We start from the raw sequence: 108,985 nt of genomic DNA on the forward strand, positions 1-108,985 counted from the left end.
CAACTAATAGACCTACTTATTTTATTTTAAATTAATTTATCAATAATAATTATTTCCAATACTATTGAAAAAAATGCTAAATAAAAACTTAAACCATTACTAAGTATAGCGTTTAATGTGCCAAATAATTTTAAATATTAAAAAGTAAAATATTTGTCATCTTTTTTTAAAAAAAAAATGAGAAAAAGTTGTCATCAAAAAAATTAGTATAATAATCAAAATAATAAATTTAAAGTCACAAAAAAATTGTTTCTAAATAATTTCAATTATTATGGATATAAATTTTATTTAAATATATTGCACAAAACTACACTTCAAATTTGAAATATTTAGTTTTGTGTAAACATAATACAAAAATAGCATTTTTAACCCAACAATCAAATAAAAATTATTATCATTTTGAAAGTTTTTGCATGAATACACAAAAATTTTTATGTTACAGCATTTTAATTACAACATTATACAAATAAACAACACATGGCATTATTATTATTATCATATATGCAATGTTCAATATATATAAATACAATATAAAGTGAAAAATAAATAATATATTAATTTTTAAAATAGAATTTAAATTAAATACATTTAAAATTACAATAAAAATCATAAATATATAATAATTTTATAACAGATAATATAATTAAAATTATATTACAATAGATTACAAATTATAATATAATTAAAAACAATAACTTTGTTGAATCTGATGGGAAAAGTGTACAGAATTTCGGTTAACATTATTTTGCTGTAAATTTTGACAATTATTATTATTATTATTACGACAGTAAATATGCAAACGATTTTTGATGAAAATGATATAAATTAGTGAAACAGCTAAGTGTAGTAAAATAATTGCAAATATATTTGCGGGTAAAGTGAATATCAATATAACTGATACGACAGCCGTGATAACTGTTGTTACAATCATTGTAATCACTCGATAGCGTAGGACAGCATAGATGGCCAGCAAATGATTACCACAATAGACGAGTAGTGATATGCAGAATGAAATGGCAAACATGGAGTTGTTATCATTGTTGATGGATTGCCAGCCAAATACCGGTGCCCGGAGCAGACCGACCAACAGTGCAATGATCAGACATATAATTATTATAAACAAATTTAGGCAAATATTGAACACTTTGAGACACTCGATGGTAGCGATGATAATGATTGGCTTATTTGTGTCACAGTTAGTTGTGTCGGCCATTAGTTATTTAAATGCATATTACATATACCAAGACATCTAAGAAATGACATAACAGTTATAATAGTTAGTGAAACGATTTGTTATTTGAATTTTACTGTATTATATATACAGTATATACACAGTATATATGTGTTTATTTAAGTTTTGCGATATACACGAGTGTCTGCTATTTTTCGCGCTGACAGCAAATGATTGCAATTTATAAATAGATATTATATTATTAATACATTGTATATGCATTTAGGCTTATTTATATGAAATTAGTTTCCAGCAGTATTGTCAAAAAAAATAATTACTTTATGATTAAAGTTAGATGACAAATTATATATAAATTTTTTTAACCCCCCTCCCCCCATGTCCAAACTTTTAAAAATAATTACTACTCGTAAATTATTATTTATTTAAATAAGTAAAGTGATAGAGTTAAATAATAATATTATTGATTATCATTAATGATTTATTATATACTGTACTAAAAAGATGAAATAATTATGAACTTTAATATAATTTTTAAAAAATATTATTTAATAATATTGTGTTAAATTGACAAACAATTGAAGTTTGGAGAAACAAAAATAGATTCAATTGATAATCATATGACACAAACAATTGTTTAATTCAAATCAATGGTTAAATCAAATGTCAAAATTCTGGTCATTTCTTTACTGACCAAATCCCGGATCATAACCAAAGTTTTGGTTACTAAACCCGATCCTAAAGTCGACTTCTTTGTCATCACAATTGTCTGTGAATTTATCAGTTGATTGTCTTCAACAAGTATTCAAATAATTTTCAATACACAAATAAAATTTCAATATTATAACTTTATATTTACTMTATATATTGATATTTTATTTATTTAATTAGAGTTGTTATAATAATAATGTTGATTATATGATTGCCACACAATTAGCTGATCGGCACCTGTATCTCGAAATCGTCTCTTGTAGTAAACAATGTATTACTTTGTAATGTTGTCGTTGCACTCAACAAATTACTACCAGTAGAGCAGCCATTACTGGCTATTTGGACGATATATATAATAGATATAATGATAATAAATAGCAGATTAAAATAAGTTAGTAGACATGGAAGTACTTCGTGTATCATCGATGGTATAGTTATCAGCATTATTGATGTCAAACTAGTAGTTAATATCAATAAAATTGTATTTTCAATGAATACAGCAATTATGTTGACTATATATACAATAATTGAAAAATAGTAGACAATAATCATCGGAATATTCATGAGATATATCAATGAATGGTCGGGTTGTGGACAGTAGTACAGAATATCCATCAATGATATACATATAACAAGTAAATACAGAATTAATAAAATAAGTTTTGTTACCAAATAATTGGTAACAACTGTACACTTCATTATCAAAAAAAAGTTTATTAATTAAAGAAACAAAATTAATACTATCTTTTAAAAATCAATATAAATTTCAATAATAGTTTCACTAATTTTAATTTTGTTGTTTTAAAAATATACTGTTATTTAAACTATTAGAAAAAGTTTATTTCAATAAATTTTATATTCAGTAATCTTTTTTTTTGTTTCTAATAATAATTAAATAACTCTATTATTATAAGTTTAATGTTACAAAATGCAAATACATTTTATTAATAAATATAAAATCAATCGATTTATATAACAAAATACAAAACAAAACATGAGTTTAATGTGTTATAAATTTGATGTCATTGCACACACTCTCATATAATTAAAGTACGAATACTACTATTACTACTAATAAAAAAATATTATTATTATTATTATTATAAAATTTATTAATAGTTGTGTTGTTTGTACTGAATTTTATTAAACAAAACTCTTAAAACTCCAAACCATTGATAAAACAAAACATTGGTTTTAAAGTGTTTTTCACTCAATTGACTCATAAATTTTCACTTCAACAACAAATTCAATGCAAATATTTGTTTTGCTATATTGTGTAATATATACTATAATTTGGGATCAATTTTGTTTTTATGCAACAGTTTATATAATAAACAATTTTCATTATATATTTTTAGAAACTATTAGAAACTAGTTTATACTTAAATATAATATTTGATAGATTTGACAGTAATTATCATTATATTTATTACAAATAACTTATAAAAACATTAGACTGTAATTATTTATTATATTAAATTCAGTAATTTTTAAAAATGTTAAAAAAAATTATTTATATAATTTATATATATTTACAAAAATTAAAAGTTTGACAAATAAAATGGGTAAAAATGCATAATAAATAATATAACATGAATTTACAATTAATGATATTTTTTAACACAAAATGAATTAAAATATTGAGAAAATTATACTAAAAAAAATACTAATATATTATAATAAAAACTAAGACAATGTCTAAGACATGTCACTGTTGTTTACGAGCAATAATTTTGAGACACTTTCTTGTTGTCCGTCGGATTAGATAAATAATGACCAAAAAAATTACAATTGAAATCATTAAATGAAGAGGTCATTAGTAAAGCTTGTATTTGAAATTCCCGGTTAAGTCTGGATTATGACGTCATTAGTAAAGCTTGTATTTGAAATTCCCGGTTAAGTCTGGATTATGACGTCATTAGTAAAGCTTGTATTTGAAATTCCCGGTTAAGTCTGGATTATGACGTCATTAGTAAAGCTTGTATTTGAAATTCCCGGTTAAGTCTGGATTATGACGTCATTAGTAAAGCTTGTATTTGAAATTCCCGGTTAAGTCTGGATTATGACGTCATTAGTAAAGCTTGTATTTGAAATTCCCGGTTAAGTCTGGATTATGACGTCATTAGTAAAGCTTGTATTTGAAATTCCCGGTTAAGTCTGGATTATGACGTCATTAGTAAAGCTTGTATTTGAAATTCCCGGTTAAGTCTGGATTATGACGTCATTAGTAAAGCTTGTATTTGAAATTCCCGGTTAAGTCTGGATTATGACGTCATTAGTAAAGCTTGTATTTGAAATTCCCGGTTAAGTCTGGATTATGACGTCATTAGTAAAGCTTGTATTTGAAATTCCCGGTTAAGTCTGGATTATGACGTCATTAGTAAAGCTTGTATTTGAAATTCCCGGTTAAGTCTGGATTATGACGTCATTAGTAAAAAGCTTGTATTTGAAATTCCCGGTTAAGTCTGGATTATGACGTCATTAGTAAAGCTTGTATTTGAAATTCCCGGTTAAGTCTGGATTATGACGTCATTAGTAAAGCTTGTATTTGAAATTCCCGGTTAAGTCTGGATTATGACGTCATTAGTAAAGCTTGTATTTGAAATTCCCGGTTAAGTCTGGATTATGACGTCATTAGTAAAGCTTGTATTTGAAATTCCCGGTTAAGTCTGGATTATGACGTCATTAGTAAAGCTTGTATTTGAAATTCCCGGTTAAGTCTGGATTATGACGTCATTAGTAAAGCTTGTATTTGAAATTCCCGGTTAAGTCTGGATTATGACGTCATTAGTAAAGCTTGTATTTGAAATTCCCGGTTAAGTCTGGATTATGACGTCATTAGTAAAGCTTGTATTTGAAATTCCCGGTTAAGTCTGGATTATGACGTCATTAGTAAAGCTTGTATTTGAAATTCCCGGTTAAGTCTGGATTATGACGTCATTAGTAAAGCTTGTATTTGAAATTCCCGGTTAAGTCTGGATTATGACGTCATTAGTAAAGCTTGTATTTGAAATTCCCGGTTAAGTCTGGATTATGACGTCATTAGTAAAGCTTGTATTTGAAATTCCCGGTTAAGTCTGGATTATGACGTCATTAGTAAAGCTTGTATTTGAAATTCCCGGTTAAGTCTGGATTATGACGTCATTAGTAAAGCTTGTATTTGAAATTCCCGGTTAAGTCTGGATTATGACGTCATTAGTAAAGCTTGTATTTGAAATTCCCGGTTAAGTCTGGATTATGACGTCATTAGTAAAGCTTGTATTTGAAATTCCCGGTTAAGTCTGGATTATGACGTCATTAGTAAAGCTTGTATTTGAAATTCCCGGTTAAGTCTGGATTATGACGTCATTAGTAAAGCTTGTATTTGAAATTCCCGGTTAAGTCTGGATTATGACGTCATTAGTAAAGCTTGTATTTGAAATTCCCGGTTAAGTCTGGATTATGACGTCATTAGTAAAGCTTGTATTTGAAATTCCCGGTTAAGTCTGGATTATGACGTCATTAGTAAAGCTTGTATTTGAAATTCCCGGTTAAGTCTGGATTATGACGTCATTAGTAAAGCTTGTATTTGAAATTCCCGGTTAAGTCTGGATTATGACGTCATTAGTAAAGCTTGTATTTGAATTTTAATATCATATATAATTATTTTTAAAAAAAATCTTATTGAATAATATTGTGTTTAATTGATAAACAAAATTAGATTCAATTGATAATCATATGACAAAAACAATTGTTTACTTCAAACCAAATATTAAATCAAATGTCAAAATTATAACTTTATATATATATTGGTTTTATATATTTAATTAGAGTTGTTATAATAATAATGTTAATTATATGATTGCCACACAATTAGCTGATCGGCACCTGTATCTCGAATTCGTCTCTTGTAGTAAACAATGTATTACTTTGTAATGTTGTCGTTGTATTCAACAAATTAAAGAAGTTTATACTTAAATATAATATTTGAAAGATTTGACAGTAATTGTAATTTATTACAAATTATTTATTAAACATTATTACTGTATTTATTATATTAAATTCAATAATTTTTAAAAATGTTACAAAACTATATTTATATAATTTATAGATATTTATTTACAAAAATTTAAAGTTTGACAAAAAAAATGGGTAATATTGCATAATAAATAATATAACATGAATTTACAATTAATGATATTTTTTACACAAAATGAATTAAAATATTGAGAAAATTATACTAAAAAAAAATACTAATATATTATAATAAAAACTAAGACAATGTCTAAGACATGTCACTGTTGTTTACGAGCAATAATTTTGAGACACTTTTTCTTGTTGTCCGTCGGATTAGATAAATAATGACCAAAAAAATTACAATTGAAATCATTAGATAAAGCGATTCAATGATTATGAAAATGATTGCATATCTCTCTATAAAAGTGGCCAAAATATATGGCGTGAATGAGACGACTATTTCCGATGAAAACATAAGTACTGTTCCGATAGAGTTTGAGATTTCTATGTATTGCTTAATGTAGGCAAACATTGACGGAAAAAGTGCCGAAAACCCGAAGCCGAGCACTATATTCGCCATTTGGACCATCAATAGGGAGTGATTGGAGAAAAATAGTATACAAAAACCGGTGATTATTATCAGAAAGTGATATTCAATCATATGTTTTGCTCGTATTTTAATTGATATCAAAACATTGATTCCGCGACCAATAGTGTATGCGGTGGCCATAACCGACATAATGCCGGCCGCTTTGCTTGATGTCAGTCGGAGTTCCATATTCTGGTAATACGAGGGACCAAATTGAAAGGCCAGTCCTTCGCACGCGTTGTAAAACATGAAGAATACGGCAAACAATAAGATCAGAGTTTTTCGCGGACTTTCGTCACTGCTTTTGAAGAGATTCTTCTTGTGTTCCGATTTCTTGCACTCGTAATCAATGGTCGTCTCGACAATCATTTGGTCCGACAATCGGTACTTCTTTATCATAAACATCACAACCAATAGCATTGGAACTATAATTATTTAAAAACAAATAACAAAAATAGTTTGAATTCAATAATTAAGTAAATAAAATAAATGAAAGTTAAGTAAATAAAAGTTTTTATAATTTAAAAAAAAACAAATAATTATCAATAATCTTAATCTATTGATTGAATAAATGTATTATATTTCATATAAAATGTAAAAGTGTTAAGTACTCAAACATTATATAACCTAAATATAGTTTATCTAACATTCAAACACTTTTATAAATAATTATTGAATTAAAATAAAAATGTTATTAAAATTGATAACAATTTTTTTTAAAAACTTACAAATAAATTGAATGACGCCATTGATAAGGAACGGCATTTTAAGGCTGTCTCGTCTCTCATCAATCAAATCAATTGTTTGTGTAGTTTTGTTGACAAACATGTCATCGTTGGCGACAATTTGTACCGTATTTGATACCAAAGAGTCGTCTTTGAGAAACATCTGATTAACAATCGGCGACAGTATAGTCCCGATGCCAAACATGAACTGTAATAACTGTAGTAACGGTGCCGACCGTTTCTGCCAGATCTCTATAAGCCATACGTTAACTATACTGTTCCAACAGCCGGAGCCTAGACCGACAATCAGACCGCATGTGTAGATGTGGGCCAATGATTGACAATATGGGATCAGTATTGATGACAATGATATTAATATCAAAAATATTGATACAGTTATTTGTCGATTAATGTATTTGAATAGAAATCCAACTGTAATATCATAAGGTTTTTTTTTGTAAATATTATTATAATTATTATTATTATAGTATTTTATTAAAAAACTTTTACTTACAAAGAGATCCGCATAAATAGCCGATAGAAACAAATGTATTAAATAATGAGATGCTGTTTATCGATGTGTTTAATATGTATTTCAAGTCAATCATTACAGCGAAAAACATATGTCTCGTCATTCCCTTTTAAAATATAAATAATTTTAAATATTATAATTTTAATTATTCATATAATATAATTTGAATATAAAACAACAAAAACTAAAATAAAATATATATTATTAAATAAAATACTTACAAATGCCGTGTGATTTAATAATAAAATAATTGTATAAACATATTTATCCCATTCATATTTTTTACTAGTAGTAGTAAATGTCATTTTTGTTTGTTAACAAAAATAAAAAATTATTTTTAAAAAATTTAACAAAAGTATTATTAATTTATTAGGTTTTAAAATAAAAACTTTTTTTTGATATATAATTTTTAAATAATATTTAACAGAATAACTAATTAATTATTTTAATTATTAGTTAATTTTTGTTTCTTTAAGAAATTTAATACATTAAGACATGTGTGTGTTTTTTTAATGAACACAAAATTCATAATTTGATTAATTGAATTAAATAATTATTAGCCGACACTTATTTATATACAATATATATACATATATTGTGAACCCGTTTTGCATGTGTGGCGCCAAACACTTTATGGCCATCACTTTGTCGGATCATTGGTTGTGGAGTTAATAATAATAATAATAATAATATGACAGACAATTTACAGGTCGTCCCATAGATATGAAGCTAACAAACTGTTCGCCCAGTTTTGCTGATAACATATCATATCAACAAAAAAATTAGAAATTAAAGTCATTACAAGAATAAATAAATAAATATAAATCACATTTTTTGTGTGCTATTGATTAAAAAAAATCAATAGTAAGGTATATTTTTTACATAAATCTATTTTTATATACAAATATTTTATACAAAAAAAAACTAAATTATGCTTATAATGCAAATTGTGTGCTAATAATATGCTAACTAATTAATGATAATATTGTTAATTTTATTTTTCCAATCATTAATTTTAATTAAAAATTATCGCTGCAAAAAAAATTATATAAAAAGTGAATAATTGATTAAAAAGTTTAAGAAAGTTTAAACAAACATAAGTTGCAAAGTCCTAAATGGCCTAAAAAATTACATTTAATATCTGCTCTAATTATTTGAAGAAAACATTAATGAAAAAAATGTTTTGATGATATTGACGCCAGTTTTTTGGATAAATGATAATATTTGATTAGATTTTTTAGTATTAAAAAAATATCTATTTATAAAACTAGTATAAACACACTTTTTTAATAATAATAATAATAATAATAATAATAACAGTTGTTATTAAACTTTTTATAAAAACATATACAAATACTGAATATAAACAGTATATACCGGTATAACATGAATGTCAATATTCTATGTGTGAAATTTATTTATATAAAAAAAAACAATTTTCTTATTACAATATACTTGAATTTATTTTCTAAATTTTCTAATTTCTATATTATATATAAAATACCTAATAGTATATATTATTCTTATTTATTTTTTTTTGCATTTTAATTTTAATCAGACATACAATTATTAGATCTAATTAATGATAATTTGTTGTCTTAATTAATGATTATGCTGGGAACTTATGCTGGGAAAATATTTTTGGAAAATAATTTGTCAAAAATGGAAAATTTCCATTCAGTTTAAAAATAATGTTATTAGAGTTAACTAATTTTCATTTATTTAATTTTCATTTATTAATAAACAGGAATTTATAGTCAAAAATCGAGAAATACAACATTCCTATAATATATGAGTAAAATTGTTTTACTTTAAAAAAAACAAGTCTAACATCAAATATATGAGACAGAGATAATCAAAACTATAACTTTAGCAAAAAAAATGACTAATAAAAAGTGTTTGACAAAAAATTTAATTATAATAATATCATTATTATTAGTAATTTTAAGTAATTTAAATGTTATTATTAGTGATAATATAATATTTTCTGATATTAATAATAAAATTGCATTCAATGTATTAAAATCTTTACCACAAAATCAAAACAACTTTTTTTCGCCTTTAAGTATAACCACTTCGTTGTTAATACTGTTAAAGGGATCTAATGGTGACACTGAAGATGAACTCCAGAAAGTTCTGGATATTAAAGCAAAAAGTAATTTATAAAAATAATTATTTTTTGTACATTTATTCTTTAATATAGAATATGTATATAAAATTTTCTAATTTTTTCATTAAAAGCCAATTTGACAGCACTTGAGGAGAGTTTGAAAACTCAATTGAAATCAATTGAATCACAAATTGATAAAGAAGTAAACATACGGTTAGCAAATCGCATACTTATATCAAACAAAAGTCCACTGTTGAAGACATTTGAGACATTTGTTGACAATATATTCAATACTCACATAAAAAGTGCTAATTTTATGAAAAACTATCATTTTCTGAGAGCCGAAAGTAATGAATGGATTAAAAGCGAAACAAATAATATATTTAAAAAACTTTTCGACAACGAGTTGTCCAGTAATACGTCGATAGCATTGGCCAACAGTGTCTTTCTGGAGGCCTTTTGGAAGAATGCTTTTACACAGAAATACACGACAAAAGACAACTTCTTTGATGAGACACAACCCGATGGCATATCAGTGGACACAATGAAGATATGGAAACAATACAAATACATTGTTAACAATTCATTAGATGTTATGGCAATTGAATTGCCATTTCGTTACGAAAGTGATATCTCATTAGTAATTGTATGAAAATTATGTTTTATATTAATATAAATTTATATATAAAAAATAAATTTTTATTTCATTTATTTTTCTAATTACTTGTATTGTACTAATAAATCAGTTAATGCCCAACAATGGACACGGATTAGATGAGTTAACCTTTAAGTTAGACATTCACTCATTGAAAGTTATACTCAATGAATTGGATGTATCGGAGGAAAAGAAATTGGTGTTATCTTTGCCTAAATTCACCATAAGATCAGGTATTCATAACAATCAGTGTAATTGATATTAATATTTATTGATTTTTTTTGTTTAATCAGAATATAATTTGGAGGACGTGTTCAACGGTTTGGGTCTAAAAACATTGTTTGACTCCACGGCTAACTTAACTGATATGACTGGCGACACAACTCTGCACTTATCTCATGGCATACATAAGGCATACATTGAGATCAAAGAGGAAGGTCTTCAGTCATCACAATTGTCTCAACTGTTATATTCGCCTTCAGTTCAGTTCAATAATCATCCGTTTGTGCGACACTTTCCCATCAAAGTTAATAAACCTTTTATTTTCATTATAAGAGATTATAATACAGATATAATGTTAGCAATGGGACAGTTGAGGACTCTATAAAATTTTATTTATATAATAAATTATGCTTTTATTTATTTATTTTTATATTTAAAAAATAATCATATTAGAAAAATTAATTTATTATATATATTTAATTTTACTAAAATGTTGTATTTAAAAATATAGAGTTATAAAAATTATTTTAAAACCCAAACTTGTTTAAATATATTATATAAGTAGATTAAACTAAATTTATTGATAAAATACAGTAAATAATTTTATTACCTAGTTCATAACAAGTTTAAACTTGAAAATAAATTATTGAAATTTTTTTTTTTAAAATGTTTACAATATTTGTTCACTTTTGAGATGACTTACCGGTTATACAACAAATTTACACTTTTTTTTTGTTGAAAACAAAGAAATAAAAAGTATCTAAAAAACTAACCATTAGTTTCTTAACACTTAACACTTAGCTTTTAGTCAGTCAGTCAGTCATCACTTTCAATGTCTAGTGAAACGATGAACAGAGAAAATATGTCGAAAATAACTATAATTTTCTCAATTATTTTATCGATAGCGCCGACAGTTATTCAGTCGGCAACAGAACTATCAAAACTTAGTGAACAAAACAATAGATTGTCATTAAATTTGTTAAATGTTTTGCCACAAAATCAAAATAACTTTTACTCGCCATTAAGTATCCAATACTCTCTGTATATGCTGTTGAACGGTGCAAATGGACGGACAGATACAGAGATCAAGACTTTATTTGGTATCAAACAAAATGGTAATCAAAAAAATTTTATGTCTAAAAACTTTTACATTTAATAACTTAAATTAATTATTTTAACATATTTTTAATTACAGAAACAATTAATACATTAAATAATGACATTAAAAGTACATTGAATTCAATGGGAGATAAAAACAATTTAATAGATTTTGTAATCCGTTTTGCAAACCGTATACTTATATCCAAAAACTTTAATTTGTCGACAAATTATGAGTCAATAATTCGGGAAAAATTTCTGTCGGCTATCGATTCGGTCGACTTTCGGTCCAATTCAGCCAATATTACTGATGATATCAATGAATGGATTAGACAGCAAACTAATGGCAAAATTGATAAACTTTTTAATAATCTAAATAATGATACACTGTTTGTAATATCCAATGCACTGTATTTGAGTGCCGTTTGGGAATATCCTTTTGATAACTATAGCACAATAGACACTGATTTCTATGGCTATCTTAGGACAACTAAAGTGCCGACAATGAGACAAATGAGAAAATATCGATACACTGATAGTCGGACATTGAATGCATCGGTTCTTGAATTGCCATTTATTGAAGAAAGCAATATATCGATGATTATTGTAAACAAAAATTTTATATAATTTATGATAAAAATATATTGAATGTGTTTTTTTGTTGGTATAACAATTCTATTATTATTATTATTTTTAAAAGATACTGCCAAATGATGGTTTAAACAAAACAATTGAATCATTGACATTGGATTCACTTAATAATGAGATCAACAGATTATATAACAAATCCAAATCACAAGTAAACCTAACGTTTCCAAAGTTTGAATTAGAAACTGGTATTTCATATTTATATAACTCTAAAAGTTTCAAACAGTTTAACATTTTTTTATTAGATAATAATTTTGTATATTTCAGAATACAATCTCCAGAATCCATTGAAACAGTTAGGGCTGAGCACAGTGTTTGAGTCTAATGCCGACCTGTCCGGCATAACTGGCAGCCGCAATGTACACGTATCGCAGGCCATACACAAAGCCGTGTTCAAAGTGACAGAAACGGGTGCCGAAGCGTCGGCCGCCGTTGGACTGGTCGGTGTGCCTCACATTTGGATACCGCCGGTTGAGGTCAAAGTGGACAAACCGTTTATATTTATTATAAGAGATATCAATACGGGTTTGATATTATTCTTGGGTCAGGTGCTCGACATATGAAATGTTTTAATTAAGTAATGTTTTTCTTTAGGATTACAATGATTTCAAAGTAATAAATGAAACAATTGTTTATTTATAAGTAAATTATTAATAAATATTATTTTCATATTTTTATTTATGTTTAAATTTTAATGATTACTAATTTATTTAAAATTTTTCAAAAATAAAATATTCAAAATAAAAATTATTAACAAAATTCCTTATAATATAATAGTAATTATTTTATTTAAAGTGATTGTGTTTATACACTAAAAATTAATTAGTAATTTCATGGCAACTGATAATATAGTTATTAATTATGTTATTTTGTTGATTACAGTATAATAACAAATGTTTCTTTGTTTTACATAAAAAAATATTAATAAAATATTTTTAAAAATTTTATATTTAAATGTGAAAAAATGCTGATAACATTGATAATTATATGCTTGATTTACTGCTGTAAATGAATCAATAAATTATATATGAAAACAAAATTGTCAAACAAGACAACAATAGAGACCTTCATTAATATTAACGACAAGTGTCTCATTACTGGCAATGTTTTATTTATTATATAATGAAAAAATAGTTTTATAATAAACAATAGTAAAAGTGACGGGAAATTAGCAAATAGTTGTTTTTAAAAGGATTAGTAAAAGTTTTTTTTATTAGGAAAGCGATGTCTTTAACTAATAATTATGATAATAATAATATTGTACTTATCCTTACATTACTAGACTAATGTCACTATTAGTTAATATAAAATTTATAATGTTTTTTGTTTAAAAATAATTACTGTTTGAATGTGTTTAATAAAGGGTTTTCAAAAATAAATTGTAAAAATTATTGCAATAAAAGTTGTGAAAAACCATAAAATTGTTAAAATAATATTTTGAATTTTATTATAATAATTATACTAAAATTAATAATAAACATTCAGTATTATGTGATTAATATTTAAATTGAAAAGTTTTCAAATCAGAGTAATGTGAAAGTGTTTTTGAATTGTTAATTGAAATTTTGTTTTACATTTTTTATTATTTTAATATCATAAATATTTAATTATTAAATACATTTTTGTCTATATATTGAGTGTTTTTTTGTTACATTTATAAACTAAAATATAATACCAAAACTTTAATTAAAAATTTTTGAATTATTATCAAATTGAACTTTTTAAATAAACAAAAATGTTGTTATTATCGATTATATTATTAATATTATTGTCAATTTTGACCATCAATTGTCAAGTGAGACATCAAAACGACGACAACTTGATTTCAATTAATAATAAGTTGGCTTTAAATCTGTTGAATACAATGCCAAAGGATGGCAACAATTTTTTCTCGCCATTAAGTATTACAACGGCTCTGATGATGGTATTGAATGGTGCCAATGGTATCACCGAACAGGAACTCAAACATATCTGCAATATTGGTGACAATGGTATATAAATAAATTAAAGTCACATTTTTCTAGATATATAAAAAATTAATTATTAAAATATACAATAATAGCAAATATCGCTACAATCAATGATGAAATAAAAATTATTTTGAAGTCTATAGTGGAAACCGATAACAAAGATTTAGTATTGAAATTAGCAAATCTATTGTTGGTTACCAATCAGTTATCATTGAATAAAGACTATAAACAATTGATGACCAATACGTTTGACTCGACTGTCGAGTCGGTCGACTTTGCAAATGACGGCCAAAAAGTTATCGATAATATTAATAAATGGGTGGAAATACATACCAATAATAAAATAACTGATTTAATTAAAATACCTTTGGATCCATTAACGGCAATGATACTGATAAATGCAGTCTACTTTAAGGGCACCTGGAGATACTTGTTTGATAAGAGTAGTACCAAAAAAGGCCAGTTTCATGACTGGGGTAACGATGAAACTGTTTCAGTCGATATGATGTCAATGAAGAGACGATTTAAAGTCAAAAATAGTAAACAATTGGACGCAAATGTCTTTGAAATGCCATTTATCGGAGACATGTCAATGATTATTGTAAGGATACTATCATTTTTCTTTGTGATTAACATTTTTATTAACTATATTTAACTATTATTTACTAAACAATGAGAACTGTTAATACTTTTCATAAACTATTTAATGAAAATTTATGTTTTTTTCTTTCTCACAGCTTTTGCCAAATGATAGGAAAGGTTTGGATTCAATGACAAAAAAGTTGAATTTAAAGACATTCAACGATACGATCTATACTGTTATCAATCGGAAAGGACAGTCCAATAGTTTATATTTTCCAAAGTTTAAGCTAAAAACAGGTATATCTTTAAAAAACATGACAAACCAGAGTCATAGAAACATAAACTATAGAATTATTATATGTTTTTTCAAATATAATTATAATAAATTTATAAAATATTTATGAAATCAATTTTGAAGTATTTTTTCTTTTAAATATTCACAGAATATAATTTGAAAGACTTGTTAAGACAATTGGGAGGCAATACAATGTTCACCGATTTGGCCGATTTTTCCCGAATCAATGGCCAGCAAAAGCTGAAAATTTCCGAAGCCGTACACAATGCCTATATAGAGGTCAACGAAGAGGGCGCAGAGGCGGCGGCAGTTTCGCGATTTCATTTTTTGACCCGAACTTTCCGGTCAGATCAGGTACGGGTTGATCGGCCCTTTATGTTTGCCATTGTCGACATCAAATCGGGACTTATTTGGTTTTTGGGCCAAATTCGTACTCTTTTGGAAAATTGATTTTATTATCTTAAAAAAATTATTTAAAAAATAATTTAATTGATAACATTTTGAAAAATACTTACTGTTTTTTTCATTTATTAAAAAAAATTAACATTTTATATGTAATAATATCACAATTAATTAATTATTAAATATTTAATACACACACACAAAAAAACCACTGAAAACTAATTAAAAGAATCTTAATTTTTTTAATGTTCAAAATATTTATTTAAAAAAAATAATTAAATAAATAAATAAGCAAAATGCAATTTTTATTTATTAGTTTACAATTATTATTATTCTTTATTAGCGGTACTATAATTTTTTGTGATAATAATAATACAATTAGTAATATAAATAGTAATTTTAAGAAAATTTCCGAAAACATGACCACAAAAACATCATTAACAACAACAACAACAACAACTGAAAAATCATTTTCTTTTGGTAATCTATTGAAACAAGTCTTCTCTAAGGGCTGGACTAATTTGATATCAAATAATAATAATAATTCAAAAGATACTAATGTTGATGATGTTGATGATGAGGATGACAATAGTTATGGTAATATGAATTATACTACTGATTATGGGGATGACTATGGTATCAAAGATAATGACGATAACAAAGATTATATTACAACTGACAAAACAATTGTCACAACAATTGAAAAACAATATTATTATAAATTAGTGTCAGTTAATGAATCCGATAAACTATTTAATGTAACTCTAAATAATGCTAATAATACTAATTATAATAAATTTAATATATTAAACTCTACTTATTTATATTTCATATTTAATTATATTATCTATAAATATGTTTATTAAAAAAATATTATTGTATTCGTATTTATTATAAATTTATATATAATAAAATTGTAATATATTTTTTATGCAAAACAGTAAAAATCATGTAATTAATTACTTACAGTAATTAATTAATTGAAAAGTTCAATAAAATGGCATAAAATCTATGCAAACATTAAGTAAATGGATGTATAAGTTGTGTAACTTTTAAAAAAAAAAATAAATTTCAAAATAAAATGCTGCGAATAAATCTAATAATTTTAGTTTTATTTCTGACATTTATAATTGTTGTCAATTGTGAGGTAAATGAAAATGTTATGGAAATTTCAGAAAATGATACCACAGTTGAAAAGGCAAACTTTTTTAGCAAATTATCAAAACTTATTTTAGCTAAAGGTTTGAATTTTACATTTAATTTGATTACACATAATAATGACAATTCAAACAATGATACAATTGATGGTTACAATAATGATGATGATAATGATAATACTAATAATGTGATTAATGACAATACCGATGCAGACAATGACAATATTATTACTGATGAGCCAATTCTATATATTAATCAAGAATCAGATATTACATCTGATAGCGGATCCAATCAACCAATAATTAGTAGTAAATCCTATAAAGATATTGATTTTAACAATGAAACTGAATTATTCAAAGACGATAACCAAACTGAAAGTAAATCTAAAGTATTAACTGACACTAATAGTCCAGTTAGTAGTAGTAGTGATGGTGATGGTGATGGTGATGGTGGTAGTGGTAGTGGTAGTAGTAGTAGTAGTCATGAATTATCAACTACTAGTGTATCGATTTTTGAAAAATACTTTGGAAACAAAGCCAATGATGAAGAAATGGATAATGAATTTGAAGATAAAGAAAAAAATATTGTAAAATTGGTAAACAAAATAACAACTCAATTGAAACATCAAAACAATGACAATCAAACTGAAGACATCCATCAGAAGAGTTACCACCGAAAACACAATCAATCATATGATGATAATCACCAGGAAATACAAGATGACAGCAATTCAGTAACACTAAAGTCTAATGAATCTAACAGTTTGTTAGTGAATCAATCAACGGGACAGTCTATCGAAGATAATATAGCAAATATTACATCAAAAAGTAAGACAATAAATATAAAACATTTATATTGAATCATTAATGATAACAAATATATATATATATAATTAATTATTATTTATTTATATGATATGATATTATAAAAATCAGTTGATGATGATATGCCAAAATCAACTAATGGATCAATATTTGCAAACCTAATCGATGACAATAATATAAATGTATTTTATAGCTATGCCTTAATTGGTCTATTTTTCAGTGTATTGGTTTTGCTGTTAATATTTGCATATATAAAATGCGACAATAAAAATGATTTTATTGATAATAATAATAAAGTTTATGCCAATTATAGTAACTGTCCTAAAGATGAAGAACTGTTAGATGATATGGATGTCGACACCACCGAGTCTTATACTTTGAGTAAATCGCGAAACAGAAAATATAATAGTTATTTATCAAAGTTTAAGACCTACTTTACTTCACATATTGACTGAAAATGTTTTGTTTTTTATAAAAAAATAAAATCATATTTAATGTCTAATATTGTATTTTTAAATACATGATTTGTATTTTCTATATTTAGTCTAAACATAATATTATCAATATTTAGTTTATTATGTTTATTATTGTTATTATGGTTACTAAACAATATCAACTATACAAATACATATACCGGTATATACTATATATATATATACCTTATCTGTTATCAATTGTTTTTCAATTATAACTATAAATCTTATTTTAGAAAAATATGGTTTTGATATTTATTAACATTTGTGATATAGTTGTAGACAAATAATTATATTAAAAAAATTACACTATTTTTAAGTATTTTAATTATTTTTAAAGCATATCATTTCATTAGAAAAAAATCTATTAGTTTTTACAAAATATTTTCAATCAGAATTTGGTATATTATTTCCACATATGATTTCAATACTATATATGAAAATTATAACTAAAAATTGTTTATTAAAAAATATTTTTTCAATATAAAAATTAATTTTGTTATTTTAATATATCGAAAATATGAAGTACCGGTAATTTGAAACTTAATATAAATAAATATATATATAAAAAACCATAAGTGTCTCTATTCAGCCATTTAGTTAATAATAACAAAAAATTATCATTAGTTTTAATCATAAATAAAATTACTGACTATTAAAACGAAAATTGTGTTTAAATATTAACAAAGAAGAGTTGAATTAACAATAAAATGAAAATTATTTTATTGTTAAGTTTTCTATTGATTATAAACTTTGCGTTCACTCGTCAAACAAGTGACAACCAGACGGCGGCCAAAGTGGTCGACAACAATGGATCGGCAACAACACCGACACCACCAACTGTCTCAGTGGTCGGAAAAGCAGAAAAATTGCCGTCAAAATCGCTGATCGATCAGTTCATAGATGATTCGCTTCAGATGCCGTTTTTTACCGATAAGGATAAAGAAGAGACAAACAAAATGTTGGCCAAACATCGGGAATCAATCGAGTCTTTCGAAAAGACAATGAATGAACATCAAAAAGAAATGGACAAAAACATGAATAACTTTCAAAAGAATTTTCAACCATTTTTCAGTCCGTCAATCGCTATCAGTCTCGACAGTATTGGCCCGAATGATATCAAATCAGATGACAATAATGTCAAACAATCACAATCCCAATTAACATCAAGAGACACCAAATCAGATGATAATGTTTTATGGGAATCGATCCACGATTTCGGCAATCATGAGAAACCGTTAGCTCAGATAATGTTTGATGTGGACATCAATTTCGACAACAGTAGTATCAATGGCACAGAAGCAGAGCAGATGAAGTCACCGATAAGTAAGATTGTCGACACATTGTTTGGATCGTTTGTCCAAAACTTAGATGACGTCTTTGCCAACATTGGTCTCAAAGAGAAGAACAGTGTTCACACAAATAACACTGAGACCGGAGATGACGGTTTGATGGTTAATGGAATGATAATGATTGATTGCAAGTGTCCCGATGGACAACACGGCGTACATGAAGAGGACTGTCCAATGAGCAAAAACCATACGGTGTCTGAAAATGAAAAGAAAACATTATTGTCCGACAATTACGACGACGAGATACCGTCTCCGGGCGATTTGGTCAGAGATGCGGACGGCACTGGTATGTATGGCGTCGGGTACAAGTACTATACATATTGTACTAATATGATATGTTGATATCCAATCAAATTTTAGTGCATCTTTTGGCTGTCTTGAATAAGAAAACGGGACAACTCATGTCCATCAATGATCTTAACAAACAAATCAATAACAAATCTCCAGTTGTGAAGAACGGTAATCCAAACATTGCTGTTGGCTATGGTTTTAAAGAGGAGATCAAACTGGTTTCGTCCAATAGTGACGACTATAAATGGTACGATTGGTTACTAATGTCTATGATTGTCGTCACATCCGTACTGTTGATGGCTACGGCACTATCATTGTGTTGCAAACGGTTCCGCCGATCCAAGAGTGCCAAACTCGCCGATATTCTCAGCAAAGTCGAGAGAGAGACGGTTAAGACCGAGAATATCTATTCAACCACTGATTCCGTCAAAAATGAAAACTTTAATCAAATAGGTATTGAAAAGATTAAAACAGTTTTAAGTAATATGAAATAATATTATAAATCAAATGTTTTATATTAATCAGTTAGAAATTAGTCGAATAATCTTTAAATAAATAATAATCATCTAAAAAAATTTCAAATAATTTTTATTATAATATATAATTGTTTAAAATATTAAATTTTTTTTATGTATATCAATATTATGTAATTCGACTTAGAATTTCAAGCAATTATTTACTGTAATGTATAAATGTTTGATTGATATATGAAATTAATAAAAATTTTCATACTATAATATATAATTTATTAAATAGACTATAGTTAAATTTTAATTTTTAATAAAATTTTAAAGCCTATATTATCCTGTTTATTACAAATATTATTGTAATAATAATAATAGTTATTATAAAAAAAATTATACACACAAAAATATACTATGTATTCACGTATTAAATAATCGTCCTTGTAACTATTTTAATCATTGTAAAACAGCAAAACAGTTTTAAAACAATAATTTTTTAACTCAATCATTATATACTGTATATAATGATTAAGTTATCGAAAATATATATATAAATAATTTATATTACGATAAATTAAGAGTAATACAGTATTATATATCATATGATAATACGCCAGTAGTTAATAGACATTCCTTGTTTGATGTGCTGTACGAGAGCTACCCTTTTGGCCTCACATTCCTTGTATTTAGACTGAACTTTGCGCTTCACTTGCATACAGACATCCTTTTTGATACCATAGGGCGCCTCCTTAAGTAGTACATTGGACAGACTGGTAGTCATAACATCTAAATCTTTTAAACGCTTGGAGTACTCAATCAAATCGCCTCTGGCATAGTATTGAAAGACATAGCAATACATTAGGGTTTGCCGGCAGTGACACAACACAGTAAACGCCGACTTCAGAAACTTGAGACTCGTACGGAACTCCTTGTCTTTGACTGTCCGCTCCATTTTTAGGGCAACTGATTCTTGCAATTGTCGTTCAATCGATAACTGTTTGGTCTGTCGCTGGTAGGCCTCCTTGAATAAGGGAAACGAATTCATATTATCTTTGTACAGATGATCGGCATTTTGGGCTTCAATGGCGTCGTTTTCATTCCGTCCGAGACATCTTCCGTGCGAACATTTGCCCAAACAATTGTAACAAAACTGATGCCGACATTTGCTGCACATTACGTAATTACATCCGCCATTCTTTTCTATTGGAAACTTACACTTTGGACAACATTTCGTGTGTTTGGTCAGCCATTTAGCTGACTTGGGATCAATTGCCTGACTCGCATACTTTTGAACCCAATTTTTGAAGAGATCGCACGTAAGTGGTTCGTGCCATTGATCGCCACACGAAAAACAGAATACAGTTTTGCAAACACATTCAATGTCTTGAGGACCGGCGTACTTGACTTTAACCGCATGAAGACACGATCCATTGGGACACCAACGCAATCCTTTGCCTTCCGAAGCTATAAACTTGTTGGATATGAGTCGCCGATATTTATCGGCAATAGCAGTGTCCTGAATAATACTAAGAATATGGTCGTCGTCCATAATATTATTACAGTTATCTCCAGGACAGGTGATTTGATCGGCATTGGAACTGTCGTTAACATGTGTTACAATATATTGGTTCCAACAGTCGATGCATAGAAAGTGATCACAATTGGCGCCAAACATTTCCAATTTATTGAGCTCATCGTAACAAACTAGACATGTCTTAAGCTCATCAGTTTCAAAATTATTATTATTATTATTATTACTACTATCGATAGATACCACACTTTGGGCTTCAGTTAATGTTTGACTATTCTCACTGTCGTCTCTTTGGCTAATTGTTTGGTGAAACGTCTTAAGTCGTTTGGCAGTATTAAATCTAAGCTCATAGTTGATGACTATCTTAAAGTGGTCGAGAATCAGTTTAATGTCACGCTTATGATCGAAGTAATCCGAAACCAATTGGTTTGGATTCCAGTTATAGTGATTCAACAGAACACGAATTGCAGTAAATGATAATCCGGTCGTCAAATGTGTTGGTCTCAGTCTATATCTCATTAAGTCTATCACCTCAGTTGGTGTCAATATCTCGGATAACACTTCAATATCTGTGTCCACATCGACATCGTTATCGAAAATTTTCACTTTAATTATCTCGACGTCATTGTTATCAACAGTAGTCTCATTATCACAGGTAATCACTTCGTCGTTATCGTCATCGCTGGACAAGTCATACAAAGTGATAGTTTTAGAGTAGTTTGTGACCACTGTTTGCGGTAATGCGACGTTTGATTTATTATCCAATAATATAATTAAATAATAGCATTAATAATAGTTTTATTATCAATTTATATAATAAAAATGATAAGACCTGTCACTTCATGTCTATAAATAAACAATGAAATACCTGTTTGTTTGAGTAAATTATCTCTATTGTCGTTATCATTTGGATTAATGCCATCAACGACACTACTCAGACCACTGGCACCACTGTTCACGCTTTCAATGTAAATGATATCTAAAGAAATTTATAAAATAAAATAAAAATCCATAAAAAAATATATTTAAAAATATATAAAAGTTGTTATAAAACATATGTCAACAAATACCTGAGTCCACACTTTGTTGATGATTATCGTTGTCATTACCGAAACATTTGTGACCGATATTTGTGTCCATATTGTTGAACAATGAGTTTCGGCTCAAATCAATGGCCATATTGTTAGTTATGGTTAAATAGTCATCTGATTCGTACATCCATTTGCCAATCGATACTCTTGGCTGCGGATACTGACTATCAGGAACYGGATTTAAGATAGTCTTATTGTTATTGTTTTTRTTATTATGGTTRACATTCAACGTCTTGCGACTACAATGTGGTAAAACTGTAGGTTTCATCCAAAAAAAAAAAAAAAATCCATAGATCCAGATGTTATGCCATATCATCCAAATGTCCAATTAATTAGTCATTYAAATGTCATAATATTAGACAAACAAAAACAAAGAAAAAAAAGTAATACATTAGTAATCATAAAACTATTTGACTTTTTATTATAACATATCATATTTAATACATAGACACCAATAGTTTAATCATACCATCACTTATGGCACCAGTAGATGATGATGATGTGGTAGTGGTTATTACAACACCACTGTTGTTGTTGATGTTGTCATTGTTGTCAATGAGTGCTGGATCATCATCGGTGGTCACCAATTGTTGTTGACTACTAGTACTACCACTACTACTACTACTATTTGTCTTCATATTTTTTGTTGTATTAATTTAATAATAATAACTATTATTATTATTATTATGTGTTTCAAAGTTAAACAATGTCTAGTCGTTAGTCACCAACAAAACAAAAAAATAGACACAAATTTATAGTAATAGTAATAATAATCATATAATAAGACACACAATAATAATAATAACTGTTTTTTTGTTTAATTAGTTTATGACAACAACCAAAAATCCCATTGATTTTGAATGCGAAACACAATTAATTGGTTTAAATACTCAATAATATAGACAAACAAACAAAATATGTTACAATATATTAATATAAATTGATATACATATCAAACATTTAAACAAAAAATTATTATTTAATTATTTAAAAAAAAACTGTTTAAATAATATGATTATAATTTATTTTATTTTTGTATTTAAATTAACTATTCATATAATATACTCTATATTTGTTTCTTATTAAATAATAATTTCATATCAATAATAGTAATGATATGATCAGTCAGTTAGTTAGTCATTGACAACAATAACACTTTATTATTAGTATTATTATTACACAATACATAGTATATACTCAACAGTATATACAATATATTACTAACACTATTACATACTTTACTCTACACTATTGATAATAATATAAGTGTGTAATAATAATAATAATATATTGTAAACACATGTATGTGTTGTTGTAGTCATTGACAAAAAAAACTAATTTTCATTATAAGACATATATTTTGTTGTCTGCTATTTATTTATTACATTCTAGTATTATATTGTTTGCATTATTTTTGTCGACACACTGTATTCGCTTTATAGGTTCGAATGAATCAATAGTTTAGAATTTCATAGTACAGTATAGTAACCGAAATTAAACACACATTTAGATGTATATACAGTGTGTGTGCATTGTTTGCATCAAATTTTTTAATATCGCAATCATTTACACATAAATAACGCAAAATGTGAAAATATTTTGTAAATATTTTTTTGTTATTTATAACCTATTTATTATTATTATTATTAATGGTATAATTTAATTAAATTTCATTTAAAAAAACTTATGTTTGATGTCATCATTAAGTATTTTTTTTCTAAATTTTAAATTGTTTTTTTTTGTTTATTGACTATAAGTTTAAGATCTGATTTAAGTTTTACAAACTAATGCAAACTGTATAACTAATTTGACAATAATTATTATACATATTATTTTGTTCAAATTATTAATAAATAAATATATATATTTCATCATGGTTTAATTTTATTTCATTAATGTTTAAAACTTTAATCTATTGAATTGAATATAAATAAATAATTAACAAAAATATGCAATTTTTATTTTATAGTACCGTATTAGTTGATTTGTATTATTCATATTGGAAATTAAAATACTAAAATAACTGAAACCTAAAATTATTTGTTTATCTATCTATACATTTAAATTTTTCATACAATATTTATTATTAATTTATATAAAGTATGTTAGTAGTAATACTATAGTTTTGTATTAATAGTATAAATTGTTGAAATTATGAAAATTGCAAACATAGTATGATTGAAGTCATGAAATTTTTAATTGAAATTATATTTAATATTTAGTAATGTTTGCCAAATTGGCAATTGTATGCTTATGTATAATCTCTGTGCTTTATATATATATTTATATAAACTTATGATAAGCACCGACAGCATCATCAGCAACAGCACATTCACAATAGACAGATACTGTTATATTTAGCTACTCTTACCATCAAATAGTTGATGCAAATTATAAATAGTCTTTAGTATAATATATGGTATATTTTGAAAAATATATATCAAATCTCCATATAATTCCATACAATTATACGATACAACTAATGTAACACAAGTGTATAACTTGTTTGTTTAAATATTACAAATATATATTCTTATATTTAATAAATTATTTATATTAGAAAAATAATAACTAAAAACTTATGTTTTAGTAAATTTTAAACAAAAATTATAGTTAATACAATTTTGTTTTTGTATTAAAAAAAAGTACAAATTTGTTGAATTTAATTGAAAATAAAATGCAACCACAAAACAATCCGACGACAACAACAACAGTATTTCATTATGATATCAGTCCCGATGATATAATACCGCAAACAAAATGTTTTAAATTTGTTAAATACTCGTTGATTACGGCAATAGTTATATTGATATCGATGGCACTTATCGTACTAATAATAGCTGAAACCAAGTCTAAAGAAAAAATGTTTCTCAGTTTGGGTATCGTTTCGCTGGTAATTAAAATGAATTTTTTTTATGATTAAAATGGTTTATTTATTTGAACTTAATTTTTTTTAAATTTAAATTTTAGGTGGGAGTCATTGTTTTCACAATAGGTTTGTTGGCCATAATCAAGGAGAACATACCGTCGGTGATGATCTTTGCTGTGGTCAACATATTTTATTTGCTACTATTTATGTACTCACGAGTGCTAACGAGTCCCGGTTTGATAGTATTTCGTACACTAGTATTGCTATTGTTGTCCATCGAGTCGCTATGTTTTGCAATTATGATCAGAGATTGGCGTCAATTACAGCAATCAAAAATCAATGCCAAAGTGTTGGCCGCAGCCAACCATCAAATCTATAGCAACCCCTATGGCGGCGGACAAGCCGTCTATGGTTATCAGTATTATACGAGTGCCACCAATCAAAATGTTAATAATGTATGAATAAATATTATATTAGATTAACTTTAAATTAAAAAACCGTAAATTAACTTTAATGATAACTTTAATAATAATAATAATGACAAAAAATAATTATAAAAATTATAACAAAAATAACTTGTTATATGAAAAAAATGATAATTAAATAAATTAATGTGATAAAATAATTATACAATAATAATAAATTAACATATAGAAAGAGAGCATTGTTGAACATTTAGGTAACTAGAATTAAATTAAACAAAATAAAATTATCTAGATAATTTTAAATTATAATTGTTCTAATTTATTATATTTAATTGTTAAATTTAAAAAACATATATATTCTATTATTATTATATATATATTATACCAAACCGTGTATTTAACAAAACAAACAATTACATTTTATTATAATAAAAGTGATACTGTTCAATTTAAATAGTATGTACCACTTCGACCAGTTGTCTTAAAAGTACCGGGAATGCCATTTTCCATGTCTGTGCCAATCACTGCTGAACCGGTAGATCCTCTAAAACCTGGCCAATGTACTGACTCTGTACGTACAGTTCCACCATTTTTAGCCGGACTACCATTGGCAGCCGTACCGTTAGCATCGGTAGTATTGTCAGTGGACGGTTGCAATTGTTCTTGTTGTAGTTGTTTGTCTAAATAGATAAGATACAGTTCCCGGGACAGGGATGCCTGAGTATAGAGTATAGCTGTCCATGCGATCATCAATATGTTGATCGCTATTAACTCCAACACATTAAGTCTAAATTTGCCGACAATAATGTCAATTAATGTGAGCAATATATTCACAAAAAACATGGAGAAAGTGATGGCACACAAACATCCCGACCCAATGCCCACAATTAACAGCAGTATAACTGGTCTGACAACGGGATGATGAATGTGGACGGCTATTATGGCCAGCGGACAGATGACCAACAATGACAAACATATTACTTGAATCAATCGTCTTTCGATGAGCTGATCGTTGATAGCGTGTGTATTGAATGGTAACAAACATAACAATAGTATGGATAGTATTATCAGCGACAGTGAAATGCATGTGATATTGAATTTGCGTTTTATATCTTCATTATCAAAGTTTGTCGTGACTTTTATTACAAAAGGCATTATTTATTTATTAATATTTATATACCGGTATATAAAGTATATAACAAAACAAAATTTTTGTCACTAAAAAATATATATATATATAAATTAATATTAATTTAATTGACAAAATTGTTAACTAATTTATATCATATATAGACAATATTGTTTTGCATCCGCATACTATATACTGATTATATGTAAATTACTTTTTATAATTATTATTATATTACAAGTTGAAAATTATTATCACAAAACATTTCGCATACCGTATAAAAATACTGTATATTTATTTATATTAAAAATGTTTCAAAACTGCATCAAATAATTTTTTTTAATAGTCTTATAATTAAAGTTAATCACTGTATATAACTGTTAATATTATTAACAATTGTCAATTGTAAAAATAAGATTACAACTAACTTGTTTTGCATGTCATAGCAATTTAGTAATTATTATTATTTGACAAAAAGCTATTGACAATAACTATCAGTATAATCAAAACAATTTGCACAAACATTAGGATTGGTATGCCGTAAAAGAGAGAGGGATTGCCATTTAAAAACAATCATTTTCTCTTAACTGGTAATACCATACAAACAGTGCGTTTCTTAAGCTACAGATGTGAGTCCACACCAGAGAGAAAGCACATCCTCTTTCAGAGAGAAAGAGAGAGAGAGAGAGAGAGAGAGAGAGAGAGAGAGAGAGAGAGAGAGAGAGAGTTAGAGAGAGAGAAATGTTGCTTTCCTTGAAAGACGACTTTAAATATAAAGCCACAAATATATACACATATCTTGTTATACACTGTTTTATACTGATGTGAATACACTATAAATATCTCTTATATCAAACAAACACCAGTTATATATTGGTATTTAATACTTAGTATAGTATATCATAATTGACTATCAGTTGGGAAAATCTAATTGACAATTGAAAAAATTAATAATAAACTGTTTGCAATTGAATTTAGATTATTTTACTTTAATTTTCATCAAAATTTCTAACTTTACACATAACTATTACAGTAAATAAAATTTATAATAGATATGTTTAACTAATTTTTATTCAAAACTATGTATTTATCATTATTTTTATAAGTTTTAAACTAAGTTATAACAAAAATAAATTGAAAGTAATAAATATAATGAAAATTACTTACAGTATTTCATCCATTAGTAAAAATTAGTTTAGTTTAACTTAAATAAAAAAAACTTATAAAACTTTAAATTTTAAATAACTACAATATTTTGTTTCAACATTTTTTTTAATGATTTAGTTTTGAAATTATTTGTCATACACATTATTAAATTAGAAAATATATATCACAGAATATTAATTAATTTTATTGTCAACAATTAGTATATAAATGTATAGTATTGCGACAAAAATTTAGTTTTACAAAAAAAACTGTTAATTAAGGACCAGTGGTGGTGATGATGATGAACGACAGTCGTCAGCGGACGGCTCATAGTCGCCGCCATCCGAGACATTCATTTTGCTGATAACATCTTTGAGTGCCAACGAAATCATAGTCAACAAGTATAAGCCAATTGTGATTACGATGGGCGCGATAAACGGCAACAATTGCATTTGGACGGTTAGATATAGATAGATAAGAGCACCGACTATTATGATCATTGATATGACAAACAGTATACCCATTATGACACCAAATGTGGTCAATAGGATAACAGAGTTGCCAATTGATGAAAATATGCCCAACAATAGTATGAATATAAGCGAAACACACATAAAGGCAATGGATGTCGAAAATTCTGTATAGAATATTCCGGATTCTGATTGTGAACTATATATTAGATATACTGTTATCATTAACATCGCTAATGATATAGAAATTAATGAATATTTTAAATAATAGTATTGTCTCGGAATCGACATCTTTGACACCAATAATTAAATAATATTTATAAGTCTTTAGCAAACAATATGTTATTATAATTGGTGTGATTTAATATCTTATTGTTTGAACTAATATATATAAAAAACACTGATTTTGTTGTCACTCATATAAATGGCTCATTGACTCATGAAATATGGTAAACAAACCTTAATATAATATTTTAGTTGCAATAATAATAATACTGTAGTTAAGGTATGTATATCTAACTGCGCCGACACACACACACACACACACACACACTGTTTCTAACAACAAACATGTTTTTCTGTGATGACAATCCCTACCAGAGACTAACTGCACTGAATTAATACAGTAATGTATTGATGTTTTATTGTTGTCTGAACTAAAATTATTGCTATTAGTAATCATACAAAAAATTGTTTACAACAAATAAAAACAATTAATATATTTTTTGTAGTATAATATGTTTACAAAATTATTTTTAATGTTACAATTGGTCTAACAAACAAATTTAATTTTTATTTTCTAAAATTATTATTAGTTACATATTATTTTATGAATATATTTATTTTAATATATAAAGTTTTAGATATGACAATAATTATATTAAAAATTAAAAAAATAAATAATTTATATTAAATATATATAATATAACAAAATGCACAATAAAAACATATAAAATAACAATTTCATTTAAAAAATTAAATAAAAAAAATATTTTGAAATATAATGTATTTATAAATTTAAGTATAAATTATTTTTTAATATCGATTATTAATGTTTCGCTTTTAATCATAAGACAAAACATATAGATTAGTATAAAAATGATTTGATGTATAATACTGGAGAACATCGACGGTCGACATAAAAGAAATACCATAACAACAAACAATACAATCAGTGCAATGGTATGACCGGAACCGGTCCGGTGTTTGTGACCAATGATGACACCGACCAGTAAAGTGATGTCAGCGGTCAGTACGAGAATGGCGTGAAATACACGAAGTGTTGTATAGTTTTCGGCGATTGAGTTCTCGACAGCAATCATAGTGTTTGTCTGATTACTGTTATTGTTGTCATTGTAATGGATATACTGAGGATTATCACCACTAATGGCTATCAAAAGAGTGGCCAAACACGAGATAATAAGTGAAATGTTGAGTAAATGAGATATTATATTAGGTTTTAATCGCTGCGGTATTATAGTTGCCATTATATAAAGAATATTCTGTAAAAAATAATGAAATAAATTGTGATAAGTCTGAATAACGATGTTTTGAAAGACAATTATAGAAATAATCTAAGAGTAGATAGTCATACATATTGAGAAAACAATGAAAACCAGTTGAGAATGCTAGAAAAAACTGACGTCATAAAATTTGATACACCACATGACTATAGTTGAGTTTATTTAAACATACTGAGTCATTTAATATCTTAGATGACTAAACTTGAGTATTATTTGTCATACTGTATCATTATTAACTCCCCTTTATCAAAATATTTTTTAATGATTCAGTATAACTAAACTCCAGTGATATAGGATATCAAATAACTAAGTGTGGCAAAATAAACTAAATTATTTGTCATGTGGGGTATCTAATAACTCAATAATAAAACAAAAATAATTTACACAAATAACAGTTTAATCCAAACTATTCAAATACAAAAACAAAATTAATTTACACTAATAACAGTTTAATCCAAACTATTCAAATACAAACACAAAAATAATTTACACAAATAGCAGTTTAATCCAAACTATTCAAATACAAACACAAAAATAATTTACACTAAAAACAGTTTAATCCAAACTATTGAAATACAAACATAAAAATAATTTACACTAATAACAGTTTAATCCAAACTATTCAAATACAAACACAATAATAATTTACACTAAAAACAGTTTAATCCAAACTATTCAAATACAAACACAAAAATAATTTACACTAAAAACAGTTTAATACAAACTATTCAAATACAAACACAAAAATAATTTACACTAAAAACAGTTTAATCCAAACTATTCAAATACAAACACAAAAWTAATTTACAATAATAACAGTCTAATCCAAACTATTCAAATACAAACACAAAAATAATTTACAATAATAACAGTCTAATCCAAACTATTCAAATACAAACACAAAAATAATTTACAATAATAACAGTCTAATCCAGACTATTGAAATACAAACACAAAATTAATTTACACTAAAAACAGTTTAATCCAAACTATTGAAATACAAACACAAAAATAATTTACAATAATAACAGTCTAATCCAAACTATTCAAATACAAACACAAAAATAATTTACACTAATAACAGTTTAATCCAAACTATTGAAATACAAACACAAAAATAATTTACACTAATAACAGTTTAATCCAAACTATTCAAATACAAACAAAAATAATTTACACAAATAACAGTTTAATCCAAACTATTCAAATACAAACACAAAATTAATTTACACTAAAAACAGTTTAATCCAAACTATTGAAATACAAACATAAAAATAATTTACATTTTAAAAACAGTTTAATCCAAACTATTCAAATACAAACACAATAATAATTTACATTAAAAAAGTTTAAAATAATATTCAAATACAAACAATATTTGAATATTAAAAATAATTTTTACACTAAAAACAGCATTTAATAAAATATTCAAATATTCAAACACAAAAATAATTTATTTAAAAACAGTTTTAAAATATTCAAATACAACCACACAATATTTAATTTACAATAATTATAATTAAAATAATATTCAAATACAAACACAAAAATAATTTACATATTATTTTAATTATAATTTTAATCCAGACTATTTGAAATTATTTAAATAACAAAATAATTTACATTAAAAACAGTTTAATCCAAATTATAATTTTTAATAAATACAAACCACAAATAATAATTTTACAATTTAATATTATTTTAATTTTAAACAAATTGTAAATACAAATATTATTTAAAAAATTAATTTACACTAAATACATTTAAAATTAATCCATAATATTCAAATACAAACACAAAAATAATTTGACATATTAAATTTTAATTAAATATTGAAATGCACAAATATTTACATTGTATTTGAATATTATTTAAAAATTTTAAAATAATATTCAAATACAAACAAAAATAATTTACACATTTAACATTTAATTTTAAAATAATATTCAAATACAAACCACACAATATTTGCATTTAAAATTATATTATTAATAAAAAATTTTATAATCCAAACAAATATTCAAATACAAACACAAAATTATTTAAAAATAATTTAGTTTTTAAAATAATATTCAAATACAAACCACACAATATTTAATTTAAAATTATAATTAAAAAATATTATAAAAACTATTTAAATATTTGTAAATAATAAAAAAAATAAACACTAAAAACAGTATTTACAAAATTAAATACAAACACAAAAATAATTTGAACATTATTTTAAAATTTAATTAAAATAATATTCAAATACAAACACAACAATATTTACATTTAAAATTATAATTAAAATAAATTCAAATATTCAAATATTAAATTATAATTAAAATAAATTCAAATATTTGTGGTTTGTATTTGAATATTAACAATTTAATTAAAATAATATTCAAATACAAAACACAATATTTGAATTTAAAATAATTATAACTAAAAACAGTTTAATAATATTCAAATACAAACATAACAATATTTACATTAAAAATTATAATTAAAATAATATTCAAATACAAAACACAATAAATATTATTTAATTATAATTTTAAACAAATAGTTTAATCCAAATTATTCAAATACAAACACAAAATTAATTTACATTAAAAAATTTAATTAAAATAATATTCAAATACAAACCACACAATATTTAATTTATTTTGAAACTAATAAAATAATTTAAACCAAACTATTGCAAATATAATATTCAAATACAAACCACACAATATTTGAATATTATTTTAAAATTTTTAWATAATATTCAAATACAAACCACACAATATTTGCATTTAAAATTATAATTAAAATAATATTCAAATACAAACCACACAATATTTGAATATTATTTTAATTATAATTTTAAATGCAAATATTCAAATACAAACACACAATTTGAATATTATTTTAAAATTTTAATTAAAATAATATTCAAATACAAACCACACAATATTTAATTTATTATAAAAATAATTAATGCACAAATTTATTCAAATACAAACACACCACAATATTTGCATTTAAAATTATAATTAAAATAATATTCAAATAACACAATATTTGTATTTAAATATTATTTTAATTATATTTTAAAATAATATTCAAATACAAACCACACAATATTTGCATTTAAAATTTTAATTAAATTTTAATATTCAAATACACAATATTTGCATTTAAAATTATAATTTAAAATTGTTATATTTATATTATTTTAATTATTTAAATGCAAATATTTCAAATACAAACACAAATATTATTTAAAATTTTTAAAATAATATTCAAATACAAACCACACAATATTTGCATTTATTTTAATTAAAATAATATTCAAATATTGTGTATTTGTATTTGAAATTACACAATATATTTGAATATTATTTTAATTATAATTTTAAATGCAAATATTGTTGGTTTGTATTTGAATATTATTACAAAATTTTAAAATAATATTCAAATACACAATATTTGCAATATTATAATTAAAATTATAATTAAAATAATATTCAAATACAAACCGCACAATATTTGCATTTAAAATTATAATTAAAATAATATTCAAATACAAACCACACAATATTTGMATATTATTTTAATTATAATTTTAAATGCAAATATTGTGTGGTTTGTATTTGAATATTATTTAAAAATTTTAAAATAATATTCAAATACAAACCGCACAATATTTGCATTTAAAATTATAATTAAAATAATATTCAWATACAAACCACACAATATTTGCATTTAAAATTATAATTAAAATAATATTCAAATATTGTGTGGTTTGTATTTGAATATTATTTTAAAATTTTTAAATAATATTCAAATACAAACCACACAATATTTGCATTTAAAATTATAATTAAAATAATATTCAWATACAAACCACACAATATTTGCATTTAAAATTATAATTAAAATAATATTCAAATACAAACCACACAATATTTGAATATTATTTTAATTATAATTTTAAATAATATTCAAAATACACAATATTTGTATTTGAATATTATTTTAAAAATTTTAATTAAAATAATATTCAAATACAAACCACACAATATTTGAATTTAAAATTATAATTAAAATAATATTCAAATACAAACCACACAATATTTGAATATTATTTTAATTATAAATAATATTCAAATATTGTGTGGTTTGTATTTGAATATTATTTTAAATAATTTTAAAATAATTTACAAACCACACAATAAATTTAAAATTATAATTAAAATAATATTCAAATACAAACCACACAATATTTGCATTTAAAATTATAATTAAAATAATAAATTCAAATACAAACCACATTTGAATATTATTTAAAATTATAATTTTAAATGCAAATATTGTGTGGTTTGTATTTGAATATTATTTTAAAAATTTTTAAATAATATTTGCATTTAAAATTAGTAACCGCACAATATTTGAAATTATTTAAATAATATTCATAATTTGAATATTAACCACACAAATAAAATTTAATTAAAATAACAAAATATTGTGYGGTTTGTATTTGAGTATTATTTTAAAATTTTWAAATAATATTCAAATACAAACCRCACAATATTTGCATTTAAAATTATAATTAAAATAATATTCAAATACAAACCACACAATATTTGAATATTTTAAATAATTTTAAATGCAAATATTGTGTGGTTTGTATTTAAATATTATTTAAAAATTTTAAAATAATACTCAAATACAAACCGCACAATATTTGCATTTAAAATTATAATTAAAATAATATTCAAATATTGTGTGGTTTGTATTTGAATATTATTTTAATTATAATTTTAAATGCAAATATTTCAAATACAATTTGAATATTATTTAAAATTATAATTAAAATAATATTCAAATACAAACCACACAATATTTGCATTTAAAATTATAATTAAAATATTCAAATATATTTGAATATTATTTTAAAATTTTAAAAAATATTCAAATACAAAATTACAATATTTACATTTAAAATATTCAAATACAAACCACACAAATTTTATTATAATTATAATTTAATGCAAATATTTGAATATTTTATAATTTTAAAATAATATTAATACAAAACACATTATTTAATTTAAAATATTTAAAATAATACTCAAATACAAACCGCACAATATTTGCATTTAAAATTATAATTAAAATAATATTCATATACAAACCACACAATATTTGCATTTAAAATTATAATTAAAATAATATTCAAATATTGTGTGGTTTGTATTTRAATATTATTTAAAAATTTTAAAATAATACTCAAATACAAACCGCACAATATTTGCATTTAAAATTATAATTAAAATAATATTCAAATACAAACCACACAATATTTGCATTTAAAATTATAATTAAAATAATATTCAAATACAAACCACACAATATTTGCATTTAAAATTATAATTAAAATAATATTCAAATATTGTGTGGTTTGTATTTGAATATTATTTTAATTATAATTTTAAATGCAAATATTGTGCGGTTTGTATTTAGAATATTATTTAAAAATTTTAAAATAATAYTCAAATACAAACCGCACAATATTTGCATTTAAAATTATAATTAAAATAATATTCAAATACAAACCACACAATATTTGAATATTATTTTAATTATAATTTTAAATGCAAATATTGTATGGATTGTATTTGAATATTATTTAAAAATTTTAAAATAATATTCAAATACAAACCGCACAATATTTGCATTTAAAATTATAATTAAAATAATATTCATATACAAACCACACAATATTTGMATTTATTTTAATTAAATAATTTAAATGCAAATATTGTGGTTTGTATTTGAATATTATTTTAAAATTATAATTAAAATAATATTTACAAACCACAAATTATTTAAAATTATAATTAAAATAATATTTAAAAATATTTTGAATATTATTTTAATTTTTAAAATAATATTCAAATGCACAATATTTGCATTTAAAATTATAATTAAAATAATATTCATATACAAACCACACAATATTTGCATTTAAAATTATAATTAAAATAATATTCAAATATTGTGTGGTTTGTATTTRAATATTATTTAAAAATTTTAAAATAATAYTCAAATACAAACACAATATTTAATTTAAAATTATAATTAAAATAATATTCAAATACCACACAAATTTATTTAAAATTATTATTAAAATAATATTTACAAATACACAATATTTGAATATTATTTTAATTATAATTTTAAACCAAATATTCAAATACAAACCAAAAATAAATATTTGCATTTAAAATTATAATTAAAATAATATTCAAGTTTAAATAATATTCAAATACAAACACAATAAATTTTTAAAATTATTTTAATATTTATTTAAAATTATAATTAAAATAATATTCAAATACAAACCACACAATATTTGAATATTATTTTAAAATTTTWAAATAATATTCAWATACAAACCACACAATATTTGCATTTAAAATTATAATTAAAATAATATTCAAATATTGTGTGGTTTGTATTTGAATATTATTTTAATTATAATTTTAAAATAATACTCAAATACAAACCGCACAATATTTGCATTTAAAATTATAATTAAAATAATATTCATATACAAACCACACAATATTTGCATTTAAAATTATAATTAAAATAATATTCAAATACAAACACAAAATTAATTTATTTAAAATTATTTTAATTACAAATATTCAAATACAAACACAAAAATAATTTACATATTAAAATAAGTTTAAAATAATATTCAAATACAAACACAACAATATTTACACTTAAAATTTTAATTCCAAATATTCAAATACAAACACAAAAATAATTTACATAAAAACAGTTTAATCCAAACTATTCAAATACAAACACAAATTTAATTTACAAATTATAAGTTTAAAATACTATTCAAATACAAACACAAAAATATTTACATAAAAAAGTTTAATTAAAACTAATTCAAATACAAATTGTGTGGTTTAATTTACACAAATAAAGTTTAATCCAAACTATTCAAATACAAACACAAAATAATTTACATAAAAACAGTTTAATTAAAATACTATTCAAATACAAACACAAAATTAATTTAAATTAATAAAGTTTAAACCAAACTATTGAAATACAAACACAAAAATAATTTACACTAAAAACAGTTTAATCCAAACTATTTAAATACAAACACAAAAATAATTTACACTAAAAACAGTTTAATCCAAACTATTCAAATACAAACACAAAAATAATTTACACTAAAAACAGTTTAATACAAACTATTCAAATACAAACACAAAAATAATTTACACTAAATTATGCATTTGTTTAATACAAAACTATTCAAATACAAACACAAAATTAATTTACACAAATAACAGTTTAATCCAAACTATTTCAAATACAAACACAAAAATAATTTAATTAAAAAATTTAATCCAAACTATTCAAATACAAACACAAAATTAATTTAAACTAATAACAGTTTAAACCAAACTATTCAAATACAAACACAAAAATAATTTACACTAAAAACAGTTTAATCCAAACTATTTAAATACAAACACAAAAATAATTTACACTAAAAACAGTTTAATCCAAACTATTCAAATACAAACACAATAATAATTTACACTAAAAACAGTTTAATCCAAACTATTCAAATACAAACACAAAAATAATTTACACAAATAACAGTTTAATCCAAACTATTCAAATACAAACACAAAAATAATTTACACTAAAAACAGTTTAATCCAAACTATTCAAATACAAACACAAAAATAATTTACACTAAAAACAGTTTAATCCAAACTATTCAAATACAAACACAAAATTAATTTACACAAATAACAGTTTAATCCAAACTATTCAAATACAAACACAAAATTAATTTACACTAAAAACAGTTTAATCCAAACTATTCAAATACAAACACAAAATTAATTTAAACTAATAACAGTTTAAACCAAACTATTGAAATACAAACACAAAAATAATTTACACTAAAAACAGTTTAATCCAAACTATTTAAATACAAACACAAAAATAATTTACACTAAAAACAGTTTAATCCAAACTATTCAAATACAAACACAAAATTAATTTACACAAATAACAGTTTAATCCAAACTATTCAAATACAAACACAAAAATAATTTACACAAATAACAGTTTAATCCAAACTATTCAAATACAAACACAAAAATAATTTACACAAATAACAGTTTAATCCAAACTATTCAAATACAAACACAAAAATAATTTACACAAATAACAGTTTAATCCAAACTATTCAAATACAAACACAAAAATAATTTACACTAAAAACAGTTTAATCGGTTAATCGGAAGTTTAAAGCCCAGTGATAAAACAGTGTTTTTTCAACGGAAAATGCTTGTTTTGGTCCTAAATAACATATTCCGATAAAAATAAAAGTGCGGAAACACCTAAAACCTACTCAAAACTGACCTAACATACCTGACCTGACATACATAGCATAACATTACAGTAATCTAACTAATTGTTATTGTAAGCGCGAGAATATTACTATTAATAAAACTTAATAATAATACATTATTTTTAGAACTAAGCGCGAGATTAATATTTTTAATATTAATTATTCGATAGAATAATTTTTTTTAAACCCCCAGTATTATATAGATTAGGTTAAGTTACCATTGAAAATAAGGTTAGGTTACGGATCGAACACCAGGTTAGGTAACGGAGCGAACACTAATACATTAGGTTAGATTATGTTAACATTTGTGTAATACCATTATAATTAGGTTATGGTTGCGGATCAAACACCAGGTTAGGTAACGGAGCGAACACTAATACATTAGGTTAGGTTATGTTAACATTTGTGTAATACCATTATAATTAGGTTAAGGTTGCGGATCAAACACCAGGTTAGGTAACGCGACAAACACAGATTCGGTAACCCCAGTACTGTATAGATTAGGTTAACATTGAAATTTAGATTAGGTTGAGAACGTACAACATGTTATTATATAATTATATTATGAAAATGTTTTTATAATTATTTTTTAATTGTTAATAATTATAATTTTTATTCTCGTGCTTTAATGCATGATTAATAATTTCTATATATTAAAGTTTGTTTTTTTACACTATGTTTATGTATGTCAGTTATGTTATGTTAGATTTGAGTAGGTTTTAGGCTTTTCCGCACTTTTATTTTTATCACTTAATGTTTTTTAGGACCCAAAAAAGTATTTTCCGTTGAAAAAACATTGTTTTATCACTGGGCTTTATACTTCCGATCGTAACATACTCAAATCTAACATAACATAACTGACCCCACATACATAAACATAGTGTAAAAAAACAAACTTTAATATATAGAAATTATTAATCATGCATTAAAGCACGAGAATAAAAATTATAATCCAAACTATTCAAATACAAACACAAAAATAATTTACACTAATAACAGTTTAATCCAAACTATTCAAATACAAACACAAAAATAATTTACACAAATAACAGTTTAATCCAAACTATTCAAATACAAACACAAAAATAATTTACACAAATAACAGTTTAATCCAAACTATTCAAATACAAACACAAAAATAATTTACACAAATAACAGTTTAATCCAAACTATTCAAATACAAACACAAAAATAATTTACACTAATAACAGTTTAATCCAAACTATTCAAATACAAACACAAAAATAATTTACACAAATAACAGTTTAATCCAAACTATTCAAATACAAACACAAAAATAAAAAATAAGTTTAATCCAAACTATTCAAATAACAGTTTAATCCAAACTATTCAAATACAAACACAAAAATAATTTACACTAATAACAGTTTAATCCAAACTATTCAAATACAAACACAAAAATAATTTACACAAATAACAGTTTAATCCAAACTATTCAAATACAAACACAAAAATAATTTACACAAATAACAGTTTAATCCAAACTATTCAAATACAAACACAAAAATAATTTACACAAATAACAGTTTAATCCAAACTATTCAAATACAAACACAAAAATAATTTACACTAATAACAGTTTAATCCAAACTATTCAAATACAAACACAAAAATAATTTACACAAATAACAGTTTAATCCAAACTATTCAAATACAAACACAAAAATAATTTACACAAATAACAGTTTAATCCAAACTATTCAAATACAAACACAAAAATAATTTACACAAATAACAGTTTAATCCAAACTATTCAAATACAAACACAAAAATAATTTACACAAATAACAGTTTAATCCAAACTATTCAAATACAAACACAAAAATAATTTACACTAATAACAGTTTAATCCAAACTATTCAAATACAAACACAAAAATAATTTACACTAATTTTATTTTTATTTTATTATTTCATACCGTCATATATAAGGATAAAGACGATGTGTATATAGCGGGACACATAATCGATGGCTGAAACCTGTTTCCTGGAACCGGTTATTTATTGTTAATATGGAAACACTTAGCCGCCTATCATAATACCGAATATTTTGAAGTTCCCGTTGAGTTTCGTGATGTAATCTTTCACAGGGCGACCATTATGCCGCCGAATCGCGAGATCAAATTAGCGACAACTATTGATACGACAAACGGCGACTTTGTTCTCACAGAAAACGGTACGGTTGTTGTCACCGGTAATATTCAGTTTCTGAAAACGGGTCTCGAGTTTCAGTACTATTTGGATGAGAATTCGTATCGCATTCGCAAAGACGAAAATCTAGTATTCAAGAAACGAGACATCTATACTGGTCTTCGACTCAGAGGCTATGATTACGGACCAAGTTTTCAGTGCGTTTCTGAGGCTTTCGTTGAGGACAGAAAAGTCAAGGCATTGATTGAGTGGACAGATAATTGGGAGGTTTTTGCCGACAATATAATTCAAATTAGTATACTCGGCGTCGATACTAAAGGGCTGTTTATTCCTGTAAAGTTGGATCTGTTACGAGTCGATCCGAAACTGTTACTCCAAGAAGTGGCCACATTGGGTGGTGAAACGCCACATCTAGAAGCCTTCTTCGACTACGACACCCGTATATGTGTGACCAAAGGTCTCGAATTTAGAGGAATGAAGGCAAACATAATTCAACGAAATCTTGGCTTAACTTCAGTAGTTGTTGGAGACTATAGTTTTCAACGATTTGATGGACTCATTGAAAACTATGACACTTACGATGACGCGGAACAGATCAAAGATTATGTCGAATGTTGTGAGAAAATGGCTGAAAATTTGAGGAAAAAGTTTGATTTGTTGCGGCCAACAAATGAGTCAACAGTTCTGACAACAATGAAAGATATGGATTGTATTATCTATAAGAATGACAACAACGATGGCATCAATTTAGTCGAATTGTGTCAATCGATTTGGGATTCATTGAAATCAAACGGTTTCTTTCAGATTGTTTTCAGATCTTGTTTTACTTCCAGCGAAAAGCTGATCCGTTCATTGCTTAACCAGAAGTCACACACAATGAACGCTAAAACGATTAGATCAAAGGCAGAAAAGTGTGCAACGCCACAATAAACCGGAGGGCGAAAACTTGTGGCTAATTGCTGACGACACTTCCAAAAATGGTATCCTCGGATTGGTCTGTAGTTTGAGGCGCGAAGTTAACGGTCAAAGAGTTCGATGTATTTTTAATTTTAATGGGACTTTTAAAGGCGATCTGATCCACGATAAACAAACATTAGTTGATATAATGAGCAAAGATTTGGTTTACAATGTCTATCGCGACAATCATTGGGGATATTATAAACCAAATGTTATGCAATCCATCTATAAGAGTATACTAACAGATCACTGTTATCTGAATACAAGTACTAAAGGAGATCTATCGAGTCTTAAGTGGTATGAATGTCAACATAAGAATTGGCCGATCGGTCGCAAAGATAACCAGATTATGTGTCGCATCTATTATTCGGCACTCAATTTTAGAGACATTATGTTGGCCACGGGTAACGATCATTAGATACTAATATAACTAATAATAATATAACTAATAAACTATAAATAGAATATTTAATTTATAATAATTTCTCTAATTATAGGTCGACTACCGCCCGACGCTTTGCCCGGAGATATGGCACTACAGGACTGTATACTTGGATTAGAATTTTCAGGAAGAGATGAAAACGGCAATCGAGTGATGGGAATGATTCCGTCTAAAGCATTGGCCACTACCTGTATTGTTGACGATCCCGACTTTTTATGGCCCATACCTGACAACTGGTCAATGGAAGAGGCGTCGACTGTTCCTTGTGTTTACTCTACCGCCTACTACTCGCTAATAATCAGAGGACATCTGAAAAATGGGGAGAAAGTTTTGATCCATTCGGGTAGTGGTGGTGTCGGTCAGGCGGCCATTAATATATGTTTGAATATGGGTTGTCAAGTGTTTGTTACGGTCGGATCAATGGCCAAACGAGAATATCTGAAGAAATTGTTTCCCAAATTAAATGATAGCAACTTTTCTTCATCTCGCGATTTGAGTTTCAAAACACATGTAATGAATGCAACCAAAGGTAAAGGTGTAGATTTGGTACTCAACTCACTGTCTGAAGACAAACTCAAAGTCAGTATCGAGTGTTTGGCAGATAACGGCCGGTTCCTTGAGATTGGCAAATATGATATGTCTGTAAATACAAGATTAGGTATAAAATGAAAATAAAAGCACAAAAACAATATTAAATTATTTTTTTTATAGATATGAATGAAATGCTGTAAAACAAGTCGTTTCACGGAATTCTTTTGGACGCCTTGTTTACTGTCGATGAAAATACACCGAAAAGTTTGTTAAATGATAGGAAACTCATTTGGGAACTGATAGAAGAAGGCATCAAAAACGGAACCGTACGGCCACTGGACAGAAGTATATTCACTGTTGACGAATCAGAAGAGGCGTTCCGTTTTATGTCATCGGGAAAACATATGGGAAAAGTTGTCATTAAAATCCGAGACGAAGAGTCCGAGGGTCAGTCCATGTCGTTGAAGCCGTTAGACATTAAAGCCAACGCCCGGACAGTATTCAATCCCAACAAAGTTTATTTTTTGTATAATAATAAAACATAAATATATATAATCTATTCGACATTTGATTTTTAATATATAAATTATATATTAATTATATATTTAAAAAAAATATTAATGTACATAAATTTATATTTAATTATCTTATTTTATTTATTGATATAAATATAATTAACAACCAAACAATTTACGAATATCTTTCCAATGTTTACACTAACAAAAATAAATAAAAAAATAATATAAAAAATATAATTAAATAATTGTATAAAAACAAACTAACTATTATTTAAAAAAAACTAACACATTTAGTATGTTTATCATCACATTTCCATTTGCGTACACAATAGGTATCGCCAATAAACAGATAAATGTCATCATTTAATACGATACCTGCCGTCACACCCAATGGCCAGTTGGCAGTGCTTTCATCGTAAGTAACATTTTTTACAATTTTCAGCTCAGAATTATTTATCGACAAATATTTAATCTGTATTTTTAAAATATATATATATTTTATATTTATCACAACTATTGTAATCACACATTAATAGTAGCAGCAATAGTATTACCGACCAAATTAAGACCTAATCCAATCATCATCGACGATATCATCTCATTATTTTGTAGGACAGCTCTCAATGATGTCAACGATTTCGATACTATCTTCACGTTTCCTTTATTATCCATTCGCTCGGCTTTATTACCTTTGAAGACAATCAAATGTCCCCTCATTTTGCGTCCCTCAGCGGCCACAACTATAGCATCGACTTCTGTCGACTTAAACCCCGGCCACCGATCACTGATTTGTCCGCTGCCAACAAAAATCGTTTCATAGGGAAAGTGATTCAACAGAAAGTATTGATTGCCGCGAAACAAAATAATATTTCCGTCGATATCATTGGATATACCATTCAGTTTAAGGTCATTGCAAAAGTCTCGTCGAAAATCATTGTTTTGTTGCGACGATTGATAATTGGTGAGACTGTACGGAGGTTTGTATTGACCCCAACAGCCCAAAAATCGCCGGATGTCGTACCAGACATTGCACTGGTTATACCATTTAAATATAAAAAAACAAAATTTAATTTGTTTTTCTCTCAGAAGTCATAATTTTAAAAAGACTTATATGTCTTACATACTGATCCTTATCTGTCGACTCGTAAATCATTTCTCTCACACAGTATTTGTTGCCTTTGAATACATAGATGAAGCCGTTGTTCAGCGAAAAGCCTGCCGTTATGTCCGACGGAAATCTTTCTCGGCTTTCAGTGTGATCGACCCGTTTGACTTCACTGATATTTTTGTCGGACACTTCATAATAGTAGACCTATTTTTTTTATAACAATTTTTTTTGTTTGATAAAGAAAAACAAAATTTTAATTCTAGTTTTACTTGTTTTCCTTGAAAACCTATAAGCATTGGATTATTTGGATTGCGGTTATCTATAACAGCGGACAGTCCACCAACAGGTAGTCCATGGACTGGATATCTGTTAAACATAAGGCTGTGTCTGATCTTATATAAGCCATTAGGACTCCAGGCGGATACTGTCCGGTCCTTATAAAAAGCGTAGACATGTCCTCTCATATCTCCTTCTTTGACAATCAGCGCAGTCCTAAAATCTTTAATCTGAAAGTCTGGCAATAATTGTTTGGTTAATCCACTAACAATCATATTACCCGAACCGTAACGTAGATCTATTATAGTTGTTTTTGTTGTAAATTTATAATCAATAGTAATTATATTAATATATAAAATATAATATTTTGTTTATTAGTTATAGTATTATTATTATTTTTTTTTAAAAACTGATATATCAAATAACATACTCTCCATTATAAAAAACTTGTCGCCAGTGAACACAATAATTTCGGTGCCGTCAAGATTAGAGTCAACCGAATCGATGACCGGATTCTCACAAAAGGCCCGAAAATCGTTATTTTTATAAACAATTGTCCGATTAGTCAATTGTTTAATTTCTGGATGTTTTTGTCTTGTTTTTGGCTTAAGTTTGTCAACTAAATCGTCAATATTGGGCTCATTTGGATGTTTGTTAGGATTATTATTATTACCATCAGTCAGACTAATGACTTTGTCGAGCAAAGTCTTCTCATGATTGACCCAATTGTGTAGTAATTGATTTATTTCAGTCAAAGATCTCTCTCTTTCAATTCGTTTGCTATTTAAAAAGTCGTTTATATTAAACTATTAAAAAAAATTATACAAAAATTAATATTTTTAAATCTAAATTAAATAGTAGTATCTATTGATCTGAAACATACAGCTGGTATTCTGGGATTAATTCTATCATTTTTTCCATCAATTGATAATACTGTTGATGATTGTGGTGTGCTTTGATCATCATTGGGATCCGTTTGGCAATAATTTTGTATTAAAAAGCATATTAATAGTATTAATAATATAAAATTATTATTTAAAAAATAATATACAGGCATTTTACTTTTATTATTATAAATATTTTTTTTATTTATTAAATTAATTTGTTAAATTAAATAAATATATATTTTTTTGTAAAACTAAATAAATAACGTTAAAAAGCAATTTTAATTAATTAGTTAATTATAGTAAATGTATATTGTTTTTAACATCTGAATAGTTTTTTAGCGTTCAACCAATTTTGACACTTTGGGGATAAAAAAAATAGAGAAATAAGTAATTTATTTCTTAATTAATTAAAATATCATAAAATTACTATATATATAGTATATACCGGTATATAAAATCAAATCAAATACTCACACAATTGGTTGCCGTGTCATTACAATGCCAACCTCTCAAACAATACCGATCCTCTCTAAACAAATATATATTAAATTCATTGATATAGTAGGCGGCGGTCAGCCCTGTGGGCCACAATTGTTTAGATTTATTATATTTATAACTTTTCATTATATTTAATTTGGTGCCATTTGTTGATACATAGTTTATCTTATTAGAAATTACAAATTAAATGTAATAATTTTAATTAAACAAAATAAAAACAAATTATACCTCATTGTCATTAAATGCCACTGCAATAGGTTCATGAATATCCAAGTTTTGTAAAATGGCATTAGTTTTGGCAAACTTTTGATGTCCATCCACTAGTCGACTGCCATTGTTTAGCCACTGTTGATAGCTGTTACCATTGAATTCAATTAGCTGTCCTCTCAGATGACGACCTTCGCTGACAAATATCACCGAATCAGGAGTTTTCTCAAATCCTTGCCATTTGTCGGCTATCAGACCGTGACGAACGGCCACAGAATTTTGCGGAAAGTTTTCAATCACCCAATAGTGGTCACCTCTGAACACTAGTTGTGTCAGATCAGTAACATTACGCGTTAGTCCAGTGATCTTCAAGTCTTTGCACAGACTTTCTTGATATTCGGTTTGTTCTCGAGTTTCAAAGTTTTGCAGTTCTTGTTTCCGATCGCTTTCCAGACTGTATGGCGGAGGGTATTGACCAAAACAGCCGAGAAATAGACGCGAATCCAGCCATACTTTGCACTGAGAGGTTATTTATTTAATAGTTGTTTTTTCTGGCATTCAATTAGTTTCAATTTATGACATACCGGCTGTCTATCGTCCTCCTCCTCCTCCTCCTCCTCGGGGTATAACTCGCGGACACAGTACTGTTTGCCGCGAAACAGATATGTGTATCCGTTGGGCATTGAAAAAGAAGTTGTAATATCCGGCGGAAGTCTTTCTACAGACTTGTCATTAGTTGTTTGTTTTATCATTACAAATGTCTTGTTTACCACCTTATAGTAATAGACCTGATTTTGTTGTTGTTGGGTGTAAATAGTGATATAATTTAATTAATTGATTTATTCAATATTTATTTATTTTTTTAAATAAAATAAAAACCTAATTGTATTCATACTTTTTTACCATCGAGTCCTACAAGAAGTGGATTATTAATATTTCTGTTATGAAATACAGTCTGAAAGCCATTTATTGGCAATGATTTAATCGGTGTTTTCTTTTGATAATTCTCAGTCTTTGCTGTAAACCAACCGCTGGTCCGCCAGCCGGACGTCATTTGGTTGTTATAAAAGGCAAACATATTGCCTCTGAGTTCGCCCTCTTTGATGCTCAACATTGATGTAAAATTTTTGTCATCAAAGTTTGGAAATAATTTATTGGTCAGTCCGCTGGCCAACAAAGTTCCCGATCCGTACCGTAAATCTAAATGACAGTTATTCAGAGATAAAATTATTATTACATTACATTAAGAAATAATTTTTTTAAAAAAAAATACAGATTGTTATCATCAAACTGTATATTGTTGACTAACTTTCCATTACGTAAAACTTGTCGTCTTTGAAAATCAATATCTCGGACCCATCGAGACTAGAGTCCATATCAGTGAAAGTCGGGTCCAAACAGAGTGACTTAAATTCGGGATTTGTATAAACAATTTTTCTGTCTTTTATCCGATTATCTGATGTTTTGTTTTGTTCCCAAAACAGCCATTTCCTCATTTTGGAGGCAATAACTATAATGAATTCCCGGTTTCGTCGCCGGTCTGTAAGCCATTGTATTACATCAACAAATTTCTTTGTTTAAAAAAATAATAATATTAATAGTTATTTAAAAAAATAGTTGATATTATAATTTAATACAGTATTATATCAATAAAAAAATAATAATTAAGATATTATATATTTAAATAAATAAATATAATTAATTAATACCTTTTTAACATTATCAAAAACCTGAAAAACAAGGTATCAAATATAAAAAAATTAAATCATAAATTAATTAATTTAAAAATAATTGTTATTAGTAAATAATTAGCATGGTTACTTTTCCAAATGTAGAAAATATATGTCCAATTGGATTTTCATTGTTTTGTTTAGGAAGTATTTTATTTGCATTGACTTGAGATTGTTGACAAAAATTAATTATAATAAATATTGATATAAAACTAGTAATCAATTTATCTATTATCCAAATACTCATTTTTTTGTTTAAAATAAACAATAATAATAATTATATAAATATTTTTAATTTTTTGTTTACTAGTATATACTGTATATTAATTATTGTAATTATTTTGTTTTTGAATTAAAAATATTTATTAATTAATTACATTAGCAATCTGTAAAACTTATTAAAATATTGTATTTAATTAAAAATCAATATTGTATTATATATAATACCAGTAAACTAAAGTTAATGAAAAAAATTGTCAAAAAAAATGAATTTATATAATGTTTTTAATATTTTATATCAATTTTATATAATGTACACACAAATTTTACCAAATATTAATAAAAAAAATAATAATTTCTAAACTTTATAAAATTTTTTACTTTAATATAAATTATGATTACTTATTATTAGTTTACTTAACTAATATAATAATGGAAATATTTGTTTTAAATTTTTTATTGGTTAAGTTAAAAAATTGTTGTTTTAATAAGTTGAATCAATTGTTTATCAGTCTAAATATATTACTATGTATTCAATACATATACTAAATTAGTATTAATAATATAGCAAAAAATATTTTGTGATTAAATAAATTACACATTAATTAATAAAAAAAAATAAAATAAATTTTATTAAATACTATCCATAAAAAACTAATAATAAATTATACACACATTATGAAAATTTGTGTATATATTTAAGTAACAATACAAATAGTATTAAAAAAAGTGACATTAAATTTTAACAACAGTTTATTTTAATTAAAATGTTAATAACAATTGTTTTGATTGTTTTCATGTACGGTATAATCGATACTTTTTTTGCTGGTCTTGTTTGGCGGTCGACTGATCTGCGAGTAAATGGCTGTTATGGATGACATGGAGTCGAATCGGGATATGTTGGACGTCTGTCGGGGACTGTAGTCGAGGCCAATGACCGGCATCTGTTTCGGTACTGTCGACTCAATGATGTGACTGTCGCTTAATTTAGACTTTTTGCGGCCTATCAGGTGATCAATAAAGAGGTTTGCGACACGAAAAAGGGGGTCAAATGAAACACACAGTTTGAAAATCAATGCATTCAATCAAAAAAATAAATATATTTTTATTTATATATATTTATTTATATTTGTCGTGTGAATAAAATGTCAATTAAATTAATTTATTTTTAACAAAAAACCTACAACTAAAATTTTTGATATTACTATAATTATTATAAATCAAAAATATTTACTGATTTACTGTTCAAAATATGTGCATTTAAGTAGTAGTGGTAGTAGTAGTAGTAGTTTGTTGTGATTTGAGGTTTTTTAAAATAAAAATTTTTTAAAAGTCAATATTTGAAACGATTGTATGCATTGAGTGTCAAACGTGACAATCGTTTGCGCCGTTTATGGACACAAAAATAATAATATGTAATACCGGTGATGGTCAGGAAGGCCAAGACGATTGTGGTCAGACACGCCGTAATGACTATACCAATGAATATCGATATGAGTATCGAGTCTTCATCGGTGGTCACCGATTTGGACGACGACGAGCCGTTCAATATACTGCCCGTACGGACCTCGCGATTGGTACGTATGGTGTTGACTATTGATTGGCGTTTTTGTGGTTTTTCGGGACAACCGAAAAAGTCGTCCACTGTTTGGTGCTATTTGTGTGGAATAAAAAGTTGTTTTAATTATTATTATTATTATTTAATTTACTAACAAAAAACGATTTTAATATTAAACTAAATTATTACTTTTTTCAATTTTATTTTATTTTGTTTTTGTTTAGTTATTTTTTTTAATAAACTTTAATACCAATGATTATATACTATTTTAATCAAAGTTTAATATAAAAATAATTTCTATTTTGTATCTATTATTATATAACTTTTTAAAAAAAAAAAATTACAATAAATAAATAATATATTTTTTTCCATAAACTGATTGATCGCGTGATAGGAAGGCATTTGTCTTGAGCTCAATTGGTTTGGCATTTATTTCTCTAATAAAAAAAATTAAGACTCATTTGATAACTATTTTTTTTTAATTAAAAATAACTAAATTACTATACAATAGCTTAGAGTATATGAATCATACAGTGTATATATACATCAAGTTTGGCTTAGACTTTGCGGGATAATAATAATACTATCGATATAATTAAATATTTGATGAAATTATAGTGTAGTTTTTAAAATACAGTACATGTGCTATATTTAGATAGAGTATAATATAAATATAAATTTATTAACAATTATTGTGATACGATATATTAAACTATATTTTGTTGTTATTGGTTAAGACCTACATTATAAATACATAGTGTATTTTAATACTAAACACTTTCTAAACAATTATTTTTATTAAATTATCAATCAATTGATTGAAATTGAAAACTTTTATAGAAAGTAATGTTGCAATTATTTGACAATTTCTATGTTTATTTATAGCTAATAAAGTTAATAGCTTTTAAATGTAGTTTTTGTTTTGTTTTTACTCAAAAAAAAAATCAATCATTTTAAGCGTATGTTTGACAATTTTATGGATAATAAAAAATTAAGAAAAACTGTAATATAGTAGATAGTGATAGATTTTTGAAATATTTTTAATTGATTTTATAGGAAATATTATTTTTAAATGATTTTTTAAATACTATATAATAAATTACATCATATATACAGTATATATATATATATATATAAGAATTCAGGAAATTATCTATATATCAAAAATTACTTATAAAAATAATTAACGACTATTTTATGTTAAAAAAACAATATATTAAGTATAATACAATTTATATACAAACTATATTAGTCAAACCTAAAATATTAACTATTAATTATTAGAGGCATAGTTTTATTGCCAAATGACCATTCAACATTAATTAAATTGATAGTTAAGAAATTTTTAAAAATTTAATATTCAATATTTAGTGGACTATATCTATATATAATAATATTTTTTTTATGATAAAAACTTAAAAACCCCTAAATATTGGTTATTATTAATACATACAGTTTCGGTTAGTTTACGATCATTATGTCCGGCCATATGATATCTGTATACTTTGCCAACTCTTTCGATACTGTTTTTAGTTTCTCCGATTGCATAGACAATGCCATTCATTTCAAACATACCGGTGTAGACCACTTGATCGCCAATGTCTTTATATCTCCACGAACTGTTCCAGTTTTTCGTGTCCAACGAGTTCCAGGCCAACACCGTATTGGAAAAGTTTCGGCCATTCATTATGAATATCATCTCATAGCGAGCCGGCAGATAGGCTACCGGCCGGTGCTCTTGATAGGCCTCCCATCCATTTGGCCATAAATTTCCGCCCAATAATCCCACCTAATGTTGGATTTTAAATAACATCAAAAAAGAAAGAGAGAGAAAGAAACAAACAAACAAAAAATGTATAATTAATTACTTGTAAGACTTATCGCTTATGCAATACTCAATACATAATTCATTTTTGCAATTAATGCAATTAAAATTAAAATTCATGTTTTTAATTAAAGTCAGATATTATTATTATTATTATTATTATTTGTTTTAATATAAACAACTTAATTATTTTTATTATGTTTATATACTTATTTTAATGTAAGATTAATTGACCCAAAAGTTTTCATTAATTACATATCCATTACATTTTTGGTAATCATAACAATTATTGTGCAAAATAACACCTATCATTTATAAATTTTATAGTTAAATAAAATAAAATTATTAAAGATATTATTGTTTGAATGGCATATTAGTTGTGGTACAACACCTAAGTTGGTAAAGACAGTCAACAAATGTTTAAATTTGTTGATTAAATCATTTATTTAGAAATATTTTTTAAAAAAATTAATAATATATAAATATGAAATCATTTAAATTATAATTTCGTGCATTTATTTTCAACTAATTAGCTATTATTATTTTTAATATTTGTAACGATATTTATTTTCTAACAAAAAAAACTAAATCAAATTGCAGATGAAATATTAAAATAAATTAAATATTTTAAATAATTACTGTATATTATATAGACATTTAACTAAATTATTTTGAAAAATTATCAACATGATTTAGAATAAATAAAAAATAAATAATATATTAATATTTTGCAATATCTTATTAATCATAAAAAAATCGCTATTAATTTAATGAAAAAAAAACAAAACAAAAATTTAAAATTAAAAGTATATAAAACAAATAAACAAAATATTTGTTTAAATCAAAATTTACAATCACTGTATCATAATTACTATATATTTGCTCATTAAAAAACAAAAACTAACTAAATACATAAATAAAATAATTTTAAAAAATATTATTAAATATTAAACATATTTGAGCAGCAACTTATTAAGATTAGTAATAATAATAATAATAATAATTACAACTTTATTACAACATATAAAATAATGTTAGGTCAGGTTAGATATAAATATAAAAACATAAACGATAAACAATTATTAGTATTTAATCACTTGATAATCATAAATTAATTAACACTTATTTATTTTGTTTTACTTTGACATATTATTTTGTAGCAAATAATCAAATAAAAATAAAATTACTTATAAACCTATTGTGAAATTTATTTGTTTAACAAAATTTTTATTTATATTTGATTGAAAAATAATACAAATAAAAAAATTATTAAAATAAATAATTGATTAATTTACCATACATAATAGTATGATTCATATTATTATTGCTAATGCATTTTTATAAAATAATTAAATGATTAAATGTTAATTTTTAAAGTTAATTAAAAATTTATAAAGTGAATTGCTTAACTTATGAATTTATTTATTTATTATTAATTTTATTGCTAAACTTTGCTATACATTTAGAAAACATATGAATTAATACATTTTTTTGATAATTTTATTTTAAAAAATAAATTTATTGAAACATTTTATAGAATGTATAATAAAAATAAGTTATTATTTATTTTATTTTTAAAAAGTTAAACGCTTTAATAATCTTTAAGTATTATAATTTACTAGAAAAATAGAGAAGTTTTACAATAATATTAATAATAATAATCACAGATAAGCCTATATATTATTATTATAATAATAATATAATATAATAAAATAAACGGAACCACAATTATATTTAGTTGACAGCAAAATAATCAGTCAATACTTTTCAAAAAAAGGGGCAAATATTTTATAAGAATTTTCTTAGTATTTAATTTCTCATTTTTGATTGATATTTGATTGCATTTTAAACGCAACCGTTTACTGACATCAAATGGTACTAAACAACAATAACTACAATAATAACAACAACAACAACATAAACAATAACTGATGAACGATGGTATGAAACCATCAACAAAAAAAGTAATGCCATTAAAAACCATCGCCAGAAAAATCATGTGCTTATCATTAGAGTTAGACATTACTATTGATAAGAAATAGTTAATTACTTTATGTGTGTGTAATAACTGTGTATAACAATAGAAGATTTAACAGTAAAAATTGTTTGCTATTATTATAGCATTTTCTAACTTTTTTTTTAATATACTGTATATGAAGCAAATTAAGGCTTAATTTTCAATTTAAAATTTTTAGTTATTATTTTTGCTTTTCAATTCATTCAGTTTGTTGTTGAACTACCAATAGTTGTCACTCAATGTAATATAACAGACAGTTATCAGTTTATTGCATTATTAGGAGATTAAATATTTTTAACAGATTTAAAACACTTACTGAACTCACTTGTTTAACATTGAGCTCATGTATATGTTTTGAACAAATGGTACAGTTATGGCACAGAACCGTTATTTTAGTATTACATATATTTATTGATTATTAGGTGATAGGTATGACTGACACATAACTATGATTTTTTTTTTTTTGTAAACCAGTGAATTAATTAATAAGAGAGAGAGAGAGAGAGAGAGAGAGAGAGAGAGAGAGAGAGAGAGAGAGAGAGAGAGAGATTTATCTGTTTATAAATCTTACCTTAAAAAACTCAAATAAAATAAATATTATTTTTTTCAAAAAAATAAGTTACATTTGATTATCAATCAATATATATATATATATCAATATCAATATAATAGTGTTACACAATACTATAGATTATGTTTTTTATTGACTAATAAATTAAGTGTACAATATTTTTTTATGATATTTATAAATTTGTACGCCAAAATTTATAGTTATCTGAAATTTATTACATATTATAAATGTATTTCATAACATAAATTTTTATTTACCCTATAAAATGTTAATATTATTTATTAAAAAATAATAAGGTATATTATTGTAGTAGTAGTAATGACTTAATTAAAATATAAAATATTATAGAGGAGTACACACTTTTTTGTATAAAATAATAATTAACAATTTATAAATTAAAATGTTTTATTATTTTTATGTTTAAATATAGTACCCTAAGACTATATATTTATATATAAAAAAAATATTTTTATGACTTTAAACACTATTACAACTACAGTACAGCAATTAAACAAAAATTATAACATAGTTGAGTCAAATATAGATAAAGATTATAATTATTTATATTTAAAAAAAATTAATATCAAATATGTAATTTTGTAGGCGGCATTAAATAGCGGTATAATTTTCATAGCAAAATAAAAATATGATTTTTTAAAAATAATAATAATAATAAATCAAATGCTCATATATTTTGTGTGTGTGTGTTTGCCATACAAACCTGTTTCATACCCCACGGGAGGTGTTTGGGTTTGACGCGCTTTTGGCTGCCGTTCCTGTTTCGGACGTCCAGATTATAGTAGGACCGACTCCTGGCCTTATTGTGTAGGAAATAGACGGCCATATCTCGCATTTTGAGAACCTCTTTACAGTCGACACTGTCGTCGACATTACATTTAGGTATCTTTGATATGTTGAACGCCCCCTGAATGTGATCGCCTATACATCAAATAAACCAACAAAAATAAAATAAACAAAATTAATACAACAGTTATGTTTGACTAACAATTTAGTCATTTTTAAAACTAACTAAAACAGTAAACGTAAAGATTCATTGTTTTTATGAAAATATAAATATATTTTCTTGTTATTGTTAGTCCTTTTGTTTTAATAATAATAATAATACTTAAAAAAAAATACACAAAAATATGTTGTTTGCCTTTCAGTTTTGTAATTAATTATTATTATTATTATTATTTTGTTTTATTTTGCACTTATGATGAATCTCTTACTTAAATAATTACAATACAAATATTCTTTTAGTGTGTGTTTTATGAGAAATTATTTATTTTTTCTGTTATTTATTATTTGTTAATTCAATTAATTATTTTCCAAATAAAGAATAAAAAAACACAAGAGATTTTCATTTTTCTTGAAAAAAAACTTTATTTTAATCAAAATTTATACGAAAATTGACCCCTTTTTAAGTTTGTGAATATACACACAAACATCTTTGTGTAATTAATATATGGTTTTATAATGATTATGAAATAAATTGTAAATCTTTTTTAAAAATTAAATATATATATAATTTTTTTTTATAATTATAAGATTATTATTTTTTATGTTCAAGTATTTAATCTTTATGTTAAGTACTGTATGATGTGTTAGGCATTCATAAATACTATATTTTTTATATACAGTATAAGATAATTTTTTTTTTGATTTTTTGAAAGTTTTTGATTAAATAATTATTGTAATATTAATAATAAAAATAATAATCCAAAAATACAGTATATACTAGTTAACAAATAATAAAAATGATAATTTTGTTTTTGGTTTGCTTGCTATAATATTATTAAATTTTAATATTATAATAAAAACATTTCATTATAAGATAATAATTTTTATTAAAAACATTAGAAAATTATTTATACTTTATAATGTCTACATTAAATAAAATTAATCTTTTAAATATAAATTTATTACATTATAATATTTAATATAAATTACTATTTATTTTATAAATAAAATATTTTGCGTAAATAAATAGTCCATTAGTTAATATAAAATTGCAAATGTAATCAACAAGATTTAAATATATTCATATAATTATAATATATTAAATATAATGTATATAAAAGTTTATTTTACATTTCTATCCTTAAACAAAATTTTTTAGTAATACATTATACATTACATATAATCGATGGCATAATTTTCACAATTAAACTAAAAAAATTTATAGTATAGAAAAATGTGATTGTAAAATGAGATTATATATATGATTACAAAATAAATATCTAAATGTATCCATAAATTGATTGAAAAATTACTAACTGAAAGCCTAGTATACTATAGTAATATAGTTAACATAAACCCCCCGAAGTTATAACTGTTTATTATACTTAACAGTGAGAAAAATAGTTTGGTTTAATGTTTTGACGTTTAGTTTCATTTATTAGTGTAAGAAAGTGATCGCAAATTTCAATAAATTTATTTATTTATTTATTTATTTATATAACAGCAACTAGTTTTCATTATAATTTAGTGTACTCTCTCTCTCTCTCTCTCTCTCTCTCTCTCTCTCTCTCTCTCTTTCTCATGAGAGTAAAAGTTAAGTGAATAATAAGAAAATTTATTTCACTTGAAAAATGCTTTAACAATTTAAAATATTTATATACAGACTGTATAATATATAATACAGTAGAAATTTCATAAATATATTATTATGCTATTTTATGTTGCTGTAGTATTATATATATAAATATATAAAAAATATAGAATACATGTACTTATTATTAATATTTAATACTAAATAAATCTTTATAAACATATTTTCAATTACTGTATTTATACAATTATATGTCAAGCATTACAATAATACAATAACCAGTGCTATCAAAGCTATTTATGAGTAAATAACTAAAATATCAATATATACAGTATAAATAATTGTATATAATAAAAATACACATCAAAAAATTGTTAATTATAAATTATAAAAATTATAATGTACTTTACTTATAATTAAATAATTATATATTAATATAATAAAATAATATTTATATATATATAATATTGTATTTTATAAAACTTGCAGAATTAGATAGGTTTTCTAATAAAATAATAAGCAGGTAATCATTATATATATAAATAATATTATCGGGAAAAAACGTTTTGAAATAACCAATTATTTGTGATAAAAAAATAATATTTATTTCAAACCTTGAGTGAACTGTTTCTGACTAAATGGTGAGCTCAGGTTATGATAATCTTTATAGTAATACCAGAGCCAGTCATCTCTGGTCACTATAATATCGTAACCGTTAAAATAGGCCGAATCGATATAATTGTCTTCACAAAAGTTGACCACTTCCTCAGGTATGGCCGCCTCATCATCGCTGGCCACTGAATCACTGTCGTCGTCAACGACAACATCGGTGTTATTATTGGTATCACATTTGGTCAGACAAGTCAACAACAGTACAATATATAGCAATAATTTCAATTTAATTGACGGCATATATAGGCATTGATGAAACATTTTGATGATATTATATCCTTAAATTGGTTGATCATTGCAATCATATTTTTTTGCAACTATTTTTTGTTTGAAATAAAATAAAGTAACATAAAGTTTCAATTGAATAGTGAAAAAAAGTTTATTTCACATTTTTTAATAGTTAAACACATAAACTCATACACACATACAGTATATATAAACTACTGCACTATATTTAACTCGAAAAATGAGTCAAAAAAATTTATCAATAATTAATTAAATAAAATAAATTATTATTATTATTATTACATATTAAATCACTGACACATTACCACACGATTGCAATGTTATTTTTTGCAACACATTTAATGAACTTTTTATTTTAATTTAAACGCAAATTTTTGAATCGCAAATCAATATCAATGACGGAATCTGAGAGTGAAAATCGGGTTTTAAGTCACTAATAATCAGTAATTTTGAGTTTTTTTGTTTTTTTCTTAATCTTTAAATTTTTATTTTATTTTCCAATCCAATGGTTAGGAGAAATAAAAACTAAAAGTTTTATACTTAAAAAGATTTATAATCCACGGAGTAATTTTAAAACTGCTATCATATCACTTATGTATCAAAATATACTTATATATCAATATATATATATACTGTATATTAATATATATATTAAACAGAGTTTTTCATTAATAAATCCAAGGCTTTCAACATCCAGTTGTCTGTTTTAGGGTCTGTTTCCTAATAACAGTGTGTAGTATAGCCTAACTGTCGATAGAAAACTGTTGAGAGAGCGCCTTCAGGTTCTTGTTTTTTTGGCTGTATTTCCAGTAATACCTATCCTATGGGTTCTCTGGGAAATCAGGTCGTGAAGTGAAAACTCCTAATAAAAACGTTTAGTATATATACTGTATATATATATATATATAGTATTTATATATAATTGAATAAATATAAAATTTCAGGTGTTTTTTGACTCTCAAATGACAAGAAAGTGTCGCTAATATTATTCGCTACTATTTTAATGTCAGTTTTTATTATTTTTTTTTAATTATTATTATTACTATTATTACTATTATTTAATGATAATTATTTCAATTAGCTTTGCCTACTGATTGGAAATATGCAAATTATAATTGTGAAAAAAACTGAATATTATTATAATTTATGTAAAATGCAATTGTCTTTTTGGTTATTATCTTATTTGATTAGAGAAAAATAATATTTTATTTAAAAATTGAATTTGATTTTTACTATAGGGAGTGTCCAATAATTTGCTATCAATTTTCAATCAATTTTCATTAAATTATATTTATTATAATATAATTTTTATTATTATTATTATTATTATATTCAATTCCAAGAACTTTGTTTTATTGCTTATAATTATACAGTAATTTTTGCATATTTGAAATTTTATTTTGAAAAATAATTATTAATTAAAAATGTATTTCAGCATAACTCATTAAATGTGATACAATTTTTTTTTGATAATATTATTTTGTAATAATTTAGTTTTCAATTTTGCATATATTATAAATAATATATTGTATTTGCTTTTATATTGAATATAATAATATAATATTGAATTTTTACTGTAAATTGCACTTTAATTTTGTCATAACATATTAAACAACAAAAGCTTAATAAACTAAAATTAGATACATTATGAGCTCTAGGATTAAATGTTATGTTTATAATCAAAAACCTTATATAATAAACTTTATAAAATTATAAAAAATCTTTTAATATTTTTAAAGTTTTATAGTATCATATTTATCAAAATACTAATCCTACTAAGATTATTTTCGATATTTACTATTTATAAACTAATATTATTTTATTTAATTGAATACAATATTAAACTAAGTATTTTATTTTAAATATTATTTGATATACATATTTGTATTTGTATAATATAACTATAATAATATTACTACCCCTGAAGTGTCAATAGTTTAAAAATATAATAAATTATTATTACTAATAAAAATAATATATCATTTAATAAAAGTAAACTAAATTTTTATTTCCGATACATTTAATTTTGGCTATTTTTATAACAATACCTAAAACTCTTGTTTATATTTAAAAAATACTGGATTCAAAACTGGAGGCAATTATCGATTGGCAAACAGTATGTTATAATTTAAATTTTAGCTAAAAATATTAACAAATGTTTAAAATAAAATAAAATTAAAAATACAATAAAATTAAGTTTTATTTTTTTCCAGTCATACAACATTTTTTTATTGACATTATATTTGATCGTTAAATTTGAAGATTATGTTACAAACAAACCAATATTATTATATGGATATAAAACAATCATATCATTATAAATCAGTCTACTATATCCTTAAATCTATAGAAAGTACATAAATAAATAAAAATCCATTACAATAGTTAGTTTTTTTTAAATAAATATTATCACTATTGGCATTTTTTTGATGATTTAACATAAAAATATTCTACATTTTTTCTAATTATATTTTTCCAATTGAATAGACATAATAATTCATCAATATTATTATTATTATTATTATTATTTATTAGTATACAAAAGTTTGTTTAATTATTGCATTTATTTAATTTATTTGGCAATTATTTGTCATTCAATTGACATGACTGGTCAACCATATTATGTTAAATAAATTGAATTATTTATTTGTTTGTATAAAAAAATGATATACAAACTTTTCAATTATATGTTTCATTGACACTAACATCTATATATTATAATATATTAATATATATATGAAAAAAATATTTAAATATATGTAAAAATCTATATTTATATAATATATTTAGACTATATATTTACATAAATTATTATCAAACGATGTCTTATCTTTTAATGCCTGTTATCTTACCGTAAATTTTTTCAAATCTCTATCTTTTTTTATAAGTTATATGTATTGTATATCTACCGACAAATATAATAAAATACACAGTTATGCTATTTTTGAAAGATATTTAAAGTTTATAATTCAAATGTTTACGAGTTTTTTTTAAATGCTAACGAAAAAAAATTGTTGAGTGTTTGTTATTATTAAATTGAATAATAATTCAAGAAAAGCAACATATATATATATATATATATATATATATATATATACTGTATATGTATATATATTTATATATATAATAAAAAAACATAAATACATATTATTTAGGTTAAACTAACATATATTTAATATAAATACATACAGTACATACATACGAGGTGTATACATATACCGTATATAAAAAAATTAATAATAATAAATAAATAATAACGATAATAATAATAATAATATATTGAAAGAAAAAATAATGACAATATGTAAACTCATAGATTTTTATATAAACTTTATATTTGATAAATAATAAGATAATATAGTTTTAAATACTGACTGACTGTGCGAAGATAACAGGAAAATATTAGTCAATTTATATAATATATAAATTTTTTTTCGATACACAATAAAAATATACAAAATATGTTATTAATTGTTTTGTTTTTTTTGTGTTTACTGTCTGTAAATATATACTGTCTATTGACATACATGTCACACATTTATGTTTTAATGTTTAACAAAAAAAATAGATAAATAATAATAATAACTATATGATTTTAAATCTATTCAATGAATTAACAAAAATATTAATAATAATATACCTGTACTATAAGTTATAGTTTAATTGAATGCTATATACTTAGTATTATGTTTTTGTTGTTACTATTTTATATAATAAATGCAAAAAAATATCTATTGACTAAACTATTATCTAAAGCAACAAATGCATGAATTATATGATGAAATATACGAAGATTTTATAATAAAATATATTATTACTTATATGATTTATTTCAATGATTTTTCAAGCAATTTATCAACAATTAGTTACATCACTCATACACCGGGAGCACAACTATTTGAAATTAAATAAGTTTTGTATTTTAATTGTTTTTTTTCATACACATATATAGTACTGTATAGTGTATAGTATAATATTTGTTTTTTAAAAAATTAATTACAAAATTATTATTTTATTAATAGTTTTTTCTGTCAGAAAACATTTTATTTATATTTAAAAATCTCTATAATATTAGAAATTCTATTAATTGTAAAAACAATAATTACAAACAATAAAAAATAAACGATTTCCTTATTTTCAGTATATTTAACATTTTTTGAAAAAATAAATATATTTTATTTGAGAAATTATAATTTATTAAATAATTTTAATTGAATGTGAATTTATTGATTATACAGAATAAATTTTGTAAATATTTATTTGGATTTTTTTGATAAATAAATAAATAATCTGATTTCATATTAAATTGATGACACATCAATGCTATTGAGTACGCTATTTATGATTTAAAATTATTTTTAAAAGTTTAAATTAATAGCATTTCAATTTGAAATAAAATTCATAAGCAATATGTTTACTAATGTAATACTTGTAAATCAATCAAAATAGACTGTATTTACATATACTTATTGATGTTATTATGAGTAGTACTTTAATATGCCATCATAGTGTACCTAACTTACCAATATAAATTTCGATATAATGCTAATAATTGGATAATAATTACATCAAATTCAATGTCAAAAAAATCTATACCAGTAATATATTATTACACTATCATCAAAAAACATGTAGACAGTACTTACAAATCATTAATATATTAATACAAAACTCTTACAATATTATATACAATACAAAACTATTAATTTAGAAATTTTAATTTATTATTATAATACTAGTATAAAATTAGTGTAATTTTTTTAAAAAAAACAGAGGTATTAATATTGCCACTGATTCAAGTTAATTGTTTTAATTTGTGATAAATGCCAATAATTTTACAATAAACTAAAAGACAAAGTGTTAAAAAATGTCAAATACTTTTAAACAAAATATTTTATTCATTAAAAAACAATAATTACAATTTAAAATTTATATTTAAATTAATAACTAATGATAACCTAAAAAGATTATAAAAATGGTAGTACTGTGTGTATACTATGACACTAAATGCTGTCAAATACTATGATATTCATATATATATATATATATATATATATTATTTTAATGTTATTTTAAAATATTTTTGTTATAAGCGTAATGTAATTTAATTATTTTTTTTGAACTTAATTTACTTTCAATAATAATTTATTGAATAAACTATTAAAAATAGTAATAGAATATAAGCATAGTTTAGATAATGATAATCTATTTAAAATTAGGTGATTAATTAAAAAAAATAAATAAAGTTATTTATGCAATTAATTTTTTCTTACATTAATTTCAACATTATTCAATATAAATTTGTTTTATTTATCTTTATTTATTTAATACAATTTTAAATAAATAAATAAATACTTTTTTAAGCTAGTATAAAAACATAATTATTTACCATTGCAACTATAATAAGCAAAATAGTGATATTTACAGTATTTGGTAGGCCTGATGTAAAACTACTACCAGAGCACCTGATGTTATTAAATGACCACTTTCGGCCAGTTTCAATAGGATTACCCTTACATAATGCATTATTATCGTTATTTAACTGATATTTCATATTATCAATGGCTAGTTTCAGAGTACTTTCCAAGATTGTGTTACATTTAGTCTATAAAATAGTCAAATATAGTTTATTTAATAATAATAATAATAAGTTTCAAATAATATGATATAATAAAACAAATATATATATATTAATACCTTTGCAGTTAACAGTGAACAATCAAATTCAATTGCCAATTGACAGCATTGAAATATGCGATTATTATGATATAATTCAAAATCATTATCACTAGCCTTACTTTTGGTACAATTTTTTATATCAGAAATTGTTTGTTTGTAACATTGATTTTGTTGTAATGTTTGATAAATAAGTGTAACCGTTGCCTGACTTTGACTGTCCAGTTGTGATACTGTTGTTTCGGTAGTCGCCAAATGTATAATATCTTGACACCAATAATGACTAATTTGATTTGATGTCAATAGTAATATCACTAATAATATAATTAAATTAAAAATATTATTAGTAAACATTGTTGTTGTTGTTATATTACAACAAAATGTGTGGTAAATCTCTTAGTTATATTTATGAGTTAAAATTAATGGCTTTTATATGCAAAAAATATTGTCACTCCTGATATGTAAAATTAAGATAATTTTTACGACATTTTTTTACATATATTTATTGCAACAAACATATTATTTATCTATAAAAGTAATCTCTTTTTTACCAAATATATATTAATAATATCGTAAAATGTTTAATAATTATTATACAATAAAATGATACATATGTACAGTATTGATATATACCGGTAAATTAATTTTCAATAACATTTTCCATATAAAGAGATGATTAGTGATTAATATTACTAAATTAAAACTCAAATTTAATATACACTATACAAACAAAAACATATTATAATTTTTTTTATTTATTTAAAACTGAATAAAATTGAATATATTTTTTCCCTCATATTTTATGCTAATATGATAAGACACACAAAACAGTTTTATACAGTAATATATATTTAAACCTAAAAATTCACTTTTTATTTTTTGTTGTTATCCGGGGGTTGTTATCTGTCACACAAATTTCTAGCCCTGAGTTTGAGGTCTGGGATCGGGATTGGCGTACAAAACGACCGAATAGTGTGTTTTGCGCCAATCTATTAGACTAAATGCTATCCGATTGTAATAGATTTGCCAGATCCGGATGTCTACGTAAAACCTAAAACAAGTGATCAGTAGAGCCAATACTAAGTACACCCATAAGCTTATGTATGCCGACGACGACGACAAGCACTGGTAAGACAATTGTACGACTAGTGCTAAAATTATGATCCAAATGTGTATAACATAGATCGTACGTCTGAGTGCATCACAAAATTCATACAACTCTTCGGGCGTTTCCAACAGATACCGGAGCCAACTGTTGGCATAGCGTTCCGTACGGTACGGAAATTGGCAAAACTCGCAATTGGTTTGAGCGGTCAGTTCGAGCATCTGTTCGCCGCACGATTTGTGTACCCAAATGTTAGGACAGTTGCATACTATGAGCACCGGATCGGCGACTGTCTCCTCTTTCAGACATATTTTACACGTTTTCAACTCTTTTCTGACCATTAGTTCTGCTATTTTTGTTGTTGTTGTTGAATATTTGAGATTACATTCAATACAAATGAAATCAATAATAGTTTTTATTATTAAGTAATAACTGATTTAATTCAAACACAAAAAATAATAAGAAATAAAATAACATTTTTAAAATTCGCGTGATTTATGTCACAATTATAATACTTGACTAATCAATTAATTTAATCAACTAATATAATGTAATGTAAATATAAATTACAATTTACTTGAAATACTAATTTGTAATATACAGGTATTACTAATTTTTGTTAAATTAAAAATTGAAATTATTTTTGTATAAATTACTAACTAAATAAAAAATCAGATTCTTTTTTGTGATATCTTGAAAATACATAAAATTATATTCTGTTTTGTAATTTAATTCAAAAAACATCTTCAAAAAAAAAACATTTTATATGACCCATATATCATATTATCGTCTCATTAAAAAAAATATTTTTATTTTATTTGTTTAGTTTATTTTTGATTAAACATCGCATAATTTAAAATTATAATCACATATCGTTTACCGTATTTTTATAAATATAGAAAATGTTTTTCATACTATAATTTTTAAAGTAATCACATACTAGTTATTTTGTTATTTCGTTAGATACATAAAATTGAATTTTGAATATTCATTTCTAGTGTGAGAGACTATAGTAAACGTGATTTAATAATAATAATAATAATAATAATAAAATAAATAATATTAAAAATAATACTTTTGTAAAAAATCATAACTACAATAATAAATAAAACTATAAAATCATTATTATTGAGTATGATTTGCCAAAAGTAATTTGATAAATATATTTATATACATATTTATATATATATATAATTTATAATAAATAATAAAAAGGCCAATCATTAAAACTACAATTCAAGGCAATACAACTCATTAATAATAATAAAACTTTTTTTTTTATATTTAAATTATGAAATTGTGATTTAAAATTCTAGTTTATTATGGATTAACAATATGTTAGTAAACTATTTCTAATTCATTTATTTTTGTTTTATAGTTAATATATACTAATGTATTGATTTCGTGATAATGTTGTCATCATTTTCTAAGTAATCATATTTTTACTAATAATAAAAATAATAATATTAATAACAACAACAACAACAATCATAATATCATTATTACAATTAGATACTATACATTAATATATTGTTTGAGTTTTATTGCTTAACGGTAGTTATAAAATAATTTATTATAAATTTATTGTATTATAGTCATAAAATTATTTAAAATTATTTGTAAGCTAAAAATCTATATATAAATTTTATATATCATGTATTTACAATAGTATTATTAGGTTTTTTTTATTACAAAACAAATTAATGTTTTCAACAAATTTTAGTGATAATGTTGTGGTTAAAACAGATTATATTTGTATTTAAATGTAAACAGATATTATAATTTAATTATATGTTATAATATTTTTAGTGTTATTATTATTTAAAAAAACAGGTTTTACTTTCTCTTAATATAATTATTAATAATATTACCGGAATTCATATGATTTTTTGCCTAAAATTAAGATAAAAATTTAATTTTTAAAACTTTTTATTATAGTTTTTGTATTTTTTGAATCTATTAATAGCAAAGATATTATTATTTTATTACACTAATTCAAGTTATATTTCAATTTGATTGATTGCTGATCAAAATAGTCTAACACAATTATTATTAAATTAAATAATTTGTTGTAATAATTTTACATATTATAACAAATTATATTTTTTAATCTAATTTAATTAAATTCTTGTTTTAAAAAATTTATAAACTAATTATATTTTTGAAATTATTCCAAATTTTTTAATTAAACTAAAAAATTAAATCAAATTAGAGAAATTTATATTTATATTATTCTTATAGACATTAATATTTAATTAAATTAATTAAAAATTTAATTTAATATAACACATACTAAATTTATGTTTCTATAAATTTATATTAAAAAATATGATATTAATATTAAATATATAAATATCATAATATTGATTGATTTGGGATTACTATTCAAATATAGTAAAGAAATATTAAATAACTGGAAATGGATTATTCATATTATTAGTAAACTAAATATATTTTTCATATAATTAAAAACATATGAATGATTTTTAATCTGTAATATATATGCATTCATCGATCAATATTAAAAAAATTAACTAATTTTAATATACAAATATTAAATAAAACTTAAGTTAAAGTTTGCAAAATCTAACACATATTTTTATTACAAGATATATTGGGAATGTATAGTCTTTCCGGTTTTTCAGCAAATATAATACATAAAATTGACTTAAAAATATAAATTATATAATTAATTATGATTTAAAAAATATTATCAAATAATAAATTAATCATTAATATATATATATATTTGGTTTAATTTTAGAATTTAAATTGATATTTATAATTAGAAAAAATTAATTTAAGTTAATGTAATCAATTTAATGTTTAAAATTTATACTAATATTTATGCTAATAAATAATAAACATTTTGTTGTTGCAAATATTTCATCTTATTTTACTTAGTGTTTAGTTTTTATTAATATATTATAAAAATATATTTCTAATAATGATAACACAAATATAAAGTAAATATATATAAATAACTGTAAATTATTTAGTAAAAGTAAAGTTGATCTCAATGCTTATTTAGCCTCAAGTAGACTAATGTCAAAATTATGTTATTATTTCAAATAATCTTTTATTTTTTTGAAATTTTATTTATATTATCACAAAAACAGAGTCTATTTGCGTTTTGATACCAATCTTGCTTTCATTTGACATAATTATATATTTAGTATTTTTTATTATTTAATACTTGATTATTATATTGAAAACTTGTATTTTCTGATACAACGTTTGAATTTTATAATAATGATTAGATCTAAATAAATTTTATGTTTATAAAGCAAGTTAACAAACAAAAATTGTTTTCAAGTAATACAGATATTAGAGTATACTGTAGTATTAATTTCGTCATTGATTATATAAAAAAATACAATTTTCTTTATCATTGTTATCCATGATTGTCATCAATTTTTTCTGTACATCTTGAATATCAATCACTGAAACTGTTATTAAAAACTTGACAAACATCTCCCATATTTGTTCCCAATTGATAACAAAAAAGTTTTACAATACAAAAATTATTGCCGATTATACTGTACTATCAAATGGGTTCAGTAATGACCGACAGGGTATGAGATTATCCCATCATTTAATCTCATCTGTAAATAGTTTTTTTATATATACATAATATATTAATACTTTTCATAAACTAAACATTAAGCAATTATTGCATATTGTATATCATATAAAAACTTGATAGATAATTTTGAAAAAAATTTAATAGATAATTGCTAATCAAGATAAGATGCCAACAAATATTTTTATTTTCAGTCTAAATTTAATTTTTATTATTATTTTTCTTAAAAATATATAATTACTTATATAAATATTAACAAATAATTACACTTATTTGCTTATATAAAAAAAATTAAAAACTAATATTATTAAATAAACTTATAAATATCTTTAATTCAAATATGTTTATTTGTAAAGTATTTAGCTAGCAAAATTTATATTAAAATTAATCCATTTAAAAAAACTAATATTTTATTTCCTTTAAAAATCTGATCGATAATCAAAAACACAAAAAATATGATTTTATTGTTTGTTAAATCATTGATATACTTTGATTTTATCTATACTAATAATTATATTAGAATTATTAATATTAATAATAATAATTTATATTTATTATTAATAATTTATTATAATTTAGATTTTTTTATTATTTGACAAAACTTTTACTTCAAACAATTAATATCAAAGTTTCTTTTTATTGTAAATCATATTATTATTATTAATAATCAGTTTAAAACAAAATGTTTTATTTTTCATATTTTATAAACTGATGGCAATCAGTTATACTGTAATATCAAAAGCGATTAATGTCTGGCAATCAGGTAATTAGGGACTGGTATTAATGCCACATAACTCTATCTGTTGTCAGATAATAGGGTAAATAACAATATAATACATGTATTATTGCATATACTGTATAATATGTTTGGTTTATAAAGGAAACGATTTTTTTAATTAAAATTTTGTTACAATTAAAGAAAAATTTGTATAAAATACAAAAAAACATATAGTTTAAAATATTATTAGATTACATAAAACAACCAAAAAAAATACAGTGAGTTTTATTGACAACACCATAAAATTGTAATATATATAATATATATATATATTAACGATTATCGGTAATAAATTGCTGTAAAATTTAAATAATTTATTATAGTATGTATCTGTATATACATATGTATATAAAAAATAATATTATCTGCAATTAATCCAAAAATTTTAAAACTAATTGCAAATTTTAAAAAAATAGTTTTAAAAAAGTAATTAAACTACATTAATGATTAATATTTTAATTACGGTAATGTTTTTTTTATTTACATTTAACACCTATTTAAACTTAAATATCTAATAATTGCGTTATAATTATATATATTTTTGTTTATTTAAATTATTAGTTTAAAAAATACATACACTATATAATTATAAGTTGTGATGTACAATTTAATTTTTTTTAAATAAATTAAACTAAAATACCTTTTAATTTAATTGCTAGGTTAAGCAAACTTTTATATAAGCTCTACATATATAGTATATAATTATAAATTAAAAAACACTGTTTCATGAACTTCCCGATTGAATAAGTAGTATAGCATAAGTTAATATAAAGCCAAATATCTGCATCAAAAAAACATACAATTATATACAATTATAAATATATTACATGATTAATACAATTATATGAGTAATAATAAGTTATAATAACAATACCGATAAAAGGGTTGTCCTTCTAAGGGGAAGCAGACCTCCAATTGTGAGACCATTAGGCAAATCCCTGCTCAATGTGCGACAGTTGATCACTTCATTGAACAAATTCATATCATTATCATCGATGTCATCAAAAGAGGCAAACAGTTTGTCAGTTTCATCGTAGACCTTGCCGTGAATTAGACACATATAAAATATACGACCCACTGATCCAACGGCGCCCATCATTATGTACTCTTTGATGCCTTTGCTGGAGATTTTGTCGTAATTGAATAGAAGGTATACTTCAAACATGAGACTCAACATTATATGACATAATGTGATAATTTGGGGCTAAAATACAGACAACTATTTTCATATATTTAAAATAAAAATATTTTAACTAAAAAAAATAAAATAATATTCACCAAAATCATCGATGAATCAAATTGGACGACAACTTTGCGGGTCTGCACAAAATCACGTCTTAGTTTACACAACGATTGCGATGTTTGACCAATAGTTTGAAGTTTGTGTCGTAGGGAACGGTAGTGGTCGGCAATGGACAGGGAGAATGTAGAGCTCACAAAAAGAAATGAATCGGTGGCCGGTCTCATAATCAGACGGGCCGTTATGGCACCGAATATATAAATAGCTGATCTCTGTGACCATAGTCGCTGGTTTAGTAGTAAAAATGCTAACCGTACGGCCGTTACGATTACAAATATAATTACACAAAACTGGCGACTTTTTTGGTCTATTAATAAAAAAAATAATTATTATAAAAATAATAATTACATTTTAAATATAAATAGTAGAGACAAACCCATCTTATATTTGACAATATATCGGATCAATTTGATACCGTATTTCTGAAAATACAGTCCATTGACTACAATTTGGATGACATCGGAGGCCAATAAAAATCCATAGAAACAATATGCAAAATAATGTCTATTGTTTAATATAGAAATAGATTCCGGATCTATCATTATGAATGTTATAAATATAGATCCGATTATCATTGAGAAAACTATGTGTACGTATCCATAGTATTTGAGCCATCGGTTGGTCACAATTTTGCTGCCGTCGGCCGATAACTGTAAGCCACCAAATGTTACACCAATTATACGATAGTACCAAATGAATACATTGGCTAACAGTTTCCATACATTTAAACTCATTTTTTTATTTTTGCATTTAATCTCTTTTGAATCTATTATATCTTGTTTGTTGTTACCATTTATTACATTATAATTCAATGGTGTAGTCATTATAATAGTATTTCTATCATTTGCAGTCATTTGGGATTAAAAAATTAATTATTGGAAATTCAATTAACAATTTTAACAGTATTTTGTCATTATTTTTTTCCAACTTTTCTAACAATAAAATATTAATAGTAATTGCAAATTAAATTATTAACATATTATGTTTATTACGTTGTTTTAATCATAAATTATTACTGTAGCTCATAATGCATGTTATAATTATATTAATTTATAAATAATATGTCGCTATAATGATATTATTTAACAAAATTTATGCTAAATTAAGTTAAATTATTATCAAATTACTTTAAGTAAATATTTTTATTTCAATTGAATAAGTAGATGTATAAATATTAATATACTAATAGTTAAATGTAATGATAATATTTTTATTATATTTTAAATGATATTTAAACTACAAGTGTAAAAAATTAATACTGTCAATATTTATCACAAATTAATTGTCAATATTTCCATTTAAATAATTTAATTATTTAATACTAAATTTTATTAGCAAATATTGATTAAATTGTGTATTAAGTTTATAAATTGGTTTTAGAGTTAACAAAACTGTTTAAAATTTATCACCGTTTTTGTAAATATGATAAAATAATATATTATTTCTTTTAAATATATCACATATAGAAATTATTTTTTAAAATTCAAATTACACTATGAATTAAATAGATATTTAAGCCGGAAAAGTAAAAATATAAAATAATAGACAAACTATACATATAAACATAAGATGATTATTCATTTAACATTATTAATAAAATAGTATCAAAAAAAACATTGACTGTTGTTTTTATATGTGTTTACATTACATGTATACAGTATTATTATGTACAATAAAAACTAAAATTTATAGTTAATATAATTATTATGAAATTTTTTTTTTCGTAACTAATGTCCACAACTAATATTTATTTTTATATAGCAAATACAGTAAATAAGTTTTTCATTGTTACCATTGTTTACCTTAAATACTATTAAGTTATAGTATACCAGTATTTGTATACATCAAAAAATAATGGATAGTTTCTAATTAATGCTATAGTATTGATGACAATAATATAATAATAATATATCATTAAAAACAGCAATCATTAAATATAAAACAAAATTTTATTGTATATACTGTAGAAGTAAGTATTCATAAATTATAATATATAATACTGTAGTAAAAATAATCTATATATTCATATATGCTAATTTTAAATAATAATATAATTATATTGTATATCAATATGTTTAATAATCTTGATTATACTATAATTTTATTTATTTATTTTACAATTTAAAATTACACTGGGACAAAAAAGATATATATATATATATATATAATCTATTCACTAGATTTTAAAGTGTTGGTAACAATTTGTAAAGTTAAGTATTGAACAATTTATTCGATGTTTAATATCTCGTAAATAGATTATAATAGCGTTTTTGTTGAAATGCCTCTTTGTTTACTAGAAATTTATATTAACAGAATAGTACAGTAATTCTGGGAATAGCTATCTATATATTTATATAATAATCTATATATTTATATAATAATCTATATATTTATATAATACTCTATATTTTTATTATTATTTTATATATCGATTTAGTTTATCATTAATTTTTAAAAAATAATAGTAAGTTTACATGGAATTTTATAAATTTAGAATTTACTAAAAAAAATCTTAATACTAAATTTTTATTATTATATTAGCAATACTTTATTGAATATAATTTTTTTTAATTATAATCTTTTCAAAATAATATTTTTAGCAACTCTACTATATATTTACTTTATATTTACATATAAATGTTTGTTGATAAACATATATTATTATTATTATAAAATAAATTTATTTATCAATTATTTTTTATTGCTCTGAATAATTTTATAAATAAATTTTCTATTGAAATTAACTATTGATATAAAATTAACAAAATACTAATTTTCACGTCGATATATATATAAATATATAATATGTTTCCTATATATTCAAAATAAACAATTATAGCATTAAATTAAAGAAAAATTGCATAATATTATTGCAATCATTGTAAATACCTGTAAAATGTTTTGTTATGATCACAATTATTTGGGTCATAAAATTGAAATGTTTATTCACATTATCGCATCATTTATTATAAAATTATAACATTAGTTTAGTATTAATTCATATTATTATCATTTATTTTGTCAATATGAAAACATTACTATTATTTATAAATATTGTATATAAAAATTTTATTAATGTTAACCCATTGTTAATGTCTATTGTTATTTAAATCAGTACTACAATTGACTAATCACTTAATTCACACAATTATTCACAAATAAATGGTGAAAAAATATATATATTAAATAGTATTGGAAAAACAATAATTATCTGATCATACATATGGGTTCATTGAATTTTTATTTATGATTTATATTATATATATATAATAAGGTTTATCCTATTTGAAAGCACATACACCTACTAACCATTTAATGACTTTCCTCACCGATGAAACCGATCTATACTTATACACAATCCTTGACACGATTGAACAACTCTTTTATTAATAATATTGTATAAAAAAATTGTATATTTTATTAATTCATATCAAAACTACTATATTTAAATTTAAAAATAAAATCATTTCATAAATTTAGTTGTAATAAAGTAGTAGATTGACTAAAATTATAATATGAAGTGCTAAAAAATGCTTAAAACTGCTAAAATATTTTTAATATATATTATTATAGTATTTGTATTTATGAAAAGTGTTAAAGTTAAATCAGATACCAATTATTATTATAATAAAGATTTTGATGATATTAATAAATTGTTAAAATTATTTAATTTAAACACTACAGACATCAATAATAACACGACTGTCCATTTAATTAGCAAATATGTTATCAAATCAAATGTTAATTTATTGAAAAATAAATATTTTATTAAAACAGAATTCACTGAACATATTGATGTCAATAATAATCAATTGATGTTAAATAAAAGTTTCTACAAAACTATCAATCAGTATATGAATTACAATCACAATAATAAAAACATCACAAATAAGTCGACAAATGGTGACAAATTGGCGACCAATCGGTTGCCGACGTTGTCGTCGTCGTCGCCGATCGCAAGTGATATCAATCGACGGCTATTACAGCGAAACAAACGCAGGGCTCAGAATCGACGGAAAAACAAATACAAGAATAAAGTGAATAATAATAATAACAACAAAGGTTTGTTTTTTAGTGTGGATCAGATCTGTGACTATTTTGTTTTCTTGTGTCAGACAAATCAACACTTTTTAATCTCTTTTATTTGTTGCTTATCACAGATACCTCACTATCGGATCGTTTGCTTACGATGGCCTCCGAGACACTGAAAGACGGCATCAGAGCCGGTGTTAAACTCTGGAATAGTCTTAAGCGACAATTTGATGAAACATTTTCCGATTAATTTTTCTTACCACTCATTATCAACCACACAATAATTGATCATCGATGGGTCACCAATTGGTACCATTGTTATCACTACACTTCTCAAAAAAACACATATAGCACTTCATAATTCAAACATTTTGATAAAAAATAAATTAATTCAAACACTTTATATTAATTCTTATTATAGTTAATTTTTAGTATGATATGTAATTTTTTTTAATAAAAACAATTTAATAAAAGTGTAACAAACAAACAATATTATTATTATATATTAAGTAAAAAAATTACTAATTAATAATAAAAACTTTTATTTTATTAATAAACTTTATAATTATTTTTTTTATAATAAAATTTTTATATGCATTTAAAAAACCAAAACGATATTAGCATTGATTACATCATAAGTTAAACTGTAAATTGAATGTAAAGTAAAGCATTGATTGAATGATTGAATGAATGAATGCATTGATTGTTGTTTTAAAGTAAAAAAATGTAATAACAATGAAGTGATTGAACTATTGGTCTATAAAAATGACTATTTGTTGTTTGGTTTCAAATTGATTATCACATCAATTGATCCAATCATTTTCAACAACACACCTAAAAATGCCTCAATATTTGGCAATTGATTTCTTTAAGGCGGCGACAAAGTCTTTGAGGTCGACATTGACTAACACAGACACCGACAAGAGTTCAGTGGATGTCGACAATAGTAGTAGATTTGATGGCCAATTGGATCCACTAATCAATCAGTCATCGCATGTGTCACTGAATTATACAATCAAAGACGTAACCAGTGATCATAATAAACAACAACAACAAAAACAATTGGATTCACAGAAATTGGTGTCAATTAAAGCTGCCGTCGAAAGTCACAGACAGAAGATTGTCGTCAAATTCGGAGCCAATGAAGACGTGAAGAAGAACACTAAGAAATTAGCCTTCAATTTGAAGCCACAAACAACTTCTCGACCGACAAATGAGTTGCCAATTCAATCGAGGAGTAGACCGCCGAGTGATAGATCAGTTGGCAGTCAAAGAAAGCCGTCGTCCGATCAATTGATCGACTTTTTTAGATTTAATCGCAACAAAACCACTTCGTTGTCATTACCGAAATGTTTTGCCGACAATCGGATACCAAATTCTCAGCAAAGTATTGCAAAACCAATTGATAGTCAAATGATGGCCAATGAAGAGTCAAATTGTTTCGATACAAGAGTCGAGACACCAAACAATGAACTGACAAATCATTGGTTCGAAAGACATGAAAAGTATTTTGAAAACAATTTATTGTTTCAACGGCCAAAACAACCGACAAATTTCTCAAATGAATTGACGACATCTTTGTCATTGAATTATAAAAATACCGACGAAATGATAGCAAAGATTAAGATGGATTCCAACGAAGTTAAACAAAATACTAGTGATTTCAAAGCTAATGTTTTATCGTTTAACAGTCCATTGAATTTGATTCAGAAGAAACTGAAGAACAGCAGTAATAACAACCACAACAACAACAGTCCAATAGTTAATTCTGATATGAATTCATTTCCATTGAATTCAATAACATCATTGTCTTCGTTGGCCACAAAACGCAACAGTAGTGAGACGTTTGAAGATGTTTGCACCAAACGAGTCAATTCGGGCGAAACATTTGGATCAAAACAGCAACTGAAGAAAACCGAAGTCTATATGAAGAAGACGTTCGAAGTGACTCAAGAAGACAATCGCTTAAAAAGTATGGTAACTCTTGAACAACGTCTGACTGATTGGCAGGACTCTGGCTGTCCGTCGGTCACTGATTCGTGTCCACCGAAACGTCTTCTACCATTCAGAGGATTCTTGAGCTCAACATCGGCACCATATGGTGTCACCAATAATCGGTCAAATAAGCCAAAAGGTTCGCTTAATATTGCCGATGAAATCTTCAAACTATATTCTTCTTCGCGTAAATAATAGAAATATTTGTATTTAAATCTATTAATTACTTAATTATTATTATCTATATTTAATTTTGATATAACTTTATTTGAATATTTATATTTATATTATCGTATATAATATTTTCATAATTATAAATACTATTATTATTATTATTTTTTGCTTTATTTTAGACTCATTACTAGATTTACAGTAATGTATATTTTAATACTGTTTTAAAACATTAAAATTGTTTGTTTAAAGTTTATAAATAAAATAGCTTTTCTATAATACTAATAATAATTTTATTATTAAATATGAGATAAATCGAGCAAATCTTTTTGAATATTAATGGTTTCTAGTTTTCCTTTATGTTTGATGAGCACAGGTATGTCCTCGTCGTCAATATAGTAGTCGATCATATCTGTCATGTGATTAATAGATTGAATTTTTTGGCCATTGATTTCAACTATAATATCAAACGTATTGACATTTTCACTAAAATACAAGTGATTAAGAAAAATATACGATTTTTAGTACTTTTAAATAAATAGTTATTACTGTATATACAAAATACATACTTTCCTTGACTATCTATAAATTTTTTGATGACCATACATCCAATTTGTGGTCCACCCCACTTAATAAACAGTCCTAATTTGATGTTGTGCTCACCTTCACGTCTATTCGTTTCGGACCACAAAAACCCGCCGATATTTTCGGCAAAATCTGTTTAAAAAAAATTCAATATTAAATATGTGATTAAAATTTTTAGTACCGGTACTATAGTATTGCTAATTAATTACCTGTAACATCACTGGCAGCCAATGAATAGTGTTGCGGTATATACCATCGAGACATACTGATAACACCGGTCAACTGTCCGCTATTATTGACCAGTGGACCGCCAGAGAAACCGGGCGATTGTGCGGCACTGTTCTCAATGTAGGCTATTATAGGCAGCGATGGTTTGTCGGCAGTGCTCACTAGTCGTCTTACTATTGACAAACTCTCTGGACATATCACATGGCCATAGCCTACACTGTAGTGATTGGTACCGAAACCCAGCGATACTACCGGATCACCAAATGATGGTCCAGACTCTGCCATATCGAACACATCTATTTGGGCACCTCTGAAATCAAAGGCTATGACCGCCAGATCCACACAATGATCGGTATACAAGACTCGACCCATTCGCCAATCAGTCTCGCCATTGATCATAATGTGAGCCAAACCTGACTTTTCAACTACATGTTCATTGGTTATGACCAATGGTATTGATTCGTAGAGAATGATACAACCGGTGCCGTAACTATTTGTACGATAATCGGTGCCTACAATCCTGATCTCAACAAACTTTGGCATTAATATGTCTATCAAATTATCTATACTATCGACCATCAGATGAGCGGTTTGTAGGTTTGGTTTAAGTGTTTTTAATTGTTTATAAAAATTCAATTTTCTTTCATTTAAATGATTGAAATTTTTGTATTTATTATTAAAGTGATGATACATATAAAAACCAGTAACAGTTGATACAAATAATCGTAATCTACTGTATTATTTGATAAAAGTCAATAAAATAATTTATTGTTTTTTCTAACTTAATGTATTAATATTAATTTTACCTGTAATTTAACATTATATTTTTTGGAGGCCTAAAAAACAATTTATGTTTATCTGATTTGAAATCTACAATATAATATTCATAACCGATTATTTATTGATCTCAACGTTACTTATTATGAAATATTGTGTAAAAATCATTACAATTGAAATAATTTTTTTTATTGCGAGACAATAATTTAAATATATGTAAATTAATTTTATTTAGTAAATAGTAAATAATAAAACTCTATAAGTATAAATAGCGAGTGACAAAAAATACAATTGATTTATCATTTATTTCATACTAAATATTTGTCTTATAATAATTTATATCTTATAATTTATTTTAATAAATAATTTCTATATTAAAACATTTATAAAAGTAGCTATTTTTAACAATAAAAAGTTTCAGGAAAAAAATAGTTTTGTTTTTCAAATAAATAGTAGTCATTTAAATAATTTGTATTTATTGGTAAATAATGTGTTTATGGTTTATATAATGTATTTTACATACAAAGTTAGAAATAAACCTAAATATTATAATAAAAGTAAAAACTATACAGTTTATGACATCAATAGTTATAATTACTATTAAATTGAGTTAAAATTTTAGTACTTTATATATTTATATACATATATATTATATCTTTATAATACATTAAAAATCCGAGTTTTTAATACTAAAATATTAGCAATTTTTCTGAAAAGCAAGTTTGTATAGAAATTTTCCACTTTTGTAAAGTTGCACAAAATGTACAATCCAATAATAAAAATTATTTTTTTTTATAATAAAAGTATTATTTAACTTTACTTTTCTAAAAATTGTTATCAATTTTATTTTAGGCATATATATACAAATATGTAAAACAATATATTAAGCATTAAAATAACAACAATTATTCTACACTGCATCTATAATTAGATAATTTAGAAAAATTAAAAATACTATATGTATAAAGATTAAATATATATACTGTATATAAATATGATTGTATTAATTAAAACTATTATTGTTTACTGTTAGTTAGCATTATTTATAATATACATTATTATACATATTAATTATCATGTACAGTATAATGCCATATTTATTATGACACTACAAATAATTGGAATAACCATTAATTTTATTAAATAGTAAATTATTATTATTATTATTATATCCTTGTATAGACTGTAAATAACATTAAGGAATGCTATATTCATATTTTATTACAAAAAAAATTGTTATAATATGTAAATTAAAAATGTTTAAAATTTGTATTTTTTTCATCAACATAATTTTATATACTGTATATAATTGTTTTTATTATATTTTTTGTTATAAAAAAATTATCTATAATATCATATTATAGCAAATAGTAAAATATCATGTACAAAACTAGACAAATAATTTGCTATGCAGTAATATTTATATATTTTTATATAATTAAATATAACAATTGTTGTAATACTAAATCAATAAATTTATGTGATACTAGAAATTTCAATTTATCCAACAAAAATGTAGTCAATAATATTAACTATGATTTACAATTGTCTAATAATATTAATAATAATAATGATACTAAAATTGTTCAAATAAATAAAAGTGAAATTGATGGACGATTGCATTCATTGTAAGTATTATTAATTTAAATATATAAGTATCTAAATTGTAAATAAAAATGATTTTAAACTATAAAAAATAATGTATTATTTTATTTATTATTTTTTAATAGACGATATTGGATTGAAGGGACATTTTGGGTCATTATTTATATGAATTATGAAATCATAATCAATGCCTATAATATTGAAGATCTTATTCTATGAAAATAACTTTATTATTAATATTTTTTGTTTGTTTAAGAAAACAGTTAATACTTTAAGTTTATAAATAATTTATGTAATAAATCTAATTGTTAATTTTATAATTATTAATAATAATTAAAAAAAACCCAGTAAGAATGCTATATAGCATTGCCAGAAACAAACTTTGATGGCATAAAATACTTCGTATACATTAATAAAATACATCACACATGAATAGCTAACATTTGTCTGTCTAAATAATTATATATTAAAAATATTATCTGCTAGAATTGTTTAGTATATATTGTATTAACTGTTTGTTTTAATATTTAAAATATTTATTGATAACCATTAATCAAATTATAACCAAAATATTAATTGTTTACAAACATATTCTTATTATATTTGATTATATTTACAATAATTCATATGAATGATATTATACACAAAATGCTTTTCAAAAATATAAAAACATTTTAACATTTATGTATTATTATTATAATTAATCTTTTAACAGTTTAAAATATATAAATTTGTCAGCTATTTTCATTATGTTGATGAGTAAATATAGCAATATTTTTTAAGACAATAAATTTGTACATTTTATAATAATTATTTATTTGAATTTAAAATCAAAATTTTCAATTTAGTATTTTTTTACTTTGGCCGTCTTTTTTGTCACACATACACATAAATTTAAAAAAACAAACTTTGAAAAAGTTTGTTTGAAAAGTATGCTATTTATCAGTTTTAATAAAGTATATAAATATCATTCAAAAAATACATAAAATTTTTAAAAATGAGTCAAAAGTCAAAAAGTGAATAATTATTTTTTACTTTAATTAATTTATAATTTACATGTTAACTAACACATCTTTAATTTTACTATTATTATTATTATTAATATTATTATTATTACTATCATTAATATCATTATTAATATTATTACTATTACTATCATTAATATCATTATTAATATCATTGATATTATTATTATTAATATTATTGGAATCATTAATCAGATTAGTATTATTATTATTGACTATAGTTTTGCTTAACAACTCATTGCTGTCAAATGCAGTATTTGTATATACGATGACATCGTTGACCACATTATTGTTATTATTATTATTATTATTATTTGCATCTTTTTCATTCAATAGACTGATATCACCGTTAGTATTAGTGGCTAAGCCATGATTAGTTACAAATGCTAATTGCAATAGATTTGCAAACGGTTTGGTAACTAAAACGTTGACAATTAAGGCAAATAGACAGGTCATTGCAAAGTCAAATATGGTTATTGACAACTGGAATAATAATAAAGAAAAAAAATAAATTTAATTAATTAATTAACAATAAAAATATGATATAAATATATAATTATAATAAATAAGTTTTTTTTTTAAAAATAATAGTTCATTCAATATCAATACTAACCACATAATAGTCGCTATAAAACACCTGTTCTCTGGCCGTACCTATTCTAAAGAGTATTGTAAACAGTCGTAGCTATGAAAATAAAATTATTATTTTTTAATTAATAAATATAATTAATTTAATCAATTTTCTAATACCAAATAGATTTCAAGCATTAAATGTGAGATCGGTCTGAATCCTCTCCAACCAAAAAACTGATTTATAAAACCTATATATATATATATAAAAAATCAATTAATATTTTGTTAAAATTTATACAAAAAACCTAATAGTATTGTCATACCAGCTCTGGCCGTACAACAGGCATAGATAGCCCACATCCAACCGGCCGAATAGCATAGTTTGGACAGTGAAACCCATAAGAGTATCTCATTGTTGTTGACCACATATTCAGTAACTCGAAAATAGTTTCGGTGCCAAAATAAGGCATACCCTGTCATAGACCAGGTCACTATCCAGAGTACACTTTCTCCAATATAACCGCCCAAATTGAGTTTCGGATATTTTTTTACCATAAATCCAAGTAATAATCCCAATGTATAGACTTGAAAGTGTGGTTCAATGCCCCAGTAATGGTGTGACAGTGAGCTGACCATTGTATCGAAATTCAATGTCCGGTAGCCTTCAAATATATGCGGGATTCCCAACAAATATTTCGGCGCTAATGCTATCAGTGATCCTAAAGTTACGCCAAAAAACAGTGTCCATATTATGCCAACAATTGGATAATAATACAGTACTAATATAAAAATCGGTGCTATCAGGTATAGTTGAAAATCGGTAGATATATACCATGTGACCGGAACACACTATCACCAAAATTGTAATTAATTATCTTATCTTTTTTTGTAAACAAATTTAATATTATAGTTGCCATACCGTAACAACATCGGGAAACGATCCATAATTATTAAACATAAATATTGTTGGACTCGGGTTTTCAATGCATGGTTTTTGAAGCGCTTGATTAATAAGAGGCCATATTGGACCTGGATTCAATTTAATTAGGAAAAAAACATTAATTCAACTGTATGTCTAATTTATAATTATAGTGTATATATATATTTATCACACAAACCGTCTCCCATTAGTTCAAACAATAATGTTATGGCAATTGCTACCAAAACTGCAGGAATTATCCGGAAATATCTGATTGCAAATTAATGGATAACTTTAGCCATTATATTATATCAATATTATACTACTTTATATAGTATTTATTAACTTTTTTTTTATATAAATAAAATTTGAAAATATATTAGCATACCTTGAAAGTGCATATTTTATATAATCAAATATGCCTTTTGTTTGATCCAATTTATTTAGTGTTAAATAAGAACATAGAAATCCTTTTTGATTAAATTTAAAATATATTGAATAATAATTATTTTTAAAAAATGTGTTTCAATTCAATTTGCTAAAAACCATACAATTAATAATAATAATAATAATAATAATAATAATAATAATAATAATAATAATAATAATAATAATAATAATAATAATAATAATAATAATAATAATAATAATAATAATAATAATAATAATAATAATAATACCTCCGATCAAAAAAAATGTTTCGTTTAGATTCCAGTTAATAAACATTATGTATTTGAGTTGATTGTGAAACTTATAGGTTGCCGACTCTTTAAGTTTGATTGTATGTAATGGTAGATAACCGCCTTCGTATTCATTTTGGACAAACATCCAGAAGCACAGTACGGCCCGTATGCCGTCCAGTGACGAAAATCTTCGATTAGGCGATTGTTTTGGTGGACTAACAAATACGGATCGGATATTAGGTATGAGCGCAAAACAGTCGGTGATTCGTACGATGTAATCAAGTGTCCGACTATTTGATGTCTTTTCGGTAGTTTTTCTTAAACTATAGACAACCGTACAAACACTGCAAATCATAATTATACTTAAGATGAATGTCCTGTTGAATATAAAAAAAAACAATTAAATTGTAAAAAAATATTAATTATAAAATTAACAAATGACTTACAATGAGATAATCTGATAATTGTTTATAACAAATGGCTTTCCTATATAATCACAGTCCTCATTGATTATGATATTCATATGAGTCAATGGATATAAAACTATTAAAACACAACATTAGTATTACTTAATTAATTATCGTAATTATAAATAACTAACTAAAAGTTTTACCTTTATTAATAGCGTATTCAACATCTTTGGCATCGCAAACAGTGGGTATGCATAGGCCGGGAGGTAGACGTATGTTTTCAGCACCCATGTACTCCATATATTTGATGATACCTTCATAAAAGTGGCCATCAGTATGTCCATTATCTAACTGGTTGTCCAAGAAAAACATATCGCCTTTATTGACATCACTATTATTAAATTGATTTCTCAAAAAATCCAAAAGCATTTGATCGACTCGTTTATTATCTTCTGGTTGATGGTCTCTACTGTCGGGTATCAGATTAGTTGGTATACCGAGTGCACAGTATTTGCCGTATATCTTAGATTTGTCCACTTCTCTGGGACTTTCTATAGTAATACACTCTTCATATTCGCCGAAAGGCAGCGAATTATAGTTAACCGGATCCAACTGTCCTATTGGCGATGAATCCATAACTTAAATATATATATTAAAAAAAACACAATTATTTTTAGTTTAGTTATTTAAAAATTCAAATTATATTACATTTTATGGCCCAACGATCACCGTTTTGTACGGCCTGACCCACCCGAGCCAGTGCCGTCATGCACTCTACCGGTAGGTCAACATAAAAGATTAGCTCCGATAGTCTGGGCATAACTTTCTTGATCAGTGGATTCAATTTGTTGGTCACATTTTGCTGGTATTTATGCAAACGTTTGACTTTTTCAATGACTTCGGGAAATGTAAACGACTTTTGTGTAAAATTCAATTTTTTCGACTCTTCATAGTCTTCGGGTAACAGAAGTTCAGTGTAATGATCGACAAACAAGTCGACCGTACAGTCATCGTCTTCTTCGTCATCGCCATAATCATCACCTGAATAGTAATCGTCGTCGTCTTCTTCTTCATTATTATCATTATTACCTAACAATTGATTCACAGCAGTGGTATAGTCTTGACCTTTAATACCATCATTTGTATTAACAGTAGTGACGCTATCAATATTAATGTCATTTTGAGTACAATTAATTGATAATATAATTACATTAATAATAATAATTGATAGTTTAATTAATTTCATTTTTTTCAATTAACTAATTGTTTTATGACTAATAATGAAAAAAACAAAACATAAATATAATAAATAAGTTTTAAAACTAATTATTTTTGTTACTTATGTGTTTAAAGATAATTTCTGAATCATAACTGAAATAAAACTTATAGTTTTCATTAGTTAATGTTTTTTAGTATAATAATTGAAAATTGTGTGATAAACCCAAAAAAAATAAATTTTAACTTTTATAAACAAACTAATGATATATATATTAAAAAGATTTTTGAAATACTGTATAATGAATTTCCTATTGAAAATCCAGTTGTTTTATTATTGTGTAATATCTAAACATTTTTGTTAGTTATATCTTATTAAATATAAACACAATTAAAACTAACAGTATTTATGCTATTATAATAAAAAAAATTATAGTATAATTTATCTATTATTACTTGTAAATTATAATATATTCAATAGAAATGCATATCATAATACTAATAAAGTATTTATTTATAGTTGATTTAGTTTATTTTAAAATGCTATTAATATTAAATACTTGTTTTTTTTTGAAAAATAGCATAATATTAGTTAAATATTTAAAAACAGTTATCTGTTTCATTATCTGATCAAACATTTAGTATCAATGATATGATTAACTGACACATTGACAACAAATTGGCGATAAAAATAATTTCAATAGTTAACAATATTCTAATATTAATTTAATTTTTTAAAAACAAGTTTTGAACGGTAATAGCCCAGGCCCACTAAATCTTTATTTAACATTGAATAATGTTAAGAAAATTTAATATAAATTATCTAAATATTTTATTGAAAATTTGATAGTCAATGTTATTATGTATAATAGAATAATTGATTAATAAAGTTATCTAAATATGCTTAAAAAAATAAGAAACTGAAAAATTTAGACAAAATTAAAAAAAATGTACATTAAACTGCAAAATCATTTTGATTTTATAAAAAATACAAATACAATATTACTAATTTTATTAGGGTATAAAAAATAAATAATAAAAATAATACAATCGAAGTTTTAACATTTAATTGAGACAAAATTATAAAATAATTAGTATTAATTATTAAAATAATATTAATTAATTAATTTTAATTAGTATTCTTAAAAATATACGAATTTATTAAACTTTTGTTAAGTAGATTGAAAAAAATTAGTTTTTGAAAGTTTATTTTATAACATTGTAATAGTTTTATATAGAAATCTATTATAATTAAATGTTTGTTATGGTTAGTGATATAGAGTCAAAATTATGACAATCAATGTTTATTAAATTTAAAATGACTTTAAATAAAAAATAAATTTAGATTATGAAATCATTTAATTAAAATACAAAAAACCTTATAAAAAACAAAAACAAAATACTAACATAATTTATTATATATTTATAATATAACTTATGGAAAAAATATTTCCTATTTTGCCAGAAAAAAATTTATGAACTCTTTTTCTAATAATGAAATATTCAAATATAATAGTTATATTTTGTACTATATATTTGATTAAATGTACAAAAAATGTATACTCTTTGCCCGATAAATGTTCATTAAATCGATTATTAGACAATCTGTTTGAATCTCTTACTCCCGATGACTATTCTGTGGCCAATCGATCGCAAATCTATCAAAGAGTTGGACACATCAATCATACTATTGATCGGTTTAATCGTATGTCGGGTTTTGCCAAAAATGTCAGCAAAATATATGAACCGATTGTCAATAGATTGACGGCTCGTTTCAGTGAACTATTGATGGAAATTGATTTACCAAATGATTGCATGTCTTCGTTGATAAAGTTAGGATCGGCTGTGAAAGACAAGAAAAAATGGGCACTAAATTGTATGTGTTTTATATCAAACTAACTAATTAAATAACATCACATTCTTTTTATTTATGATAAAATATATCATTTTATTGAATATTTTTGAAAATAAGTACTAAAATAATTAATAAATATTAATTATATAAGTTTTACGGACATTCCCAACGCCTAAATCTGGTTTAATACAGGGAAGTACTTCATCGATCGGTTATGATGAGTGCCTAAGTATAGAAAGTACTAACGATATGAGTGGACAGTCTATTAGAGGACAGTACTGTTGGGTCGGTATTGTCAATATGGAAGTCAAAGGCGATACATATGAACAGCTAAACAAAGAAATAAATTTTATTAAATTAAATGAAAGACTTCGTAAAATGCACGACAATTATGGAACCGATGACTTCAACCGAACGATGCGAATGAAAGCTTTACAAATTAGCCGAGAAATGGTCGCCGATTTTATTGCAATTATGTCTTACGGCAAGACATTTGACAATCATTTACCGATCGGTATTTGTTTGCCCAACACATGTAAAATACAAGATATTGAATACGCTATGAATAAAGGTTTTTGTAAATATTATTACCAAATAATTTCTAAATTATAATTTTTAAAAAAAACTTTAGTTATATATCCGATAACACAAATGCCGGTCGTATTCTTACCTGAATGTGATTCAGTGGACAAACCTATTAAACCGGATGTTCATCAATGGATTGCAATGTAAGTATAAATAATTCATGAATAAAATCATATTAAATTTTAAATATATAGATAATTTTTTTAATTTAATATTTATAACTTGTTTAATAATTTAATGTAATAAAATAAATAAATGTCTATTTTTCAGAATTATATTTCTAGTATTAATAATATTATCAGTAAAATCAACATTATATGAGTTGTGGCGCATAATGTGGTCAAAAAAACAAATGAAAGACCAATTGGGTGTACAATTGATGCTATCGTTTTCAATGATAACTAATTTCAAAAGTTTATTCATAAACAGTAATCCTAACAATCGGTTTGCTTTTCTGGACGGTCTCCGAACTATTCTTGCATTTTGTGTTTTATTAATACACACCAATTGGATAGACTTTCTGCCAATACATGCAAAAACGGCCACCAATTCGGTCGGATCCCAATTGATAGTGTCGTGGAAATACATGTATATAACTAATTATTATGTAATTGATACGTTTTTCTTGATTGGAGGTATGATTTAACAGCTCATACATACCGTACAAACATAATAATTACAAATAAAACATTAAATTTAAAATACCTGTACTTTTGTCTCCATATTTCAGGAATGATGACCTCTTATGTGATGTTTTCTAAGTTAGACAAGTCTAAGGGTTCATTCAATTACATACAATATGTAGTATTCAAGTAAAACTTATTAACTTTTTAGTAATAAAACAAATTTGTTAAATAATTTTTTTTAATTAAAAACAGATATTTTCGTGTAGTAACACCAGTAATGGGCACTGTTTTGCTTTATTTTATATTTCCACTTTTAGGAAATGGTAATAATATACTAATTATTAGTAACTAATAAATCTAATAATAATAATCTAATAAATCTAATAATAATAATCTAATAAATGTCAATTTAAACTGTAAATTAATATTATAATAATATTTTTAATTAGGTCCTAATTGGTTATTTATAACGAGTGCATTATATCTCCCGTGTCGTGATAATTGGTTTTCTGTATTAACAATGATTAGCAATTTTAATGTGTCACCACCTGAAAAATTTTTGGTATACATTATTATATATAGTATCTGAATATTTTATTACTATTTATTAAAATTTTAATTTACAGTGTAATCCTAGCGGTTGGTATGTATCAAATTGATTATTTAGTTACTTATTTATTAGACAGTACTGTAAAATATTTTTATATATCAGGTATGTTTCTGCTGAGTTTCAAATATTTCTGATAGCACCGGTAGCTTTTCTCGTTCAGTATCATTATCCACGTATAGCCGTTTGGTGGGGTCTATTCATGTCATTAGGATTGGGTGGTTATTTTCTAATAGCACCAAAATATATATGGGATATGCCACACTTTCTTGAATTACCAAATTATATTAGTCTATGGGATATGAGTAGATCTGTGATTCAACACTATTGGAAGGCCGATACACATATCTGTACCTATATGTTGGGTATTTTATGCGGTTATTTGATCCGTAAGAAACCCAACCTATATCTCGGCGGCCGAATCGGTGAAACACTGTTATGGCTGACAACGTGGACATTGACTATGGGTTCACTTTATTGGACAAACCTATTGTTGCATAAATACTATACGCATTCAAATGAAGAAATATTTCTATTTATTTCATTATCTAAATATATGTATACTATTGGTTGGTTTTGGGCATTTTATGCCTGTGCTACTGATAGAGCAGGTAGTCTATTAAAATATAAATTATATATAATAAATGTAATGTCATTATGTTTTTTTTAATTAATAAAAACAACAGATTTTATTAACAAAACTCTCGGTTGGAAAGGATTTACATTTACCACAAATTTAGCGCTTGAAATATCTTTGGTTTGTATTTATAATTATTTATAAATGTTTTTAGTATTTAGTAATATTTAGTAATTTAAATATAAATATATCAAAAATAGTATAATTTGACAATTGTTAACCTTTTTATTATATAAGTAATTAGTTTGTATTTTTAGTTACACGTATTTAGTATGTTATATCGCGTTAGTATTGCACGAAATCATGTGGTTTATACACACTATTATGTGGTTAGTTATTGTTTATACATTTTGAAAATTATTATAAAATTCATAATAATAATACTTTTTACTCAATTATAATACATATTCAATATATTTATATCAGTGGACAATGTCTTTGGCTGATTATATAATAACTTTGATAATTTCGATACCGTTTTATTTGCTAATAAGCGCTCCGACGGCTAATTTGTTGTCAATTTTAAAGTCAAGTTTAGAAAGAAAACCAAGAAATCAACAAAAAGAAGAAAATAAAAATCTTTAAAATTATTCAAATATTTTTTATATTATTTTTCAAAATACTAATTTTTAAATATAAGAATTGATTTTATTCTCGAATTTTGTTATTTTGTTATATATTTCTGTAAATTAAAATTACAAATCTTTAAATGTTATAAAATTATTAAACTAAAGAATTAATAGTATTTACTGATTATTAATATACTTGACTTATATTTAAATAAAAAATTTTATGTACTGTATGTAACCGCATATTAGGCCCTAATATTATGAAAAAATCTAAAATCAATTGTTTTTTGTGAAATAAAAATCACATTTATTTCCACACAATAGAAACTTAAATTTGTTAAATTTGTTAAGTTTGGGAAAATATGTGATATTGTTAATTACAGCGAATAACTATGTAGTAAATGCCAATCGATAGCAATTATCATAAAAATATTAGTTAAATAATAATAATTAAAATGCTAATCAACACATCTATTGGTTGGACATAATATTTTTCAATGGAAAGGCAGCCATCAATTCGGTCGCTACCGAAATCATGTGGTCATCATAATAGTATAATAATAGTATAGAGCATAATATATATATATGTATATTAATAACTAGTGTCTTGATTTCCAACTAAAAAAAATATTTTGTCGGTTTAACGCTTATAACTGGGACTTAGTATGTCCACCGAACTTGACCAGTGGACGCTATTTCCGAAATTTTATTATAACTATAAATAACTATTTGTTAGGTTAGCAACTATAAAAACTTATAAATAACTATTTCATTTATTTTGAAAAATATAAGCATTAAATTGTAAAATATTGCTCAAATATATGTAAAAACAAAAAGTAATAGTTATATAAATTATATAAAATGTGTAAACTGTTATCAACTCATATTACTTTTTTAACAATAGAAATATTTAGTTTATTTATATAAATCATTTTTGTAAATATGCTGAAAACAAGTAAATTATATATCAGTTGAAATACTTCAATAACTATTTGGCTTTTTTGGCAATTATATACAACTATTTAATACAGTTTAAATATCTATTTTAACAACTATTTGACGTTTTTTAGCAACTACTATAACAACTATTTAATAGAGTATAAAAAATTATTAATCAATACACTATTAATAACTAATATTTATCTAATCGATACGTTTTTTAAAAAATAATTATGAGGTAACACTTAAATCATAAACACCTAAATAAATAATAATTACTTTTGTAAATAAAGTAGTTATAAGAGGAATACCCCCGTTATATAAACATTTACAAATACATGTGCTTTTATCTCCATATTCAAGGAATGATGACATGTTATGTAATGTTAATAATAAATATTTATTTAAAATAAACGAAAAATTTTATTTAAATAAGATTTTAAAATATATTTCAAAAAATTATTTTATAATATATAAAGAATAAATATAACAATTTACTTATATTTAAAACTTAAATATTTATGTAACAATTTTATTTGTCTTTAATATACTATTGTGTAAATAAAAATTATTATTTAATCATGAATTGTAATTATCTTAATATATTAACAATTTTTTTATTTAATAATTTTGATAAAATGAGTAACAAATGGAAACATTATAACTCTTTGCCCGATAAATGTTCATTAAATAATGACAATATTATGTGAATAATATATTTTGAAATATATAAACAAGATTTATTAACGCAAATAAAAAAAACTGTTAAATGTGATACAAAAAACCATAAAAAACAAAACTATAGTTTTTTCATATATTTAAAGATTAAAACTTAATACATTTATTTGTTTTGCATATTATATTGTGTAAACAATAAATTTGTTATTTCATTAATCATGAATTATAATAACTTGTTTATATTAACTATATTTTATGCTATAATTTTGACAAAATGCACGGAAAATGTGAACTCTTTGCCCGATAAATGTTCATTAAATCGATTATTAGACAATCTGTTTGAATCTCTTACTCCCGATGACTATTCTGTGGCTAAACGATCGGAAATTTATCAAAAAGTTGGACACATTAATCATACTATTGATCGGTTTAATCGTTTGTCTGATTTTGCCAAAAATGTCAGTAAAATATATGAACCGATTATCAACCGATTGACGGCTCGTTTCAGTGAACTATTGATGGAAATTGATTTACCAAATGATTGCATGTCTTCGTTGATAAAGTTAGGATCGGCTGTGAAAGACAGGAAAAAATGGGCACTAAATTGTATGCTTTTATTGAAAATTAATTAAAATTACATTAAGAAAATATAACATTTTTGAATCTATGTGAAAATATAAAATAGATCACATTTCTTGAATAATTTTGAAAAAAATACTAAAATAAAAATAAAAAATTAATTATATAAGTTTTACGGACATTCCCGACGTCTAAATCTGGTCTAATTCAAGGAAGTACTCCACCGATCGGTTATGATGAGTGCCTAAGTATAGAAAGTATTAACGATTTGAGTGGACAGTCTATTAGAGGACAGTACTGTTGGGTCGGTATTGTCAATATGGAAGTCAAAGGCGATACATATAAACAGCTGAACAAAGAGATTAATATTATTAAATTAAATGAAAGAAATCTTGAAATGACTGACAGTTATAGAACCGATGACTTCAACCGAACAATGCGATTGAAAACTTTACTAATCAGCCGACAAATTGTCGCCGATTTTATTGCAATTATGACTTACGGCAAGTTGTTATTCTCTAAACTTTCCCATCTCTAAGTAAATGCCAATCGATAGCAATTATCATAAAAATATTAGTTAAATAAATAATAATAATAATTAAAATGCTAACCAACACATCATTTTGCTCGACATAATACATTTCAATGGAAAAGCAACCATCAATTCGGTCGCTACCGAAATCATGTGGTCATCAATATATATATATGTATATTAATAACTAATATTTATCTAATCGATACGTTTTTTAAAAAAATAATTATGAGGTAACACTTAAAACATAAATTTTAAAGTCAAATATAGAAAGAAAACCAAGAAATCAACAAAATGAAGAAAATAAAAGTCTTTAAAATTATTCAAATATTTTTTATATTATTTTTCAAAATACTTTTTTAAATATAAGAATTGATTTTATTCTCCAATTTTGTTATTTTGTTATATATTTTTGTAAATTAAAATTACAAATATTTAAATGTTTATTGAAAAACATTTTTATGAATGTTTATCATATAAAATAAGATTTTTATTTTATTAAACTAAAGAATTAATAGTATTTACTGAAAATAATAAATAAATAATATAATAGTAATTTTATGTACTGTATGTAACCGCATATTAGGTCCTAATAATCTGAAAAAATCTAAAATCAATTGTTTTTTGTGAAATAAAAATCACATTTATTTCCACATAATTTAAACATATATTAAATTTGTTAAGTTTGGAAAAATATGTGATATTGTTAATTACAACTACATAACTATGTAGTAAATGCCAATCGATAGCAATAATCATAAAAATATTAGTTAAATAATAATAATTAAAATGCTAATCAACACATCTATTGGTTGGACATAATATTTTTCAATGGAAAGGCAGCCATCAATTCGGTCGCTACCGAAATCATGTGGTCATCAATATATATATATGTATATTAATAACTAATATTTATCTAATCGATACGTTTTTTAAAAACATAGGCTCTAGATAGTTTCTAGTAGATAGATAGTTTCTAGAAAATTTCTCATGAATAAATTTTTATAGAAATTTAACTTTAATGTTATACTATGGGATCCCCACATCTACTGTATAGTTATTGTAATATCTGTATTATAAGATATAGTGGATATAATTTAAAGTAGGAGCTGTGATTGCACCCTCTATTAGATTACAACGTAACTAATGTTTTAGCACTACTAAAGCTATACATTGATACAAATATACAGTACAACCACAGTATAGCATACAGTTAAGTGAAAACACTAATTGGTCAATAATAAGCACTTAATAGTTTATTGATTGTGTATATAAGTAATTATTTAGAAATTATTAATTATGGTGTAATACCATTAAAATTTAGGTTAGGTTGCGGGGCGTACACCAGGTTAGGTAACGTTAGGTAACACTAATTTACTATTACTTGACTACTATTGCTTGCTTTCTATATATACATGTATATGTTATAATGTACTGTATATTATAGAGTGTATAACATACACAGTGTGTAGTTTTAGTTAAACTAAATCCAATAGAGGGGGTATACACAGCTCCTATCCTGAATTTTACCCCAAAATTAACCCATAGATAGAAATTTCTCTATTATTTTATAAATTTCTTTTTCTTTGCCAACACTAGGTAACACATAAATCATAAACACCTAAATACATAATAATTACTTTTGTAAATAAAGTAGTTATAAGAGGAATACCCCCGTTATATAAACATTTACAAATACATGTGCTTTTATCTCCATATTCAAGCAATGATGACATGTAAACCAGTAATGGGTATTCTTTTTGTTTATATATATTTCCAATTATAGGAAATGGTAATAAACTACTACTACTACTACTACTACTACTTATAATGATAATAATCTTTATACAAAAAATATCCATTAATATTTTTTATTAAAATTATTTTAATTAGGACCTAATTTGTTACTAATAACGAGTGCATATTTCGGCAGATTTTCAAATATTTTTGATAGCACCGGTAGTTTTATTCGTTCAATATCACTATCTATGTACAGCTATTTAGTGGAAATTTATGTTTTTCAGGATTGGATGGTTTGTTTCTATTGACAAAACGATTTATTTGGAACATTACTTATATTATTATATTTCAATCAAATGTTAATATATAGGACAGTACTAGACTAGTGGTTAATAACTACTGGGGCACTGATCAATACATTTGTTGTTCCTATATAATGGGTATTCTATGCGGTTATTTAATATTTTATATAATTTTTATATATTTTATTTAGTAAATATAGGTATAAGTATTGGTTGGTTTTTTGGGCATTTTATACTTGTGCTACTGATCGAGCAGGTAATCAATTAAAATCTAAATTATATATGTAAGACATGTGTGTAAAATTAAATCTAAATAATAAATAGTTATATGTTTTTACTTAAATAACTTTCTCATATAAAATATATTTATTTATATATGTTGTCCACTATTAGAGGCAACTGTTATTAATTAAAGTTTCCCTTTACTTCAATGCATATTTACTTTACTTATAAAACCCAAAATATCACTTAATATAAAGCTCAGTAAAAAGCACTTCCCGCGCTCTAATTGATCCCAAATTTGATTTCAGAGTCAAGAAACTAATCATAAATCATAATTAATCGGTACCATCATTGCACGGTCAATACCCTCAAAGAAATTGCAGATAATTGTTAGGCCTTCCACTGTTTCATCAATACTTAGTCCTCCAATGGAGTACTAATGCAACAATAAATCTGACCTTTGATTGGTGACTACATAAGCAATAGGCCTCAACCTATAGATCACTGGATCAGATACTGGGTTCAATATAAGTGATCAACTCATTTGACACCACTATAACTATATTTTAATACTTTATATAATAATTGTTTTAATATTTTAATAAATCATAATCATTGTATTTAATCCAATTGTTTAATTATATAATAAACTAAAACTTATTTTAATCTAGTAAATTGTGTTACAATTCATTATCATTATCATTATCACCAACAATAAGACTAGCGGTTCAACTTACGACTGCATCAAAAACTACTATTATATAACACTAACATTAAAAATAACTGCTAGTCTTACATATATAATAAACGTAATGTTATAATGTTTTTTTTAATTATAAAATCAACAGATTTTATTAACAAAACTCTCGGTTGGAAAGGATTTATATTTTCCACAAATATATCGCTTGAAATATCATTGGTTTGTATTTACAGAAATTTTTTATTATATTTTAACATAAATAATTAATGCAATTTGAAAATTTTTAGCTATTTTTATTATATAATTAATTAGTAATTATTTATATATTTTTTAGTTGAATACACTTACCATATTATATCGCATTGGTATTACACGAAAACGATTTTTACAAACTACTTACTATGTATTTAGTAATTATTTTATACATTAAAAATATATATATACTATAATTATCATAAAAACATAATAATAATATTTTATAAAATACTATTTTATTAGTTATCTGTAATTGTAATATTTTGCCTAAATTTTTAATCAATATTATTATCACACTATTTGTTAAACTATTACATCAACTATTAAACTATTAGATCTGACTATTAATATATTATGATTTTTATTTACTAATAAATATTTATTTAAAATAAACGAAAAATATTATGTAAATAAGATTTCAAAATATATTTCATAAAATTATTTTATATTTTATAAAAAACCTTTGAATAAATAAAACTGTAGTTATTTACTTTAATATTTATGTAATAATTTTATTTATCTTTAATATTCTATTGTGTAAATAAAAATTATTATTTAATCATGAATTGTAATTATCTTAATATATTAACAATTTTTTATTTAATATTTTGATAAAATGCGTAACAAATGGCAACTATTTGCCCGATGAATGATCATTAAACCGATTATTAGACAATCTGTTTGAATCTCTTACTCCCGATGACTATTCTGTGGCCAATCGATCGCAAATCAATCAAAGAGTTGGACACATCAATCAAACTATTGATCGGTTTAATCGTATGTCGGGTTTTGCCAAAAATGTCAGCAAAATATATGAACCGATTGTCAACCGATTGACGGCTCGTTTCAGTGAACTATTGATGGAAATTGATTTACCAAATGATTGCATGTCTTCGTTGATAAAGTTAGGATCGGCTGTGAAAGACAAGAAAAAATGGGCACTAAATTGTATGTTTTATATCAAACTAACTAAATTTACATTTAAATAACACCACATTTTTTGTATTTATGATAAAATATATAATATTTATTGAATATTTTTGAAAAGTATTAATTATATAAGTTTTGCGGACATTCCCAACACCTAAATCTGGTCTAATACAGGGAAGTACTTCACAATCGGTTATGATGAGTGCCTAAGTATAGAAAGTACTAACGATATGAGTGGACAGTCTATTAGAGGACAGTACTGTTGGGTCGGTGTTGTCAATATGGAAGTCAAAGGCAATACATATGAACAGCTAAACAAAGAGATTAATATTATTAAATTAAGTGAAAGAAATCTTGAAATGACTGACAGTTATAGAACCGATGACTTCAACCGAACAATGCGAGTGAAAGCTTTACAAATCAGCCGAGAAATTGTCGCCGATTTTATTGCAATTATGACTTACGGCAAGACATTTGATAGCCATTTACCGATCGGTATTTGTTTGCCCAACACTTGTAATATACAAGATATTGAATACGCTATGAATAAAGGTTTTTGTAAATATTTTTACCAAATAATTATTAAATTATAATTTTAAAAAAAACTTTAGTTATATATCCGATAACACATATGCCGGTCGTATTTTCACCTGAATGTGATTCAGTGGACAAATCTATTAAACTGGATGTTCATCAATGGATTTCAATGTAAGTATAAATATTTCATGACTAAAATCATATTAAATATATTAAAAACTATTATAAATAAATGTTTATACAAATTATACAAATATTTTTTATGTTATTTTTCAAAATACTTTTTAAAATATAATAATTGATTTTATTTTCCAACTTTGATATTTTTTTATATATTTCTGTAAATAAAAATTACAAATATTTAAATTTTTATTGAAAAACATTCGTATACTATTGTATATTTCTAATTTAATTTAAATGTTTATATTTTAAGGTTTATAAAATTTTAAACTTATGTTAAGTAAATTCCCACTAAATTCAAACTAAATTTCCAATAAATTCCTTATAAATTTTCATTAAATTCCCAATAAATTCTCAATAAATAACTAATAAACTAATAAAAATTTTCCCAACTTAGTTTCTCAATGCCTCAAAATTTTTTCTAAAATTAATATTTATTTTTAAAATTTATGCTAAAAATTTGTTTTCGACTTTTAAAATAAAATGAAATATATATATGATATTATCTTTTATATAGATAAAATATTTTCATTATTTTTCTCGAAAATTGGTTGAAAAATTTTAGGGAACTTTTTTCTCTTGTGAAGATTTTTCTCCGAAGAGGAAACATATGTAATGTTTATTTAATTTCATATTTTGTATTTTTAACACATTTTTAGTTAATTAGTTAATAAATAATTAGTTTTTATGTTTAAATATAAAAACAATTAAGTTTTTATTGTTTTGTTTTGTCAGGTAAAGTGACGATTCTTTTTACCCAAACTACAGCTGTTTGTTAATATTTGAAATGACAATAAACAACAGTCGCTCACCAGGAAAACCATTATTGAAAATCCAGTTGTTTTATTATTGTGTAATATCTAAACATTTTTGGTAGTTATATCTTATTAAATATAAACACAATTAAAACTAACAGTATTTATGCTATTATAATAAAAAAATTATAGTATAATTTATCTATTATTATAATACTTGTAAATTATAATATATTCAATAGAAATGCATATCATAATACTAATACATTATTTATTTATAGTTGATTTTAAAATGCTATTAATATTAAAATATTTTTTGTAAAATAGTTAAGACATAATATTAGTTAAATATTTAAAATCAGTTATCTGTTTCATAATCTGATCAAACATTTAGTATCAATGATATGATTAACTGACACATTGACAACAAATTGGCGATAAAAATAATTTCAATAGTTTTTTAATCATTAGTTTCAATAGTTAACAATATTCTACTATTAATTTTGTTTTTTTTAAACAAGTTTTGAACAGTTGTAATCTTTAATAACCTATTATCAAAAAATAGCCCAGGCCCACTAAATCTTTATTTAACATTGAATAATGTTAAGAAAATTTAATATAAATTATCTAAAAATTTTATTGGAAATTTGAAAGTCAATGTTATTATGTATAATAGAATAATTGATTAATAAAGTTATCTAAATATGATTAAAAATAAGAAACTGAAAAATTTAGACAAACAATGATCAGATAATCTATGCTTATTATACAAAATAAAAACCAGTTAAGAATGCTAGAAAGCATTTTCAGAAAAAACTTGAATAGCATTAAAAACCATTAAAAACCAGTTAGTATAATTATAGCGGCTATATAATAACATATAAAAATTTAAAAACTGGTCAAATATACATAATATAAATATTGTCATGTATGGTATCAAATGATTCAGTATGACAAAATAAACTTAACTTTATTCATGTAGGGTATCAAATGACTCAGTATGACAAAATAAACACAACTTTAGTCATTTAGAGTAGCAATTGACTGGGTATGACAAAATAAACAACTATAGTCATGTGGGTATCAAATGATTGAGTTTGACAAAATAATCATATATAATTATACTTTTGCCGTTTATACTTATTATTTTTGTTCCCATAGATATCAAAATTTTAATGCATATTTTTTTATCCTTGTTTTTATGCTTTATTCAAATCACAAATATTTTCTTAAAATTTTTATACTTTTGCCGCATTTTTTTAAATTATACTAATATATTATATCATATTTTTGATGCTCTTTACAATTCTAAACGTTAAAATTTTTACATAATGTTTTTACTTTGGCCGCCATTTTCTTTATGTTCCCGAAGAGATCAAAATTTTAATGTATATTTTTTATTCTTGTTTTTGATGCTTTATTAAAATCTATACTTAAAAAAAATTTCTTAAATTTATTTTTACTTTGGCCGCCATTTTTGTCTATGTTCCCGAAGAGATATCAAAATTTTGATGCAACTTTTCAATACATTATTAGTAGTCCTCTAAACTAATCTGAAGTCAGAATTTCAAAATTCGCAAAATGAAATGCTACAGACAGACAGACAGACAAAAGACTCAAAAAGGCTCATATAGATTTCAGAAAACAAAACTTTTCAAGTTTTTTTTGAAAATGTATATTAAAACTGCAAAATCATTTTAATTTTATAAAAAATACAAATACAATATTACTAATTTTATTAGGGTATAAAAAATAAATAATAAAAATAATACAATCGAAGTTTTGACATTTAAAATTATATAGAAATTATTTTTTTTAATAGACAATATCATAATTTGAAAAAATAATCTTTTAATTAGTATTTTTAAAAATATAAGAATTTATTAAACTTTTGTTAAGTAGATTGAAAAAAAAAATTAGTTTTTGAAAGTTTATTTTATAACATTAAAATAGTTTTATATAGAAATCTATTATAATTAAAAGTTAGTGATTTAGAGTCTAAATTTTTGACAATCAATGTTTATTAAATTTAAAATGACTTTAAATAAAAAATCAATTTAGATAATGAAATCATTTAATTAAAATAGAAAAAACCTTATAAAAAACAAAAACAAAATACTAACATAATTTATTATATATTTATAATATAACTTATAGAAAAAAATATTTCCTATTTTGCCAGAAAAAATTTATGAACACTTTTTCTAATAATGAAATATTCAAATATAATAGTTATATTTTGTACTATATATTTGATTAAATATACAAAAAATGTATACTCTTTGCCCGATAAATGTTCATTAAATAGATTATTAGACAATCTGTTTGAATCTCTTACTCCCGATGACTATTCTGTGGCCAATCGATCGCAAATCTATCAAAGAGTTGGACACATCAATCATACTATTGATCGGTTCAATCGTATGTCGGGTTTTGCCAAAAATGTCAGCAAAATATATGAACCGATTGTCAATAGATTGACGGCTCGTTTCAGTGAACTATTGATGGAAATTGATTTACCAAATGATTGCATGTCTTCGTTGATAAAGTTAGGATCGGCTGTGAAAGACAAGAAAAAATGGGCACTAAATTGTATGTTTTATATCAAACTAACTAAATTTACATTTAAATAACACCACATTTTTTGTATTTATGATAAAATATATAATATTTATTGAATATTTTTGAATAGTTTTGCGGACATTCCCAACACCTAAATCTGGTTTAATACAGGGAAGTACTTCACCGATCGGTTATGATGAGTGCCTAAGTATAGAAAGTACTAACGATATGAGTGGACAGTCTATTAGAGGACAATATTGTTGGGTCGGTATTGTAAATATGGAAGTCAAAGGCGATACATATGAACAGCTAAACAAAGAAATAAATTTTATTAAATTAAATGAAAAAATTCGTAAAATACATGACAATTATGGAACCGATGACTTCAACCGAACAATGCGAATGAAAGCTTTTCAAATCAGCCGAGAAATGGTCGCCGATTTTATTGCAATTATGTCTTACGGCAAGACATTTGACAATCATTTACCGATCGGTATTTGTTTGCCCAACACATGTAAAATACAAGACATTGAATACGCTATAAATAAAGGTTTTTGTAAATAATATTACCAAATATTTTTTAAATCGTAAATTTAAAAAAACTTTTTTAGTTATATATCCGATAACACAAATGCCGGTCGTATTCTTACCTGAATGTGATTCAGTGGACAAACCTATTAAACTGGATGTTCATCAATGGGTTGCAATGTAAGTATAAATATTTCATGAATAAAATCATATTAAATATTAAATATATTAAAACCTAATAAATATATAGATAATTTTTTTTATTTAATATTTATAACTTGTTTAATAATTTAATGTATGTAATAAAATAAATAAATGTATATTTTTCAGAATTATATTTTTAGTATTAATAATATTATCAGTAAAATCAACGTTATATGAGTTGTGGCGCATAATGTGGTCACAAAACCACATGAAAGACCAAATGGGTGTACAATTGATGCTATCGTTTTCAATGATATCTAATTTCAAAAGTTTATTCAAAAACAGTAATTCAAACAATCGGTTTGCTTTTCTGGATGGTCTCCGAACTATACTTGCATTTTGTGTTTTACTAATACACACCAATTGGATAGACTTTCTTCCAATACATGCAAAAACGGCCACCAATTCGGTCGGATCCCAATTGATAGTGTCGTGGAAATACATTTATACAACTAATTATCATTTAATTGATACCTTTTTCTTGATTGGAGGTATGTTTTAACAGCTCATACATACTTTACAAACATAATAATTACTGTTTCAGGAATGATGATCTCTTATGTGATGTTTTCCAAGTTAGACAAGTCTAAGGGTTCATTCAATTACATACAATATGTAGTATTCAAGTAAAACTTATTAACTTTTTAGTAATAAAACAAATTTGTTAAATAAATTTTTTTTATTAAAAAATAGATATATTCGTGTAGTAACACCAGTAATGGGCGCTGTTTTGCTTTATTTTATATTTCCACTTTTAGGAAATGGTAATAATATATCAATACTACTACTACTACTACTAATAATAATAATAATAATAATAATAATAATAATAATAATAATAATAATAAATGTCAAATAAAACTGTAAATGAATATTATAATAATATTTTTAATTAGGTCCTAATTGGTTATTTATAACGAGTGCATTATATCTCCCGTGTCGTGATAATTGGTTTTCTGTATTAACAATGATTAGCAATTTTAATATGTCACCACCTGAAAAATTTTTGGTATAGATTATTATAAACAATATCTGAAAAAAACTTTTTATTATTATTTATTAAATTTTAATTTACAGTGTAATCCTAGCGGTTGGTATGTATAAAATTGATTATTTAGTTACTTATTTATTAGACAAAGATTTGTTGTAAAATACCTTTATATATCAGGTATGTTTCTGCTGAGTTTCAAATATTTTTGATAGCACCGGTAGCTTTTCTAGTTCAATATCATTATCCACGTATAGCTGTTTGGTGGGGTCTAATCATGTCATTAGGATTGGGTGGTTATTTTCTAATAGCACCAAAATATATATGGGATATGCCACACTTTATTGAATTACCAAATTATATTAGTCTATGGGATATGATTAGAGCTATGATTCAACACTACTGGAAGGCCGATACGCACATCAGTACCTATATGTTGGGTATTTTATGCGGTTATTTGATACGTTATAAACCCAACCTATATCTCGGCGGCCGAATCGGTGAAACACTGTTATGGATGACAACGTGGACATTGACTATGGGTTCACTTTATTGGACAAACCTATTCTTTCATAAATACTATAAGCATTCAAATAAAGAAATATTTATATTTCTATCATTATCTAAATATATGTATACTATTGGTTGGTTTTGGGCTTTTTATGCCTGTGCTACTGATAGAGCAGGTAGTCTATTAAAATATAAATTATATATAATAAATGTAATGTCAATATGTTTTTATTAATTTATAAAAATAACAGATTTTATTAACAAAACTCTCGGTTGGAAAGGATTTACATTTACCACAAATTTAGCGCTTGAAATATCTTTGGTTTGTATTTATAATTATTTATAAATGTTTTAACACACATATCGGCAAATATTTAGTAATTTAAATATAAATATATAAAAAATAGTATAATTTGACAATTGTTAACCTTTTTATTATATAACTAATTAGTTTGTATTTTTAGTTACACGTATTTAGTATTATATATCGCGTTTGTATTGCACGAAATCAAGTGGTTTATACACACTATTATGTGGTTAGTTATTGTTTATACATTTTGAAAATATACTTTTTACTTAATTATAATACATATTCAATATATTCATATCAGTGGACAATGTCTTTGGCTGATTATATAATAACTTTGATAATTTCGATACCGTTTTATTTGCTAATAAGTGCTCCGACGGCTAATTTGTTATCAATTTTAAAGTCAAATATAGAAAGAAAACCAAGAAATCAACAAAAAGAAGAAAATAAAAGTCTTTAAAATTATTCAAATATTTTTTATATTATTTTTCAAAATAGTTTTTTAAATATAAGAATTGATTTTATTCTCCAATTTTGTTATTTTGTTATATATTTTTGTAAATTAAAATTACAAATATTTAAATGTTTATTGAAAAACATTTTTATGAATGTTTATCATATAAAATAAGATTTTTATTTTATTAAACTAAAGAATTAATAGTATTTACTAAAAATAATAAATAAATAGTATAATAGTAATTTTATGTACTGTATGTACTGTATGTAACAGCATATTAGGTCCTAATAATCTGAAAAAATCTAAAATCAATTGTTTTTTGTGAAATAATAATCAAATTTATTTCCACATAATTTAAACATATATTAAATTTGTTAAGTTTGGAAAAATATGTGATATTGTTAATTACAGCGAATAACTATGTAGTAAATGCCAATCGATAGCAATAATCATAAAAATATTAGTTAAATAATAATAATAAAAATGCTAATCAACACATCTATTGGTTGGACATAATATTTTTCAATGGAAAGGCAGCCATCAATTCGGTCGCTACCGAAATCATGTGGTCATCATAATAGTATAATAATAGTATAGAGCATAATATATATATATATATATATATATGTATATTAATAACTAATATTTATCTAATCGATACGTTTTTTAAAAACATAGGCTCTAGATAGTTTCTAGTAGATAGATAGTTTCTAGAAAATTTCTCATGAATAAATTTTTATAGAAATTTAACTTTAATGTTATACTATGGGATCCCCACATCTACTGTATAGTTATTGTAATATCTGTATTATAAGATATAGTGGATATAATTTAAAGTAGGAGCTGTGATTGCACCCTCTATTAGATTACAACGTAACTAATGTTTTAGCACTACTAAAGCTATACATTGATACAAATATACAGTACAACCACAGTATAGCATACAGTTAAGTGAAAACACTAATTGGTCAATAATAAGCACTTAATAGTTTATTGATTGTGTATATAAGTAATTATTTAGAAATTATTAATTATGGTGTAATACCATTAAAATTTAGGTTAGGTTGCGGGGCGTACACCAGGTTAGGTAACGTTAGGTAACACTAATTTACTATTACTTGACTACTATTGCTTGCTTTCTATATATACATGTATATGTTATAATGTACTGTATATTATAGAGTGTATAACATACACAGTGTGTAGTTTTAGTTAAACTAAATCCAATAGAGGGGGTATACACAGCTCCTACTCTGAATTTTACCCGTTTAATTAATTAATTTTTACTTTAATTAAAAATAAAAATGTATTGTTATATGATCGTTATATAATATCGAGATAACAAAATTAACCCATAGATAGAAATTTCTCTATTATTTTATAAATTTCTTTTTCTTTGCCAACACTAGGTAACACATAAATCATAAACACCTAAATACATAATAATTACTTTTGTAAATAAAGTAGTTATAAGAGGAATACCCCCGTTATATAAACATTTACAAATACATGTGCTTTTATCTCCATATTCAAGCAATGGTGACATGTTATGTAATGTTACTAATAAATATTTATTTAAAATAAACAAAAAATTTTATTTAAATAAGATTTTAACATATATTTCAAAAAAATTATTTTATAATATATAAAGAATAAATATAACAATTTACTTATATTTAAAACTTAAATATTTATGTAACAATTTTATTTGTCTTTAAATAAAAATTATAATTTAATCATGAATTGTAATTATCTTAATATATTAACAATTTTTTATTTAACAATTTTAATAAAATGCATAACAAATGGCAACTCTTTGGCCGATAAATGTTCATTAAATAATGACAATATTATGTGAATAATATATTTTGAAATATATAAACAAGATTTATTAACTCAAAAAAATAAAACTGTTAAATGTGATACAAAAAACCCTAAAAAACAAAACTATAGTTTTTTCATATATTTAAAGATTAAAACTTAATACATTTATTTGTTTTGCATATTATATTGTGTAAACAATAAATTTGTTATTTCATTAATCATGAATTATAATAACTTGTTTATATTAACTATATTTTATGCTATAATTTTGACAAAATGCACGGAAAATGTGAACTCTTTGCCCGATAAATGTTCATTAAATCGATTATTAGACAATCTGTTTGAATCTCTTACTCCCGATGACTATTCTGTGGCTAAACGATCGGAAATTTATCAAAAAGTTGGACACATTAATCATACTATTGATCGGTTTAATCGTTTGTCTGATTTTGCCAAAAATGTCAGCAAAATATATGAACCGATTGTCAACCGATTGACGGCTCGTTTCAGTGAACTATTGATGGAAATTGATTTACCAAATGATTGCATGTCTTCGTTGATAAAGTTAGGATCGGCTGTGAAAGACAGGAAAAAATGGGCACTAAATTGTATGCTTTTATTGAAAATTAATTAAAATTACATTAAGATAATATAACATTTTTGAATCTATGTGAAAATATAAAATAAATTATATTTCTTAAATATTTTTTAAAAAATACTAAAATAAAAAAAAATAATTATATAAGTTTTACGGACATTTCCGACGCCTAAATCTGGTCTAATTCAAGGAAGTACTCCACCGATCGGTTATGATGAGTGCCTAAGTATAGAAAGTATTAACGATTTGAGTGGACAGTCTATTAGAGGACAGTACTGTTGGGTCGGTGTTGTCAATATGGAAGTCAAAGGCGATACATATGAACAGCTAAACAAAGAGATTAATATTATTAAATATAATGAAAGAATTCGTGAAATGATTGACAGTTATGGAACCGATGACTTCAACCGAACGATGCGATTGAAAGCTTTACAAATCAGCCGAGAAATTGTCGCCGATTTTATTGCAATTATGAATTACGGCAAGACATTTGACAATCATTTACCGATCGGTATTTGTTTGCCCAACACATGTAAAATACAAGATATTGAATACGCTATGAATAAAGGTTTTTGTAAATATTATTACCAAATAATTTTTAATTTATAATTTAAAAAAAAATTTTAGTTATATATCCGATAACACATATGCCGGTCGTATTTTCACCTGAATGTGATTCAGTGGACAAATCTATTAAACTGGATGTTCATCAATGGATTTCAATGTAAGTATAAATATTTCATGACTAAAATCATATTAAATATATTAAAAACTATTATAAATAAATGTCTATTTTTCAGAATTATATTTCTAGTATTAATAATATTATCAGTAAAATCAACATTATATGAGTTGTGGCGCATAATGTGGTCACAAAATCATATAAAAGACAAATTGGGTGTACAATTGATGCTATCGTTTTCAATGATAACTAATTTCAAAAGTTTATTCATAAACAGTAATCCTAACAATCGGTTTGCTTTTCTGGACGGTCTCCGAACTATACTTGCATTTTGTGTTTTACTAATACACACCTATTGGGTAGACTTTCTGCCACTATATGCAAAAATGGCGTCCAATTCGGTCGGATCCCAATTGCTATTTTCGTGGAAATATATGTATATAACTAATTATCATTTATTGGATACGTTTTTCTTAATTGGAGGTATGATTTAACAGCTCATACATACCGTACAAACATAATAATTACCAATAAAAACATTAAATTTATAATACCTGTACTTTTATATCCATATTCCAGGAATGATGACCTCTTATGTGATGTTTTCTAAGTTAGACAAGTCTAAGGGTTTATTCAATTACATACAATATATAGTATTCAAGTAAAACTTATTAACTTTTTAAGTAATAAAACAAATTTGTTAAATAAATTTTTTTTATTAAAAAAAGATATTTTCGTGTAGTAACACCAGTAATGGGCGCTGTTTTGCTTTACTTTATATTTCCACTTTTAGGAAATGGTAATAATATACTAATACTTCTAATAATAATAATCTAATAAATGTCAATTTAAACTGTAAATTAATATTATAAATTTTTTTTAATTAGGACCTAATTGGTTATTAATAACGAGTGCATTTTATCTCCCGTGTCGTGATAATTGGTTTTCTGTATTAACAATGATAAGCAATTTTAATGTGTCACCACCTGAAAAATATTTGGTATACATTGTTATATATTTTTATGAAATTTTTTTATTTTTTTATTTAATTTACAGTGCAATCCTAGCGGATGGTATGTATTAATTAAAAGTTATTTAATAACTAATTTATTAAACAAAATCATAATAAAAGATTTTGTTATATATCAGGTATGTTTCTTCTGAGTTTCAAATATTTCTGATAGCACCGGTAGCTTTTCTCGTTCAATATCATTATCCACGTATTGCCGTTTGGTGGGGTCTATTCATGTCATTAGGATTGGGTGGTTATTTTCTAATAGCACCAAAATATATATGGGATGTACCGCATTTTCTTGAATTTCCAAATTATATTAGTATATGGGATATTTGTACAGCTTTTATTCAACACTATTGGAAGGCCGATACACACATCAGTACCTATATGTTGGGTATTTTATGCGGTTATTTGATACGTTATAAACCTAACCTATATCTCGGCGGCCGAATCGGTGAAACACTGTTATGGATGACAACGTGGACATTGACTATGGGTTCACTTTATTGGACAAACCTATTTTTTCACAAATACTATAAGCATTCAGATAAAGAAATATTTCTATTTATTTCATTATCTAAATATATGTATACTATTGGTTGGTTTTGGGCATTTTATGCCTGTGCTACTGGTCGAGCAGGTTATCAATTAAAATATAAATTATATATAATAAATGTAATTTCATTATGTTTTTATTAATTTATAAAAATAACAGATTTTATTAACAAAACTCTCGGTTGGAAAGGATTTACATTTACCACAAATTTAGCGCTTGAAATATCTTTGGTTTGTAATTTAGTAATTTAAATATATCAAAAATTATTATATGATTATTAAACTTTTTTTTATTATATAACTAATTAGTTTGTATTTTTAGTTACACGTATTTAGTATTATATATCGCGTTTGTATTGCACGAAATCAAGTGGTTTATACACACTATTATGTGGTTAGTTATTGTTTATACATTTTGAAAACTTTTTACTAATTATTATATACTCATTTTACTAAATTTTTATTTTTATTATAATACATATTTTGTATATTCATATCAGTGGACAATGTCTTTGGCTGATTATATAATAACTTTGATAATTTCGATACCGTTTTATTTGCTAATAAGCGCTCCGACGGCTAATTTGTTGTCAATTTTAAAGTCAAGTTTAGAAAGAAAACCAAGAAATCAACAAAAAGAAGAAAATAAAAGTCTTTAAAATTATTCAAATATTTTTTATATTATTTTTCAAAATACTTTTTTAAATATAATTGATTTTATTATTTTGTTATATATTTTTGTAAATTAAAATTTACAAATATTTAAATTTTTATTGAAAAACATTTTATAGATGTTTATCATACAAAATAAAATTTTTATTTTATTATACTAAAGAATTTATATTATTTACTGATTATTAATATACTCTCACAAAATAGAAATAAATGTTAAACTGTATGTTTGGGATAATATGTGATACTTTTAATTGCAGTGAATAACTATTTAGTAAATATAGTGTTGACAAAAAAGATA

The 108,985-nt window shown here is 24.0% G+C and overlaps 18 protein-coding genes across 18 annotated transcripts; 8 read left to right on the forward strand and 10 right to left on the reverse strand.

Annotated features, from left to right (window-relative positions):
• Positions 1 to 6,164: 6,164 nt before the first annotated feature.
• Positions 6,165 to 7,565, reverse strand: LOC128964326 (uncharacterized). Its single transcript, XM_054310911.1, has 2 exons — positions 7,214 to 7,565; positions 6,165 to 6,910 (listed from the first exon to the last, which is right to left on the reverse strand). The coding sequence occupies exons 1-2, from the start codon at positions 7,413 to 7,415 to the stop codon at positions 6,165 to 6,167; spliced, it is 948 nt and encodes a 315-aa protein (XP_054166886.1). The 5' UTR covers positions 7,416 to 7,565.
• A 55-nt stretch (positions 7,566 to 7,620) lies between these two features.
• LOC128964327 (serpin B3-like) lies at positions 7,621 to 11,114 on the forward strand. The gene is made up of 5 exons (XM_054310914.1): positions 7,621 to 7,644; positions 9,840 to 9,897; positions 9,984 to 10,498; positions 10,599 to 10,740; positions 10,801 to 11,114. Exons 1-5 carry the CDS (start codon positions 7,621 to 7,623, stop codon positions 11,112 to 11,114), a joined length of 1,053 nt encoding a protein of 350 aa, XP_054166889.1.
• A 431-nt stretch (positions 11,115 to 11,545) lies between these two features.
• LOC128964328 (uncharacterized) lies at positions 11,546 to 15,914 on the forward strand. Its single transcript, XM_054310915.1, has 8 exons — positions 11,546 to 11,844; positions 11,925 to 12,433; positions 12,528 to 12,663; positions 12,743 to 13,035; positions 14,211 to 14,466; positions 14,538 to 15,046; positions 15,183 to 15,324; positions 15,471 to 15,914. The coding sequence occupies exons 1-8, from the start codon at positions 11,562 to 11,564 to the stop codon at positions 15,770 to 15,772; spliced, it is 2,430 nt and encodes an 809-aa protein (XP_054166890.1). The 5' UTR covers positions 11,546 to 11,561; the 3' UTR covers positions 15,773 to 15,914.
• An 889-nt stretch (positions 15,915 to 16,803) lies between these two features.
• On the forward strand, positions 16,804 to 18,161 carry LOC128964329 (probable serine/threonine-protein kinase clkA). Its single transcript, XM_054310916.1, has 2 exons — positions 16,804 to 17,709; positions 17,818 to 18,161. Exons 1-2 carry the CDS (start codon positions 16,806 to 16,808, stop codon positions 18,159 to 18,161), a joined length of 1,248 nt encoding a protein of 415 aa, XP_054166891.1. The 5' UTR covers positions 16,804 to 16,805.
• Positions 18,162 to 18,759: 598 nt separating this feature from the next.
• Positions 18,760 to 20,382, forward strand: LOC128963914 (uncharacterized). The gene is made up of 2 exons (XM_054310457.1): positions 18,760 to 19,817; positions 19,892 to 20,382. The coding sequence occupies exons 1-2, from the start codon at positions 18,890 to 18,892 to the stop codon at positions 20,314 to 20,316; spliced, it is 1,353 nt and encodes a 450-aa protein (XP_054166432.1). The 5' UTR covers positions 18,760 to 18,889; the 3' UTR covers positions 20,317 to 20,382.
• Positions 20,383 to 20,820: 438 nt separating this feature from the next.
• Positions 20,821 to 23,536, reverse strand: LOC128963894 (E3 ubiquitin-protein ligase ariadne-1-like). The gene is made up of 4 exons (XM_054310434.1): positions 23,378 to 23,536; positions 22,888 to 23,163; positions 22,686 to 22,796; positions 20,821 to 22,545 (listed from the first exon to the last, which is right to left on the reverse strand). The coding sequence occupies exons 2-4, from the start codon at positions 23,033 to 23,035 to the stop codon at positions 20,885 to 20,887; spliced, it is 1,920 nt and encodes a 639-aa protein (XP_054166409.1). The 5' UTR covers positions 23,036 to 23,163; positions 23,378 to 23,536; the 3' UTR covers positions 20,821 to 20,884.
• A 2,049-nt stretch (positions 23,537 to 25,585) lies between these two features.
• Positions 25,586 to 26,238, forward strand: LOC128964330 (uncharacterized). Its single transcript, XM_054310917.1, has 2 exons — positions 25,586 to 25,801; positions 25,879 to 26,238. The coding sequence occupies exons 1-2, from the start codon at positions 25,586 to 25,588 to the stop codon at positions 26,236 to 26,238; spliced, it is 576 nt and encodes a 191-aa protein (XP_054166892.1).
• Positions 26,239 to 29,975: 3,737 nt separating this feature from the next.
• On the reverse strand, positions 29,976 to 30,596 carry LOC128964331 (uncharacterized). The gene is made up of 2 exons (XM_054310918.1): positions 30,542 to 30,596; positions 29,976 to 30,449 (listed from the first exon to the last, which is right to left on the reverse strand). Exons 1-2 carry the CDS (start codon positions 30,593 to 30,595, stop codon positions 29,976 to 29,978), a joined length of 528 nt encoding a protein of 175 aa, XP_054166893.1. The 5' UTR covers position 30,596.
• Positions 30,597 to 39,235: 8,639 nt separating this feature from the next.
• Positions 39,236 to 43,523, forward strand: LOC128964332 (fatty acid synthase-like; the record flags this gene model as incomplete). The annotated part of the gene is given in 6 exon segments (XM_054310919.1): positions 39,236 to 39,257; positions 39,337 to 39,392; positions 40,857 to 41,984; positions 42,016 to 42,436; positions 42,530 to 43,132; positions 43,186 to 43,523. Coding segments are annotated over 6 exon segments (2,568 nt in total), but the record flags the coding sequence as incomplete, so codon positions are not given.
• A 156-nt stretch (positions 43,524 to 43,679) lies between these two features.
• Positions 43,680 to 45,891, reverse strand: LOC128964333 (uncharacterized). The gene is made up of 7 exons (XM_054310920.1): positions 45,791 to 45,891; positions 45,338 to 45,713; positions 44,901 to 45,205; positions 44,644 to 44,835; positions 44,082 to 44,555; positions 43,810 to 43,995; positions 43,680 to 43,721 (listed from the first exon to the last, which is right to left on the reverse strand). Exons 2-7 carry the CDS (start codon positions 45,342 to 45,344, stop codon positions 43,680 to 43,682), a joined length of 1,206 nt encoding a protein of 401 aa, XP_054166895.1. The 5' UTR covers positions 45,345 to 45,713; positions 45,791 to 45,891.
• Positions 45,892 to 46,243: 352 nt separating this feature from the next.
• Positions 46,244 to 48,364, reverse strand: LOC128963963 (uncharacterized). Its single transcript, XM_054310515.1, has 7 exons — positions 48,321 to 48,364; positions 48,209 to 48,229; positions 47,809 to 48,070; positions 47,395 to 47,699; positions 47,084 to 47,287; positions 46,521 to 47,018; positions 46,244 to 46,323 (listed from the first exon to the last, which is right to left on the reverse strand). The coding sequence occupies exons 3-7, from the start codon at positions 47,993 to 47,995 to the stop codon at positions 46,288 to 46,290; spliced, it is 1,230 nt and encodes a 409-aa protein (XP_054166490.1). The 5' UTR covers positions 47,996 to 48,070; positions 48,209 to 48,229; positions 48,321 to 48,364; the 3' UTR covers positions 46,244 to 46,287.
• Positions 48,365 to 49,218: 854 nt separating this feature from the next.
• LOC128964335 (uncharacterized) lies at positions 49,219 to 58,100 on the reverse strand. Its single transcript, XM_054310921.1, has 5 exons — positions 57,588 to 58,100; positions 55,141 to 55,358; positions 51,460 to 51,795; positions 49,871 to 50,102; positions 49,219 to 49,451 (listed from the first exon to the last, which is right to left on the reverse strand). Exons 1-5 carry the CDS (start codon positions 57,904 to 57,906, stop codon positions 49,219 to 49,221), a joined length of 1,338 nt encoding a protein of 445 aa, XP_054166896.1. The 5' UTR covers positions 57,907 to 58,100.
• A 4,294-nt stretch (positions 58,101 to 62,394) lies between these two features.
• LOC128964337 (uncharacterized) lies at positions 62,395 to 63,963 on the reverse strand. The gene is made up of 3 exons (XM_054310923.1): positions 63,589 to 63,963; positions 63,257 to 63,496; positions 62,395 to 62,436 (listed from the first exon to the last, which is right to left on the reverse strand). Exons 1-3 carry the CDS (start codon positions 63,919 to 63,921, stop codon positions 62,395 to 62,397), a joined length of 615 nt encoding a protein of 204 aa, XP_054166898.1. The 5' UTR covers positions 63,922 to 63,963.
• Positions 63,964 to 64,485: 522 nt separating this feature from the next.
• Positions 64,486 to 65,013, reverse strand: LOC128964341 (E3 ubiquitin-protein ligase MARCHF2-like). Its single transcript, XM_054310929.1, has one exon. It carries the CDS (start codon positions 65,011 to 65,013, stop codon positions 64,486 to 64,488), a length of 528 nt encoding a protein of 175 aa, XP_054166904.1.
• An 11,817-nt stretch (positions 65,014 to 76,830) lies between these two features.
• LOC128964356 (serine protease Do-like HtrB) lies at positions 76,831 to 77,973 on the reverse strand. The gene is made up of 3 exons (XM_054310945.1): positions 77,326 to 77,973; positions 77,101 to 77,248; positions 76,831 to 77,017 (listed from the first exon to the last, which is right to left on the reverse strand). The coding sequence occupies exons 1-3, from the start codon at positions 77,921 to 77,923 to the stop codon at positions 76,831 to 76,833; spliced, it is 933 nt and encodes a 310-aa protein (XP_054166920.1). The 5' UTR covers positions 77,924 to 77,973.
• Positions 77,974 to 79,989: 2,016 nt separating this feature from the next.
• Positions 79,990 to 85,523, reverse strand: LOC128964359 (nose resistant to fluoxetine protein 6-like). The gene is made up of 13 exons (XM_054310949.1): positions 85,513 to 85,523; positions 84,045 to 84,496; positions 83,540 to 83,974; positions 83,373 to 83,469; positions 82,924 to 83,303; positions 82,632 to 82,713; positions 82,443 to 82,513; positions 82,244 to 82,353; positions 81,648 to 82,173; positions 81,502 to 81,572; positions 81,365 to 81,436; positions 81,019 to 81,234; positions 79,990 to 79,995 (listed from the first exon to the last, which is right to left on the reverse strand). Exons 1-13 carry the CDS (start codon positions 85,521 to 85,523, stop codon positions 79,990 to 79,992), a joined length of 2,529 nt encoding a protein of 842 aa, XP_054166924.1.
• A 529-nt stretch (positions 85,524 to 86,052) lies between these two features.
• LOC128964362 (nose resistant to fluoxetine protein 6-like) lies at positions 86,053 to 89,446 on the forward strand. The gene is made up of 12 exons (XM_054310952.1): positions 86,053 to 86,427; positions 86,558 to 86,977; positions 87,038 to 87,134; positions 87,262 to 87,626; positions 87,722 to 87,803; positions 87,870 to 87,940; positions 88,067 to 88,179; positions 88,244 to 88,260; positions 88,330 to 88,835; positions 88,911 to 88,981; positions 89,119 to 89,190; positions 89,288 to 89,446. The coding sequence occupies exons 1-12, from the start codon at positions 86,259 to 86,261 to the stop codon at positions 89,444 to 89,446; spliced, it is 2,142 nt and encodes a 713-aa protein (XP_054166927.1). The 5' UTR covers positions 86,053 to 86,258.
• A 7,547-nt stretch (positions 89,447 to 96,993) lies between these two features.
• On the forward strand, positions 96,994 to 100,676 carry LOC128964363 (uncharacterized). The gene is made up of 4 exons (XM_054310953.1): positions 96,994 to 97,015; positions 100,096 to 100,371; positions 100,472 to 100,609; positions 100,651 to 100,676. Exons 1-4 carry the CDS (start codon positions 96,994 to 96,996, stop codon positions 100,674 to 100,676), a joined length of 462 nt encoding a protein of 153 aa, XP_054166928.1.
• Positions 100,677 to 108,985: the final 8,309 nt, after the last annotated feature.

This window comes from Oppia nitens, unplaced genomic scaffold, assembly GCF_028296485.1.
Source record: "Oppia nitens isolate AA-2021 unplaced genomic scaffold, nextdenovo-longstitch-racon4-pilon3 scaffold8_pilon_pilon_pilon, whole genome shotgun sequence".
In the NCBI taxonomy this organism is placed as follows: domain Eukaryota; kingdom Metazoa; phylum Arthropoda; class Arachnida; order Sarcoptiformes; family Oppiidae; genus Oppia; species Oppia nitens.

Excerpts from the sequence above, each read along its gene's own strand:
- LOC128964326 (XM_054310911.1), bottom strand. The coding sequence starts at position 7,415 with ATGTTTGGCATCGGGACTATACTGTCGCCGATTGTTAATCAGATGTTT. Across the intron at positions 6,911-7,213 it reads TGGCGTCATTCAATTTATTT|TTCCAATGCTATTGGTTGTG; the intron begins GTAAGTTTTTAA and ends AAATAATTATAG.
- LOC128964327 (XM_054310914.1), top strand. The coding sequence starts at position 7,621 with ATGTATTTGAATAGAAATCCAACT. Across the intron at positions 9,898-9,983 it reads TCTGGATATTAAAGCAAAAA|CCAATTTGACAGCACTTGAG; the intron begins GTAATTTATAAA and ends TTTCATTAAAAG. Across the intron at positions 10,499-10,598 it reads GTGATATCTCATTAGTAATT|TTAATGCCCAACAATGGACA; the intron begins GTATGAAAATTA and ends CTAATAAATCAG.
- LOC128964328 (XM_054310915.1), top strand. The coding sequence starts at position 11,562 with ATGTCTAGTGAAACGATGAACAGAGAAAATATGTCGAAAATAACTATA. Across the intron at positions 12,664-12,742 it reads AAAGTTTGAATTAGAAACTG|AATACAATCTCCAGAATCCA; the intron begins GTATTTCATATT and ends TGTATATTTCAG. Across the intron at positions 13,036-14,210 it reads TGGGTCAGGTGCTCGACATA|ATGTTGTTATTATCGATTAT; the intron begins TGAAATGTTTTA and ends AAATAAACAAAA.
- LOC128964329 (XM_054310916.1), top strand. The coding sequence starts at position 16,806 with ATGCTGCGAATAAATCTAATAATTTTAGTTTTATTTCTGACATTTATA. Across the intron at positions 17,710-17,817 it reads AGCAAATATTACATCAAAAA|TTGATGATGATATGCCAAAA; the intron begins GTAAGACAATAA and ends TATAAAAATCAG.
- LOC128963914 (XM_054310457.1), top strand. The coding sequence starts at position 18,890 with ATGAAAATTATTTTATTGTTAAGTTTTCTATTGATTATAAACTTTGCG. Across the intron at positions 19,818-19,891 it reads CAGAGATGCGGACGGCACTG|TGCATCTTTTGGCTGTCTTG; the intron begins GTATGTATGGCG and ends ATCAAATTTTAG.
- LOC128963894 (XM_054310434.1), bottom strand. The coding sequence starts at position 23,035 with ATGTACGAATCAGATGACTATTTAACCATAACTAACAATATGGCCATT. Across the intron at positions 22,797-22,887 it reads TCAACAAAGTGTGGACTCAG|ATATCATTTACATTGAAAGC; the intron begins GTATTTGTTGAC and ends AAATTTCTTTAG. Across the intron at positions 22,546-22,685 it reads TAATTTACTCAAACAAACAG|TGGTCACAAACTACTCTAAA; the intron begins GTATTTCATTGT and ends TACCGCAAACAG.
- LOC128964330 (XM_054310917.1), top strand. The coding sequence starts at position 25,586 with ATGCAACCACAAAACAATCCGACGACAACAACAACAGTATTTCATTAT. Across the intron at positions 25,802-25,878 it reads GTTTGGGTATCGTTTCGCTG|GTGGGAGTCATTGTTTTCAC; the intron begins GTAATTAAAATG and ends TTTAAATTTTAG.
- LOC128964331 (XM_054310918.1), bottom strand. The coding sequence starts at position 30,595 with ATGACGTCAGTTTTTTCTAGCATTCTCAACTGGTTTTCATTGTTTTCT. Across the intron at positions 30,450-30,541 it reads TTTCATTGTTTTCTCAATAT|AATATTCTTTATATAATGGC; the intron begins GTATGACTATCT and ends TATTTTTTACAG.
- LOC128964333 (XM_054310920.1), bottom strand. Across the intron at positions 44,836-44,900 it reads TAGGTTTTCAAGGAAAACAA|GTCTACTATTATGAAGTGTC; the intron begins GTAAAACTAGAA and ends TAAAAAAAATAG. Across the intron at positions 44,556-44,643 it reads CGACAGATAAGGATCAGTAT|TGCAATGTCTGGTACGACAT; the intron begins GTAAGACATATA and ends TGGTATAACCAG.
- LOC128963963 (XM_054310515.1), bottom strand. The coding sequence starts at position 47,995 with ATGAGGAAATGGCTGTTTTGGGAACAAAACAAAACATCAGATAATCGG. Across the intron at positions 47,700-47,808 it reads CAAGTTTTACGTAATGGAAA|ATTTACGGTACGGATCGGGA; the intron begins GTTAGTCAACAA and ends ACTGTCATTTAG. Across the intron at positions 47,019-47,083 it reads AGGAGGACGATAGACAGCCG|TGCAAAGTATGGCTGGATTC; the intron begins GTATGTCATAAA and ends ATAACCTCTCAG.
- LOC128964335 (XM_054310921.1), bottom strand. The coding sequence starts at position 57,906 with ATGTTTCATCAATGCCTATATATGCCGTCAATTAAATTGAAATTATTG. Across the intron at positions 51,796-55,140 it reads TCCCGTGGGGTATGAAACAG|GTGGGATTATTGGGCGGAAA; the intron begins GTTTGTATGGCA and ends ATCCAACATTAG. Across the intron at positions 50,103-51,459 it reads ATCGTAAACTAACCGAAACT|CACCAAACAGTGGACGACTT; the intron begins GTATGTATTAAT and ends CCACACAAATAG.
- LOC128964337 (XM_054310923.1), bottom strand. The coding sequence starts at position 63,921 with ATGTTTACTAATAATATTTTTAATTTAATTATATTATTAGTGATATTA. Across the intron at positions 63,497-63,588 it reads GTTCACTGTTAACTGCAAAG|ACTAAATGTAACACAATCTT; the intron begins GTATTAATATAT and ends ACTATTTTATAG. Across the intron at positions 62,437-63,256 it reads ATAATTATGTTTTTATACTA|CATTATATCGAAATTTATAT; the intron begins GCTTAAAAAAGT and ends TCCAATTATTAG.
- LOC128964341 (XM_054310929.1), bottom strand. The coding sequence starts at position 65,013 with ATGGTCAGAAAAGAGTTGAAAACGTGTAAAATATGTCTGAAAGAGGAG.
- LOC128964356 (XM_054310945.1), bottom strand. The coding sequence starts at position 77,923 with ATGGTCGATAGTATAGATAATTTGATAGACATATTAATGCCAAAGTTT. Across the intron at positions 77,249-77,325 it reads GGCTGCCAGTGATGTTACAG|ATTTTGCCGAAAATATCGGC; the intron begins GTAATTAATTAG and ends TTTTTTAAACAG. Across the intron at positions 77,018-77,100 it reads TTTATAGATAGTCAAGGAAA|TGAAAATGTCAATACGTTTG; the intron begins GTATGTATTTTG and ends CTTGTATTTTAG.
- LOC128964359 (XM_054310949.1), bottom strand. Across the intron at positions 83,975-84,044 it reads TGATCGTTGGGCCATAAAAT|TTATGGATTCATCGCCAATA; the intron begins GTAATATAATTT and ends TATATATTTAAG. Across the intron at positions 82,354-82,442 it reads GTTTGAACTAATGGGAGACG|GTCCAATATGGCCTCTTATT; the intron begins GTTTGTGTGATA and ends AATTGAATCCAG.
- LOC128964362 (XM_054310952.1), top strand. The coding sequence starts at position 86,259 with ATGTCGGGTTTTGCCAAAAATGTCAGCAAAATATATGAACCGATTGTC. Across the intron at positions 86,428-86,557 it reads GAAAAAATGGGCACTAAATT|TTTTACGGACATTCCCAACG; the intron begins GTATGTGTTTTA and ends TAATTATATAAG. Across the intron at positions 88,982-89,118 it reads TAGCGCTTGAAATATCTTTG|TTACACGTATTTAGTATGTT; the intron begins GTTTGTATTTAT and ends TTGTATTTTTAG.
- LOC128964363 (XM_054310953.1), top strand. The coding sequence starts at position 96,994 with ATGTTCATCAATGGATTTCAAT. Across the intron at positions 97,016-100,095 it reads GTTCATCAATGGATTTCAAT|ACAATCTGTTTGAATCTCTT; the intron begins GTAAGTATAAAT and ends ATAGATTATTAG. Across the intron at positions 100,372-100,471 it reads GAAAAAATGGGCACTAAATT|TTTTGCGGACATTCCCAACA; the intron begins GTATGTTTTATA and ends ATTTTTGAATAG.